The 144,179-nt window shown below is 44.4% G+C and overlaps 2 protein-coding genes across 5 annotated transcripts in view; one reads left to right on the forward strand and one right to left on the reverse strand.

Annotated features, from left to right (window-relative positions):
• Positions 1 to 1,324: 1,324 nt before the first annotated feature.
• ARHGEF6 (Rac/Cdc42 guanine nucleotide exchange factor 6) lies at positions 1,325 to 119,355 on the forward strand. Of its 4 annotated transcripts, none has more exons than XM_066581815.1 (22): positions 1,325 to 1,573; positions 21,850 to 21,933; positions 30,722 to 30,806; positions 33,145 to 33,272; positions 34,082 to 34,283; positions 37,635 to 37,705; positions 40,718 to 40,812; positions 44,966 to 45,061; positions 47,065 to 47,187; positions 49,996 to 50,134; positions 55,571 to 55,630; positions 75,313 to 75,459; positions 77,150 to 77,236; positions 79,458 to 79,536; positions 79,690 to 79,829; positions 88,087 to 88,242; positions 93,539 to 93,559; positions 101,018 to 101,111; positions 102,586 to 102,675; positions 107,211 to 107,310; positions 112,613 to 112,667; positions 118,867 to 119,355. In XM_066581815.1, exons 1-22 carry the CDS (start codon positions 1,409 to 1,411, stop codon positions 118,987 to 118,989), a joined length of 2,340 nt encoding a protein of 779 aa, XP_066437912.1. In that variant the 5' UTR covers positions 1,325 to 1,408; the 3' UTR covers positions 118,990 to 119,355. The 4 variants fall into 4 exon arrangements, with proteins under 4 accessions (XP_066437912.1, XP_066437913.1, XP_066437915.1 ...); XM_066581819.1 differs by lacking the exon at positions 1,325 to 1,573 and adding an exon at positions 16,079 to 16,144; XM_066581816.1 differs by lacking the exon at positions 93,539 to 93,559.
• An 11,712-nt stretch (positions 119,356 to 131,067) lies between these two features.
• CD40LG (CD40 ligand) overlaps positions 131,068 to 144,179 on the reverse strand; it is a 26,339-nt gene continuing 13,227 nt past the window's right edge. The window contains exons 5-6 of the mRNA XM_066579888.1: positions 141,263 to 141,316; positions 131,068 to 134,452 (exon numbers count right to left, since the gene is read on the reverse strand). Of these exons, the coding sequence (XP_066435985.1) occupies positions 134,076 to 134,452; positions 141,263 to 141,316 (431 nt within the window). The 3' untranslated portion in view covers positions 131,068 to 134,075. The remainder of the gene's footprint in view (positions 134,453 to 141,262; positions 141,317 to 144,179) is intronic.

A 144,179-nucleotide genomic window follows, 5' to 3' on the forward strand; every position in this document is an offset into this window, starting at 1 on the left:
CACGCCTGAAGTTTTGAGAGTCCTGGATTGCCCGGATAGCCTTTTGTAGTGCGTTCCAGAGGACCGGTGCTGCTCTGGAGAAGTCTTGGAGGCGGGAATGAGAAGTTCGAATTAGAGGGGCGCTCAGTCTGGTTTCGTTAGCAGAGCGGAGAGCCCGGGCTGGTGATGGATTGAGATGAGGGAGGCGATATAGGGGGGCGCTGCGCTGTGGAGGGCTTTATTTATGGAAATAATTTACTTGCCTATTTCAATGAATGGGAGCATGGCTGTGTGTTTTTTTTGCATGCGCGAATGCACACAATTTGCACATGCAAAATACAGTAAAACACACACATGCATGCACAAATATGCGGCGCCGATTGTGCAAATGCACATGTAAATACACTTACGTCCAACTGACACTGCTCTTAAGCCCCATTTACACGGGATGAATGTCAGGCAAACGATGCCCGACACTCGCCCCTGTGTCTCTGCGCTCCCGTGCTCCTGCACGGGAGCTAGCAGAGCTGGCTAGTTCATGGAGTGGCCAGCAGGGGGCGGGGCAGTGCAGGAGATTTTTCTCCTCTTGCTCTCCCTCCACGCTTCAATCACATAACACAGCGGCCATTCAGTACTGAACAGCAGCTGTTTAAACTGCATCATAAGCTATGAGCTTCATCGCTGATCTTTTATGCTGCATAAATAATCAGCGATGAAGCTCATCGATCATCGTTCAGCTTAAACAGCTGCTGTTCAGTACTGAATGGCCGCTGTGTTATGTGATTGAAGAGTGGAGGGAGAGCAAGAGGTGGTCTGTGATCTGTCCTACTCTGACTGCGATCTGCTCTTGTCAGAATTGACACGAGGCATTTAAAGGGTTAATGTCTGCGATCAGTGATAGTGCGGATCGCATATGTTACCGGAGGGTGTCAGCTGTTAGAAACAGCCAGCACCCGCATTGTATGGAACGGGATCGACCCCGAACCCCTCAATACAAACCCTCAACCTCCATGATGTAACTTTATGTCATTGAACATTAAGGAGTTAAATTCTAAGATTCGCTTACTTTTTCCTCCAGCATTGTGGAGGTTTACTCAATGGGCTCAATAAAAGTCGTGGATGTTTCATCAGTTTGCTATTGGTTACATTGTATCTATGTTTGGGAGTTAAATAACAATCATAGTACACTTTATTAGTAATCAAAGCAGAAATGCAGGGGATTCCAAAGGGTTCACTTACTTCTTGTGACCACCCTACATGCTCCTACAGTCCTCAGAGCCGGACTCTCCCCGGAGTCACCCGAGGCTCTGGCTGGTGACTGACATAAGCAGCAGCTTCCTGTGTTTGCTGCTGCAGAGAAAAAGGAAGAAGCCTGCGATGTAATCAGGATGTGGCTACATGACACTCTTCTAGTCCCTGCTGCACAGCCATGAACCCCGAGGAGCAGACTGTCACCTGGCTCATCTCTCTGGGGGTCCTCAACTCCCCCAAGAAGAACATCTGTGACCCCCAAGACTTCCTAAAGTCTTCCCTGAAGGATGGGGTGGTGCTGTGCCGGCTGATGACCCGGCTGCTGCCGGGCTCCGTGGACAGGGTGAGCGTGGGGCAGACTACGGCAGCGGGGCTGTGCGCGTACTTGTTAGCTCGTTGTTAGTACATACCGCTGGGATCTGCAAGCAGGAGGGAAACGCCCTGATCGGTGTAGATAATGCCCTAATCCAGGTAGGGAGAACATGCACCGAGCTCTCCAGGAACTACAGCTCTCAGCATGCAGCTGTCATGGGATGCTGCGAGTTAAAGGCTGATCAGGCTGGGAAAGTTTACTGAACTTTTAAAACTTTGAAAAAGTATTAAAGGAGCATTACACTTACATAACTGCTAGAATCAGCCAATCACACAGGTATGGGCTAACGCCCACGGCTGGATTACTGCTGCGTTTCACGTTTCTATTGAACCTAATACCTCAATATATTCGTGCGGCGGAATTTCGCCGCATGAAAGAAACCGCTGCATGCTCTAGTTGCCGCGGGAATACGCGTGGTCGGCTTCCATTGTAGTCAATGGAAGCCTGCCGTCACGCTATACTTCTACTGTAGCACAGCGAAAGTATCGCATGATTACACATCCCCGACCACCGCCGGCTGCGTCACCCCACACTGTCGGCGCGTGACGCGCTGTACTGCGCATGCGTGCTGGCTTGACATACGGGACGCGCACAGCAGATCCGGAGAGGTGGGTATGGGGGGCGCCATGACGGACTCTGCTGCGATATTCCGCTGTGAAGTCCGTCACGGCCACATGCGTGAGGCCTTAGTCCGGGTGTATTCACACTAAGGGACTTTTCACACGGGATGGAATTAGTCGATTTTTCTGTAACTTAATGGTATCCCCATAAGGCTTGAATTGCGCACCTTCTAGAATCCGCGCAATCCATTGCTTCAAAACTGCACGATTAAATTGTGTAGTGGAAAAGCTTTTGACGACACCTTGCGCAATTGTTGTGGATTTCTAATATACAGGAGAGGTTTACAACTTCGCAATTAGGCCGGCTTTACATGGACGTATTTATGTGTGCAATACGCAGTGAGCAGAAGCCTTTGATCGCAATGAATTTGTTCAGATGCGCATATTTTGTGTTCGAATTTCGGCAGTGCAAAAAAACCCAACATACTCTATTTCGTACATATTTGCGCACCAAAAGTTCCTATGTAAGTCAATGGGGGGAGGGGTGCACAAATGTGGAAGGAGATGTGTGAAACACTGCGTAATTCTGCTGCAAAAAGAGCACATCTGGAACTAGTTAGCCATTTCTATCAGCGCATTTTTTGCTGCGCGCAAATGAGCATGCCATGCGGTCAGAAAAAGTGCAGTAGAATACACTGATATGCATGAAAACGCCTTGTTTGTTACGCTCTTGTGAAGGTGCAACAAAATCCACACTGAGGGCTTCTTCAGACGGGCGTATATCGGTCGGGTTTACACACCTGTCACAGCCGCGGCTGAGAATCACTGAGTTTCTCCCATTGCTTTAAATGGGGTCAGCGATCCTGCCGCCAGCCACATTGAAAACCATGGGCAGTGCGAGGCAAGTGCAAGATAGAACATGTCATGCGGGGAGTAATCACTCCTGTGTATAACCCCATTTAAAAGAATGGGGTTCATATTTGCGTATCTCGCAATGCATAAATCTCGCACAATTTTCTCGCTGTGTAAAGTCAGCCTAATTATCAAAGATCCGCATCTGCGCTTTATCCTGCGGACAATTATTTCCTGTGTGAAAGGCACCTAACGATTGTCCTGCGCAACTTCCATCCAATTGCAATGTGAACAGAACCCCCATGGGAAAATAACCCATTTTTTTCGATAAGCTAATTTACATGAGCACTTTTTTCACTCCCGCCGAGATCGAAGTGCGAGACGGATAACGCACAGCATGTCCTATTTTGGGCCAATTCTGTTTAAGAATCGCCCTTTATTTCCTATGGGATAAAAAAAAAAACAACGTATTTTTCTCGCAGACACATCACACTCGCATAGAAAATCACTACAACATCGGTCCGAGTTCTTAGGCCTCATGTCCACAGGGAAATTAGGGCCTGCACGGATTCTCCATGCAGAATCCCGCAGTGGGTCCCTCCTTTCCCGTAGACATGAGGCCATAAAATCAGAAATACTTACCTGTCCGGACGCTGCGGATCTCCCCTCTGTCACGGCCGGAACTTCTCTCTTCGGACCGGCAGATGTGTTCGGCGTGCCGCGCGTATGCGCCGTGCACACTTTTTTGTTTTTAAGTGACTGCTTTCCCGCGGTCCCGCGCTATAGCAGAAACACACCGGACGGCTCCCATAGGCTTCAATAGAAGCCGCGGGAGACCCGCACTAAAATGGAGCCTGCTGCTGGTGTTTTCCCGCACATGCAATCTGTGCCTCAGGGGAAAATGACATCCACAGGTATTTCATTACCTGCGGGTGTCTAATGCATCCCTATGGGGTGTGGATCATGCGTGCGGTTGATCTGCTGCGGATATTTTCCCGTGGACATGAGGCCTTAGAGTGCATTCACACGGGCCAGTGCCATATTGGTCAGAGAAACTCAGACTGATCTCACACTTGCAAACCACAGTTTTCCTTTGTGAGTGCGATGCATTTTGCAACAAAATAACACAACGCGGTATATGCAATTCTTCACACGCGTGAAAATTTCATGTTGTTCCATACAAGCGCAATGTGATTTTTTTTTTTTTCTTTCTCCTATAGGTAAGAATGCATGATTCTTGACCAGAATCGCCCAAAAATAGGACATGCAGCTTTGCTCCTATCTCGGGCCGTTAGTCTGAAAGAAAAATTACTCTTATGTATAAAATTGAAATCCACGTGTTCTTTTCTCATGTCAGTTCTGTCCATATCGCAATCAGACAGAACTTGTGTAGGAAAATCGGTTGCGTGAATACATTCTAACACGGGCAAGAAAGCGTGTGAGTCTTTCTATTTGTGAGACACACAAAACCCATGTGTTGTAACAACTAGAGATGAGCGAGCAGGCTCGTGTAAGGCAGATGCTCGAGCGAGCAGGCTCGTGTAAGGCAGATGCTCGAGCGAGCAGGCTCGTGTAAGGCAGATGCTCGAGCGAGCAGGCTCGTGTAAGGCAGATGCTCGAGCGAGCAGGCTCGTGTAAGGCAGATGCTCGAGCGAGCAGGCTCATGTAAGGCAGATGCTCGAGCGAGCAGGCTCGTGTAAGGCAGATGCTCGAGCGAGCATCGGTCTACTCGTCCGACCAAATGCTAAGGGGGCGGGGTGGAGAATGAGAGAGATCTCTCTCTCTCGATCTCTCTCCCCACAGCTCCCCCCCCCCCCTCGCACATTTGCTCGGACGAGTAATCAGTTACTCAAGAAGACCTATGCTCACTTGAGCATCCGCCTTAAACGAGCATGCTCGCTCATCTCTAGTAACAACCTATTGGTTGTTTTTTGCATGGGTGATTTTTCTCTTGAAGCGATGCTGCTGGTCAGAAAAGTCGCAGTCTGCCTCTATTTTGGGCCGTATTGCCCATAATTTTATTTTGGAGCAAAAAAACATTTTTGCATCGAGCTCGCATGCATATGCAATTTTTGTGCACATGCGATGAGGTTTTATTTATTTTTTGAATTTCCCTATCGGAACAATATGCAGTTTTCACGTGCGAAAGAAACATCGCATTTTTCTTTGGAAATGTACTGAAATTGTATGTTAGTAAGCCGGTATCAGTCCGAGATTCTCAGACTGATATCACGCTCGCCCATGGAAATCCGGCCTTAGGAGAAGCTCTGAGCTGGAGAATGGGAGATAATGGAGCGATCATGAGGCCGACACTTGTATGAATGTCTGTCACTAATACCGCCTCTTCCCCGCCTGACATGGCGGATAGCCGGGAACAATGCAGTTTATTAATGAAGGATGAACTAACGTCCCTTTTAGTTCTGCATGGCCGCTTCCGTGTGCTCTCCTGTATTACTTGTATGTTTTCTGCATTGGCGATGGCACGAAGTCAGGAAGCTTGTACTGAATTGTGAGCACCGTGTTTATGCAAGTATTAACCCAATAAGGACACATTCCTAAACACGCCACAAATTCCTCACTGTGGAATATCCTTCTATCTGCAAGTGAATTTGTTTCAGCATTCAAGGAGTGGGAATCATATCCCATATTTTACACTAGTTTAATAAGTAACGCATTTAAAGGGGTTTCAGATATATGGCTGATATAATACCCTGTTTCCCTGAAAATAAGACATACCCGGAAAATAAGACCTAGCATGATTTTCCAGATTTTTTGAGAATGCAAAATGATTTTTCAGGCTTTTTGAGGATGCTTGAAATATAAGCCCTACTCCAAAATTAAGCCCTGCTAGCAGTTAATTAAAAAAAGTCAATTTAAATAGTGTCCAGGCAGCTATATATGTAAAAAAGTTAAACCTTTTTGAACAAAAATTAATATAAGACACTGTCTTATTTTCGGGGAAACACGGTACTACTTACTCCACATTGAATTTATGCTGAACTTTGAGTTGCCAAAGTTCTAACAAAGTTCTTGTTAGTTCATTTTTCTACATGGGCCTTCCATAGAGATCAGTGGGTGTATGATGTCCGTATAGACTGCTATATGGATGAGCAAGGATACATTCACATGGCGCATTTCAGCATGTATTCCGTTCTATTGTGTGCAGTGGGATTCCACGTCATAAAAAGAATCAGCGTGTCAATGTCGGAGAGTTTCCACATGGAGGCTGCAGTAGGAAGCCACAAACGGATTATCCCTGATGAATGGATTTAAGGCTGGATTCACACAAACGTATATCGGCCGGGTTTTCACGCCCAGCCGATATACGGCGTCTCTCTCTGCAGGGGGGGAACCTGGAAGAGCCGGGAGCAGTGCTCTGAGCTCCCGCCCCCTCTCTGCCTCCTCTCCACCCCTCTGTAATATTTGCAATGGGGAGAGGCGGGACGGGATGGGGCGGGGCTAATTAGCAGAACAAAGCCCTGCCCCTGTCCCGCCTCCTTTCATTGTAAATAGTGCAGAGGGGTGGAGAGGGGGCAGGAGCTCAGTTCCTGCTCCTGGCTCTGTTATACTCCAACCCCCCCCCCCCCCCCCCCCCCCCCCGCAGATGAGGACACTGTATATCGGTGGATTCAGACGACCATATATTGGCTCGGTTTTCACGCCGAGCCGATATACGGTGTCCTCATCTGCAGAAGGGGGAATGGAAGAGCCAGGAGCAGGAACTGAGTTCCCGCCCCCTTTCTGCCTCCTCTCCACCCCTCTGCACTATTTGCAATGAAAGGAGGCAGGATGGGGCGGGGCTAAGTTCCGTGAATTAGCCCCGTCCCGCCTCTCCTAATTGCAAATAGTGCAGAGGGGCGGAGAGGAGGCAGAGAGGGGGCGGGAGCAAATTGACATGCTGCACATTTATAACCTGTACCGTAGGATTTATTTACACAGCGTGTGGGTGAGATTTGGAAAAATCATTTTTCAGGCCGAATGCACACGGCCGGGTCGGATTCTGCATGCGGGATTCAACCCTTTGCCCGGCTGGTGATCCCTGCGTACCTGTCCGGATTCTTCATTATATGTATTGCAGATGTGTCGGCCAGTGTACATGCGTAGTACAGATTATGTAGGCAATAATGCGGATTCCGCGACCTTTGCACAATGATGATTGGACTTCAATGGAAGCCGCCCACGCGGAGTCTGCGCTGAAATAGAACATGCTGCGATTTTCTCTCCACGAGCAGGAAATCGCAATTGATTTCCGCTGGTGGATAGGGAAAAGCGATTTTTCAATAACATGTTAATGGGCAGTATTTGCTGTGGAGGCAGACGCCCGCTCCGGATTCCGCAATGCAAATACGCCCGTGTGCAGGCGGCCTCACTTTACTGGTACTGTCAAAGGCTATGATCTTCTATATGAAAAAGCACTGCAGCATATTTGCAACGAGTGAACAGACCCTGGCTGACAGCCGCGGCGGAGGTTTTACAGAGTTTCTTCCATTGCTTTCAATGGGAGACCTTGCATCACGGGCGCCGTGCACATGGTGTGATGCTGCTGTCGGCCCCATTGAAAACAATGGGCGCTGCGATGCTAGAGCTAGCACAAGACAGGGCTTGTCATGGTTCGATTCCTGTATCGCATCGCGGTCCCATGCAGAAAAAAAAGTGCTCATGTGTATGACCCTACTCACCCCACGATTTTCTTGCCCGTGTGAAGCCGGCCCTAAAGAGGTTGTCCGATTACCAGAAATTCCTGCCTCAAAAGGACCCCCCCCTGTATTAAAATAATAAAAGTGAACTATATTTACCCTTCCCCAGCTACCGGGATCCAGTGCTGTAGTCCCGCTGTGGTCCCGGTGATTGTCATAACCAGTAACGTTACAGGAAATCAGGGAACCGCTGCATCCAATCAGGGGCTGTAGCATTACGTTCCTGAACTCCTGGCATCATGGCCCTTAGGATGTGAGCGTCAATGTCAGGAGAAGGAGCAGAGATGCCGCAGCAGTCCCCTAATTTCCTGTGAGATCATCTGTCACAACAATCACCGGGACCACAGCGGAGCTGCAGCGCTGGATCCCAGCATCTGTGGAGGCGGAAGTATAGTTCACTCTATTATTTTAGTACAGGCAGTCCTTTTGAAGCAGGGTTGTCTGGTAACTGGACATCCCCTTTAACAAAAGTATAGCCAGGATACTTCACGTTCCCCCAGGACAGGGGTGCACAACCTGCTGATCGGGGCTCACAGGCAGTTTGCAATATCATTCTGTGCAGCTTTTTTTGTGGCCGCTCACATGTAGATTCCATATAAGAGAGGAATGGCACACGGCTCAGGAACGGACACGTACTAATGGTGAACTGTAAAGTCATCTATGGGTCCACCATATATCAGAAGAATTAGGACCCCTCTATGTCACTCCAGTAAGTAGCAGGAGGGGGCTGTCTATGCATGCGGCTTGCTCCATTGTAGTTTATAGGAGTTGTGAAATGCTGGGCAGTTACAACACCCATCATCTACAACCAACAGAGTCACACGCATGGCTTCATGCTCTCTGGAGTGATGTATGGGAGAGAAGGGACCCCCATTCCCATGATCAGTAGGAGACTTGGAAGTGAAACTGGCACCTATCAGACATTAACGGCTTAAGCTTATGATATGCTGTAAATGTCTCAGATGGTAATAGTCCTTTTATTGCAGCCCTTGTAAGCGCTTCATTATGACAATGTGGTCCTCAGACCAGAAAAGCTTGTGGACCCCTGCTGTAGAGACATGGCATGTAACCCCTTGGATACACGTACTGCACTGGGGTCCTGTGGATGTAGACAACTTGTGCCCACAAGGACTTACAGGGGAGGGGATGGAGACACTGGGTGGGGTAGAAGGTGCTTCCGTTGTTGAGGCATTGGGGTTAGACTTAGACTGGCTGCAAACAACCAGATTTCAATTGTGGAATCGGTGACCGTTACCCGCACAGACAATTCATGGTATTCCGCACCCATTAAAAGAATAGAACAGTCGCATGTCTGCTTAGATGATCAGATAGCAATTTCTGCAAGCATATTTAAAATTGCAGCATGTTCCATTTTTCTGTGGACTCCACAAGGACGGCTTCCATTGAAATCAATGGAAGCTGTCCAACCCGCAGCCCATTCCGCAATTGACATTGCAGATAGGCCATGGGCACCCGTATCATCGCCTAGCGACAAAGTGGGAAAAACAACATATTTTTAAAAAATCTGTACTGTGCATGACCGACGTCAAGCTTCCACGGTCATCTGAAAATGCAGGAAAAGAAGGTACGCAGAGCTGTTGGCCCGGGTCAGAGCTGGATTCCGCTGTAGGTTCCCGCATGCGGAATCCAACTTGCTCGTGTGCAGACGGCCTTACTCTGGGTTGCAGGCTCATCTGAAGATGTAGTTTTCAGGTTCCTTTTGAAGATTTCCCAGATGATGGAGAGTCTGATGTGTTGGGGTAGCGGGTTCCAGAGTTTAGGTGACGCACAGGAGAAATCTGGAGATGGTTGTGTGAGAAGCTCACTAGGGGGGAGTAGAAGAGGAGGTCTTCGGGACTGGAGGGGGGGTATACGAATTGGGAAGTATCAGGATTTAGATCAGAAATGAATGGAGGGGGCGGGTTGTAGACTGGATGCTACGTGTGGGGAGGTGTTGGGAGGTGAGATGAGATATGGAGGGGACAGGTTGTGGGCTGGATATTACATGTGGGGAGGTGTTGGGAGGTGAGATCAGAGATGTATGGAGAGGGTGCGTTGTGGACTGGATGTTACATGTTGGGAGGTGAGATCAGAGATGTATGGAGGGGGCGCGTTGTGGACTGGATGTTACATGTGGGGAGGTGTTGGGAGATGAGATCAGAGATGTATGGAGGGGACAGGTTGTGGACTGGATGTTACATGTGGGGAGGTGTTGGGAGATGAGATCAGAGATGTATGGAGGGGACAGGTTGTGGACTGGATGTTACATGTGGGGAGGTGTTGGGAGATGAGATCAGAGATGTATGGAGGGGACAGGTTGTGGGCTGGATGTTACATGTGAGGAGGTGTTGGGAGATGAGATCAGAGATGTATGGAGGGGGCGCGTTATGGACTGGATATTACATGTGGGGAGGTGTTGGGAGGTGAGATGAGATATGGAGGAGACAGGTTGTGGACTGCATATTACATGTGGGGAGGTGTTGGGAGGTGAGATCAGAGATGTATGGAGGGGGCGCGTTGTAGACTGGATGTTACATGTGGGGAGGTGTTGGGAGGTGAGATCAGAGATGTATGGAGGGGGCGCGTTGTGGACTTCTTGTATGTTATTGATAATAATCTGGATTCTCTGGACAACAGGCAGGGATTAGCAGGGAGGAGAGGCAGGGGAGTGATGGGGAGAGGTGGATAAGGATGCAGGATAGATTGGAGGGTACAAGTACATTGGATGGGAGGCCAGAGGAGGATGTTGTATTAGTCTAGCTGAGATTTGCAGCATTTATGCTGTGGATTTGCTAAGGATGAATACCATGGCAGATCTGTGACAACATCCGCATGCCTCTCATTAACAGCATTTACTCTGTGCTGTAAAATGCCAATAATTACAGTTCTAATAATCTGCTCAAGTACTAACAGCTCCAAATAAATCACATACACCGAAAAAAGTGCCCTATATTTTATGGACTGTCCAGGAATTTCCGGCTGGTTGGCAGCTTTGCCATAGAGAATACGTCCGTAAGCGCACTCTCTCACATTGCATTCAGAAAACGTGGCATTTTTGAACACATTGTGCAGCGTTTTGACAACCCTTTTTAACGCACCCCATCATTATAATGGGATGCGCTAAAAAACGCAAAAATGCTGAAAAATAGAGCAGACAGAGCTCAAAAATTGTTTGTAACAGCGCAGGTCTGAGAAGCCCCATTAATGTCAATGTGAGCACTGTACCGCGTTTAGCACGGCGCTCTGGATGCCGCGGTATAAAGATGTGTGTTAGACTGACCTAAGGCTGTGTTCACACTTGCTGGTTTTTTTGTGGTTTTTAATTGAGGTTCATCCACAAGTAAAAAATGCATTAAAAAATGCATGCAGCTTTTGAAAACCGAATGTATTCGTAAAAACTACATACGGTTTTTGGATGTGATTTTTTTACTTGCGGAAGAACTGCAATTAAAAACTACTACTTAGGGCTCAACACTGTGATTCATGCAGCCCCTACGCCCTGCTGGCAGAGATTGCGTACGAGCTGCGATAGGCATTGCACATGCCCGAGACTCCGATATCACGGACATACACACGGTCACTTTTTTGTCTCAAATTCCCATATGGGCCCAGAGAAGTCTATGAGCGACTATTACAGGTCTGTACGATATAGATCTGCTCAGTATTTCTCAGTGTTGTATCCATTACTTATGATGTGAGAAGACAATGTGCGGCTTTAACAATGTACATCTGCAGAAAAGAGGAAGTTAGATTTTCTACAAAGCCACATGGCCGTTAATTAAACACACTCTGAAATCCAAACTTGAGCTCCACCTCTGCTGTGAGCGTCAGCGCCCCGCCTGTACATTCCTCATCTATATACAGTATTGGATCACTTCCTGCAGCTGCTATAATAGTATACCAGGAGTTGGCTGTACAATTCTGCACACATGTGGCTTTGCACTAAAACCGCAGGCGTATACAAGGTAAAGATAGGGTAGAGTTCAGTAGGATTCAAGCCTCTACCCAAAATATCGCCTGAAGTACAATGCCACAGAGATTTTCGGAACACTTGTGCGCCTCCTCCAGATACGACCCCTTCTCTTCCGCAAGGTGCGGTGTCATGAGTCTCCTCTTTATCTGTGGAAATAGGCCCGAGGCGTTCAGAAACTTGCATAGAGAGACTGCCTTCTGGTCCACATAGCAGACACTGGGGGATTGAGGTTCTCAGAGTGGGGCGCTCACAAGGCGTAACGGCATCCAGGGCTGAAACTCAGAAGTCTAAAAAAAAAAAGTATCAAGTAAGAGAGTTCCTGAAAGTATATATAACTTTTTACATTTTCTACAATTTGTATGGGGTAGGGCAGATAATGGTGCCAAAGAAATAATTGTCAATCTGGAGCTTGTCATGTTATGCTGTGGATTTTCGCAGGTAAATGTGCAGTAAGGCCCGCTTCATGCGAGCGAGAAAATCAGGTGATTTTCGCACAATTTTCAGGTGATGCGAGAGTCAGTAAAAAGCAGATTATGGCCTCCTGCACACGGGCGGATTTCCCGCAGAATTTCCACCCGTGGAAGCTGCCATAGGATTGTGTTAGCAAACGCAACCCTAGGCAGACGGCCGCGATTTGTCCATGCGAAATATCGCGCGGCAAACAAACCGCTGCATGCTCTATTTCTGTGCGGGCCTCGCAGAGCCCCGCACAGAAATCTCACTCCCCGGCCACCGGCTCCAGTCTGCGCATGTGTCGGCTGCCCGGCAGCCTTCACATCAAACAGCCGAAGCCGCGGAAGCAGGTGAGTACGCGTCAGTCCCTGCAGGGGCGCGGGACAGATCCTGCTGCGAGAATTCTCGCAGTCGGATCCGACCCGGCCGTCTGCAGGCGGCCTATGAAATCAGTGATTTACAATTGTTTTGTTCCATTAGCGATGTTCTCACTGATGTGATGTTGACGGAGCAAAAAATTGTGGCATGCTCTATTTTCTGCGATGTGCGATTATTTATTTATTTTTATTTTTTTCAATCTCAATGTTTCCCTCTGAAGCCTTCCTTTGTGTTGCACACATCGCACGAAAACATGGTTTTCATGCTGTGCGATGCACCTTTTACAGTAGGAAATCCTACTGTTTGAGCCCTAAAATAAACCCTACCTGCGTGAAAAAAAAACACAATACATCACCGAGCAGGCGCTGTCTGTTAAGTGCACTTCTCTTCGCAGGTCCCTGGCACACTTTTTTGTAGCTCCCCCCCCACTGCTTCCTGCTCAGGGTTTCAAAAACCCCGCTTCCATGAAGCAATGGCTCTGATTAGCTGAGCCGCGGCACTCAAGAACCAATCACTGCAGCGCTTTATGAACCAATCACAGCCATAGCATTGAATGGCTGTGATTGGTTAATTGAGTGCTGCAGGGATTGTCTGAACCGCGGTGCTTGCAATCAATCGGAGGCGGGGTTTTTGAACTTCTGACAAGAAGCAGTGGGAGAAAGCTACAAGCAAGTGTTCCGGGGACTTGCAAGGAGAAGTGCAGCTGAGCAGACAGTGCCTGTTAGGTGATGTGTTGTTTTTGGTTTTTTTTGTTATGCAGATAGGGCTTATTTTTGGGGTAGGGCTTGTATGTCATGCCTCCTGAAAATTCTGATATTGAGTACATGTAAAATTCTGCCGTGGTTTGTATAGGAATCTGTAGCAGAAAAGGTCACCTTCAGATGTAAAAAAACAAAAAAATTAACTTTTAAATGTCCTACCTCTCCAGTACCATTACTTCGGTCCCCATCGCTTTGGTCCTGCAACTCCTGCAGGGGTGACATGAGTGGCATGTCACCTCTGCAGGTGCTTTTGGGACTGTAGCATCCGGAATTTAAAAGGTGAATCCTGTTTTTACATTTCTTTTATATCCTTCTGTATGCTTTTCTTTGCATTGTGGTCAATGGTCAGCGCTTGCCACTGTATGTCTATACAGTGGCATACGGCAGGGAAAACTAGACGACATGCAATGTGAATAGAGCTTTATATACACTAGTGTACTGACTGTTAGGAACCCAGTGTAGACGTATGCACTATAAGCTAAATGGATTTATATTGTTGGTGAATATAGTCTATGCACGAAAAACACAAGCTTGTATCTATAGTTCTTCACTGCTTCCTTCCAGAGGTGCTATATCAACCTACCAGACATGACCTATGCTACCCATATGCCATAAATGTAATTAGTTGGAATACCACTTAAAATTGAGCTAAATCCTTTACATTGTGCTACTGTGCAATGACCTATGTCAATTCCTCATAGTTTATAAGATCTCTGCTGGATGTCAATGAATGGAACCATTCATGTTTACATTTAGAGAATAGAAACCTTTACAGACTTAATATTTCTAACTGCTGGTTTTGCTATTACTGTATTCAGTTAACCATCTGATAGCTGAACCTCCTATATGAAGTTAGCCAAAGACATAAGATAAGGTAGGGATTGGCTGACGTGTGTGTGTCTGTGTGTGTCTGTGTCTGTGTCTGTACTGATGGTAGATGTCAGGTGGAAGTGAGCTCATACATGTTGGACTTCAACATGCCTGATGCTTTGTTCCTCACTCATAGAGGGAAGTCTCATGTCAAGCATCTGCATCTGAAAGGTCATCCCATGTAAAAGGGCCCTAAGACACCACATGCTGATCTGACAGGCGAGCGCTGCTCATGTTGCCAGTACTGGTTAATCAGGGCACCTGAAGTGCTTTAAGGCTCTTTTAAATGAGCGAATGACGTCCTTGTTCGCCCGTGACCTCTGTTTATTTAGGCAGATATCGTTCAGTCGTTCACAGTTGCTGCAATATACGGTGTCTGAAGGCGCCCTTACACTAATGCATACTAATTAATGTACACTGTACATCAGGCAGTCAGCAAAAGTGGTCTGGCCATATTTATTTCTCCAGGCCCAGAGGGTCCTTTAAAGGAGATGTCCCGCGCCGAAACGGGTTTTTTTTTTTTTTAAACCCCCCCCCCGTTCGGCGCGAGACAACCCCGATGCAGGGGTTAAAAAAACCACCCGCACAGCGCTTACCTGAATCCCGGCGGTCCGGCGTCTTCATACTCACCTGCTGAAGATGGCCGCCGGGATCCTCTGTCTTCATGGACCGCAGGGCTTCTGTGCGGTCCATTGCCGATTCCAGCCTCCTGATTGGCTGGAATCAGCACGTGACGGGGCGGAGCTACACGGAGCCCCATAGAGAAGAGGAGAAGACCCGGACTGCGCAAGCGCGGCTAATTTGGCCATCGGAGGGCGAAAATTAGTCGGCACCATGGAGACGAGGACGCTAGCAACGGAGCAGGTAAGTATAAAACTTTTTATAACTTCTGTATGGCTCATAATTAATGCACAATGTACATTACAAAGTGCATTATTATGGCCATACAGAAGTGTATAGACCCACTTGCTGCCTCGGGACAACCCCTTTAAGCGATTCCTAAAAAGAAATTCCTATTAAATAGTTCTTAATTTTCAGTTCATGGAATACATTTCCAACTGTTGGAATTGATCATTTTAATTGCTATAGACGAGTGGTCTTCAACCTGCGGTTCTCCAGCTGTTGTGAGACTACAACTCCCAGCATGCATAACAGCTAGCAACTGTCAAGGCTTGCTGGGAAATGTAGTTTCATTTTAGCTGTAGAGCCACAGATTGAAAACCACTACTGAAGTATCAGTTATTACAACTATTATTGGCATGTCTATTGTCCTTCACAAGGGAAAACTATGAAACTTTGCTTTCTGTAGAACTACAAATCCCATACATACCCTTTTTTATATATGGTGTGAGAAAAATGGCTGCAATTGCTTGCTGGTACTTGTAGTTCCACACTAGTTAGGGTGGTTTCACATCTGAATTGGAACCTCCAGTTGGTGGATCCTTCACAAATCCACACAAAATACTAGAAGAAAAAGTGCTGCATGCTGCAGAAGAAATGCCAGGCAGCTGAGCGGAAAACAAAGGGATCCCACTATAGTCAATGGGGTCCGTCCTGCACTGTTCAGTGGCCAGGGAATTCCCTTTTCCTGCTCCCCAAACACAGCAAGAAACCAGAACCCTGAAAGCAGATGTGAAACCGCACTAAAAACAAAGAGCTTTGTTGTTTACAAACAGAAGGGTAAGTTTATTTGCTTTGCTAAACATAAAGCGATACATTTTGGCACATCTGAAGCAGGACTTGTACATCTGCATTCCGAGTGATACAATGTCTCATTCTTGTGTTTCTTCCCTGCACCTCCTCGCTGAAGCCGTAGATATAAGATTAGCAGTCATTGGTAGCTGTGTAGAATCTGCAATTGGTGAGTTCTTTGTGACTTTCTTATTGGCCAGAGGAATTTTCCAACCCAGTTTGCTTTCTCTTCCTGTCAGTGAATGTATACACTGTAGTTTGCTGCACTGAAGGGCTGCTCTGTGCCACAAACTGCCACATACAAGGTCAGTGGATGCTTTCTAGGAACCTCCCGTTGCTCTTTAGTTGCTAATGTTCTGTATAGACTTTGCAGGATGTGTGATAATTGAAGAAATGGGTCCTAGATGTGCCTAACAAACTCCGCTTTGTGCTGCAGGCATCTGTAATGTGAGGCAGTCTGCATCGCCGGGTGTAATGGAAGTTTAGAGAATGTTTCTCCCTAAATATTTCCCAGTAAAAATGAGTTTTTACTTTTCTCTCTGTTGTCAGCTGCTAGCATATTCTGCTCTGCTATTTCTTAGGGTCCGATTACACTGAACGATTTATCGGTTGGACGAGTGAACGGTGTCAGAGTTCACGTAGACAGCCTGTTTATACAGACCGAAACATCATAGGGTCATCCAAACGAGAAATCGTTCAGTCGTTCAGATTCGCTGTAGAAGTGAATGAAAACGACTGAATGATCGGTGTTTAAACCGAACGATTGGTGAATGAGACACAGAGGATTTTTATGTCTGCGTAATATGACTGATGCACGAAAAGCGAGCGGCTTACTTGATTGCTGACTGCATTTACAATGAACTATTATAATAAATTTTTGCTCATTTGTTTGATTTTTAAAAAAAATAATCATTACTAGAGATAAGCGAGCTCGAGAAGGGCAGTTACTCGAGCGAGCCTCACTCATCGAGAAACTGCCTTCTCCCCCTAAGGGGGGGCGGGGGTGAGTGGGGGGGAGAGATAACCCTCGGAGGAGAAGGCAGTTACTCGAGAAGAGCGACCCTCGGAGGAGAAGGCAGTTACTCGAGAAGAGCGACGCTCGGAGGAGAAGGCAGTTACTCGAGAAGAGCGACGCTCGGAGGAGAAGGCAGTTACTCGAGAAGAGCGACGCTCGGAGGAGAAGGCAGTTACTCGAGAAGAGCGACGCTCGGAGGAGAAGGCAGTTACTCGAGAAGAGCGACGCTCGGAGGAGAAGGCAGTTACTCGAGAAGAGCGACGCTCGGAGGAGAAGGCAGTTACTCGAGAAGAGCGACGCTCGGAGGAGAAGGCAGTTACTCGAGAAGAGCGACGCTCGGAGGAGAAGGCAGTTACTCGAGAAGAGCGACGCTCGGAGGAGAAGGCAGTTACTCGAGAAGAGCGACGCTCGGAGGAGAAGGCAGTTACTCGAGAAGAGCGACGCTCGGAGGAGAAGGCAGTTACTCGAGAAGAGCGACGCTCGGAGGAGAAGGCAGTTACTCGAGAAGAGCGACGCTCGGAGGAGAAGGCAGTTACTCGAGAAGAGCGACGCTCGGAGGAGAAGGCAGTTACTCGAGAAGAGCGACGCTCGGAGGAGAAGGCAGTTACTCGAGAAGAGCGACGCTCGGAGGAGAAGGCAGTTACTCGATGAGTGAGGCTCGCTCGAGTAACTGCCTGTACTGAGTGTACTAGCTCATCTCTAATCATTACGTGTAAAAGGGCCCTTAGTATTATCTCCTCAAAGGCTCCTTCACACTGGCGAGAAAAGTGTGAGAGAATTGTGCGTTGCGAGATGCACAAATATGAAACCCATTATTTTGAATGGCTTCATTCAGACTTGCGATGTTTCCCTGCATGGCACCGCGTTGCAATGCGATGCAGGAAACACATTGCAGCATGTCCATTCTGTTTGCGATATCCCTCATTGTTGTCAAAGGGGCCGGCGGCAGCAGCACTGGCCCCATTGAAAACAATTGGAGAATAGCGCTATCTCCTGCTGCGGCGGAGATGAAGGGAACCCTGCAGGGATGCAAGGCTGTTTTCAGATAAAAATGGCTCGTATCCAGGGGTTACCACATGTTCTCAATGGGGACAGCAGTGCTGGTCCCATGGAAAACAATGGGAGAAGATCGTGATCTAGTACAGCGGCTGTGACAGGGGAACCCCTGCAGTGATGCAAAGTGGTTTCCTTGTGAAAACGCCTTGCATCCAGGGGTTTTCAGGACTGCGTTGGTGATATCGGGTCGTGAATCGTGGCCCGATATCGCCCTTGCCAGTGTGCAGGAGCCTTAAGGGGTAACTAGTCTGACAACTGATATGACTGCTGTTACAGCATCCAGAGTGGTTGTCATCCAGCTTTAACAGACCTGTGGCAGATTTATTCCACTATGTTGTCATTTACCTTCCCCCTATATCACTGCATTGACAGATTTGTCATTCAGGAGTCTGGAAATGCTGGGTGACAGCTGTATTATTTATTGTCACTGGCAAGGGAAGAAATAGATCTAGTCAAAGGGGTTAATGTCTTTTTGTAATATCTCTTTTACACGGGCCAAGAATCTCACGATTCTCGTTTGCCCGACAAAACAAGATGGTGACATCATCACCAGTTCGTTCGGGCGTCCCTTTTAGACTGCATGATCGTCGTTGAGAATCGTGCCGTTCTCGCTTACGTGTCGTTCACTGCTTCACATTCTTATGTGAAACCTTGAACAATCACTGTTTTAACAGCATAAGTGCTAATTTTAATGCTGGCTGAAACTGAACGACAAGGGAGAACCTCGCGGTTCTCGTTCGTCGCTCAGTCATTTTCAGGACGATAATCGTTCCTTCTAAACAGGGTATTAGATGGGTCCCCCAATGATAAGCTTACTGTAGGGTGTTGGGAGCTTTAGCTGTCAGTTGCAATTTGTGGAGAACATGGCTTCAATTTCCCTACAGCGCCACCACAGGAAAAATGAAGCATTGCACAGTTCTCTTTGAAATCAATGGACTGCCCATGTAATATATATACAGGATGCCCCCCAAAATGTTTACATTCTTCAAATGATTATAAAGCCCGTGTTGATTAACATACAGTTCATTCAGGCATACAGAAATGTAATAGTTGTTTTTTTTTAATTGTATTTGTCTTTTTGCCAATGCCTGTTTTCAAAATGATGACCGTTCTAGTTCAGGCGCTGCAGATAACGCAAAGCAATGGAATTGCAAAAACACTTAATCATTGGTAGAGCATCCGACTTTTAATCTGAGAGTTCAGTTTGCTGGTCAGGCGTACTTGTTGATTAAACCAAACTGTTATTTGTCTTTGTTAACCGTAAGGCAAAGGGCAAAGCTTTAACCCTTTGCAATCCAATTTTGGATTCACGATTTCCTAGGGGGTTTTCTCTTTCTGCCATTATACAATGGCACCACCTGCTGGCTAAAGTCAGTACTGTGTTATTGGACATGCTGGAGAGGCCCCTGACAACAGAGCGGCCTGTAATATACAGTAAGAATACCCTGCCGGACGTCTTCTGACATCAGAAGCTGTACAGCCTTCAATCAGATTGTCTTTAGACGTCAGACAGTGGATTGGAAAGGCTTAAACACTTTGTACAGTCTGATTGGCTTCTAGTAGAGATGAGCGAGCACCCAAATGATCGGGTCCGCTTTATTCGAGTCGAGCTTTTCGTAAAATTCGAGAGCTCTACTCGAGTAACGGACCTCATTGACTACAATGGGAGACTCGAGCATTTTTGTATGTGGGACGCCGGGTCCTGAGTTTTTTTTTTTATTATTGGTTCGTGTGTCTCCCCCTCTCTCTTTTAGTCCCAGAAAATCCATTTAAAGGGAACCTGTCATCATCTTTTAGCCCCATAGACTATTTTTTTCCCCAAACTTTTGACTTCTGAATTCAAAAATGACCCCAGTTTTTCTCGATCACGTTAACTTTTTAAGCTAAAGGATGCCCTCCATTTTTTTCAAAAAACATACATGATGTACATACAATGGAAAATCAAAAACTTCCCTGAATGTAATGTTTATTTAAAGTTCTCTTATCCATACAATGGATACTTTGGATGACGTATATGTTGACGTTTTGAGATTTGATTCCGTCTCCCCGGCTCTTCTGTATCTCTTATCCTGGGTGGATTTTGCATTGTGTGTCTGTTTCTAGTATTTATAGATGTAGTTGTGATAGTTTAGTCAGCCATGACTAAGAACTCTTAAGTGAGTTGGTAACTCTGCTGTGTCCAAGTAAACTCCATCTTCCTTATTTGCATATTACCCAGAGGAGCATGCATGGCCTTATAAGTCTCCTCACTCACCTTTTTGGTTCTGCATAAAGGGTCAAGCAGTGATTTGAAGGAATGCTGCCATCCAATAGGTGGCGCTGCGGAGGTATTGTTCCATCTTCCTTATTTGCATGTGAATTCTGTTGTGCTTTTTAAGAAATTGTTATAATGAAGGATTTTATGGAATCCTGATGAGAGCTGGACTTTTGGTTTTTGGTGTGTCCTGCAGATATGCCATAAGTATAATGATAATAGCCTTTAAGTATTCTTGCAGCCCTTGGGAGCCACAGAAAGGTAGTCCACATGCAGTCCCAGCACCACACTCTTCGGAGGAGGCCGTAGCTCTTTCATTTTACCTCGGTAGCAAAAGAAATGAAAGCTGCGTTGTGATTGGTTACTATGGGCGACAAAGGCAAATCTTCCTGTAGCCCGCTCTCTGCCCAATGGTGTTCTTCCTGCATCAGCAAATAGTTATTGTGGAAGGCTATATAAGAAATGGATTATTAAGGAAATGTAAGAAGCCTTACCTGACAAGTACCCAACTACAAAACCACCTGCTAAACGTTGTATTCAGAGCCCGGTGCAGAAATGGTGTGAAACCGGGTCTGCCACAAACAGGAATAAACCAAGGCCTTCATCAGTCCAACGTTTGTAACAATCAGCAGTTGATTGCAAATGGCCCTCAAAAACCAACCCGGAGGCTTTTCCTGCAGGCTGGTGTATCATGAGTGGCGTATTGGCAAGTGCTGAAATCTCTGAACCTGAAACCATACAGAATAACGGGTGCAGGAACTGAAAAAGCTCAACAAAGCTATGTGGTCGCTGACTATGATTCCTAGACGACTTTCGGAGCCGTTGCTGTACTTTATGGAGGATGAAGCATGGTTTCATTTATCGGGTCAATTCACAGAGTATGAGGTGCTCGTCTACTGAAAACCCCCATCTGACTCATTGGTGAGCAGTGTTTGGAGCAGGAATAGTGGGCCCAATTTTCTTCCAGTCGGCTGTGAATACCGCCCTTTATATGTCTGAGCAATTTTGGAACCAACTGACAACAGCAGAAAGATTGTACAGCTTGTTCCAACAAGATGGGGCAACATACAATACCTCCCACAACTCACGGGCAGGGGTGCATAAACTATTTACAGAGGCACAAACTGTGAGCAAGGCGTTACGGCCACCATGTTCCCCAGACTTATCCAGATGCAATTTTTATCTGTATTGGAAATTTAAAGCAGAAAGTGAACACCAATAATCCACATATCCTGGATGAATGCAAGGAAAACATCGCAAACACTATCTGCAGCATCACTGTTGAAGAGCTGCAGGTAGTATCAGCCAACATGTTGAGATGTGCCCAGACGTAAATGGAAGTGCACGCGGACTACTTCCAGCAACTGTTGTAACATGCGGTAAAATCAATAAAGCTTTGAAAAAAGCAATCCGCTTGCTTATTATTCTTGTTACAGTATTGTCAGAGGTGGGCTACTTTTCCATGGCCAACCCTGAAGTTTATAACTACTAGTTATCATTGATATTTTTTTTTTTTTTTACTAAGGGAACCATGTACGCCTAATGTTGTTTAGTACAAGTTCGCATCTGTCATACACTGTGCCATTATTTTTTTAGTAAACTGCTATCTGGAATATTCTTGGGTTAACTGGATATCTGGTGGTAAGACACTTATCTGTAATTGTGTATTTTTCTTCTGTTTTTAGTTTGTTGCAGAACCAAAAAGTGAAGCTGACTGCCTTGAAAACATCCGTGAGTTCCTAAAAGCTTGTAGCTCTCTCCGTGTCGAGGTGAGTGGAGCTATCACTTACCCTTCCATTATGCATGAAGCTGCTCTACAGCTGGATGGTTGGTAACCTCAGAAGACTATGCTTGTTCAAGCTACATTAGGTCATCCATGTATGCAGCTTCTAGGTCAGTGCTAAACGCAAGGAGTTTAGGGTCAGGCTAAACCCCCACCCCCAAAATCTTACTTAGAGGCTAAGTAGGTTTCTTTATAGTAGACCATCCTGTAATTTTTGGGCAGGGAATAAATAGGCATACTCCCCACCTTCAGGCTCGGTTCACACGGTACAGGTGTGCTGCGGAAATTCCATGTGGAATTTCTGGGTGGCAAATCTGCCCCGTCTCCTAATCCCGGGATTAGCCAGCCATGTGGACGAGATTTTGCAAAATCCATTGCGGCAAAGCCAGGCGGAATCGGCGATGCGGCGCGGAATTGACAGCTGCAGCATGTCAATTCTTTTCCTTTTTTTTCCCGTTGCTGCCTCACTCTTCTTTATGGGGAGAGAAAGCCGCAATGGAATGCTGGCGGCCGAGCTGCCCCAAAAGCTTTTGAAGCTGCAGCTCTCCCAAGGAAATTTTGCGGCTTTTCAGTGTTGCCAAGTAGCAAAATTTCCGCGGAATTTCCATCCCGTGGGAACCCAGCCTCAGTGTCCCCCTTCCCATCCAGTGCAAGAGCTCTGGTCCCAACCACTCCAATCCTGGATGAAGCTCTGGTGGTCCTGTATCCACTCAGCGAATCACAGGCTTCAGCACTCACATGCTGTTCATGGCAGAATTGCATCTGAAGCCTGTGATTGGCTGAGTGGTCACATGCACAATTAACCCTTTCCAATTCAATTTGTATCCTAATTTTCCTAGGGGGCTTACTCTTTTTCTGCCGTTATACAACGGCGCTATCTGCTGGTTAAAGCCAGTACTGCATGAGGTGACACTTTGGATAGGCTCCAAGAGCAGAGAGGCTGCAAATATACAGTAAGAGAACCCCGAAGGACGTCTTCCAACATCGGAGCTGTACAGCCTTAAATCATAATGTCTTCAGACGTCAGACAGTGGATTGGAAAGGGTTAAAGGTATGTGACTGCCAGAGCTTCTTTCAGGATCAGAGCGTAGGGGACCAGTGCTCCGCTGTGGGATGGTAGGGACACTGAAGTAAGGGAGTATGCCATATTTCCTTATTTTACACTATTCCATGCCCCTTCAAAAAAAAATGTCTTTTAGCCCCAGAAAATCCTTTTAAAGGGAACTTGTCATAATCTTTTAGCCCCATAGACTATGTTATGGGGAATGGGGAGTCCGGGCGGCTGTGTTTCATACTCATCAGGCATCCTGTTCCAGCGTTGTCTACTGCTATTAAAGGGGTTATCCAGGCAGTGATCGCTGGGATACACCAGGGTCAGAGCAAAAGCACTTTTACAACCCCTGTGTAGCGGCCAGTACCCGTAATTGCAAGCACAGTTCTCATTAAAAGCAATGGGTCCAGAGCCTGCAATTACAAGCGCAGATCCCATTGACTTTAATGAGAGGGGAGCTTGCAATTACGGGCACTTGCCGTTACACAGGGGTCGGAGGAGTGCTTCCGCTCTGATCCCAGTGGCTGCTTCCTGGATATTTCCTTTAAGTCTGTCGGCTTCTTAAAAAGTGGCTAGGAAGGTGAAAAAAGGGCAATACATCACATTTTTTCGCAAATGAACAAATATAAGCAACTATTTAATGCCAGAATTACGGTGCACACCCAGGGGTGTAACTATAGAGGATGCAGGGGATGCAGTTGCACCCGGGCCCAGGGACCTTGGGGGGCCCATAAGGCCTCTCTTCTCCATATAGGAAGCCCAGTACTATGAATAAAGCATTATAGTTGGGGGCCCCGTTCCAGGTTTTGCATTGGGGCCCAGAAGCTTCAAGTTACGCCTCTGGTTGTGCCCCCATGAAGTCAGCACCCCAGTAGCTTTATTCTTTCTGTGCGCAAACCTCCCATAGAGATGAATGGAAGATGTGTATGCAGAAAGATTCAAACTGCTGGTGCTCGCTGGTTTCACCGTTGTACAGGTCTGGAACAAGGCGCCAGGGAGCATAAAACACAAATCCCCGGGCTCCATCTTCACTCACCTTTTGAGCCCATTAACATAGTTTATAGAACTGATGGCAGGTTCCCTTTAACCTTCATCCTATTATACTGACAGATATCCTATTCAGACGCCTCGGAATTCTTTGTTGTCTGATAAATTGTATGTCTGTATAAATATAATATTGCAAAGTTCAAAAATTGCCAAAAAGTGCATCTTTTGCTTGCTGTTCTATCAGTTCTAGTTGATGGGCTGTTGTGGCTTGTCAGAGGAATGTGTCTGATATGGAACGACCATATATTTCGACTGACTGATTATCTCTAGTTCTGCATGTTGGTGAAGAACATTCTATTTTTTTCTTTATGTAGCAGTTTGTTCCCTTTTATCCTCTCAAGTGCTAAAGACTCGTGTAAAGTATAAAGTGAATCGAGAGTCTAAAAAACATCAGAAAACAAAAAACTCACGCGTTGAGCACATTGTAAAATCTATGAGTTCCTATCTTATTAGACCTGAGCCGATTTAAGAGAAACTTCTCATCTTTATGCCATACTATCTGCAATAATGTCCTGAAGTAACGTGTCCTGTGGCCATATAATAAACTACAAAAAGTTATAGAAGGGCTTCCTGAGTGGTTCTTCCAGAGGAGGTGCTGCAAAATTGCTAGAAACCAATCACTTGTTCTGTTATGTGCAGCCACAACAGCTGTACTTTGCATGTAAATTACACCATGTAACACTTTTTGTTCCCAGGTTGTAATCCTTAAGGCCCATTTAGACCCAACGAGAATCGCTCAAAGCCGTCTTTTGAGCGATTCTCGTTCTGGCTTAATGCAGGGACATCGTGCAGTTTTCGTGCACAAGTCTCTGATCGCTGAATTCTAGCTTGCTAGAACTGAGCGATCAGCTGTTATCAGCGGAGCAGGTTGTTATCAGCCGGCTGCGTTGATAAGATTCTCTGTGCCTGTGTCCTGCTGTGAACTCATAGTGGGAACACTGGCAGTCAGAGCAAAGAAGAATACAGCTGTTAGTTTATGCAAAGCAGCTGTCTTCTTCTATTAGCGGCCCCAGCTGTGTCCCGCTCCGTTTGCATATTCTATAGTAGCTACTATAAAAAGTATGCAAGAATGATCGCTCAAAACTGTCACTCAAACTATCGTTTGAGCGACTTTTGAATGATCATCTATTAGTGTAAATGGGGCTTAAGTTCCTGATGTCTTAGGTCAGAGACATTTAGAAAATTTATATCAGCAGTGCTAAACTTTGGGTTTGGGGCCAGAAAAAAGATTTATTGAAAAAATTCATGTTGTACAATCAAACCTGTGATTTTTTTTTTTTTCTTATTCTAGTTTGCATAAAATCAGTAAACTTAATCCAAATCAAGTAATATTATCATTTATTCATACCCAAATAACACCAGGTAATATTTGTTCCTGGCAATGTAACGTTAGTTGTAGGTTACCCGGGTCACATGTAACTACCGTGTTTCCCCGAAAATAAGACAGTGTCTTATATTAATTTTTGTTCAAAAAGGTTTAACTTTTTTACATGTATAGCCGCCTGGACACTATTTAAATTGACTTTTTTAATTAACTGTTAGCAGGGCATAATTTTGGAGTAGGGCTTATATTACAAGCATCCTCAAAAAGCCTGAAAAATCATTTTACATGCTCAGAAATTATGCTATCTCTTATTTTCAGGGAAACAGGGTAGTAATGTACTTTCATAGAGTCAGAACTTTGGTTTTGTACCAACTGAGCTGGTATTTTTGCTGGTTGCATATCCTATGCAGCCTATCACTGCATATCACACCCAGTCATGGCAGATCGTAAACCAATATTATTGCGCATGGCGCATATATCTGTTCATCTTTGTATATACTTGTAACCTCTTAAGGCCATCATGACAGATGTAACTGATCTGTTCACCACTTGAAGGATCATTATCCAAGTATTCTTGCCATGGGTGAAGAATTTACTTTTGGAGATACATCATTAAAGAGTATCTATACTTTCACCTTCGGAGCACTTCTGCTCCGGCAGCCATTTTTGGCTCCTTCCGGTAGCTGAAGACTGCCCCCTATAGCACTATACGGGACTGACTTTCTGGTTCTGGAGAACCTAGTAATATTTCTTTGTTTCTGCCCCTTGTGGAGTGTCTTTGTATGGTTCATGTCTGATTCTGACACAAACCATACAAAGGCACACTTTGTATGATTCTGCATATTTATTAAAGGTTATGTTATATATACATATATATCCACTTTTCTCTGGATCCTGAGGGACTTCATTTTGGTGATTTACTTTATTTCTGGTTTTGTCTATCAAGGCCATGGGAAAACCAATGTAGGTACTTTGTCTGATTGTTTCCTGCAGACAACAGAAAATGTACTTCAGATTTCCAGGCAGCTCCGGACTTGCAAAACCAAACAGATGCATGCGCCATGTGCAATGACACGTTTTTTTTTTACAATCTGCCATGATTGGGTGTGATGTCTTTCTGGAGAGGAAGGATATTATAGGTTATAAGTCTTAGGTTACTTGTTAATTCGGGTTTACAGGCAGGTAGGAACTATTAGGGGTTGATCCAGGGAACAGTCTGATTGCCATTAGGGAGTCGGGAAGGAATTTTTTTCCCCAAAAGGGCTAATTAGCTTCTGTTCTTCGGGTTTTTTGCCTTCCTCTGGATCAACAACATAGGAGGATAGACAGGCTGGACTAGATGGACATTGTCTTCATTCGGCCTTACGAACTATGTTACTATGTGTGCTGTGATATGCAGCATAAGATGTAGGGCTAGCTAAAATACCAGCTCAGCTGGTACAAAACCAAAGTTATGACTCAATAAAAGCACATTGCCAGTTAGGTGTGACCTAGGCAACGCAATTTCTGGAAACGAAAAAAAAAAAAAGTTTATGTTACCTAGTCTTGTTTCACCACCAGAGCTGCATTCACTGGTAAAACCAATGGAATTCTGTACGAACTGGATACAAGCATAAAAATTGATAATGGAGAAAAGCGGGGAATAAGTGTTACTCAAACTTCAACAGGGAGAACTTCAAACCTAAGAGATGACACAGTATATAATATATGTATTCTCCAGATGTAATGGACACAGGTAACACATTTCTGGGTAGGAACCACTTCTTCAGATAAAATGTGTGTGACACTAAATAATAAGAGCAATCTAAAAACCTATAGTGGGCCACCAAAAACCCGGGGCAAAGGCCAGGGCCTATTGGAAAGACAAAATTCATACTTACAATAGAACAAAGTGGCTACATAAATATACAACAATACAAGAGCACAGGGAGAGTATATATAGGGGTGTGCACAGAGGCGTAACTTGAAGCTCCTGGGCCCCAATGCAAAACCTGGAACGGGGCCCCCAACTATAATGCTTTATTCATAGTACTGGGCTTCCTATATGGAGAAGAGAGACCTTATGGGCCCCCTAAGGCTCCTGGGCCCGGGTGCAACTGCATCCCCTGCATCCCCTATAGTTACGCCCCTGGGTGTGCACCATAATTCTGGCATTAAATAGTTGCTTATATTTGTTCGTTTGCAAAAAAATGTGATGTATTGCCCTTTTTTCACCTTCCTAGCCACTTTTTAAGAAGCCGACAAACTTAAAGGAAATATCCAGGAAGCAGCCACTGGGATCAGAGCGGAAGCACTCCTCCGACCCCTGTGTAACGGCAAGTGCCTGTAATTGCAAGCTCCCCTCTCATTAAAGTCAATGGGATCTGCGCTTGTAATTGCAGGCTCTGGACCCATTGCTTTTAATGAGAACTGTGCTTGCAATTACGGGTACTGGCCGCTACACAGGGGTCGTAAGAGTGCTTTTGCTCTGACCCTGGTGTATCCCAGCGGTCACTGCCTGGATAACCCCTTTAATAGCAGTAGACAGGGCTACCCAGGCATGACAGATTTTCTATAATGTACTCCAGAAACTGGCTTAAATTTTAGCTCCTGTTTTTCGCCATCTCCTAGCTGACATAGATTTGACTTTCTGGTGCACGGATGGTCGGAGTTGTGCCAAATATATTAAGTGGTGCGCTACTCAATAAATTTGATGCATTTTATTCCACTGCGCTTTGGAGTAAAACTGGTGTATAAAACGTCAGCTTAAGGGCTTAGTCACACGGGCGTTTATTGCCGCGATTTGCGCATGCGCATGCGTCCGGCGACTTTTTAAAACCATTGCTTTGCAATGGTATCGGACACATGAGCGCTTTTTATGCGCTCGTCCGATAAATTAGAGAACAGAAATCGCAGATCGCACTTATCTGCGATCTGCGATTCCTGTTCTCTTCTCTATATGCGCTCAACGGGGCCGGCGGCAGCAGCGCCGACCCCATTGAGAACATATAGAAGACAAATCATTCTTCTCTGCCACAGCTGTAACAGCTGTGGCAGAGAAGAACGATGTTTGCCCATTGAATTCAATGGAGCGGCAATACAGCCGCTCCATTGAAAGCAATGGGCTGCCGGCGTGCGCGGGGTTAATTGTCGGGAAGGGGTTAAATATATAACCCCTTACCTGCAATGCATCCTTAAATGTGAAAAAATAAAAAAAAAGGATGTTCTCACCTGCTCCCGGCAGCTGGAGATCCCGGCGGTCGGCCTGCAGTGGGTGTGAAGGAGGTGTGACTCAGGCTTGCCCCTGATTGGCTCAGCCTGAGCCAATCAGAGGCTGAGCTCAGTCACACCCATTCATGAATTCATGAATGGGTGTGACTGAGACTTGCTTCTGATTGGCTCAGCGCTGAGCCAATCAGGGGCAAGCCTGAGTCACACCTCCTTCACACCCACTGCAGGCCGACCGCCGGGATCTCCAGCTGCCGGGAGCAGGTGAGTACATCCTTTTTTTTTATTTTTTCACATTTAAGGATGCATTGCAGGTAAGGGGTTATATATTTAACCCCTTCCCGACAATTAACCCCGCGCACGCCCGCAGCGCTTGCATTCAATGGAGCCGCTGTATTGCCGGCTCCATTGAATGCAATGCGCTGGACAGCTCCGGCCCGTTTCTAATGAAACGCGGCTAGGAGCAGATTTTCGGGCGATTTTTGGGCCGATTTTTCGGCGCCGGTCACGCGATTTGCGCATGCGCATCCGTCATGCGATGCACAAATCGCGTGAAAAAACGCCCGTGTGACTAAGGCCTAAGGGTGGACACCCACGTGCGTTTTTTTTCCCCCTGCAATCCAATGATTTTTAATGGTTTCATACTCATTTATGATGTTTCAACAAAGCTGCGCATCGCAGAGAAGAAATCTATGAATAGCTAAGTGCTGCCTGTAATTGGCTGAGCACTCAGCAAATCAGCACAGCCGTTTCAGGAGGCGTGGATTTTTAAATCCCCGCCTGCTGAAACTGCTGGACAGCAATGCAGGGGAGCCAGACGGAGGATGCGTCTGAGCGGCGGAGAGATGAGTAAAGTTTTTTTGTTAACCAGCTAGGGATGATTTTCAGGGAAGAGCTTAGATTTCAAGCCCTTCCCCGAAAATCATGCTGCAGGGTTTGCCACAAAACCACTGCTTACAATGGGGCTGTCAGCAGTGCCGGCCCCATTAAAAAGCAATGGGATAGCATCCTGGACTTCTGCCACAGCTGTCACAGCTGAGGCAGAAGTCCGCGGTATACTCCTATTTGTTTTCAATGGGGCTGCTGATGGCCCCATTGAAAACACTCGCGATATCACACCTTTTTTCTTGCTCTGCGAGGCGAGTGTTTTCACTCACTCTGGCATCGCAAGAAATAAGAACGCTAGTGGGTGTCCACCCTAAAAGCCGGTTCACACAGGTGTATTTATGCCACATGTTATGCAGTTTTTGCGCGCAGAATACGGAGTGAATAGAACCCATTGATTTCAATGGGTTCGTTCACAGGAGTAGATTTTTCCCACACTGTTCGCATATTATGCAACACAATAGGCCATTGAAGTGAATGGGTCAGTGCAAATACACGGGCCCTTCTGTGTACTTTTTTGCATGCACAGCATATTTACTCGACTAAAATACGCTTATGCATCTGTGAATGAGCCCTTAGTAAATTCCCTCATAGAGTCTATAAACATTTGATCACAGGTGACCTTTTGTAGTGATGTCTATCCAGGATTCCTACCATGAAACACATACTCTGTGGATGCTATATCTGGTTATATACCATGTCATCTCTTCATTCTGGAGGACTTTTTGCCGTAGATCGGGTAGCGCATCATCCTAGTTCTTTCCCAGCTCTACTATAGCTGTATAAGACCTGTCTGTTAAAATTTTCAGCCTATAACTAATATTTACTATGATTGAAAGTTTGGGGAAATTGGAAAGTTCCAGAGAATTGTCATGTACAGTGTAGTGCCGTCATCATATGCACCAAGCCTTACAGCGCGCGTGGCGTCCCTGGGGGTCTGTTGTCACTGGCATGGCACAACGTCCTCTAATTAAGGGTAGCGTTTCATGTACCTCCTGCGCTGAGCTGCACAGTAAAGGCGCTATCTTGACAGATTACAGACAATTACTTGGAATGTCTCTGGGCAAATATCTGAAATATCTGAAGTTCTAGAACAAGTAATTGGCAGCCGCATGAGTTAATGATGATGGATCACTTGTGGTTATCCTCCAAAGCTGGGGATTCTGCAATGTTGGGATGGAAATAGGGAGAAGCTGATTACTGTAGCACATCCATCCTGAACTGATGAACTGATACATTGTAATTGTTCTTCTCTCACAGCTATTTGAGGCTCATGACCTTTACACTGGGGAGAACTTTTGTAAGATCTTGAACACGCTCACTGCTGTTAACAGAGCGACTGAAGGTAAGGCGCAGCGATGCACAGAGCCCCCTCCTATTAACACATGTCTGGGAGCAAGCTAATGTTCAAGCCTGGGCCCACCTTAGGGTAACCCTGGAGACCTGCATTGTATGTATATGTGTGTGTGTGTGTGTGTGTGTGTGTGTGTGTATGTATGTATGTATGTATGTATGTATGTATGTATGTATGTGTATATATATATATGACATGAAAGGGATCAGAGATCACTGTTTTCAATGGGGCCGGAGGCAGCAGCGCCAGCCCCATGAAAATATAGGGAATACATCGAGGACTTCTGACACAGCTGTGATAGCTACGGCAGAGGATTCCTTCATTGCTGCGGGGGCAGCTGTGACAGCTGTGGCAGAAGTCTATGATGTTATCACATTGCTTTCAATGGGGTCAGCAGTGCTGCGGCAGTGGGTTGCAGGCAACCTCTGCAGCGATGATTTTCAGGGAAGGGCTTGAAATCTAATCCCTTCCCTGAAAATCATCCCTAGCTGTAAAAGAAAATAAAAATTATACTCCCCTAGACTGCCGTCCGACTCTTCTCTCCAGCCCCGGCAGTCGTCTTCTGTGTTATGGAGGACAGGGATTGAAAAATCCCCGCCTCCAGAAAGCGCTGGGGTCATTGGCTGAGCGCTGAGCCAATCGCAGGCAGCGCTCAGTCATTGAATGACAGCTGAGCGCTGCCCGTGATTGGTCACAGCACTCAGCCAAACACAGGCAGCGCTCAGCCATTCATTGAATTTCGGTCTCCACGGAGATGAAGGAATCCTCTGCCATAGCTATCACAGCTGTGGCAGAAGTCTGTGATGTACTTCCTATATTTTCAATGGGGCTAGCGCTGCTGCCTCCGGCCCCATTGAAGACACTGAGTGATATCGCAGATTTTTTCTCTGGGCTGCGAGACTTAAGAGTAAAAATCACAAATGAGTATAGAACTATTGAAAATGATTGGTTTCCTAATCATGTGTTTTCCCTCGCTCTGGCGTCGCTAGTGGGTAGCCACCCTTATAGGAATAACATTGTGACGTAGGAATGTCCACACGGACTAATTCCATTACACATCGTATGCCTATAATACGAGACAGCATGCACGAAAACATGAGATAGTAGCAAGAGGGCTTTGCACAAATGAGCTTACAATTTAAAGAAGAAATTGCAGAAACCGATCCTTAACCCAAATGTATAGTTTTATTTTAATGAATGTAAAATATTAAAGAATCATCATTTTTGTTTTTTTTTTTAAACTGCTTTCCTGTCGTCATTCTGAGCCATAACTTTTTTTTTTTCTTCATTTTGCTGAGGGCTTGTTGTTTGTGGGGTTACTTGTAGTTTTTATTGGTACCATTTTGGGGTATATATGACTATTAGGTTACTTTTTTATTCACATTTTTTCAGGAGGAATGCCAAAAAAAACATAATTCCGACTCTCTATATTTTTTTTGCGTACAACATTTACTATGCAGAATAAATAATTAAATATTTTAATAGTTTGGGAATTTTACGGATTCAGTGATAAAAATTATGAATTATGTATGATTTATTTATTTTTTAATGAGGAATAGAAAAAAAAGAGGGGTAAACTTTTAAAATATTTTTTTTAGCATTCTTTAGACTTTTATTTAACTTTTACATCATTATTATTTTTTACATTTAGTCCCCGCATGGGCACTTGAACTTGCAATAGTTTGATTGCTTCTGCAGCATACTGCAATACTTCAGTATTGCAATATATTGTATTTTTAATCATTAAGCCCTTCCACTGCAGTACATGGAAGCCCTGGGAGCCTTCACTGAAGCTCCAGGTTGCCATATAAACTCATCGGGACTCTGCAATTCTGTTGTGGGGAGCCGGAAACCCACCCTGATCCTGCTGCCTGCTTAGATGCGCTGTCAACTTTGACAACAGCATCTAAACAGTTAATAGCAGTGATTGGAGTTCGCCTGAATCCCTGCCCTTGCAGGCAGGTATCAAAAACAGCCGCTGTGTATGGCCGAGCCTTCTTTATGCACTACCCATAACCGCCTGGCATACGTTTATTGTGGGCGGGCCTTGAGGGGTTACTATAGTATTGAGAATGAACTACTTAACAGTGAGAATTCGTGTAAAAAGTTTAAGATAAATGCTGCTAAAGGGAAAAGTTCTGGAAATAACACAGAATTGGTGAAATTAAGCAAAATTAGCAATTTTGCAAATAGTCTCCATTAAAAATGTCTTCTTTTGTGTATGTGGCTGCTATGCAGAGTTATGCATCTTCACCATAATAGGATTACTGTGCAAGCAAACTCTGGGTTCAGTATGATCCTGCAGCCTTGTTGTCTTTGTACTTGACAGAAGAGGCGTTGAAGAGGCCATGTTCTCGAACATCTTCACAGTCGCATAGCTTCACAGCGTCCTCCCAGATGAACATGCAGGGAGCAGATAGTTCAACACGAGTGCTACGGAGGCAGTCAAAACCTACGGTACGTTTCTGCTTGTCAGAAGTACAAATACGTTAAAGGGGTATGCCAGGACTTTTACTGTTGATGACCTATCTGCAGGATATGCCAACAGTTGATCGGCAGACATCAGCCGCCTTGGATCGCCTCTTTTCAGTTGATCCTCTAATCCGCTGTCAGAGCAGCGGGCCGGACATCCTCATTGGTGGTCAGAGCCGGAAGTGTAATAGACTGATTCACTCTCATTGACATCAATGTGAGCGATGCCTCCTATTACACTACTGAGGCAAGCGGGACTCATGGGCTTTCTCTATGAGTGGGCAGGGCAAGCGGGACTCATGGGCTTTCTCTATGAGTGGGCAGGGCAAGCGGGACTCATGGGCTTTCTCTATGAGTGGGCAGGACAAGCGGGACTCATGGGCTTTCTCTACGAGTGGGCAGGGCAAGCGGGACTCATGGGCTTTCTCTATGAGTGGGCGGGGCAAGCGGGACTCATGGGCTTTCTCTATGAGTGGGCAGGACAAGCGGGACTCATGGGCTTTCTCTATGAGTGGGCAGGGCAAGCGGGACTCATGGGCTTTCTCTATGAGTGGGCAGGACAAGCGGGACTCATGGGCTTTCTCTATGAGTGGGCAGGGCAAGCGGGACTCATGGGCTTTCTCTATGAGTGGGTGGGGAAGCCGAAAGGAGACAATTTGGTGTAGCATCAGTGTTATTGGTCAGTTGGGTGACCTGTCAAATTGTTGAACTGTATTCATTTCTTTTGCTGTCTTATGAGCACTGAGTGTTTTTACTTTGGTTCTTATCTTTTTTTTGTTGTTGTTTTTTATCAGGACATGACCGGAAATGGCAGCGTTCAGTTAATTGTGAAAGCAAAGTTTAGTTTCAAGCAGCAGAATGAAGATGAATTGTCATTTTCTAAAGGTGACACTATCCATGTCATCAAAGTAGTAGATGGCGGCTGGTGGGAAGGAATGTTGAATGGAAAAACGGGCTGGTTCCCCAGTAACTATGTCAAAGAATGTAAGGCTAATGGTAAGTGTATGGTTAAGGCTCATTGGAAAGAAAGTGGTGAGAATTGGTTTCTTTTTTTAAGGGACACTTGGGCATGCCTACCTACCTCATCTGATTACTATTCACACTCTCGATGTCTATGTATATCACAGTTACTTCCATGCAGTGCAGCCTCCTATTTGATGCTTATCAGGCACCATCTTGATGCTGAAATCTCTCCCTGCTCACTTTCTTTATTCTCTATGATAACTCCCATGATGCATCACATAATCAGCTAGAGCTTGTACCATCTCTGCCTACTGGGAAGACACTGCCATGACACTGGTTTAACCGAGTCGATTCTGCTGTGGCCACCCCTTCCCCTAGCAACCTCCCCTCGACTTAACTAAAGTGACTACCGACACCATTTACTTGGGATTAAATTGGCCACAGCAGCCATATTTATTGACAAACATTGCATTAACATAATCAAAACATTTTATACCCCAATATAGAACCTAGTGGGAGATCCTTGGAGCCCTGTAAACCCCTCTTGCCTCACCAACCCGGGAAATAGTTGTAACTGCCGCCCTTCGCATACTAACCGACTAGGCCCCCGTATACAAGTCAGCTAGTATTACCTTTTTAACTCTTTTCTATTTGAATCTACCTGGAGTTAGAGATAAGCGAGCATGCATGGATAAAGCAGTTACTCAAGCAAGCATCGCTCTTCTTGAGTAACTGCTTACTGGTCCGAGCAGGCTCGGGGGGAGGATGGGGGGGGGCGTGGAGGGTAGCGGGTGGGAGAGAGAGAGATCTCTTTCTCTCTCTCTCTCTCTCTCTCTCTCTCTCACCCCCCCCCCCCCCCCGAGCCTGCTCGGACCAGTAAGCAGTTACTCAAGAAGAGCGATGCTTGCTTGAGTAACTGCTTTATCCATGCATGCTCGCTCATCTCTAACTCTATTTCAGGGGACAGCTATGATCTGTATATCATCAGGGAGCTCCTCTGACAACAATATATCAATATCCTGAGCGCTGTATCTGAGTGTAAGTGTAGCAATATGGATTCTTCTAAATAATACTAAAAGCTGTCTTTATATTTCCGGATCTATTATTGGATTATGTCCTTTTAAGAGCGGGCTCACACAAGTGTGTGAGATGGCATGCCACTCGTGAGAGTCTCAAGTGCCGGAACACAGCAAGTACTCAATGACATGCATACTTGCTGCATGCCTCCAATCCCCACGCACTATCTTGGCGTGTATGTGCAAATAATAAGTGCGAAAATAGAACATGGTGTGATTGTTTGGTTTTTTTTGTTTTTTTTTTTAAACGTGTGCATAAAAGCACTGTTGTCAGTGCCCAATACAAGTCAATAGGCTATTGGCATTGTGTGTTGCGCAGAAAAATTGCGCACGCAATGACAATGTGCCCCTGTGAGAGGGGCTTCTGGCGAGCCTATGCGCAAGTATGCTCGCCTCAGGGCAATGTCTTTGCGCAGTGAGCAAGGCTGATTTGCGTGCATATCGGCCATTGTCCTGTGCTTTTTTTACGCACATAAGGCCTGGTCATATGCACGCATGATACTCAAACCCCACCACCTCTTGGCCTGACTTAAAAGGCTATTTATCCTAATGTGTGCTTTTCCTGGCGGGTTTGTGCAGCATATTGCGCATCCCGTTGTGTATTGCACATGCATTTACACACCTCCCATAGACTTCTATTCTGAGCAAATATGCAGGAAAATAGAGCAGGTCCTTTTTTATTTATTTTTTTTGTCATTAACCCCTTAAGGACATGGCCTATTTTGGGCTTAAGGACGCAACAATTTTTGGCGGATTTTCTTCTCTATTTATCGAAAGCCATAACTTTTTTATTTTTCTGTCGACGCGGCCGTATGAGGGCTTGTTTTTTGCATGGCGAATTGTTGTTTTTATCGGCATCATTTTTGGGTACATAGACTATATTGTAAAACTTTTATTTTTTTTTTTATGATAGCAGGGAGAGAAAACGCATCAATTCTGCCATAGATTTTTTTTTTTTTACAGCGTTAATCATGCAGCATAAATGAGACTTTCCATTTTTTCTGCGGGCCGGTACGGTTACAACGATATCAAAATTCTTACATTTTTTTTTTTTTAGGTTTTTCCACTTTTCTGCAATAAAATCCCTTTTTTTGGAAATCTTTTTTTTTTTTTAAATCGCTGCATTCAAAGTCCTGTAACTTTTTTATTTTTTGATATACGGAGCTCTATGAGGGCTTATTTTTTGCGAGACAAGCTGGTCTCATTGGTACCATTTTGGGGTACATACGGCTTTTTTGATCACTTTTATTGCGTTTTTAGTGAGGCAAAATGCTAAAAATTAGCATTTTGCCTCAGTTTTTTAGCGTTTTTTTAAACCCTTTTTTCCGTGCACAGTCAAAAGCATGTGCAGCTTATTGTATGTGTCGTTACAGACGCGACAATACCAAATATGTGCGGGTTTATTTTTTTTTAATCTTTTTTTTTATGCTAATCTGAGAAAAAGTTTAAAAAATGTTTTTTTTTACTCTTTTTTTACATTTTTAAATTCATTTTTTTAATCTTTCTTTTTTTTACGCTGTTTGTGTCCCTCTGAGGGACTTTCACCACAGCCCTGATGATCGCTGTGATAAGGCATGGCAGGGCTACTGCTCTGCCATGCCTTATCACTTATACAGCGATCTCAGGCACTGGTAACACAGGACACCAGTGTCTGGCGTCCTGTTGCCATGGTGACAGGCCGGGCTCTCGCGATGACATCGCGAGAGCCGGCCGAAGACACAGAGGGAGCGCGCTCCCTCTGTGAACTCTTTCCCTGACGCAATCTACTTAGATCGCGGCAGGGAAGGGGTTAACAGCGGGGGGTGCATCTCCGATGCCCCCCTGCTGTTGCAGCGGGACGACGCCTGTGACTGACAGCCGGCTCCTTCTGCGGGATAGCGCGGGATCATATGTGAACTTACGCCCTGCAGCGGGAAGGGGTTAATGTGAACAAAGCCATTGACATCAGTGGTTCTATTCACTGCATATTGTGTGCCAAATTCCATACGCACGATGATGTTCATCTGAAGGATCCCTAAAAGTGGAAGCAATCTAATAGGAAATCAAATTCTCCACCGATGGCATGTAGGTCCGGAAGTAAAAGAAGATCATTAGATCACTCCCACCTATAAAAGACACAATTCCTGGAATGAAATCTATCAGTCAATGTTGTGTTCATTAAGATCTATTATTATATATACCCTAAATAATTCTCCAATATATTCTGTATATGGATCTACAAGCTGCTCTCTGACTTGGGATTCGGCCGGTATTTCAGCCACCGCCATTGTTACTTTGCATACTAATGCGAATTGATTCTCTCCCCCAGATAAGCCACTCTCCCCGAAGGGACTGAAAGGTTGTGACAGCGCTCAGCTCACCAAAAACTACTACACAGCGGTGAGCAAGTATCTTCTATTGTAACACGGTTAATGAAAAATGCCGTTTTCTAGCAGTAGAGACTCTCTGGAGCAGAAGATGCAGATTATCCTTAACCCCTTAAGGACCAAGTCGTTTTGTACCTTAAGGACCAGACACTTTTTAGGGATTTTACCCATGTGGCGGTTTTACTGCTCTGTTCTTTTTCCTTTAGCTACCAAAATTATTTTTGCTGGGTTTTTTTTTCTGTAACATATAGGACTATTTTTTTTATATTTTTCACTGACTTTTTTTCCGTTTTTTTTTTAGTTTTATTGGGGGTAAGAAGCTAAAAAAAATCATTTTTTTAACATTTATAATTTTTTTTAAAATAATTTTTATATTTACACTAAAATAAAGTATGGGAACGGGTTCCTCTATTTGGTTTCGGACATTTTGATATATAGTATGTATGGTTTTGGTTTACAGGGCGCATACGGTGATGGTTTTTGTTGGCGTCTGCTTTGTGTTATTCTCTTTCTTATGTATGTATTGTTGTTTTATTCTGTTGTTTTGTTTTACTTATGTATGTAATTGTGCTTTTTACTATCTGTGTCCCCCATGACGTCATATAAGACCTCTGGGGGACATTCACTTTTTTTTTTTTTACTTTATTTGACACTTTCCCACTGTAGCTGGGGCGTCCATAGGATCCCCAGTTACAGGGGAAAGCAACCCCTGTGGGGACATTAGTCACTGGCAGAGCTGGTCAGGGTCTAGTCTGACCCTCCAGCTCTGCAGTAGCAGGGAATCCCAGGAGGTCACATGAAACCCCCCCCCCCCCCGAGGCTCCCGTAGTGAAAGTAGATGTTACTTTCACTTTCCCCATCCAGTGCTCATTGAGCACTGTATAACGGGAAAGCAGAAGGCAGGAAGGGTTAAAAACCCCTCCTGCCTTCTCCTCCAGGTTATCAGCTGTCACTAACAGCTGATAACCCGTTCCTGCCTCTGACTGATTGCAGAGCAGGAGACTTAAAGCACTGCCATAATTTTACTATCGGCAGTGCTCTAAGCCCAGGACCAGCCGCCGTAAATTTACTGTGGCTGGTCCTAAACGGGTTAATATACGAATGTGTTACATTCTAACAACCTGTCCGCACTCATAAGGATGCTGCAATGATATTTACAGAATAGTTTCTCCACCACATCTTTGAAATGCACGGTCTAATCTTTCAATCTTATGACTTTAAGGGCCTTTAAAGCGGAACGATAACCGTTCAGTGTAAACGCAGCCAACGATCGAGCGACCAATGATAGATCGTTCACCTACTGTCCATTTTATGCAGGCACACAAATCATTGTTGGCTTGTTCACTAGTCGTTCGTGTTTAAATGCCGATCGTTTAGTCGTTCTCATTCACGTATACAAAAAATTTGAAAGACTGAATGATTTCTGATCTGAATAAGCCAATTATGTATCTGCCTGTATAAACAGGCTGCACCAAGCGAACAAGCAAACTCGGACATTGTTTACTCCTTAAGACGAGTAGTTTGTGTAAATGGACCTTTACTGAGAAATGACATGAAGAAGATTTCCTCATATTTGAGGATATTTGTATCACTGGACTTTTCAACAGCAGATGTAAGATCACCTCAATCTAAGCTATTAGAATTAACTGAACCGGCTGTAACACTAAATATTTCTTGACCAATTTGACAAGCAAATGTCAAATCAGATCTGATCTCTGGCATGAAAGATGTTTTGTCATTAAAAAAAAACAGTATTCACCTATTCCTCCCCAGGCAGCCTCCTTCAAGCATCTTCTCCTCACTAATCTTCTCCAGCACCCAGGTCACCTCGCCGGATCCTCTTCTTGCTATGATGCATTCATTCTGGGCAGTCTTCTTCCTGCTGGTTAATGTATGTGACGTCACTCGTGACATAATGCTCACTGCCTAGGAAGGAATGCCGATCTATTGCCGAGACTGCGCACATGTGCTGTCTTGCCAAGAGAGTTCATATACTATTGCAGAGAGGCAGCCCGCATACACAGTCTCGGCAGTAGCTCAACACTCCCTGCTAGACTACGAATGCTACGTCACTAGTGACCGGGTACATTGACCTGCAGGAAGGAGACTGCAGAGAATGGACGCTTCATCATCGGAGGACGAAGAATCGTCCGGTTTGCGGTGAGGTGACCCGGGGGTCTGTAGAAGCCAGGAGAAGAACAACAGGGAGAAGATGCAGTAAGGAGACTGCCGGAGGAGGAATAGGTAAGTATTAGAGATGAGCAAGCACGCTCGGTAAGGAGAGTTACTCGAGCGAGCCTCGCTCTTCTCAAGTAACTGCCTTCTCATCCGAGCGTGCTCGGGGAGGGGGGGGGGGAGGAGCAGCTGGGGTGAGCGTGGGGTGGCGGCGGGTAGCGGGGGAAAGAGAGAGAGAGCTCTTACTCTCCCTATGCTCCCCTCTGCTCTCCCCCGCCGCCCTTCGCTGCCCCCCCGAGCGTGCTCGCTCATCTTTAGTAAGTATACCATTTTTGTTGTCTAATGACAGAACCCCTTTAAGCCCTCTAGCAGTGTCTATGTATGGACAGTACTAACGCAGTACTTGTAGTGGATCCATCCTTGGTATGAATGCATGCATCTATTTTAGTCACCAGATGGGTTCTTCACGTAGGAGAAAAACCTAATTGATTAGGAATGTATCCTTATTAGAGATGAGCGAGCGTACTCGGCCACGCCCCTTTTTTGCCCGAGTACCGCGATTTTCGAGTACTTCTGTACTGGGGCGAAAAGATTCAGGGGGCGCCGTGGGTGAGTGGGGGGTTGCAGCGGGGAGTGGGCGGGAGAGAGAGAGGGCTCCCCCCTGTTCCCCGCTGCTACCCCCTGCACCGCCACGCCGCCCCCCGAATCTTTTCACCCGAGTACTGAAGTACTCGAAAATCGCGGTGCTCGATCGAGTAATTACTCGAAACGAGTACGTTCGCTCATCTCTAATCCTAATTGTTTCCTATAATTATGTGAAGTGAATATCCTTCCCCATTTCCATTACAAGGTTCTGCAAAATATCCTTGAAACAGAGCGGAGCTATGCGAAAGAGCTTCAGTTACTGCTGACCACTTACCTCAGGCCTCTTCAGACATATGATAAGTAAGTTCAGAGACCGCTTTACTGTCATCTACCCTTCCACAAGAAGTATTGCCTAACTGAATATTATCACCTTACCTCTGATATTGGTGTTTTATCAAATGTTATCTACTTTTTTTAAACTGTTCCTACTCTGTGCATAGTGCAGGGGTCTTACAGGAACGCGCTGGTTAAAGTAATTCTTTATGGAATCGGGAGGCACACTAGCTGGAGCAAAGGTTCCTGGGTCAGTAGAGCATTGATTGTTTGTGTTGTGCCTAGTGGATTACGTAGAGGTTTCTCTGTGTCTTGGTGCCTCGGCAATCTCTTCTGGGTAATGAGTATTTCTTGCAACTGCTGTTCTTGATGGCCGTTGCATGAGTAAGATGTGAGCAAGAGAGAGATTTAATGCTTTAAGTTATCTTTTAGACAATTAATTATTTTCCACTTTACTTGTAGCCCTTTTTTTATCTTCATTAACCTCAATAGAGACGTAAAACCCTTATATTGCCATAGGCACATGTTTATAGCCTCTCTAATGCAGTTCTGGAAAAGTCACCTGTTTTACGTAGTGTATTTGTGGCAACGTTAATGATAGTCGTTATGACTGTGTTCTATGGTAGCCTAGTCATAGCTGTTAATTTGTGATTTATATGCTACCTTCTTGCTATTTTTTATCTAATTGCAACAAATTAGATATAATTATTGGGTTGGCCTTAGACAAGGTTATGACTGATTTTATGGTCAATTACCTATTTCTCGGTTGAGCCAAATAACTTACTGCTTACTTACAAATGGTGGAATGTCCATATATGTGCTGTGATCCCAAAAGTCTACTGTAGCCATACGTTAACCGGGTTGTTGGGTTTAGAAAACCCATTTTCTAGATATACCCGACTAGGAAATTTTAGTTAGAGGAGGCACAAAGTTCAGGATCCTCTGGAGGGCTCAGCACATCCATGTATTTTCTATGGTGTGAGGACAAAGAACAAGTGGGCAGAGCTCCAAGTGATAAAAACATGAAAGAGACAAAAATCAATATAATTCGAGATACTAAAAGGTAGTGATAAAGGCATGGATATACTATGGTCCCAAACACGTGGTGTGAAGACAGGTACTTCTGGCCTAGTACTGAAAGCTACCCAAAAGGTTCTGTGGTATCAGTGTACATGGAGAACCATGGTGCAAAAACTAAGACTCTTGCTCAACCTATCGTGGGTGGAAGAACTGAAGATGCCAGTGGTGTAGAAAAACATCTAATAAGTATATGCCTGTATTTCCCAGCATTGAGGACACCATTAATCCTCACCAACTCCATTTCCTGAAATGCAGACCCAAACGTCCAAGGAACCTACACCATGCTTCACTTTTGCTTTCAGACACTTGTTACTGTACCGATCTCCAGTCCTTTAGCGAACAGCATTCTGTTACAGACAGACATTTCAAACTTTGACTCCTCAGTCTGGAGCACCTGCTGCCAATTTTCTGCACCCCAGTTCCTATGTTGTTGTGCATAGTTGAGTTGCTTGGCCTTGTTCTTACATGGAAGGTATGGCTTTTTGGCTGCAATCAAACTACTAACGACCACTTGTCAGTGAGTATGTGAGTGCTTCTGATGCTCCGCCCCTGTTATCGCCCCGCCCCCTAGTGACGCCATCAAAGGTCCTACAACATATATAAAACACAGAGCCTGACCAACAGAAGAACAACACAGTTAGGGCTCTTGAAAAGTGGAGGACAAAAGTAACAAAATAAGAATACAACTAACCCACTATTATGTCAGACACAACTCAGCAGTCCTGACAGGAGACACCGACCTACCATTACCTCAGAGATCCGGTGGGCCGAAGGACCTGTGGTGACATCACTGCTGTGGGAAAAGCCATTGTGCAGTTTGTTAGAAAGTACTGTATACTGGATAAACTAGCAGTGGCTACTACCAGGACCTGTGATGAGGTCACCATTATGTGATCACCTGTGGGTGTAGTCAGGAATCACATGACCAGGGGCTCATCACTGTATCCAGTAGTCTGGTGAGCATATTAGCACTTTCTGCTTAGGTTAAGCAGCGCTGCTGATTAGAGCCACCTGATTGGCTCTTCGGCACCACGTGACTACACAGCGTGCACGCGCATTGCCTTCAGCAGCCGTGCACTATACACTACAGTTAAGCAGATGTGCACTACACACTACACTTAAGCAGCACGGGGTTAGGTTTAGGGTTAGGGTTAGCTAAACACTAACCCTAAACACTAACCCTAAACCTAACCCTAAACCCTAAAACTAACCCTACACCTAACCCTAAAACCTAACCCTTAACCCTAACCCCGTGCTGCTTAAGTGTAGTGTGTAGTGCACGTCTGCTTAACTGTAGTGTGTAGTGCACGGCTGCTGAAGGCAATCCACTTGCACGCTGTGTAGTCACGTGATGCCGAAGAGCCAATCAGGTGGCTCTAATCAGCAGCGCTGCTTAACCTAAGCAGAAAGTGCTAATATGCGTCTGGTGATGTGTGGAAATCAGGATGGATGTGGATGTTACAGCTGCATGTGTGTAAATCAGGATGTAGCAGAGCTGTGTGTGTCATGTGCTCTGTGTGTAATGTGTGGGATCAGGATGGATGTAGTAGAGCTGTGCGTGAGATATGTGGGGATCACATTGGATGTACCATGTAACAGAGCTGTGTGTGTAATGTGCTGTGTGTAATGGGTAGGAATCAAGATGGATGTAGTAGAGCTGTGTGTGTAATGTGTGGGGATCATAATGGATGTACCATGTAGCAGAGCTGTGTGTGTGTGAATCGGCATGTAGCTTAGCTGTGTGTGTCATGTGCTCTGTGGGGTCAGGATGCATGTAGTAGTTCTGCGTCTGTAATGTGTGGGAATCGACATGGATGTAGTAGAACTGTGTGTGGCATGCAGTAGAGCTGTGTGTGTAATGTGTTGTGTGGGAATCAGGATGGATGTAGTAGAGCTGTGTGTGTGTGATGTGTGGGGATCATAATGGATGTGCCATGTCGCAGGGCTGTGTGGCACATTGCACCACCAGAAACACTGATACTATAATTTCCTAATGATTACTAGTTCTTCCATAAAGAGCACTTCTGGCCAGACATCTCCAAACAGTAGGTGGGTGTATTTGGGTCCCACTGGTTTCTGCCAGTTCTGAGCTGATGGCACTGCTGGACATCTTCTGATTTTGAAGGGAAGTTAGCATGATGTGTCTTTCACCTGCTGCACTAAGTTTCCTTGGCCAACCATTGCATCTACAGTCCTCAATGTTGCTCATTTATTGTTGCATCTTCAAAAGGCCTTGAATAGCACATCTTGAAACCCCAGTCTGCTTTAAAAATGTTTCTCTGGGAGTGACCTTGCCAATGCAGTATTACTACCTTGTGCCTTGTTGCTGTGTTTTGTCTTGCCATGGTCTATGACCTGTGACATGAAACTGTCTTCCACAACCTCACCTTTGTAGCAGAGTTTGGCTATTTCTCATCCACTTTTAAGCCTCTTACACAGCTGTTTCTGTTTTAAGTTATGTTTTAATGTACATATGAAAACGATGATCATTTTCACCTGTTTGGTATAAATGGTTAATCCTACTCCTGTCTATAGTCCTGCATAATGCCTGACAGTGTGCAAGTGTACTGAGAAGAATTAATCTGTTTTGAAGGCAAAGGGTGGTCACATCCAATATTTACTTGATTTAGATTTCTGTTCTGTTCTGTCACTTTGCAATTTGTTAATTAATAGAGATGAGCGAGTATACTCGCTAAGGCACATTACTGGAGCGAGTAGTGCCTTAGCCGAGTATCTCCCCGCTCGTCTCTAAAGATTCGGGGCCAGCGGGGGGCGGGGAGCGGCGGGGGAGAGCGGGGAGGAATGGAGGGGAGATCTCTCTCTCCCTCTCTCCCCCCTGCTCCCCGCTGCAACTCACCTGTCACCCGCGCCGGCCCCCGAATCTTTAGAGATGAGCGGGTAGATACTCAGCTAAGGCACTACTCGCTCCAGTAATGTGCCTTAGCGAGTATACTTGCTCATCTCTATTAATTAACAAAAATAAACTCTTAACTCTTTGCATTCTTACTTTGCAGCTTTTTTTCCACACTTTCATAAAACTTTTGCATAGTAATTATATAATGTAGTTTTTAATCTGTTTTATTTATTTCGTCTTTTGCAGGTTAAGTTCTGCAGATGTCATGTCACTGCTAGGAAATTTTGAGGAAATCTGCACATTTCAGCAAACGCTATGCCAGGCATTAGAAGAATGTGCAAAGTAAGAATCTATGATACCAACTAACTGCTGCCATGATGAGCGCTTGATTTTCTCCCTAACAGATACAGTGGACAACACTTGGAACATTAAAGGGATTGTTCATTGAAAGCAAGCTATCCCCTATCCACAGCATAGGGAATAGCTTGCTGATCGGAGGGAGGACCAATCACTGGGGCTCTCACCAAGAACAGGGGTTACATAGTGTCCCTGAATGAATGAAGTGGTGATCAAGCATGCGCACTGCTGTTCAGACGGGCCGGGTCCGGCGCATATACGCTGAGCCCAAATTGCTGTCGGGCTGCCTTCCCCTTTTCCAACCCCTCACCGACTCTCTGCAAGAGAAGGGGGTGGGACAGAGCGGGAGCTAGTGTGCTAAGCTTAGCAACTAGCTCCTGCCCCTTCTCGCCCCCTTCCATTGTAAACAGCCGGCAAGGGGCTGAGGGAAGGGGGTGGGAGTTTAGCAGACACGCTGCTAAACTCCCTCCCACCTCCCTTCTCCAGCAGCTACCATAGGCTCCCATAGGAGTCTATAAGAGCCACCACCGTATTCCGGCCAGAAGATAGTTCCTGAACTATCTGTCCTGGCTGATGTAAAAGCGCCCGGCCGAAATGCGCTTGTATGCGCTATCTTGCCGGCCGGGCGCTTTTCCGCTGCGGGAATACGCCCATCTGAACTGATGCATTGTAAACCAATGCATCAGATGGGCAGCGTATATCAGCTGGGCGTGAAATTGCAGCCAATATTCGCTCGTGTGAATAAAGCCTTAGTGTATATATGCACAATTACACACATTCTTGGGAACGGTGAGGGTGCAAGCGGTTGGATCTCCGCCGATCAGCACATTATTGCCTATAATGTGAACAGGGAATAACTTGTTTTCAAGAGACAAAACCTTCACATTTTTAAAGGTGGTTTCCATTTAAATCAAGAAATCGTCAATAAACATAGCAGCAGTCTAGGAGTCCCGTGTAGCTGCTGATTATACTCTGACGCCTCGAGTGATTTCTTATTAGCACTGAGAATAAAGATGCCATATTCTTCTTCTGTCAAGTAGCTTAATATTCTGTTCAGCTATTTCCTATTGGATACTAAAGACATTCATATGAATGAGAAAACTCCTGTATAGTTACTGATCCAAGCACCATTTTACTATGAGGCTGGTGCTACACACAGACCGTTTGTAGCAAAACAGTTGCAGTCCAAATAAGGGAGATGGAACAATCCCTCTGCAGTGCCACCTACTGGAAGGCAGCATTCCTGCAAGTCAATGTTAGACTCTTTATTAGAGATGAGCGAGCATACTCAGTAAGGCAATTTACTCTCTCTCCCTCCCGATCCCCTCCGCAACCCCCCACTTACCCCCCGCCCCCCCCCCCCCCCCCCGAATCTTCAGGGATGAGCCAGCAGTTACTCGAAAAAGGCGATGCTCTCTCTCGTAAATCTCAATACCGAGTATGCTTGCTCATCTCTACTCTTTTTATACAAGACTTGTAACAATGACTGGGAATTGAAAGCCATACATTGTATATGCAACTTACATAGGATTCTAAGGTTACATAACTTAAAAGGTGTATGTAGGGGGGGAAGGGAGGGAAGGAGTTCTGTAAGCTGGACATAAAGCTGTCTGACTGATAAAACTGAAGCTGTTGTACTACAAAAGTCTGTGTATAGTCTCATCTGACCTGTCATGGCTGTGTAATAATGAGTAAGAACTTTACAAAGCAGTACCTAGATTTTACCACTAGATGGCATTGTTACATTTACCAAGTGAAATGTGGCGTTCTTTGGCAGGATGGTCGTTACTGTCCCTTCAATTACATATGTAAGGACTGTAAGGCTGGAACTATCTTTTTAAGGAGATAAGTTAATGATACATACATGTTTCATATCCCACTGCAGATTTATAGAAATGTGGTTTGATCATTTATTCAGCTTTTTCTCAGCGCCTCATTGGCTGAGCTGCCGGATTATACTAATGTGCATTAACATGTATTTCTTACAGGTTGCCAGAAAATCATCAAAAAGTTGGAGGCTGTTTTCTGACCCTTTTTAATCATTTTAAGTCTTTATATTTGACATACTGTTCAAATCACCCAATAGCTGTCAATGTCCTCACTCAGCACAGGTGAGTCTTTTACAGAACTGTTCCTGGTAATAGATGGCATTTTTGGACCATAAGATGCACCAGATAATGTGGCAACAGAAAAGAAAGAAAGTATTTCAGACTAATAGCAGAGGTCCCGGGTGGCCTAGGGTTGTGGAAGGGTTAATGCTAACTTCCCTGGTGTTATAGGGTTGTGAAGGGATTATTGCCTACCTAACTACCCTGAAAATAAGCCCTAGCATGATTTTTCAGGATTTTTGAGGTAGTAGCCAAGAGCGATGGAACGGTTAATGTCTGCTTCCTGGGGATCTGGAGTAATGGAATGGTTAAGCCCCTTTTACACTGTATGATTATTGTGCAAATCGCTCGTTAGATTGAGTGGTTTGCAAAATACTCCTGCAGTGTGAACGCTGATCGGATCTTTCATGCAGACCTAAAAATCACTGTTGTCCTGCTGCTACGTTTCATGTAAACAGGCTGCATGAACCACGACCTGCCTACTGTGAATGGAGGCGGGTGAGCCGGATCAATCTCCAGCATGCTCCGCCTCCATTCACCGAGCGATCATCCTCCTGTGTAAAAGCACTGGATCAATCCTCACTGGGACGGCTGTTGGCACTGAAATGCCCGACAGTTGTCCTATATAAAAGGGGCTTTAATATCTGCTTTCCTGATGTCTTGGTGGTCTGTGATAGTAGAGGGGTTTATTAGTCAACAGCTGTATTAACCATTCTGCTAGACTCGGAGCTGAACTCTCCCAGCATTCCTTGCTGGCTGACCGTTTATACAGAACTTTCTTTTGGCGACGTGAATTCCAGAAAATGTCACCTCAAACTATAATACACTTATATGGGAAAATCTAACCATCCCCTGCATTATAGGAACCTGGCTAAGCTGGTAAAGAAAGGGGTTTTCCAGGCAGCACCCACCAGGATACACCGGGGTTGGAGTGGAAGTACTGCAGGGTATATAGCAAGCTTCTGAGACAAACTCACACCTTACACAGCAGATATCGGCTGTATTTGACAACACCTGCTTGCACACAGCCGTGATTGGAGAGAACGAAGATCGCGGCTGTTAACCCATTAAATGCCGCTGTCAATTATGATACTGGCAATTAGATGTTTCGAATGGCCCTGTCATGAAAAGATCACATGGTTGCCATTCAGGTGTCATGGTAGTCTGCTGCCCTCCTGAAGATCCCCAGAGTTGCCATGACTTGTTTGCATTAAAAGATGCCTGTGACATGTCTTTAGTCGGCAGCCTGTAATACAGTATAATGCAGTACTATAGTATTGCATTATACTGTACAGTGTATGCGATCAAAGCATTGTAAGTACCAGACCCCCCCTATAGGGACTAAAAAAAATAACTAAAATAAATACTTGTTTTATAGAAAATTGCAAAAAAATTAAAATATAAAAAGAAAAAAAAGTAACAACTACTGTAGTACATCAAAAAATAAAAAAGATTTTAAAAAGGGAAAAATTGATATTGCTGCATCCGTAAAGGTCCAATTGATTAAAATATCACATTATTTATTTTACATGGTGAACGCTGTCTGAAAAAAAAAATGCACAATTGGTCACCCGTTTCCAAGACAAAATTTAATAAAAAGTGCTAATAAAAACTACAGAACGCCCTGCAAAAAACAAGCCCTCATACATGATGTTTTGAAAGTGGGAATGCCGGACTGCGGATTGTGACCTGGACACCGCAGCATCAATGACCCTTGGTCGTGAAAGAGTTACATTTCTAAGTTGAAAGAAGATTAGTATTAAAAAGGTCATTAGCAACTTGTGATAGGTTGTGCCAGACTAGGACATAAATGCTAAAACTATTACCGATCCATCCGTGCCCCAATCTATGGTTCCACCAGGCACCCGGCCCAAACTGCCGCAATTATGCAGCAATTTTGCAATAACTGCAGCAAAAAAATGCATTTCACCACAGAGGAGTATATTCCAAAGATGTACAACGTTACAGTTATAAAGGGGTTAAGCCAAACATTTAAAACTCCTTCCTGATATGTAACATACATGTGCATCACATGTTGCAGAGGGGTGTGTGGAGTGGGCTGAGGAGCTGATCCGTACATAATGGGTGCCGGCTGTGTTATACCGCTGACACCTGCCTAGCAGCCAGGATTGGAGAGAACTCCATTCTTGACCGTTTTAACCTCTTAGATGCCACGGTAAATAGCGACCATGACATCTAATTGATTAGAGAAAGGGGACTTCCTGTGTCACCCCATAACCCCCTCCACACAATGTGATTGTGGGGGGCAGATGTATAGCTATGGCAGCTTGGGGTCTAACAATGGCCTCCAAGACTATCATCTTAGTAACTCAATTACACCAAGCTGTAACGGGATAATGCAGACGGCACAATGCACCGCAGTACAGAAGTAGGTTCAAGTCCCTTCATGGGAACAGGTGAATTTCCCGGTGGGCTCTCACCCTGGTTGGACCCTCGGCCCCCCCGACACAAACTGTAACACAGGATCGGCACATATTGGGTTTATGGGACTCTAATGATTCTTGCCCGCTGCATTCTCCATACACTTCAGTGGAATCGGGGCCACAGGCAAATGCAGCCACCTTTCTATTGAAGTATATGGAGAATGTAGTGGTGAGAAATTTGTGAAAGGGGATCAAGAATATTTGCATGTAGCTGCACAGTGGGTCCCCAGAATCAAATTGACTAGTGGGCCCTGAACAACCCAGTCTGGCACTGACAGGACCCTGTATAGTAATAACTAGTCTAGCTATATCTATAGGGCAATGTGTTTCCCTGCTGCTTAATAGCCACGTTCTTCTTTATTATTAGTGATGAGCTGGAGAAGTTTATGGAGGGACAAGGAACCACTAGCCCAGGAGTTCTCATGCTGACCACAAGTCTCAGCAAACCTTTCATGAGGCTGGAGAAATATGTCACCCTCCTTCAAGAACTGGAAAGGCACATGGAGGTAAAACGTATTACTTTGTTGGCTTTCTCTTTCTATTTGGCTCCTTTATATCGTTTTACAGCCCTGTATATCCTCATGCAATATCCTAGTAGATTGACAAACAAATGCTTCCCATAAGAGTATTATCCATCCATCTATCCATCCATCCATCTATCCATCCATCCATCCATCCATCCATCCATCTATCCATCCATCCATCCATCCATCCATCCATCCATCTTTTGCACCGACAGGTCACTGAGCGATAATTGGCTCACTAATTGGCCGCTGGTCGTTTATGTACATCTCACCTAAAAATTAGTTGTTGGTAGTTTAAAAGTTGTCTGGTGTAAAGTCCCATTTGAACAGATTTCCGTGGAGATCCCCAATAGGAATAACATCTCTGCAAAGAATTATTGATCAGTCATTGGTCCGTGTAAAAGCTTACGAATCATTGCCCGTCATTCTTAAATTTCAACGACTTGTATGAGCCAATATTCGAGTGATGGTCGCCATGTGTAAAGCTACCTTTAGGCGTTCTCCAGGAATACTGGCCAATGCGGATAGGATATCTTCTTGCATACTAGATGGAGGTGCTAATATGCTCTGAGCACCTGATGGAAGGAGTTCATCGATGGAAGGAGTTCATCAACTCGTGCTGCTCACGCCAAATGTTGACTTTCCCATGTGGACTAGTGTGTCCGGGCAATGTATCTCCAATGCTCAGTGATCCCATTTTTGTGCTCTGGTGTTTCTGTTTTTTCTTAGACAGTAATGGCATTTGCTCTTACAGCCCATCAAAATCCGGACCCCCAGTTAGTCTAGCACCAGACCTCCTTGGAAGCCACTCAGGTCGCTTGATGTTCCTATTCTAATATGGATTCACACTGAAACTGATCCACAGACAACTTGCTCACTTGATCTTATGCCGCACTCCGGGGTCATGGGGATAATTTCCATATGCAGCGGGGAAAGTGGTTTTTTGGCGATATTTAATGCTGTGGCGAGATGTTACTTTAACGTCTGTAGCAAATTACTGAATAGCATCCATACACAGGGGGTTGGGGATTTGTGTCTTTTTTTTTTTTTCCCTCTCTCAAAACAGCATGCTGTGGTTATAATGTGCTTTTCTGGTGTGTTTTTTTCCATAGTAACTCATGTTTTTTTTTTGGGGGGGGGGGGGGGGGGGGCTGGGGGGGGTTCTTTTGCAAGCAATTAAAAACATTGAGAAAATTGGTGTGTGTGAAGGAGCGCTTGTTATAGTTTATATGAAAATGAAGGATATCAAGTCGCTCTGCATGGAAATGACTTGGTCTTCTGTCAGTAGAAAAGCGGGCGGATTATTCGACATAGATGGCCTTATTTCCATATGAATTGTGATTGCATTACCTTACTGCACTGCTATTCTCCTATATAAATTCAGGAATCACATAAAGAAAACTAAGAAGACTGTACGGACGCTCCAACAATCTGTCCTGTCCTGATATCTTAGTCCCGACTCACAATAGCTTGCATTGTAGCGTTCGTACTACAGATACATTAAATGCACAGCAGAAATAATATATGCTAAGCTATTAACTATATAAACGGTCCAGAACTCCCGATAGAAATGTGTTTTTTGCCATCTCTGTCATTATGGTCCAAAAGGAGAAATGGGAGACAGTCAGCAGAGCTGGAAGAAAAAACCTTGACAGTTTTCTGGATTTCAGTATTGGGCTAATATTTGCAGATGATACAAAATTATACAATATAATCAATGCAAGGGAGGACAAGGTAGGATACAAACGGACCTGGATAAGCCGGGGGCTTGGGGAGAAAAATGGCAAATGAAGTTCAATGTTGATAAATGTAAGGTTCTGCACATGGGCAGGAGGAACGGATGTCACCAATATTCACTTAATGGGGTACCGCTAGGGAAAAGTGATATGGAAAAGGATCTGGGGGTACTAGTGGATTGTAGACTTAACTGGAGTAACCAATGCCAGTCAGCCGCTGCAAAAGCTAATAAAGTCTTGGGGGCATTAAAAGAGGTATAGGGGCGAGAGATGAGAACATTATCCTCCCACTATATAAGGCACTAGTCAGGCTCCACATGGAATACTGCGCACAGTTCTGGTCACCGGTGCTCAGGAAAGATGTTACGGTATTGGAGGGGGTTCAAAGAAGGGCAACTAAACTAATACATGGAATGACGGGACTGGAATACCCAGAGAGGCTATCCAAATTGGGACTATTTACTCTAGAAAAAAGACAGCTAAGGGGCGATCAAATAACTATGTATAAATACATGAGGGGACAATACAAGGATCTCTCCCATGATCGGTTTACACCCAGGACCGCGACGGTAACAAGAGGGCATCCGCTACGTCTAGAAGAAAGAAGGTTTCATCACCAACATAGAAAAGGGTTCTTTACTGTAAGAGCAGTTAAACTGTGGAACTCTCTGCCTGAGGATGTGGTGATGGCAAAATCCATAGAGGAGTTTAAAAGGGGACTTGATGTCTTTCTGGAGACGAAGGATATTATAGGCTATAAATCTAAGGTTAATTATTAATCCGGGTATACAGGCACGTAGGAACTATTAGGGGTTGATCCAGGGAACAGTCTGATTGCCATTAGATAGTGGGGAAGGAATTTTCCCCCAAAAGGGCTAATTGGCTTCTGCTCTTGTTTTTTTTTTTTTTTTTTGCCTTCCTCTGGATCAACAACATAGGAGGATAAACAGGCTGAACTAGATGGACATTGTCTTCATTCGGCCTTACATACTATGTTACTATGTTAGGTGTCAGATGCACAAGCGCTGCGGAATAAGTTGGCGCTATACAAATCAAGATTATTATTATTGCCAAACAGCCATCCAATGACTATTGCTCCTGATAGTCCTTCTGTGAATGGAAGCAGAGCAGCCATGGATCGTTCCAGCCAACCACCTCTATTCAGAGTGAACAGGCAGTCACTCAACGATTGAGCGACTCCTGTTTACATGGCCTCATAGTCACTTGGTTTTAAGGTGAGATTATGATTAAGCAACTGGGGAACAAAATGCTGTTTTTTTTCTCGTAAGCTTTATCTTTCAATCAACCTCATAAAACGTCTAGTGTCGTGAGGTCTGGTGAAATGTGACTGTTCTCGGTAAGAGAAACCAAGTAATCTTCTAGATATGATACCTTTTTACAAGATTACTTGGTTTCTCTTACTGAGAACAGTCACATTTTGTTCTACTGGCTAACACGATACCAAACTTTTTTTTTGAGGTCTGGTGAACGCAGAGGGTGCTCTACCGGACCTCTTCGTCCAATCCGTTTGGCAGATTGTCACCCATGTAGGCCCTTACATCATGATGGAAGTATGTGGGAGATAAAGCTTCTCATGCTGGAAGTCCTCCTGAATGTGCGGCATGACAAATTGCTGCAGCAAGTTCAGGTAAACGGCACCAGTCCCGGTAGCATCAATAAAGAAGGGGCCAATTAAGCCGTTCGTTGATAAGCCGCACCACACTAACTTCTGGTACATTACCATGATGTTCCTCTATAGAATGCGGATTTTCAGGTCCCCGGTAGGTGCAATTATGGCGGTTAGTTGAGCCATTTAATTTAAATATAACCTCATCGTTCCCAACAATCTTTCTTGTATACTGTTCATCCTCTGCACATCTCACCAAGTACCGCTCACAGAACTGCCCTCTCCGCCCCGGATCATCTTCACGGAGAATATGGACTCTTCTTTGAGTGTAAGTAACAAAGATGAAAAAGGAGGGTGGAGCAAGACCCAGTGAGAGCGGGGAAATAGTTCTGGAGTAAAAAGTGTTCCAAATGATGGAGGTGCCGCCAACCAGATGGCGCTCCACCAAGGTGGGCATGAGTATAGTGAAAAGAGAGTGTGAAAAAGCACTGGTGTGAAGGTGCAGCACTCCAAACTAGTGGAAGATTAAGGTCCAGTATACGATCGTGAAAGCACTTAACAAAATAAAAAAACAGGAAGTGAAAACGCGTTTTGGGACGAGCCCCTTCGTCCGTTCGGCTGGATTAAACGCTGAGTGATTAACAAAGAAAGAGGAGAAGAAAAAAAAGTGCATATCACTCATTGTTTAATCCAGCCGAAGTGACGGAGGGGCTCGTCCTGAAACGCGTTTTGTTTTGTTAAGTGCCTTTACTATCGCATCTTGGACCTTAATCTTCGACTAGCTTAGCGTGGGCGCCTTCACACCAGTATTTCTGCACACTCTCTTTTCATCTTGGAGTGTGACTTTTCCAATGACGGCTCCTCGAAGTGCGATGAACACTTGAAGCTCCCGTCTCACGACCCGCTTGATGCATGGATTTTCTTGGACCCTGGAGATACTTCTCCATCAACCTTTCTTACGCTGTGGGACTCGGTGATGTCCGCGGTCTTCCTTGTGGACATTCTGAACAGTTCCATCTGCTACAAACTTATCTCTAGTGATAGTAAGTAGTGTCGGTGGATTTGCTTAACGTTCTGTCCGAAACGGCGTTTTCAAACTTCCAGTAGGACTCTAGGATAAATTTCCTTTGTTCCAAGCTCCGTCTGGCCTCATCCATTATTTCTAATCGGCTAAGCCTGAAAAGGAGTGAAAATTAAGTGGGGGGGGGAGAGAAATCAAAACTAGTGCGAAGGAAATCTGACTTCGTTGCCCATAGGAACCAATCGGGTCTCTGCTTTAATTCTCCGGAGGTGAAATATAATTGGTTGCCATAGGCAACTACGCCAGTTTACCTTTGTACTAGTTTTGATTTCTCTCCCCCAGCGAGTTAGTGAGTTATAAGCTGGTAGAGTTGGTATACATTTTTTGGGAAAGCTTGTATTTGGAAGCTTGGCAAGAAGTAGGGAGCAGATGGGAGAGACTCCGACTGCCACACCACACAGGGTTGGTTTTCAGACTGGCATCTGGATCACAGAGCTTTTCGGCCTCTTGGATATATGTGTGTAGACCTAAGTGGCATCTATAAACGCTGCACATCTTACTTTTAGGAGGTTTTTACTTTTCAGGCTTTGTTTCGGTCTTATTTTTAACCACAAATATGAATTTTTATGTTTTTGGTTTTTTTTAAACGAAATCCTATGTGCTTTGATGCAAAATTGCATGAAGGCGCCTGTTACAATATATGGATATAGTTGTATAATGTATAATTAATTTCTGAAAGGTGTGAAAATTGTACTGACAATGAAAGGGGTAAAGAAGTAGGGCAAAATCACAAAATATAGAGGATTTGGGGGCTTTGGAAAACAAAGCCTAGCCTCGAAAAAAAAGTTCAGATTTGTGCTGCATCAGGCCAAAATGGAGAAAATCTGTTACACGTGAAAGTGCCCTTAAACTTCCCCTCCTTCTGCCATTGTATGTAATGATATGCGGGTAGCGGTTGGTATTCTGTCTCACGTTTTATCTTCTCCCCATCAATAGGAAAAACTAAACTGCAACGATTCTTTCTCTTGTTCTAGGAAGCGCATCCAGATCATAAAGACGTTCTGCGAGTTACTGCATCATTCAAGGCTCTTGTGGTAAGAGGGGTTTGTCATCCGCCGCCGCCGGTTTATATATAGTGATGGTGTTCTCAGCACAGTGAATCACACCTGATATTTCTCCAATTACGTAGTGTGAAACAGAGCTGCATACGGACCTCCGTTGTGGGGGGAACTCTTACTATAAAAAGCCCAAGTTCTTTCAAGTAGTAATTTTGTATTTTGTGCAAAATACAAGATCAGCAAAAAAAAAAAGATAAAATGGCTTAAAATTAATAAAAATCGAATACTCGCCTATCCCAGCCACTCCCCATCCAGCGCTGCAACGTCGGTACCTGCAGAAATACCATATGCTGCAATACTTTGGTATTGCAATATACGGTATAAGCATCAATCGATGGCAAATTCTAAAAAAATTTAAAAGTAAATAAACTTTTAACAACTTTTTTTTTTAGAATACTAAAAAAAGTTTCAACTCTTCCCCCTTTTCCTATATTTCTAATTAAAAAAAAACGTATTTAGTCTCGCCGCAGCCGTAAAAGTTCAATCTGTTAGTACTAGAGATGAGCGAACACCAAAATGTTCGGGTGTTCGTTATTCGAAACGAACTTCCCGCGATGTTCGAGGGTTCGTTTCGAACAACGAACCCCATTGAAGTCAATGGGCGACCGGAGCATTTTTGTATTTCGCCGATGCTCGCTAAGGTTTTCATGTGTGAAAATCTGGGCAATTCAAGAAAGTGATGGGAACGACACAGCAACGGATAGGGCAGGCGAGGGGCTACATGTTGGGCTGCATCTCAAGTTCACAGGTCCCACTATTAAGCCACAATACCGGCAAGAGTGGCCCCCCCCCCTCCCAACAACTTTTACTTCTGAAAAGCCCTCATTAGCATGGCATACCTTTGCTAAGCACCACACTACCTCCAACAAAGCACAATCACCGCCTGCATGACACTCCACTGCCACTTCTCCTGGGTTACATGCTGCCCAACCGCACCCCCTCCCCCCCACAGCGCACACCAAAGTGTCCCTGCGCAGCCTTCAGCTGCCCTCATGCCACACCACCCTCATGTCTATTTAGAAGTGCGTCTGCCATGACGAGGGACCGCAGGCACACACTGCAGAGGTTGGCACGGCTAGGCAGCGACCCTCTTTAAAAGTGGCGGAGCGATAGCCCACAATGCTGTACAGAAGCAATGAGAAATAGAATCCTGTGCCACCGCCATCAGGAGCTGCACACCTGGGCATAGCAATGGGGAACCTATGTGCCACACACTATTCATTCTGTCAAGGTGTCTGCATGCCCCAGTCAGACCGGGCTTTTTAATTCATAGACACAGGCAGGTACAACTCCCTATTGTGAAGTCCCTGTCGACCGACAGCATGGGTGGCTCCCTGGAACCCACCGGCGGTACACAAAAATATCCCATTGCATTGCCCAACACAGCTGAGGTAGTAATGTCGTGCTTAATGCAGGTGGGCTTCGGCCCACACTGCATGCCCCAGTCTGACTGGGGTTCTTTAGAAGTGGACACATGTAGTTACAACTCCGTGTGGACCGACAGCATGGGTGGGTGCCAGGAAGCCACCGGCGGTACATAGAAATATCCCATTGCATTGCCCAACACAGCGGATGTAACGTCAGCTGTAATGCAGGTGGGCTAAAAATTAATTTGATTACACTGTAGGCGAGGGCCCACAAAAATTGCTGTATCAACAGTACTAATGTACATCCCAAAAATTGGCCATGGCCAGCCAAGAGGGCAGGTGAAACCCATTAATCGCTTTGGTTAATGTGGCTTAAGTGGTAACTAGGCCTGGAGGCAGCCCAGTGTAACGAAAAATTGGTTCAAGTTAAAGTTCCAACGCTTTTAAGCGCATTGAAACTTATAAAAATTGTTCAGAAAAATTATTTGACTGAGCCTTGTGGCCCTAAGAAAAATTGCCCGTTCAGCGTGATTACGTGAGGTTTCAGGAGGAGGAGCAGGAGGAGGAGGAATATTAGACACAGATTGATGAAGCAGAAATGTCCCCGTTTTGGATGGTGAGAGAGAACGTAGCTTCCATCCGCGGGTGCAGCCTACGTATTGCTTAGGTATCGCTGCTGTCCGCTGGTGGAGAACAGAAGTCTGGGGAAATCCAGCCTTTGTTCATCTTGATGAGTGCTAACTTCCGGGATCCTGTGCGGAAGTGACGTCAGACGCCAGGAGCAGTGGCACGAGACGGAGGCACGAGCGGGGAGCTGAAGGGGACAGCGGAGCAGCTCAGCAGCCGAAGCAGGTGCGGGGGCAGCGGCAGCCGAAGCAGGTGCGGGGGCAGGAGTGACCAGTGTGACCGGAGCGCAGCAGCCGGCGCCAAGAGGCCACCAGGAGTTCAGTGGAGCAGCTGAGACAGGAGGGCAGAGTGAGCGGCCGCCGGGACAGCGGGTGACGTCACCAGGAGGAGCGGCGGAGTGGAGGAGCTGATAAGTATCTACCTCTGTGTGTGTTTGTGAGCTGTGTGTCTTTTGTGTATCTGGTTAGTTGTGTCTTCTGTGTGTGTGTGTGTCTGGGGGTCTAAGTGTTTGTGAGGGGGGAATTAAAAAAAATAAAAATAAAAAAAATAATTTTGGACTGGTTGCGCATAAGTGTCAGCGGGTAAGAGGTTGCGCGAGAGGGGCAGCGGGTGAGGGGTTGCGGCAGCGGGTGAGGGGTTGCGGCAGCGGGTGAGGGGTTTCGGCAGCGGGTGAGGGGTTGCGGCAGCGGGTCAGCGGTTGCGACAGCGGTTGCGACAGCGGCACAGCGGTTGCGACAGCGGCACAGCGGTTGCGACAGCGGCACAGCAGTGGCGTCAGCGGGACAGCGGCTGTGACAGCGGTTTCGGCAGCGGGACAGCGGTTTCGGCAGCGGGTCAGCGGTTGCGGCAGCGGGTCAGCGGTTGCGGCAGCGGGTCAGAGGTTGCGGCAGCGGGACAGCGGTTGCGGCAGCGTGTGAGCGGAGTGTGAGCAAGTCTATCTTCACTACTTCAACAAGTAAATTGTAGATCCCCATTAGGATGAGCTCCATGCCTGGCAATGTCATCCAGTGTGCTACTTGTGCAATGTATGCGGTCCTTGATCAGCCGATCGAGGGTGCATACTGTTGCGCAAGATGCGTGCACGTCGCACATTTAGAAGCCCAAATTCTGGATCTAAATGGGCAACTGGCAACACTGAGAGCCATTGACATCATGGAAAGGAGTTTGGTGCTCACTGAGCAGGCACTCGCTGGGGTAGAGGCGGGGGCGGATGGTGGTACGGAAGAGCAGGGGGAGCAGGCAGTCAGCTGGGTGACAGAAAGAAGGAGGGATAGAGGGAAGAGAACCAGGGAGGCTAGTTCTGAACTGGCACAACCCAACAAATTTGCAAGATTGGCAGATGAGGGGGATGCCATTACAGAGCCAGCACCGCTGCAGCACGACACGCCCTCTGAACGCCAGGGGGATGACTGCTCCAGTGAGACGGGGACGGGGAGCGCAGGGCAGGCTAGACAGGTTCTAGTGGTGGGGGACTCAATTATTAGAGGGACAGAGAGGGCAATCTGCCATAAAGACCGGGATCGTCGAACGGTGTGTTGTCTTCCTGGCGCTCGAGTTCGACACATCGCGGATCGGATTGACAGATTACTGGGAGGGGCTGGTGAGGATCCAGCGGTCATGGTGCACGTTGGCACCAATGAACAAGTTAGAGGTCAATGGAGGGCCCTCAAAAATGATTTCAGGGACTTAGGGTCCAAGCTCAGGGCGAGGACCTCCAGGGTAGTTTTCTCGGAAATACTACCTGTACCTAAAGCCACACTAGAAAGGCAGCAGGACCTTAGGGAGGTAAACAAGTGGCTCCGGAGTTGGTGTAAGAAGGAGGGATTTGGGTTCCTGGAGAACTGGGCTGACTTTGCGGTCGGCTACAGGCTCTACCGTAGGGACGGGCTGCATCTAAATGGGGAGGGTGCAGCTGTGCTGGGGGAAAAGATGGCTAGAAGGCTGGAGGAGTGTTTAAACTAGGGACTGGGGGGGAGGGCAAAATGAGAAATAGTGGGGTAGCCAGTGTAATTAGCGATCTGGGTCCAAGCAAAGGGAATGGGGGATGAGCAGGGGGTGGGGTTAGTACAGTTAGAACTGATAGATCAGCCATAAGTACGAATAGCAACAAAACAAATTTAAAAAACAAAAAAAATGATATAAATTGTATGATCACGAATGCACGAAGTCTGATCGGTAAAGTGGGCGAGCTTGAAGCAAGAATGACTGATGAAAGTTATGACATAGTCGGAATTACTGAAACATGGCTTGATGATAAGTGCGATTGGGCGGTGAATTTGCAGGGGTACAATCTCTTCAGAAGAGACCGAAGGAACCAGAAAGGGGGAGGGGTATGTCTGTACGTCAAATCGAACTTGAAGCCGAGGCTACGGGAGGATATAGAGGTAGGAGACGAACAGGTGGAATCTCTGTGGGTAGAAATACAGGGAGGAAAAAATAACAAAATCCTGATAGGGGTCTTCTATCGACCACCAAAAGCAACAGAGGAAACTGAAGACTTACTACTAAGGCAGATAGAAGAGGTGTCAAAACGAAACAAAGTAATTATCATGGGGGACTTTAATTACCCAGATATAACATGGGAGAACGAAACCTGCAAATCTCACAGGGGTGATAAGTTCTTGAGAGTAATTAAAGACAATTACCTGAACCAACTTGTGCAGGAACCAACAAGAGGGAGGGCTACTCTGGACCTAGTGCTAACTAACAAACCGGACCGTATAAAGGGGGTGCAGGTTGAGGGGCACTTGGGGAACAGCGACCACAATATAATCAACTTCCAGCTGTCAATCAATAGGAAGCCTTATCAGGGAGCGACAAAGAAACTAAACTTTAGTAAAGCAAAATTTGATGAGCTTAGAACTATCGGTAACATTAATTGGGACAACATCCTCAAAAATATCAGTACGGAGGAAAAATGGGAAAAGTTCAAAAGGATCCTAATCGCCTCATGTGAGCAGTCCATTCCCTTTAAAAATAAAAGAAACTCAGCTAAAAGGAAACCAATGTGGCTCGACAAGACGGTACGAGGGGCAATAAACGAAAAGAAGAAAGCGTTCAAACTACTAAAGCAAGAAGGCAGCGAAGAAGCGCTAAAATCATACAGGGAAAAAAACAAAATATGCAAAGATACGATCAAAACTGCCAAGGAGGAAGCAGAAAGACGGATCGCAAAAGAGAGCAGAAACAACCCGAAGCTATTTTTCAACTACATAAACAGCAAAAGGATTTGCAGGGAGAGCGCTGGCCCTTTAAAAAACAATGCAGGAGAAATCATTGATGATGACGAAGGGAAAGCAAATCTACTAAACAGTTTCTTCTCAAGTGTGTTCACCAAAGAAAAGGAAATGCCACACGAGATGCAGGGGAATAAAATGAACCCCTCACAAAATATCTCATACCTAACGCAGGAGGAGGTGCGGAAGCGTCTAAAAAAAACTAAAATTGATAAATCACCGGGCCCAGATGGATTACACCCAAGGATACTAAAGGAACTAAGTGACGAGATAGCTAGACCGCTATACCTAATATTTCTAGACACTATCAAGACCGGAGTAGTACCATTGGACTGGCGCATTGCCAACGTGGTTCCAATTTACAAAAAAGGGAGCAAAAGTGAGCCTGGTAACTACAGGCCAGTAAGTCTCACTTCAGTAATGGGAAAAATTTTCGAGGGGATTCTGAGAGACGCCATCGATGAGTACCTCAAGGAGATTAAGGGAATAACTCCTCACCAGCATGGATTCATGAAGGGTCGCTCATGTCAGACAAATCTGATCAGTTTCTACGATGAAGTAAGCTCTAAGCTGGACCAGGGAGAATCTATTGATCTTGTATATCTGGACTTCTCTAAAGCCTTTGACACCGTGCCACATAATAGGCTAATATACAAAATGAGGCAGCTCGGACTGGGCGAAAACGTGTGTAAGTGGGTAAAAAATTGGCTCAACGATAGAAAGCAGAGGGTGGTAATAAATGGTTCGTACTCTGATTGGACCACAGTCGCTAGCGGGGTGCCACAGGGTTCAGTATTAGGCCCCACTCTGTTCAACATATTTATTAATGACCTGATAGAGGGGCTGCACAGCAAAATATCAATATTTGCAGATGACACAAAATTATACAATATAATTAATGCAACGGAAGACAATGTGCGGCTACAAACGGACCTGGATAAGATGGGGGCTTGGGCAGAAAAATGGCAAATGAAGTTCAATGTAGAAAAATGTAAGACTATGCACATGGGCAGGAGGAACGGATGTCACAAATACTCACTTAATGGGGTACCACTAGGGAAAAGTGATATGGAAAAGGATCTGGGGGTATTAGTGGATAATAGACTAAACTGGAGTAACCAATGCCAGTCAGCCGCTGCAAAGGCAAATAAAGTCTTGGGGTGCATCAAAAGAGGTATAGGGGCGAAGGATGAGAACATTATCCTTCCACTATATAAGGCACTTGTCAGACCTCACATGGAATACTGCGTACAATTCTGGACACCGGTGCTCAGGAAAGATGTCACAGTGCTTGAAGGGGTTCAAAGAAGGGCAACTAAACTAATACATGGAATGACGGGACTGGAATACCCAGAGAGGCTATCAATATTGGGACTATTTACTCTAGAAAAAAGAAGGTTAAGAGGCGACCAAATAACCATGTATAAGTACATGAGGGGACAATACAAGGATCTCTCCCAGGATCTGTTTACACCCAGGACCACGAAGGTAACAAGAGGACATCCGCTACGATTAGAGGAAAGTAGGTTTCATCACCAACACAGAAAGGGGTTCTTTACTGTAAGAGCAGTTAGACTGTGGAACTCTCTACCGGAGAAAGTGGTGATGGCAAAATCCATAGAGGAGTTTAAAAGGGGACTTGATGTCTTTCTGGAGAAGGATATTACAGGATATAAATATTAGGTTAAGTGTCAATCCTGGTATATAGGCAGGTAGGAACTATTAGGGGTTGATCCAGGGAACAGTCTGATTGCCATTAGGGAGTCGGGAAGAAATTTTTCCCCCAAAAGGGCTAATTGGCTTCTGGCCTTGGGTTTTTTTTGCCTTCCTCTGGATCAACACAGTAGGATAGACAGGCTGGACTAGATGGACATTGTCTTCATTCGGCCTTACATACTATGTTACTATGATGAGTGCTAGCCTGTCGGCACTGTCGGTTGACAAGCGGCTACGCTTATCTGTGATGATTCCTCCAGCCGCACTAAACACCCTCTCCGACAAGACGCTAGCCGCAGGACAAGCAAGCACCTCCAGGGCATACAGCGCTAGTTCAGGCCACGTGTCCAGCTTCGACACCCAGTAGTTGTAGGGGGCAGAGGCGTCACCGAGGATGGTCGTGCGATCGGCTACGTACTCCCTCACCATCCTTTTACAGTGCTCCCGCCGACTCAGCCTTGACTGGGGAGCGGTGACACAGTCTTGGTGGGGAGCCATAAAGCTGGCCAGGCCCTTAAAGACTGTTGCACTGCCTGGGATGTACATGCTGCTCGATCTCCGCACCTCCCCTGCTACCTTGCCCTCGGTACTGCGCCTTCTGCCACTAGCGCTGTCGGCTGGGAATTTTACCATCAGCTTGTCCGCAAGGGTCCTGTGGTATAGCAACACTCTCGAACCCCTTTCCTCTTCGGGAATGAGAGTGGGCAGGTTCTCCTTATACCGTGGATCGAGCAGTGTGTACACCCAGTAATCCGTTGTGGCCAGAATGCGTGCAACGCGAGGGTCACGAGAAAGGCATCCTAACATGAAGTCAGCCATGTGTGCCAGGGTACCAGTACGCAACACATGGCGGTCTTCACTAGGAAGATCACTTTCAGGATCCTCCTCCTCCTCCTCCTCCTCCTCAGGCCATACACGCTGAAAGGATGACAGGCAATCAGCCGGTGTACCGTCAGCAGCGGGCCAAGCTGTCTCTTCCCCCTCCTCCTCATCCTCCTCATGCTCCTCCTCCTCCTCCTGTATGCGCTGAGAAATAGACAGGAGGGTGCCCTGACTATCCAGCGGCATACTGTCTTCCCCCGCCCCTGTTTCCGAGCGCAAAGCAGCTGCCTTTATGGTTTGCAGGGAATTTCTCAAGATGCATAGCAGAGGAATGGTGACGCTAATGATTGTAGCATCGCCGCTCACCACCTGGGTAGACTCCTCAAAATTACCAAGGACATGGCAGATGTCTGCCAACCAGGCCCACTCTTCTGAAAGGAATTGAGGAGGCTGACTCCCACTGCGCCGCCCATGTTGGAGTTGGTATTCGACTATAGCTCTACGTTGTTCATAGAGCCTGGCCAACATGTGGAGCGTAGAGTTCCACCGTGTGGGCACGTCGCACAGCAGTCGGTGCACTGGCAGCTTAAAGTGATGTTGCAGGGTGCGCAGGGTGGCAGCGTCCGTGTGGGACTTGCGGAAATGTGCGCAGAGCCGGCGCGCCTTTACGAGCAGGTCTGACAAGCGTGGGTAGCTTTTCAGAAAGCGCTGAACCACCAAATTAAAGATGTGGGCCAGGCATGGCACGTGCGTGAGGCTGCCGAGCTGCAGAGCCGCCACCAGGTTACGGCCGTTGTCACACATGACCATGCCCGGTTGGAGGCTCAGCGGCGCAAGCCAGCGGTCGGTCTGCTGTGTCAGACCCTGCAGCAGTTCGTGGGCCGTGTGCCTCTTATCGCCTAAGCTGAGTAGTTTCAGCACGGCCTGCTGACGCTTGCCCACCGCTGTGCTGCCACACCGCGCGACACCGACTGCTGGCGACATGCTGCTGCTAACACATCTTGATTGCGAGACAGAGGAGGAGGAGGAGGGTGCTTTAGTGGAGGAAGCATACACCTCCGCAGATACCACCACCGAGCTGGGGCCCGCAATTCTGGGGGTGGGTAGGACGTGAGCGGTCCCAGGCTCTGACTCTGTCCCAGCCTCCACTAAATTCACCCAATGTGCCGTCAGGGAGATGTAGTGGCCCTGCCCGCCTGTGCTTGTCCACGTGTCCGTAGTTAAGTGGACCGTGGCAGTAACCGCGTTGGTGAGGGCGCGTACAATGTTGCGGGAGACGTGGTCGTGCAGGGCTGGGACGGCACATCGGGAAAAGTAGTGGCGACTGGGAACTGAGTAGCGCGGGGCCGCCGCCTCCATGATACTTTTGAAGGACTCCGTTTCCACAACCCTATACGGCAGCATCTCAAGGCTGATGAATTTTGCTATGCGGACGGTTAACGTTTGAGCGTGCGGGTACGTGGCGGCGTACTTGCGCTTGCGCTCCAACAGTTGCGCAAGCGACGGCTGGACGGTGCTCTGAACTACACTGCTGGATGGGGCCGAGGACAGCGGAGGTGAGGGTGTGGGTGCAGGCCATGAGGCGGTAGTGCCTGTGTCCTGAGAGGGGGGTTGCATCTCAGTGGCAGGTTGGGGCACAGGGGGAGAGGCAGGGGTGCAAACCGGAGGCGCTGAACGGCCTTCGTCCCACCTTGTGGGGTGCTTGGCCATCATATGTCTGCGCATGGTGGTGGTGGTGAGGCTGTTGGTGTTGGCTCCCCGGCTGAGCTTTGCGCGACAAAGGTTGCACACCACTGTTCGTCGGTCGTCAGGCGTCTCTTTGAAAAACTGCCAGACCTTAGAGCGCCTCGGCCTCTGCAGGGTGGCATGGCGCGAGGGGGCGCTTTGGGAAACAGTTGGTGGATTATTCGGTCTGGCCCTGCCTCTACCCCTGGCCACCGCACTGCCTCTTGCAACCTGCCCTGCTGATGCCCTTGACTCCCCCTCTGAAGACCTGTCCTCCTGAGTAAGCGTTGCACACCAGGTGGGGTCAGTCACCTCATCATCCTGCTGCTCTTCCTCCGAATCCTCTGTGCGCTGCTCCCTCGGACTTACTGCCCTTACTACTACCTCACTGCAAGACAACTGTGTCTGATCGTCATCGTCCTCCTCACCCACAGAAAGTTGCTGAGACAGTTGGCGGAAGTCCCCAGCCTCTTCCCTTGGACCCCGGGAACTTTCGAATGGTTGGGCATCAGTGACGATAAACTCCTCTGGTGGGAGAGGAACCGCTGCTGCCCAATCTAAGCAGGGTCCCGAGAACAGTTCCTGGGAGTGTTCCCGCTCCTGAGCATGTGTCATTGTAGTGGAGTGAGGAGGCTGGGAGGAAGGAGGAGCAGCAGACAGAGGATTCGGATTTGCAGCAGTGGACGGCGCAGAACTGCGTGTTGACGATAGGTTGCTCGAAGCACTTTCTGCCATCCAGGACAGGACCTGCTCACACTGCTCATTTTCTAATAACCGTCTCCCGCGTGGACCCATTAATTGGGCGATGAATGTGGGGACGCCAGAAACGTGCCTCTCTCCTAATCGCGCAGCAGTCGGCTGCGACACACCTGGATCAGGAGCTCGGCCTGTGCCCACACCCTGACTTGGCCCTCCGCGTCCTCGGCCGCGTCCACGTCCTCTAGGCCTACCCCTACCCCTCAGCATGCTGTATTACCAGTGATTTGATTTCACAGGCAGGAAATAAATTGGCGTAAGACTGCAGCCAAATATAATTTTTTCCGTTTTTTGAAAACGAAAGGCCCCACTGCCTCTAGTGAATGAATAATCTAAGTTTAATAACTGTGCTGTGTCCCTGCTAATGTGTCACAGAACGTGAGGGTAGCAGAGTTATTAACTCTGGCAGAGCAGGTATTTTTTTTCCCAATTAAGGAAAGCAAATGGCGAAGCCAGGAGTAAACCGTAGCTGGGTGCGTATGATTTTTACAGGTTGCACATGCAGCCGACACGTGTCCACCGCCCTTAGGACGGACAGAGGCAGGACAAATAGAATTATTTTCCGTTTTTTTGCACCAAAAGGCAGCACTGCGTATATTCTATGAACATGAGAAGTTTAATAACTGTGCTGTTTTCCTGCTAATGTGTCACAGAACGTGAGGGTAGCAGAGTTATTAACTGTGGCAGAGCAGGTGTTTTTTTCCCAATTAAGGAAAGCAAATGGCGAAGCCAGCAGTAAACCGTAGCTGGGTGCGTCTGATTTTTAAACGTTGCACACGCAGCCGACACGTGTCCACCGCCCTTAGGACGGACAGAGGCAGGACAAATAGAATTATTTTCATTTTTTTTCCACCAAAAGGCAGCACTGCGTATATTCAATGAACATGAGAAGTTTAATAACTGTGCTGTGGCCCTGCTAATGTGGCACAGAACGTGAGGGTAGCAGAGTTATTAACTCTGGCAGAGCAGGTATTTTTTTTCCCAATTAAGGAAAGCAAATGGCGAAGCCAGCAGTAAACCGTAGCTGGGTGCGTCTGATTTTTAAACGTTGCACATGCAGCCGACACGTGTCCACCGCCCTTAGGACGGACAGAGGCAGGACAAATAGAATTATTTTCAGTTTTTTTCCACCAAAAGGCAGCACTGCGTATATTCTATGAATAATAACTGTGTTGTGGCCCTGCCTACACAATTCTTTCCCTGCAGTATCAATGGAGGGTGGAATGCTCTGCAGAGGCGATTTTGAGAAGAAAAAAAAAATGCAGCACAGCTAACAGCAGCCTGGACAGTACTGCACACGGATAAATATGGCCCTAGAAAGGACCGTTGAGGTTCTTGAAGGCTACACTCACTCCTAACACTCTCCCTGCCTATGCAGCACTTCTGTCCCTAATGCCGGGTGCAACGCTCTGCAGAGCCGATTTTGAAAAAAAAAATAATTGCCACTGCTAACAGCAGCCAACACACAGGTATTACTGGCCCTATTAAGGACCTTTGGGGGGTCTTGAAGCCTACACTAACTACCAATTCTTTCCCTACAGCAGCTCCGGTACAAACAGCACTGTCCCTCATCGAACTCACACGGCATCTGAGGCGAGCCGCGGGAGGGGCCGACTTTTATATTCGGCGGACACCTGATCTCCCCAGCCACTCACAGCAGGGGGGTGGTATAGGGCTTGAACGTCACAGGGGGAAGTTGTAATGCCTTCCCTGTCTTTCAATTGGCCAGAAAAGCGCGCTAACGTCTCAGGGAAGGAAGTGAAAGTAACCCGAACACCGCATGGTGTTCGTTACGAATAACGAACATCCCGAACACCCTAATATCCGCACGGATATCAAGTTCGGACGAACACGTTCGCTCATCTCTAGTTAGTACATTATTTATTCTGCGTTCTTAGGAAAAAAAGAATACACAGCACCAGAATTGCACTTTTTTGGTCTTTCAGAAAAAGAATTAATAAAAATAATTAAAAAGTCGTATGTATTCCAAAATGGCACCAATAGAAACCACAGGTCGTCCTGCCGAAAACGAGCCCTTACACAGCTGCATTGACAGAACCATGAAAAGCCATGGCAGTCAGAAGATAGTCGCAGAAAATCATTTTCTTTCAAGATATATATTTTTATGTCGTACAGCAAATAAAAACTAATAAATGTTGTATTGTTGTAGTCATAGTGACCCAAAGAAAAGAGTGAAGTCATTTCTGGAGCATGGTGTACGCTGCCGCCCCCAAAGATGGCGCACGTCTCTTTACGGTTGGGGCGGGTCTGATAACTTGCAGAACTAACATTCAGCTGTATCCTGAATGGACCGGTGACAGGCGCCCATCTCAGCTGTCTCATGGGAGAGATTACACACTTAAAGGGCTTGACTGAGATCCGCTGCTTTCCATAAACGCCGCATTACACTCATTGTAGAAGAAAAATCCCTCCCCTAGAAGGAGATATCGGAATCTAATGAATCTGTCTCTGTGATTGTAATGTTGTTATATATGTGATCACAATATCAGAGCAAAAGGAGAGTTTATTGTGGAAAACTGACCCTTTGTATGGAGGCTCTAGTACCCTGTTGTACCACCTCTAGCGTGGATACAAGATGTGATACGGGTGGGCATGGAGGCTCTAGTACCCTGTTGTACCACCTCTAGCTTGGATACAAGATGTGATACGGGTGGGCATGGAGGCTCTAGTGCCCTGTTGTACCACCTCTAGCGTGGATACAAGATGTGATACGGGTGGGCATGGAGGCTCTAGTACCCTGTTGTACCACCTCTAGCTTGGATACAAGATGTGATACGGGTGGGCATGGAGGCTCTAGTGCCCTGTTGTACCACCTCTAGCGTGGATACAAGATGTGATACGGGTGGGCATGGAGGCTCTAGTACCCTGTTGTACCACCTCTAGCTTGGATACAAGATGTGATACGGGCAGGCATGGAGGCTCTAGTACCCTGTTGTACTGCCTCTAGCTTGGATACAAGATGTGATAAAGGCAGCATGGAGGCTCTAGTACCCTGTTGTACCGCCTCTAGCTTGGATACAAGATGTGATACAGGCGGCATGGAGGCTCTAGTACCCTGTTGTACCACCTCTAGCTTGGTTACAAGGTGTGATACAGGCGGGCATGGAGGCTCTAGTACCCTGTTGTACCACCTCTAGCTTGGATACAAGATGTGATGGAAGCATACAGGTTCTGTATAGTATTCTGTGGCATATCACTACTCATTTTATGTAACTGAGCCTGTAGATCTGGTGACCCGGCAGGCCACGGAAGTGTGGCAATGTTATGGTGTCATTCCTGTGACACCCTGGTGTGCGGCTGAGGTTTATCCTGCTGAAGATGCCTCTTGGAAGCCCTGTTATGAGAGACAACACACGTGGCTGCAGGATGTCCTGAACATATCGCTGAGCTGTCATTGTCCCTGGTACCGCTACTAGGGGTGACCGACTGTTGCATGTAATGGCCAACAGACCAACACACCAGCAGTGGGGGCGATGTGCCGCTTCACAGCAAAGGCAGGATTGAGATACTCCTAGGTCTCCAGAATCAAGCACAGCAGTCAATGCCCAAACTAAACCTGGATTAGTCGCAGAACACAACCCAGTTCCACTCCGTAATAATCCAGTTTCGTTATTCATGACACCCCTGCAAATGGAGCCGACAGTGGGTGTCAAAGGCAGTACAAGTAATGGGCGCCGTGAGACCAAATGTCCCTCAGCCGAGCACCTGAAAAGGGTTCCGACAGACACAGGGGTGTAACGATGGTGCCACCTGTCTTTGGATGGCAGTCAATGAAACAGTTGGAGCTGCTTGTACTTGTTGGACGATCCTCTCTACAGGTTGTCTGCCAAGAGCGTCCTGAGCCCACTTGCCCGCTATGCGTGCCTTCACCCCAACACCTCCTAACAGCCTAGTCAGAACGGCCCAGGTTTTTCTTGCGATAGACAATAGAAGTTTCTAATGTTAGAATTGCATCGCATCCCACGGAAATCGCAAGTTCATGCATTGCAATGCGATAAAAGGGGGGCTCCATAGGGAAACATGGGAGTTAAAAAAGGGAAAACGCAGAAAGATAAGATATTCTGCGTTTTTTTTTTTAAAAATTTAAAATCTTTTTATATTATAGTGAAATCCTTGCAAAAGGCAATGAAACCATTGAAAATCAAAAAAACGCACGATTTTCTCGCACATGTGAAGGCACCCTCCGTTTTATCAAATGGCTGCAGCAGTATAACCCCGTAACATGTTTGAGTCAACTCCTTGTCTGATAATTGGCGCATATCTTGCCCAATATCACCTGGAAAGTGACTAATCCAGCATGGATGATGCACGTTGCACCTCTCGATCTGCTCAGAGCTCCCATATGTGTGAGCTGTGTGGGTGCAGTTTCCGTTCTCTCCAGTCGTACCCTGCGGTTGTTCAGTATACTTCAATCTAAAAATAAAAATTCCCTCACGTACCGACGACGGGTCTATGATGGAAAGCATGTCTAAAAGCCTTCATACTGTGCATTCTGTAGTTGTGGAAATCTAACTCCTCTATGTAGAAGGCTTTATCTGAAGGTCAATTCACAAAGTTATTTTGAGAACTTTCTAACTTTCTGATCTAGTCTGCATGTTTTCCGAAAGTTTCTAGAAAAAGGCCATACTTACTAATACAAGGGCAGGCACAGACACCGATTCCATGCAGCATGCAGAAAATGCTATATAGGGAGGTGCAAGCCACACCTACCCTGCACCTTACCTGCACATAGATGAGGCTTGTATAGGGTGCCAGTCGCGCAGTTACATGTAGTGCACCATGCAAGCTTACAGAATATTAGCTACACCCATGCTATTAAATCAGACGGTCTGTCCCATACCTCTAAGTCCACCATAGTAACTACTGACATCCCGGGCCCCCTCAGGATCTCGGGGCCAGACTGCTTGCAGAATTAATAATTAATGCATATTGTAATGTATGATTGTATGTAAAGTAGAGCGAACGTACTCTGATGAGCTTGATGCTCATTCGAGCATTAGCGTACTCCATGGTGCTCGCAACGTGAGCGAGCCTCACGCCGTGTTCGACCCCGCCCCAGTTTTTTGCCCCTCCCTGCTGTCACGTGTCAGTTTTGGCCCTTCCCTGCTGCAACGCAGCGAATGTCAACGGCAAATTTTTGGGCTGGCAGGCAGGGGGAGAGGGGGAGAGAGGGAGAGAGAAGGGGGGACAGAGAGGGGGAGGGGGAGAGGGAGAGGGAGAGGGAGAGGGAGAGAATGAACACACGAGATCCTTAAAAAAAAAAAAGAAGAAAAAAAAAAAGCTCGGCACCCGGCGTCCCACATACAAAAATGCTCGAGTCTCCCATTGTAGTCAATGGGGTTCGTTACTCGAGTAGAGCTCTCGAATTTTACGAAAAGCTCGACTCGAATAACGCGGACCCGGGCATTTGGGTGCTCGATCATCTCTAATTGTATGCATATGCCACGGTGACGGTTTCTCTGTTTGCAGCCATGTTTTTTTTAATGTGGTTTTTAATTGTAGTTGAAGTCCACCAAAAAAAAAAAAAAAAAGCCATGTGTGGAGGCAGCCTGATAGCGCCCGCCACGATGCTGCCTCCATTAACCGCTATATCACGGCTTTCATTGGTCTGCATGTTCTCTGATGCGCTAAACCGCAACATAAAAATGTATAGGCGGGTTTATAGCTGCAGAACTGATGCCAGGTTCCATTTACATCTTAGTTTTGAAAACTGGCACAGAGAAAAAGTGAGAGAAGCAGCAGTGCTTCAGTAATACTACATGCCCCAGAGCTGTAAAACTGCAGGCATGAGTGCAGCCCAACTCTAAATATGGCCGTACATAATAGATTAAGGTCGAATGAACCCAGCAATTTTAGCTGAGCCTGCCAATAGTGTAATATATATGGTAGCTGTGGCCTATTCCCCTCTCTCCAGTGAAATACATAAGTCTATGGGGGAATTAGGTCAACCTGGCACTCTTTTCAGCTTTAACCCTTTCCAATCTACTGTCTGACGTATTCCTACATTCTGAATGAAGCCTGTGCAGCTCTGATGTCGGAAGATGTCCAACAGGGTATTCTCACTATATATCGCCGGTTGCATTGTTGTCTGGGCCTCTCCGGCATGTCACATACTGCAGTACTGGCTCTAGCCAGCAGATGGCGCTATTGTATAATGGCAGAAAGAGAAAGCCCCCTAGGAAACCCTGAATCCAGAATTTGATTTCAAAGGGTTAAAGCAGTTGTCTCATTACAGATAGCCCCTTTAAGTACAAGAAATCGTTTGATTCTGTCCGAATATTTAGCCGGGCATTCAGTGTAAGGCCTTAGTCAGACGGGCGTTTTTAGCCGCGATTTGCGCATGCGCATGTGTCCGGCGATTTTATAAAACCATTGCTTTGCAATGGTATCGGACACATGAGCGCTTTTTATGCGCTCGTCCGATTATATTATAGAACAAAAAATCGCAGATCGCACCTATCTGCGATCTGCGATTCCTGTTCTCTTCTGTATATGCGCTCAATGGGGCCGGCGGCAGCAGCGCCGACCCCATTGAGAACATATAGTAGACAAATCATTCTTCTCTGCCACAGCTGTAACAGCTGTGGCAGAGAAGAACGATGTTTGCCCATTGAATTTAATGGAGCGGCAATACAGCCGCTCCATTGAAAGCAATGGGCTGCCGGCGTGTGCGGGATGAATTGTCGGGAAGGGCTTAAATATATAAGTCCTTCCCTGCAATTCATCCTAAAATGTGTTAAAATAAAAAAAAATTGTATACTCACCTTTCCGCTGCAGCCGGAGTCCAGCCGCGGCCGCTGTCAGTTCTCCTGAACTGCTTCTCGGCACTATTCAGCCGGCGGGGCTTTAAAATCCCCGCCTGCTGAATGATCTGCCTCTGATTGGTCACAGCCCTGACCAATCAGAGGTCGGTTTCACTCACACACCCATTCATGAATTCATGAATGGGTGAGTGACTGCTGCCTCTCAGCACTGAGCCAATCAGGGGCAGGTCTGACTCACATCCATTCATGAATTCATGAATGGGTGTGAGTGAGGCATGCCTCTGATTGGCTCAGCGCTGAGCCAATCAGGGGGCAGGTCTGACTCACACCCACTGCAGGACGGCCGCGCGGAGCTCCGGCTGCCGGAAGAAGGTGAGTATACAATTTTTTTTTATTTTAACACATTTTAGGATGAATTGCAGGGAAGGGCTTATATATTTAAGCCCTTACCGACAATTCATCCCGGGCTCGCCCGCAGCGCATTGCTTTAAATGGAGGCGGCTCTATTGCCGTCTCCATTGAATGCAATGCGCTGGACAGCTCCGGCCCGTTTCTAATGAAACGCGGCTAGGAGCAGATTTTCGGGCGATTTGCGGGCACCGGTCACGCGATTTGCGGATGCGCATCCGTCATGCGATCCGCAAATCGCGCGAAAAATCGCCCGTCTGACTAAGGCCTCACACGGTAACCATTTATATTACATCCATTTCATGCATAGAACAAGAACTGCTGCTTATTTGCAACTTTCTGTTCTGAATCATAGAGAGAGGGTCCTGAGAGAGGTATTTACCTCAGTAATGCCCATGTACCGTAATGCCCATATACCTTTAATAGCCATTTGCTCATAAACTATACACCTGTGGTATAAGTGCAGTATGATATATAATGTTTATTTGTGCATATATGTATGTGTGAACACACCTGAAATAAAACTGGTCTCATTTTCTCGAATTCATAAAACCTCTGAATTCATAATTATGTGAAAATCTTGAATTGACAAATTCTGTGCTTGGCAATATAAACTGGGATTGCACCATATATGAAGAATTGCAGTTTCCCCTTGAGGTTGGGTTTTCTAGTGAGAGAAACCACAATATCTCTACGATGGCTGCCTTATGTTCACAGGACAGGTGTTTCTCAGAAAATAGGAGTGCTGGAAAGTGTGATGATGCAGATAACGAAGCAGAGAGACTTGCACTTCTGTAATAATCTACCCTTTCAGATGTGAATGACACACCTCTGGGTTTTCCTGTATAGCTAGCAAGCCTCAAACTGCTTAACTTGGGTACAATTTTAGTTTTTCATTGTCAACCAGGCATAATAAAATTAGCCCCTTCACAGCCCTAGACCCCCAATGATCATTAAATTAACACCCTCACTGTCCTAGACCACCAGGTATACTGATATTAATCCCTGTACTGCCATAAACCACCACGTAAGTCCCACATAAACCTTTTCACAGCTCTAGACCACCAGGGAACCTAATGTTAACCATTGTTTTGTGGCAAGCATTGGGGCGCTGTATGTTAATACTTGATGCAATTGTGTATTGCTTGGCTTAGAGGGAACAGCACCCAGGTGCGTAACAGCTCTGCTCACTAGCTACAAAGGATTAAAGAAATATTCTGGGACTTTTTTTTTCTTTTGCTATTAATGACCATTAGGTCAGCCATAGATGATTGCTGGTGACTTGTCACTTGGGTCACTGCCGATCAACTGATTCCTGGGGCTCATGTCACTATGGTTGGCGCTGGAAGCAGAAAGTGCTGACCATAGCGCAGCAGTGGGGTAACTATTGCAAGCGCAGCTCCGATTGAATTCAGTGGGAGCTGTGCTGCAGTACCAACCTGGGCCACCGCGCTATGGTCAGCACTTTGTCCTTTCTGTACTGATCACAGTGACAACAGCCACAGGAATCAGCTGATGGGCAGGGCTCCAAGTGACAGGTATGTGCCAATCGTCTATTGATGATCTGTTGGTCATAAATAGAAAAAGGAAAAGTCCTGGAATACACCTTTAAAAGGAACATTGGAAATAATGTAATGCATTCACAAAGTTATCATATACACAAGTTATTATGTGTATCTAAATTGCCATTGTTTTGTTGCAGGCACAGGTCTAGTATAGTTTTTTAGCACACTGTTGCACATGTAGTAGCATTCTTAATCATAGCATTCTTAATATTAATCATTACTTTCAATTACCAGAAATTGCCCATTTAGGCCAGGGCTACATGGAGACTTTTTGTAGTGGTTGATTTTTAACTATTGAGCTACAACTGCAGTTCAAAGCAAGAAATTGAGATGTAATCTTTTAAACTGTGCTTGCCACGCAATAGGTAAGATCAGTCAGTAGTGCTACAAAATATCTCCTTGTGGTCCTAGCCTAGAAATAATCGGCAGCACTACTGATACGTACGGATAGAACGAATCTTTAGTTGCATCATGTCTTCTACCCATCGCTGGTCTGTAGGGTCCACACCATATATAAACACCTGGAAGAGTAGATAGGGGGTGGGTAGACAAATCAGTGGTGACTCATAATTTTGGGGTCCCATATATATTCTGTGTGTATACAGTGATGTGTGGATTGTATTGCTCAGTAGATCCCGTCTCATGTTTTAGGCTCAGTGCCAGGACATACGGAAGAGGAAGCAGTTGGAGCTACAGATCCTTTCGGAGCCCATTCAGTGTTGGGAAGGAGAAGACATTAAGACATTAGGAAGTGCCGTGTATATGTCTCAGGTCATGGTACAATGTGGAGCGAGTGAGGTACGTAGCAGAAATAGTAATACCTGTCGCTAGACCATGCAGATTCTACGCCGTCACCCATGGGCCACATCCATTGTCACAAAGCTGTGGTCAAACAATTTCAGGGCGTGACTCCGACTCCGTCTTTTTTTAATTTAATTAAAAATGACTTTATCTCCCCATCTATAGCATTTCTAGCGGGCTTGCCCTGTGATATAGATCTCAATGGGGACAGGGCAAATGCAAATGGGTTCCAAAATGGGCGTATCTTCCGGATAGGTCATAAGTAGTTGATGGACAACAGTCCGCCGGACGAAGGAGGAAGTTGACTCGGAGCACCCACTTCCTCCCATGTTCCTTTATGACAACCTTCGGCCTGCTGTACTGGACAGCAAGCCGGACAATCAGCTGATCAACGGGGGTCCCAAGTGGCAGGCCGCCCTCCATCAGTTAATGATGACCTATCCAGGAAATAGGTCATTGGTTGAAACCAGCCTAGACAACCCCTTTAAGAAGTTCTTGGGGTGAGCTTAATACAGTGTGGCCAAGGAAAAGTAGCCCGGCACCACACACTTATGAAAGCGGTCTTAAAGGAAATCTGTCTTTGTTACCCACAGCAGCCAATCACAGTGCAGCTTTTATTTTCCCTCAGCAGTATAAGGGCTCACTCACATGGGCGTATTGCCATCATGTATTACATGGCGCTAAAAGCCTTTTGCTTTCTATTGGGCCGCTCACACCTCGGCAGCATGTCCTATTCTAGTGCATATTGCATGTCATTACAGGCTAATGGGGTTTGACATACATGCAGAAAATATGCCTGTTACATGTGTATTTTCTGTGTAATGCATATCATGCACATAATACGCAGTGACAATACACCCGTGTGAGCCCTAAGAATGAAAGCTGAGCTGTGATTGGTTGCTATGGCAGATTTTCTTAGCCTTCGTAAGTGTGTGGTGCTGGGATACTTTTCCGTGGCCCGCCCTGTATAAGTATTCAGATGTTGTTTGTGTCAGCAAACGACCTTCATCAATTCTCCTTTCGTGCTGATTGCCATTTTGCAATGCAGTAGTAACAAGGCAAAAAATACTGGGAATAGGGCGGAGCCCGGTGATGTGATAGATAGGATAGCGCCCTACGCCTAGTATTTTTTTTCATGCTACTACTTATTATTGACGCACCCATCCCCGTAGGTGCCAAACATAGACGTGCCAAACAATTGGAATTTATCTTCTTCCGCCCTCAAGGGGTGTTGAGTAGAGATGAGCGAGTATACTCGCTAAGGCACAATACTCGAGCGAGTAGTGCCTTAGCGAGTATCTCCCCGCTCGTCTCTAAAGATTCGGGGGGAGAGCGGGGAGGAACAGAGGGGAGATCTCTCTCTCCCCCCCGCTCACCACCGCAACTCACCTGTCACCCGCGCCGGCCCCCGAATCTTTAGAGACGAGCGGGGAGATACTCGGCTAAGGCACTACTCGCTCCAGTAATGTGCCTTAGTGAGTATACTCGCTCATCTCTAGTGTTGAGCCCATTACTTTCTGACATTACCTATTTTTAACATAGTTATACAAGAAGGCTGATTGATGAATCTCTCCCAGTATGCTTTGCTGGAGTTTGTACTTTGGCGCTGTGCTGGGCGCGCTCCTGATCACTTGTCTGTTTCTTTGACACTGATTGTATGTTGTTGTTTTTTTTTTTTATAATCAAGGAAAAAGAAGAGCGGTATTTTATGTTGTTTCCAAACGCACTTGTAATGCTGTCTGCCAGCCCACGGATGAGCGGATTCATTTATCAGGTATTGTAGAAAATGTTTTTCTCTTTTTTTTTTAGTTTTAGTTTTTCTTTTTATTCACCTTTTATATAATTCTATTTTTATAGATCGCACAGATACAGGAACAAAGGTTAAATTAAAGGGGCAGTAACTTATCAGACAACGTCTGCTTATCTTATAGCTTGTGTCTGTCTTATCAATCTTGTAGTATACTTTCAGTAAAAAAGTTTTCATTTAACCACTGTAAGTAGAGGCTGAAGTGGTGGCCACTGGGGGTGTCCGTACCAGCCCCTCTGCAATCCACTGTTGGTTGTTAGGTACTGAGCTTCTGTAATAACAGTGATGCCAGCACCAGGGGGAGGGGCTATCTTCACAGGCTGCTCACAGGCTGACTCATCTGCAAACACAGTGTCTGCAGTCTTCATGTTCTCTGCCTCTCCTGCTGTTACAGATTCAGTATAACTTGTGTTGTATACAGTTATACTGAGCTGAACAGTCCAGTGGGCGGTCCCATCAACTATTGACAGCTGCCCGTGTATGAACAGTTATACACAGCTGTCAATCACTGTACACTATATACAACGTGCTCAGCTCCTCCTGCTCTACAACATGATGCGAGCAGTTTGGACAGTGTGTTCAAGCTACAGTTTCCCTTCAAGCACCCAGCAAATGTCTCGTGTAAAAGGGCCCTAAGTCTCAGTAGGACAATTAGGGCCCTGTTTTCCTTTGCTCTCGCTTCTCCTAAACATTCTGATTAATTAATTTATGACCACAACAAAATTCATCTTTGTTGTAGTCTTAAATAAGCTGATAAAAAGTGCAAGAGGGAAAAACAAGGCGGAAAACTAAGCCATCAGTCCAGCCTCACTGACGGATCTCCTATGGAGACTGCAGTGTCTATATATGGTGATATGTAGAAGCTGCAGAAGATAAATAATGCAACATTTTTAATTAGCCCCTATTGTGAAAATGATTGTCAGCCCAAAATCCATGCAAGTGTAGAAAATGTTTGTGCCCCCCCCTCTCCCCAGAGCTTCAGAAAACAATGCACTGAAAATAGTCTGTTTTCTGATTGCAATCTCCATGATGTCTAAAGACCAATGCAGATGAAAGAGACCCGTATAAGGAGCAGTTATTGATCCACAAACCCAAAGGCCCATTGACTTGTGTATAGGCATTAAAATAAAAAGAGAAATGTCATGCAACAATGTCCCTTCTTACGACTAAGTTAGAGATACTGGTTACAGTGGCTAGTATGTATATCTTCTACTGCCATTTCTTGCACATATCTATATATATAAAGACGAAAGCCCTCACTGACTCACTCACTAACTGACTCGCCACTTACTCTCCAACTTCCCGATGTCGTAGAAACATGAAATTTGGCACAAGCATAGATTATGTCCATAATAGGAAAAGTAAATGGGTCTCAACTCGAATATTCAATTCTAGCGCAAAAGAACTAGCATCCAAATTTTACGTACATAATCTAATTCTCTCTAACTTCCTGATGTTGTAGAAACATGAAACTTGGCACGAGCATTGATTGTCATAAATAGGAAAAGTTAATGGGTCCCAACTCGATTATTCAATTCTAGTGCAAAAGAATTAGCGTCCAAATTTTACGTACGCAATCTAATTCTGTCACTTGAAATTTGGCACGAGCATTGATTATGTCATAAATAGGAAAAGCTAATGGGTCCCAACTCGATTATTCAATTCTAAGCGCAAAAGAATTAGCGAAGCCGGGTATATCAGCTAGTATATATATTTTAGGCTCCACAGACCTAAATCAGCCTCACTTATGCCCCTTTTACATGAGTCGATTTGCGTACGAACAAGCGCACAAGCAAGTGTTTCCCCCACTAACTCGTGCAGAACGTTTAGATTGACAGATCATTGTTGTAAATCGTTCTCTTCTCGTTTAGTGCTTCACAAGATAACGACGATTTGTATGTTGGCTGAAACTGAACGACAAACAAAAACTGAACAAAAAGTGCACGATGGGTCACGTTTAGATGTAACGATTAACACACTCTCTTTTGTGAGCAGATTTAGACTGACAGTCATTACGTGTAAATGGGCCTCTATTGTTGTGCTATAGAGGGCATCACTTTGTCTCCATGATTAATCCCTGGAGTTAATCGTATTTAGGATAATGTCTCTAAAAGCTGGCAAACATCATTATTGCAATTGTTTAAAACAGTTATGTGCCTCTCGTTACATCCTTTTTTTTTTTTTAAAGGGAAAGCTACCACTAACGGGTATGTCAGTGATTAAGCTGGAGGAGACGGATACAAGCAGTAATGCTTTTGAGATTTCAGGTGCGTTATCATTCCTTTCTGCAGTATCGTTATATTTTATCCTCTATTAGACACATACTATAATATCAGATTACACAGATATTCGGTGCAGTATAGATTACATAACTGACCTTACTTGCATGTTTTTATACAATATATCGCCTATCCTTTCAGGTCATATGATAGAACGCATCGTAGTCTACTGCAATAATAGTCAGGACTGCCAGGAATGGCTGGAACATCTGTGCAGGCTAACCAAGTCTCCTGGCTCTCACATCTCTTTATGTAAGACACCATCTTGGCCGGGGCACTCAGTAAGTGATAGATTCATCTTAGTGGTAAGTTGTTTGTCAGAAAAAGGGAAAAAGTTAACTTTTTTTTCTGTTTTTATAGTTTGAATCTCTCCTTTGAATTGATTGCGTGTAGTTGCCATGATGGCAATAAGGTTGACTGAGATACATTAGCATAGGATATAATATATATACAGTATATCTACGCCTAATGTGGGGCGGTTTATCAAAGATCAATGGGCAACAAAAACAGATTTTCTTTTATAGTGAACACAGGGACTAGAGATGAGCGAGTATACTCGCTAAGGCACATTACTCGAGCGAGTAGTGCCTTAGCCGAGTATCTCCCCGCTCGTCTCTAAAGATTCGGGCCCCCCCCCCCCCCCCCCCCCCCCGCTCCCTGCCGCAACTCACCTGTCACCCGCACCGGCCCCGAATCTTTAGAGAGGAGCGGGGAGATACTCGGCTAAGGCACTACTCGCTCGAGTAATGTGCCTTAGTGAGTATACTCGCTCTTCTCTAACAGAGACCAAAATAAAAGTGATTGTGCTTCCTGAATGGCTGTAAGGAGTGGATATCCAAAACAGGATAACGTGACCAGACTTTATTACATCAGACAGGAAGGCATTTCGGAGGAGATCCTGCTTTTTTAAGTCTCAGGCATATATGATACACCAAACCAGAGCAACACTTATATACATACAAATGGCCTCCATCCACTAATCAGCGGTATATGAATGAATGATATGAATGAATTGTTGTATATTAACTTACTATTACAGTATTCAAAGCAACATAAAGATCCTTCGGCAGGATATATTGACTTGGCTCCCATTACAGAAGAAGATCGTTATTCGTCTACACCATCCTGTAGCAAAACGCATGTCTTGGAAGTGGGGCATGCACCAAAATGACGTGGGTTGTCCAAGCAATGGGACGCAGAAGACCCCGCAACCAAAGGATCCTAATGGTAGCCACCTTGTTAGTTATGCTGATGCAGCATTTGCAGTGAGGGGTATTGCATCTAGAACTACCTTTTTAGCGTGTCCCAGTGACCCTCCATCCTGCATACTATGGACTGAAGACATAAGTTGCTAGAAGCTGTAACCTTCTTAATCGATTTGGCTCTCCTAAAGACCATTCTGGGGCGACTGGGAATTTTTCCTGTTAGATAAGGATCATTACTTAAAATGGACCAATGTTTTTCTAAAATATTTTGTATAGCCTTACAGGAGTCTGTGTAGGCGGTAAGAAAATTCAAGTGCCAGTTAGATCCTTTTGCATCCCTCTGGATCTTTTTGCTTTTTGAACAATGAGATTGTGTTAATGCCTTTGCGCTGTTAAAAGCAGAAGCTATAAGTTGCTTGGGATAAGATTTTTCAACAACCTCTTTCTTCAAAATGTCACTTTGCTGTATAAAATCCATATCTCTAGTACAATTGTGCCTAATGTGCTTAAATTGTGCGAGGGGGAAGGGTCATTTTCCATTTTTTTAAAATGACAACTCTTAAAACGTAAAAAGCTATTGCAGTCCACGGGCTTGAAAAATGTCATGCTCAAAGGATTTACATATAAAGTTGCAAAAGTAGGGGCAAACTGCGTACCCATAGCGGTACCCTAATGTGCAAATAAATAGGTCGAGAAGAGGATAAAGTATTCCCGCACTCCAGGGGTAAAGTATAAGACAATTAATCTGTATAGAAGGATGTCAAATAATTATTCTTCTAATTGTGCAAATAAACAGAATCACAAAAAAAAATGACACTTCAAAATAAAGTTTAAATTTGTAATAGAATCATTGATGGAAATAAATCTTCTTTGATTTATGGGCATATGCAAATCTGAGTTCAGGAACTTGGTTACCAAAGTCATCCCTTTTTCTTTTAGAAAAGTGTCATTACTTAAAATGGACGAATGTTTCTTTAACCCGTTTAGGACCAGCCCTAGTAAATTTACGGCGGCTGGTCCTGGGCTTAGAGCACCGCCGACAGTAAAATTACAGCGGTGCTGTAAGTCTCCTGCCTCTGCAATCAGTCAGAGCCAGGAACGGGTTATCAGCTGTTAGTGACAGCTGATAACCCGGAGCAGAAGGCAGGAGGGGTTTTTAACCCTTCCTGCCTTCTGCTTCTCTGATATAAAGTGCTCAATGAGCACTGTATGGGGAAAGGGAAAGTAACATTTATTTTCACTACGGGAGCCCCGGGGGGTCATGTGACGACCTCCTGGGATTCTCTGCTACTTCAGAGCTGGAGGGTCAGACTAGACCCTGGCAGATCTGCAGGTGACTAATGTCACTAGAGGGGTTGCTTTCCCCTGTAAATAGGGCTCCTATGGACGCCCCAGCTACAGTGGGAAAGTGTCAAATAAAGGACACTATCTGTGTCCCCCAGAGGTCTTACATGATGTCATGGGGGACACAGATAGATAGTAAAAAACACAATTACATAAATAAGTAAAACAAAATAACAGAATAAAACAACAATACATACATAAGAAAGAGAATAACACAAAGCAGACGCCAACAAAAACCGTCGCCGTATGCGCCCTGTAAACCAAAACCATACATACTATATATCAAAACGTCTGAAACAAATAGAGGAACCCGTTCCCATACTTTATTTTAGTGTAAATATAAAAATAATTTTTAAAAAATTATAAATGTTAAAAAAACGATTTTTTTTTTAGCTTTTAACCCCCAATAAAACTAAAAAACGGGAAAAAAAAAGTCAGTGAAAAAGATATAAAAAAATAGTCCTATATGTCACAGAAAAAAAAACGCAGCAAAAATAATAGAGCAGTAAAACCGCCACATGGGTAAAATCCCTAAAAAGTGTCTGGTCCTTAAGGTACAAAACAGCTTGGTCCTTAAGGGGTTAAAATATTTTGCATAGCCTTATAGGAGTCCGTGTAGGTGGTCCTTTTTCATCTCTCTGGATCTTTTTGCTCTCGAAAGATTCACATTGTCAATTGTCATTTAGGATGTCAAAAAAGGAAGCCAGAAGAGCGTGTAGGGGAAGCAGGGGAGGAACACGTAGAAGAGCCTCCAAACCCCAAAAGGAAGCGGCAGGAAGTGTAAAGAGGTTTAATCTTTCAGATCATATTTTATCAGTAGCTGAGATTAAACTTTTAAGTCAAGGCTTATGCTTTGTCTGTCACCGAAGGGAACCACTGATTTATTAAAACATAACTTTTATTCAAGATAAATAATAAAAATGCGTGAAAAATCTTATATATTCCGTGCCTCTTGTGGGTTGCACCAGATTATGTTAATGTTTCCCCTAATTTCTTTTTATCTGTCCCGCTACTGATTATGTTTTTATGTTCATTTCCTTAAAGGGGTTGTCCCGTGAAACAAAGTGGGGGTATACACTTCTGTATGGCCATATTAATGCACTTTGTAATGTACATCGTGCATTAATTATGAGCCATACAGAAGTTATTCACTTACCTGTTCCGTTGCTAGCGTCCCCGTCGCCATGGTGCCGTCTAATCTTCAGCGTCTAATCGCCCGATTAGACGCGCTTGCGCAGTCCGGTCTTCTCCCTTCTGAATGGGGCCGCTCGTGCCAGAGAGCGGCTCCTCGTAGCTCCGCCCCGTCACATGTGCCGATTCCAGCCAATCAGGAGGCTGGAATCGGCAATGGACCGCACAGAAGACCTGCGGTCCTCCGAGGGTGAAGATCCCGGCGGCCATCTTCACAAGGTAAGTAAGAAGTCACCGGAGCGCGGGGATTCGGGTAAGTACTATCCGTGTTTTTTTTTTTTTTTATCCCTGCATCGGGTTTGTCTCGCGCCGAACGGGGGGGGGGGCTATTGAAAAAAAAAAAACCAGTTTCGGCGCGGGACAACCCCTTTAATATATGTCTTCATTAATTGTCTCATTTCCTTTTTCTTTCCATCAGACTTATTCCCTCATTTGTCACTATTCTGGTAAATACTCTTATCCCAGTAGACAACCAACAGATTAGCTTGTTACTGTGGCTTTATATACTGAGTGGCATATACAAGGAATGGGATCTAGGACCTATCTTATATTACGTGTACTACATATTTACGTAGGATCCCATTCCATTCAGCTGAATAATAATTGTACAAACATTTATGTTACCATCCACTCTGATGGAACTCATATATGTCAACTTCTTTGTATACTTGATTGGGACAGATTGCAGAGGAAACTATGTATCAAGATCCAGCGCTTTGTTGGGGCCAGGGGCGTAACTATAGAGGGTGCAGGGGATGCGGTTGCACCCGGGCCCAGGAGCCTTAGGGGGCCCATAAGGCCTCTCTTCTCCATATAGGGAGCCCAGTACTATGAGTAAAGCATTATAGTTGGGGGCCTTGTTACAGGTTTTGCATTGGGGCCCAGGAGCTTCAAGTTATGTCTCTGTGCAGCATGGTTTAGGTATGGGTACGGGTACAGATACAGATAGAGGGGGGCCCCAGCTCACGTTTTGCATCAAGGCCCCTGAGCCTTTAGTTACACCCCTGGGTACGGGTACAGATACAGATAGAGGGGGGGGGGGGGGGGGGGGGGGGCCCAGCTCACCTTTTGCATCAGGGCCCCTGAGCCTTTAGTTACGCTCCTGGTTGGGGCTGAATGTTAATATATATTGCTCTTACTCTGTCTCAAATAGTCGCCACTCTTTGATATAGGTGGCTATAGAAAGTGGGTTTGTAGAGCCACACAAATTTTTGTTTTTATCTGTTATGGCCCCTATTCACCCCTTTCCCTTGTTTTTATCACAATCTCAAAGGAGGGATTACAGAGCCAGACAAACTTTTGTTTTCATCTATCATGGCCCCTATTAGTCCCTTCTCTTGATTTTTATCACCATCAACGCGTTTCTGCAGCTCCAAGTATTATGGCTGCGTCATCAGGATGGTATATATTGGGGACAGATATGAACAGCCCTGACGGCTGTGAAAAGTTTATGATTGGCACTGACAGGTAAAGTTGATGACTTTAGACTTCTTTTTTTTTTAAGATCTTTAATAATTACATTAGAAAACTTAGACTGACAAGACCTTTTTCAATTTTAGAAAGAAAATAACAAGAGTATCCCCAATATTGATGCTGCCATAAGGCCTGCAGAAACTGTCTCGAATGAACATTTTCTTTCTTTTTCTGTTTCCCCTTCCCCGATTCATTTATCATTATGTTTTTAATTAGATTTTTATCACATTGAGATCTTTTATTCCCTCGTTTCTGCTACCTTTAGGGGCATTAACCATTCCTGTACCAACAAGAGTAATCTGGACAAAGATGAAAGTCTAGCTCTCCAGACCTTGGCTTATAATAACAATCTAGTCATTAAAGGGGTTGTTCAGCGGCAAAACGTTAATTCTTGTTTCTGCCCAGTCCCCCTGTTGAGCAAAGGGCATACAATAGCCATGTATTGCAATTTAAAAAATCATTTTCACTAACCTGGAGCAACTTTTATCAACTTATAAAATATTCCTTTTCAAGATGGCGCCGCTGGTCTTCTCCCACGGTGCACCGCGGTTGTTCTTGCACTACGTCCGCGCTCCCGATGACGTCGGTCACGTGATCAAGTGACCGACGTCATCGCGGTAGGTGTGCACCTCTCTGGTCCCCCTCTCCGCTCCATAGGACTGTATGCACTGCCGATTCCAGCCACCTCATTGGCTGGTCGGGACCACGTGCAGGAGGGAGGAGGCTGTTCGGCCAAGTCCGCGTCCACAAGAAGGAAGAAGGCTACTGCGCAAGTGCGACTGTTCCAGCAGGGAGAAGAGGACTTTGGTCGGCGCCAGGACAACTGGGACGGCAACACGGGGGGGAGGGGGGGGGGCCTGTAGGTAAGTATATAACTTCTGTATGGCACATATTTCATGCACGATGTATATTACAAAGTGTATTAATATGGCCATACAGAAGTGCTTAGATTAACTTTAATTCGCGGGACAACCCCTTTAAGAGAGCAGATAAGGGAAGGGGATAGTTTTACAAAATAGATGTAGACTATTATGAAAAGCTCCCATCAGATCTCATGGTTAAGTTTTTGAGTCAATCTTATGAATTGATTAAGGAAGCGACCTCTGCGGAAATGTTAAATAAAAAAAAGGAATTTTTTAACAATGATAAATTCAAAAATGGCCATTTGTTACCATTTGCAAAAAAACACACACAAAAATGCATCCAATCCACCAGGACAGCCAATAATATCTGGGATGAATTCTTTAATTTGCAACCTGTAAGAATATGTAGATTTTTATCTACAAAAACATGTTACTAAATTAACCCTTTTATTTACAAGATTGCAATGAATTAATTTGTATTTTGAAATCTGTGAAGTAGTCTTCTGCGTATTTGCTTGCCATAATAGATTGTGCTTCCCTGTACAGCAGTATACCCCATGAATAAGGACCGTCTTGGGTAGCCATAGCCAAGTTCCTGAACTCAGATATGCATATGCCCACAAATCAAAGAAGATTTAGGCCTCATGTGCACGGGCGGGTCGGGTTCCGTGGGCGGGATCCCACCATGCCCACAGCATGAGGACATTACTTACCAGTCTGGATGCGTGTGGGTTGTCCGTTGTCTCCTCCGTGCTGGCCGGCGTGCCCCTTCCCCCGCACATGCGCAATGGAGATTTTTTTTTTTTAATTTTTTTTTCCCCAGAGTGAAAGCTTAAATTAAGCTGCGGGCACCCATGATTGTCTATGGGCAGCTTGAACTCCGGATAATCCGTGCCAGTACACCACGCGGATCCCGGAATTCAAACCCGCCCGTGGACATGAGCCCTTATTCTTGACAATATGAAGTTTATTTTGAAGTGTAATTTTTTTATGTTTCAATCTGATACTAATTTGCAAACTTTGGGCACTGCTATGGGCACTCGGTTTGCCCCTAGTTTTGCAGATTTCTATATGGGGGATTTTGAATCCCCATACAGACTCCTGTAAGGTTATATAAAATAGATTAGAGAAGAATTGGTCCATTTTAAGTAATGATCCTTTTCTAAAAGGAAAAAAAATCCAAGTCGCCCCAGAATGGTCTTTAGGAGAGCCTGAAACGCTTAAGAATGTTATAGCTCCTAGCAACTTATGTGTTCGGTCCATGACATGCAGAATTGATGGTCATTGGGACACGTTAAAAGTTAGTTCGAGATGTAAGACTCCTAGATGCAAAGGTGGCTACTAAAAAAAAAAGTACAGTTACAGGGGAGATTTTTTGCCCTCGACAATTTTAAAAACTGCCCCACTGATGTAATATATCCACCATGTAATATGTATACGGGTATGTCAGTGTAGATGTGGTTTTCAGTATATGAGACAAACCACTCTGTCTGAGAACCCACATCAATAAACATAGGTCTAGTGTACAGAGTAGCTATGGGAAACACAGTGTATCACGCCATACAGCATTAGTACATGACAAGGATTTTGGATCCTTTTTATATTACACCTGTTAAATATATCACCCCTACAATCAGTAATAGGTTTGAAATATGTGGATCCTTTGGTTGCAATGTCTTCCACATCTCATTGCCTGGGTAACCCATGTCGTTTTGGTGCACGGCCACTTCCAGGACAGTGTGCATGCGTTTAGCTGCAGGCTGGTGCAGTCCAATAAGTATCTTCCTCTGTAATGGGAGGTAGGCCGACATGTGCTGCCGAAGGATCTTTGTGATGCTTAGAATGATTTAATAGTGAGTTATCTTCCAATGATTCATGCACGTAATCTATTCATATACCGCTGATTAGTGGGTGGAGGCTTTTTCTATGTATATAAGTGTTGCTGTGGTTTGGTGTATCATATATGTCTGAGGCTTAGAGAAGGAGGATCTCCTCCGAAACCCGGTCCTGTTTGACATAATAAAGTCTGGTCACATTATCCACTCCTTAAAGCCATTCAGGGAGCAGTTTTGGTCACTGTGTTCACTTATCCTTGACCCTGAAAAATTCTTTAGGAAACTCCCAGATCTGCTATATATTTCATTAGAGTGGATTTTGAAGGGGCTGCAGTGTGAGTTTAGCACTGCAGCCCCTTAAAAGTCCTGGCCACTAGGATATGCAAAGAACTGCTTTACAGACCCACATACCTTGTGATAACCTTATTGGTGGGGGATCCATCCAATAAAATGGAGTTATTCAAAATGGACAACCCATTTTAATTACTACACTAGTGAATTACAAACTACGGGCACACTTGGCATACAGCGCTGCCTTAAATGGACAAACCAATTGGATGAATTCTTGATGATGCATTTGTTTAATTAAAATAGTTATGTTGGCTTGTTAATTGTATTTAATGTCAGTTCACAGATAGAAAGAACCCCCCTCCTTCTCATCACACCATTTCGGTACTTCCTCGCGGCCCCTTGGAACCTCCTAAAATCTATAAAACCTGGACTCTGAGTTGCCTCCGGCCAGCCCCTCCGCTCAGACCTTCCGCTGCACTCGGCTATAAAGAGGTAAGGAAGTTTACAGCTAGCAGAATAGTTTATTTCACAGGTCTATAGCCGAACACAATGACATTTAGTCAAATGCAGCTTGTGACTTCAGTTTTGCTATTTGTATGTGTTTGCAGTTTTAATGGGTTGCAAACCCATAATGGTTATCACACCCTGACCAGAGTTAGCAAATTAGTATGTAAAGCAGTATATATACATCTCGCTGAAGTGGTAAATGTACAGAATTACATCAGAATTACTAGAAGTTACTGCTCAGTAATGACAAAGATCAGAAAAAGCTGAAGCTATGAAGCATCCCGACTCCTTGGCGCTGCATGAAATTATATTTTAGGCAACCTCATTAATTGGAATTCCTTAAAAGGGTTGTACCAGAATAGACTTTTATCACCCATCCATGCAGGGGCGTAAGTAAAGGCTCAGGGGCCCTGATGCAAAAGGTAATCTGGGGCCCCCCTCTATCTGTATCTGTACCCGTACCCATACCTAAACCATGCTGCACAGAGACATAACTTGAAGCTTCTGGGCCCCAATGCAAAACCTGTAACAGGGCCCCCAACTATAATGGTTTATTCATAGTACTGGGCTCCCTATATGGAGAAGAGAGGCCTTATGGGCCCCCTATGGCTCCTGGGCCCAGGTGCAACCGCATCCCCTGCACCCTCTATAGTTACGCCCCTGCATCTATGGTATAGGTGATGAAAGTCTGATCAGTGGGGGTCTCACTGCTAAGACCCCCTCTGATCAAACAGGGGTCTCTTGACCTGCTCTTCTCGTCATTATGGGCTCACGGCTTACACCTACAGTGATGTCAGATTGAATAGAGCCGCTGCTATATTTCAGGAGGCTGATGGAAATGGCTGAATATTAGCTTTAGGCTATCTCAACCAGTCCCATTAAGAATGAATGGTGTTGGTTGCACTGGTGTGTGTTACCTCCACTCCATTTAATTTCCTCCTGACTGCGGGGGCTGCAGGAAGCCCACAGTGAGAAGGAAAGGGTACACTGCATCCCTGTCCTCAAGATCAGTGGGGGTCTATCCTTATAGATAGGTGATAAGTCAATTCTGGTACAAACCCTCTAACTTGTTGTTGGTGAGTTTTTTCTGCATCAGATTACTGTATAGTGCCTGGTGTAAATAAAGCACATTACAGAATGCAACTTGTCAAAGAAAGCTCTTTTCTGCTTGGATGGCGGCCCATGCAGACAGGATAGCTATTTTGTAGTTGCCGCATTTTAGATGAAGGTACTGCTCTGCACAGCTGACAGGAAGGGTTCATCATTTCATGCTGCCTGTGCCAAATTTTGACCCTCCTATCGGCATGCTGCAACAGAAATCTGGTTTTATCTAACCAGGCAACTCACAGTGATCCACGTTTTGCACTCTTTTGCCAACTGTCTCATCTTTCGGTTTCCCTTAGACAGCAATGGCACTTGATCTGGTTGCTGCTGTTACAGCCCATGTGTGCTAAGGAATGATGAGTTGTACAGTCGGACACAATAGTAGGTGCACCAATATTGTATCCAACTGCAATCTGCGTGACCATGCTCTGCCTGTTCGTCGGAACAGTTTTTGACATCCTCGTCTTACCCTTTCATCAACGAGTTACTTACATCCACAGTATTCCCTTTTGCTGGATGTTTTTCCTTGATCACACCGTTCTCGGTATACCCTCAACACCGTTGCATGAGAAAACGCCACGAGGCATGAGAAAACGCCATGAGGTCGGCAGTGAAAACCTGTCCCTGCCTAGTCTAGCACCGATGACCAGACCTCGTTGGAAGTCACGCAGATCACTTGATTTTCCTATTCTAATGTGGATTTACACTGAAGCCGGTACATGGAAATCTTGTTCCCTTGCGTTTATGCTGCACTCCGGGGTCATGGGTTGAATTTTCATACGGGAAAACTTCATCCATAAAGTACAGATGTCTCTGATAAAGTGGCCAATCAGTGTATGTTAACCACCACTATGCTAGGGGAAAAAAAAGAATTGACAACAATACAAAAAGTTAAGGCCCATTTAGATGGGATGAATGTCGGGTAAATGATGCCTGACACCTGTCCCCGCACATACTCGCTCTCATGCTGCTGCACAGGAGCTACGGTAGTATCACTGGCTTTCAGCAGGCGGCTGGAGGAGATTTCACTCCTTGCTCTCCCCTGCCCCTCTCCATTGACTTAACATAGCGGCTGTTCAATACTGAACGGCTGCTATGTACACTGAACGCTCACCGTTCAGCTCATCGTCCATCGTTTTATGCAGCATAAACGATAAGCTGAACAATGAGTGATCAGTGTAAATGGCAGCCGTTCAGTACTGAACAGCCGCTATGTTAAGTCAGTGGAGACGGGCAGGGGAGAGCGAGGAGTGAAATCTCCTGCAGCCGCCCCCTGTGAGCCAGCGATACTAGCTGCCATGCAGCAGCATGAGAATGAGTATGTGCGGGGACAAGTGTCAGGCATCGTTTGCCTGACACTCGTCCTGTCTAAATGGGCCTTAAAGGGCCTTAGACTCCAGCAGTGAGTGTGGAGTCATATTGATTACTTGGCTTCAAGGATTTGTCCCACCCTATGCGTGACATAATGTTACATGCATGTAGTTTGGTTAGTTGATTTCATACATTACAGATATAATATAAGTAGATGTATATGTGGTTTTTTTTTTGCGCTTACATTTCATTATTATTTTTATGGTAATTGGAGAGTGATTGTTACTGGATATGTGCAACTAGATAACAGGAAGTGCTTGAAGGTCACCCGAGACGCGCATTTAGTTTTGCTTAGAGTGTGTTTTATAATCTAGAAGCTGACAACATTGCACATGTGATTTTATGGAAAGTGTCAGACTTCCTGTCTGTTATTGCAAGCATGCATCCTTGAAGTGTAGATGTGAGATGTGGATTCTCTCGAGGGTCCTTCTTCACATGTGATCAGCCATCAATCGGGGGTCTGCTGGAGAAATGTGACACATAGCAGATGTAAAGATGACACAAACCTCATGACCTATCTTACTCAGCTCTAATGGTTAATTAGTTGCTTTTACCAGAACGGAGATTGGAAAATATCCTGGGATCTGATAGACTTGTATACTTTTTGGAAATGACAAAATAAAAAAAAAGTAGGTTCTGTCTAGCAAAGTGAGGTGGCAAGAGTGCCCAAACAACTGAGGCACTCATAGTGCCCCCTAAATAAAGACAGCAAATGTGCTACAGTGCAGGTACCTCTATAACACTGATGACCCCATTGCCTCCAGTACAGTGACAGTCACATTGCCTCATAACAAGGACTGCCATATTTACAGAAAAGAAGATCAAACGTTGACTTTCGCATTCCTGCACTTTTCACTTCCAACACATGAATGTACTGTAAGATGGCCATTTGACTGATAGCATGGTTTATGCCTTAACGCCCATGCTGGACAGAATTGTGGAAACGGCCACAATGCTTCCAAAATAGTGACAGTCGTTATGCTTTTGTCCCATTGTCTCTAAATATATCAATGATGCCCCAGGCCCAAGTGCTTCCATCTGTGATGGTCACAGTTCCACCATGGCAGGAGAAAAAGAACTTCCCTCCTTCACACACAACATTGTTCTGTTCTTTTCCACTCCAAGTAAGACATGTATGAATAAGTAACCAACATAGTCAGAAATTGGTACGGGAAGATGGTTATCTGTCTAAATAGGGTGATCTGTGACTGAAGCTTTGCCGGACAGACTCTTGGCAGTGCATGAGATTGGCCTTGTTCACCAGGAGTCTGGAGGGTCTCATCCACCCAACATTCTTGTAGATAAGGGACGTTCTAAATGGTTGAGCTCTTCCTCTTCCTGATCCTTCTGAGTTGCGTATACAGCCGTGTCTAATTCACCACTTGGCCCACTTTATACTCCACTTTTTCGAGTAAAGTGTAATATTTGATGCTGCATGTGACAACCTATCACATGCTTGTCATATACTAAGAATCTGTTATTGCAATGCGACAGTTGAAGTTGTTAGAAATGGTGCTACTACTTTTACCAGATCTCCTTTTAGATTTTTTTCGTTGACTGTCTCCCTCAGGGAAAAGTTTTTTTTTTCCCCTTAAATGAGGAAAATTGATGTCTACCTCATTGGGGTCTTATTTTTTTGCCTTCTTCTGGATCAACATTGGGTAGTTACTGAATGAATATTTGTCTTTTTTTCCAGCCCAACATACTATGTTCGTAGGACACCCTATCATATGAATGACCCGTGAGGGTGTCACCCCTTGGGATTTCAATGATCAACAGAACAAAGGGGCAACAACACTTTAACTGCAATACCAGGCACATCAATGTCCATACACATGTGACTTTACCTGGTACTGAAGCTCAACCACACTGGGTTCTTTTTACTTTGTCCGCCTGTACACGGGCGGGTTGGACCCCACATGCAGGATTCCCACAGCGGAGTTCGACCCGGTGCCCAGCTTACCTGTCCAGCAGTCTTCTCCTCTGCTGCGAATGTGCCAGCCGGCGCACATGCGCAGTACAGAGGATGCCGCACATGCTATGGCGATGAGTACAGAATCGCCGTGGGATGGATGGCTTCCATTGACTTCAATGGAAGCCGGCCGTGCGTAGCCTACACAAAATCGCAGCATACCGCGATTTCTCCCCCGCGAGTGGAAAATCGCAATCTGCTCATGGGTGGGAAATTGCGTATTCTCATAGCATACTATGGGCTGGATTTGCTGCAGGATCCGGAGGCGGAATCCCACTCTGGATTTCGCAATGCAAATCTGCCCGTGTGCAGGAGGCCTTAAATGGTCTGGGCTGCCGTTGAGTGAAACCCCACCATTCATACATGATGGCTTATCCTGGGAATGGACCATCATTGTAATGTACATGTCACATGATGGGAATAACCCTTCCAGAGTTCATCCTATGTTATTATTATATATCCACATGTGCTTCTAGTAACTCAACACCGTTATCCATCAGAGGACTCTAGGTGCCCATGTATGTCTTCAAGACTTTTGCAGAGTCCTAAGCCTACAACCATTGTCAGTTCTGTTACATGGATGATGAGCGATTATGTGAAGTTTTGTTTCATAATGTTGCACTCAGATGAACATACGCCCTGGAAGAACAGGAAGGCTGTTGAACGGCGTAGAGCTGAATCGCCTTTAATTTCACACCACAGAGCACACAGGAAAGCCGTTTCTTCATAGCACTGCATACTTTTCTTGGAATCAGTGGTTTAATAATTGCTGTCATTTTCGTCTGCTCTCTTCTTACATATATTCTTTTTTTTCTTTCTACATATTTATTTTAGAGGATGTCTTATATCTTAAAGGTAAGGGTAGAACCAAAATCTTACGCTGCAATCAAAAAAAGCTTCTTCCCCCTCGCCTTTAGTTTTCCCGCTTCTGTCTGTCTTAATATCCGCCAATCCCGATGTAGTGAATGCAGAATTCGGCAAAGCGAAATACATTCAGATGCTCATTCAAAAGAAAAAAAGCATTTCCCAAAGTTATCTGGAAATCTAAGTCTCCGAGCCAACCTCTCATAGCTTTAATATTCTGTATGGTTGTTGCGGAGTTATCATGCTGTCCTACATGGGTAACAGATGCAGCATGGTGACCGCTATTGGGAACCATTGCAGAAAGACTTCCTGCTTACGCAGTCGATAGTCACTTGGTTTTCAGGTGAGCTAAAAACCAAGTGACTCCGACAAATGAGGGATTTTCCGCTCTCTTGCCCTGTCGGCTCCTGTGTTTACATGGGATGACAGTCACCCGTTAGCGCTTGATTGAACGATTACTCGGGTTACTATTGACCCATGTAAAAATACCCTTAGTCTTCAAAGTAGTCATGCCAGCCAAGTAGAGATTCTTCCAAAAGGAAGAGTGACCCACTTGCAGGCAGACTGTTTCGGGGGTCTTTCCCTTCATCAGTACAGAGCAGGGTACTAGTTAGTTGGACAAGATGACTTGGATACATCTCAGATGCAGTACTGTGTCTCTTCAATGAGAACCCATATGCTTCCCTCTTGGGTTGTATCCAAGGTACTTCGTTCATGCAACTAGTGCACTGCACTGTACTCATGAGTGGGAAGAACCTCAAAATGGTCTGTCTGCAGATGGGTTGCTCTTACTTTTTTGGAGGAGTCACTTGAGCCACTTTGCATACTTTTTCCTATGGAGCATTGTTTGAAAAATGAGAACCTGTACCTCACTCAAGGACCTAGTCTTCTGTAGACTTTGAGTCGCACATAAACGCACACTGTTACAAAGAAATACCTTTCGGGAAAGTTTTTCTTGCTATTGCATGAAAGAATCTGATCTAATTGTGGCACTAATTCTATGGCTCCCACACCAAGCCTTCATATGGGGCCATGTAACTAAACCCTAATTGCATAGCACACAGATTTTTTATGTATTGATGGAAACCCTTTAGCACTAGAATACCTTTACCTGTTATTCTCACCAGTCACCTCTTTCTATCGAAACACAGGATCAGTCACTTTGAGATCTAATGTGCTCAACCTCTCTTCTACCCCCCAACCCCTTGACAGTCAGTAGACCCTGCTATGGGATCTAATAGAGCTCCTCTTACGTTCACTGCACGGTCCAAATTGTGATTGAGAAGTTTTGTGCACAAAAGGTAACAGATTGACACAATGCTCTGTATCAGGCCAGGACGCTTCTGATTTAGTCAAAGGAATACAATCTTTTGGAATTAGAGCTTTTAGGAAAACAAGCTTTTACGGACAAGCGTTACATCACAAAATAGGAGTATACAAAAAGAGTTATTGTGCTTATACAGGGTTGGTTAGTCCCAGGATATGGTAATTCACACGTTAGTAAAGTATCCAATGTGAAAGAAATTGGAGAAAGCCTATAGCTTTAACCCTTCCTGCCTTCTGCTTCCCCGATATACAGTGGGGAAAGTGAAAGTATCATGTACTTTCACTACGGGAGCCTCGGGGGGTCATGTGACCTCCTGGGATTCCCTGCTACTGCAGAGCTGGAGGGTCAGACTAGACCCTGGCAGCTCTGCTAGTGACTAATGTCACCACAGGGGTTGCTTTCCCCTGTAACTAGGGCTCCTATGGACGCCCCAGCTACAGTGGGAAAGTGTCAAATAAAGAAAAAAAAATATGTGAATGTCCCCCAGAGGTCTTATATGAGGTCATGGGGGACATAGATAGTAAAAAACACAATTACATAAATAAGTAAAACAAAACAACAGAATAAAACAATAATACATACATAAGAAAGAGAATAACACAAAGCAGACGCCAACAAAAACCGTCGCCGTATGCGCCCTGTAAACCAAAACCGTACATACTATATATCAAAACGTCCGAAACAAATAGAGGAACCCATTTCCATACTTTATTTTAGTGTAAATATAAAAATAATTTAAAAAAAAATTATAAATGTTAAAAGGATTTGTTTTAGCTTTTTACCCCCAATAAAACTAAAAAAAAGGGAAAAAAAGTCAGTGAAAAAGATATAAAAAAAATAGTCCTATATGTCACGGAAGAAAAAAACGCTGCAAAAATAATTTTGGTAGCTAAAGGAAAAAAAAATAGAGCAGTAAAACCGCCACATGGGTAAAATCCCTAAAAAGTGTCTGGTCCTTAAGGTACAAAACAGCTTGGTCCTTAAGGGGTTAAGGGTGTTGTCTTATTGCCATGGGTCCAGCTCCTAGCAACTTTGGAATATTAATTGCAAAGAAAAATATAATGCATGTATACCTGTGCCGTCCATATGCTGTAATAGGGCACATACACAGGAGTTGGCCTGAGTCAACCCCATTGAGTCTATGGCTAAAAAAAATGTCCCCAAAAGAGGATGACTCGGGAACTTATATTTGTAGGGAATTTATTAATTTTATGGGTAATGCCCGTTAAAAAAAAGGTCTACTTCGTGCTGCATTCATACTGTAAAACATAAATCCTAAAAAGTCATTTATATGCATTGGACAAATTTGTTCTTTATGCGAAATACATGCTTTTTGGACTCAATCATTCTTCAGTTGAGAAGCAGTTGTGAAAAGAATAGATGATATTTAAAATGGATTTTTCCAAAGATGTAGTAGGGGTAATAATTGGTCTCCACGGGAAGCATACACATGTGGCTCCGCTTCAGTGGTGTTCTATCGCTGTGTTTGCCGACCGTCTTTGCTTTCCTCTGCATTATGTTGCATTAACAAAGAGCGTTGCCAATTATAAAGCGGAGTAAGAAATTTGTTTGCTTTTTGAATACTGTAAGAAAATGCTTTGCAATACTTGTTCTGAGAGAAATCCATTGCCATCCAGTCAGCGGGCCGGTCAGTAAACGTGTGGGACTACTATGATGGTGAATTTCTTGATGATTGATATGTTTGTGCCGTTATGCTTTTAGGCCTCTTCTGCTTTCTGAATTGGAAAACCAAATGTATTTCAATGTCTGCCAAGTTGTTTTTTTTAATGTAAAGTTACCATAGATCGTATTAATAAGTAAATTCAAGTTTGTCCAAACTTTGGCCTTATATTCAAAGAGAATTACAGCAATACCCGTATCTTAGTCCAAGACGATATATGTGGGTCACCGAAGTGCAACAGGAGACATGTAAATGTTCAGATATATTATTGCCTGTGCTGGTAAATGTAATCGGAACAAAACTGCCGCTGGACATGTATATGCTGGATGGGACTAATACAACTGAATATCTAGATACATTTGCAAACAAAATTATCCAACTTCCATTGCAAATTCGGTTTATTTGCCCAATTTACAAATTTTCAGTTGTTTGCAAAAAAACAATCAAACATTAACAATATAAATACCTTCGCACATCTTGTATCCAAGTTAGAGGTGGCCCAACTGGTACTGGAGCCTCCATGCCTACCTGTGTCACATCTTGTAGCAAAGCCAGAGCCGGTACAACAGGGTACTAGAGCCTCCATGCCCGCCTGTATCACATCTTGTATCCAAGCTAGAGGCAACCCAACAGGGTGCTAGAGCCTTCATGCCTGCCCGTATCACATCTTGTATCCAAGCTAGAGGCAACCCAACAGGGTACTAGAGCCTCCATGCCTGCCCGTATTACATCTTGTATCCAAGCTAGAGGCAACCCAACAGGGTGCTAGAGTCTTCATGCCTGCCCGTATCAGATCTTGTATCCAAGCTAGAGGCAACCCAACAGGGCACTAGAGCCTTCATGCCTGCCCGTATCAGATCTTGTATCCAAGCTAGAGGCAACCCAACAGGGTACTAGAGCCTCCATGCCTGCCCATATCACATCTCATATCCAAGCTAGAGGCAACCCAACAGGGTGCTAGAGCCTCCATGCCTGCCCGTATCACATCTTGTATCCAAGCTAGAGGCAACCCAACAGGGTACTAGAGCCTCCATGCCTGCCCGTATCACATCTCATATCCAAGCTAGAGGCAACCCAACAGGGTACTAGAGCCTTCATGCCTGCCTGTATCACATCTTGTATCCAGGCTAGAGGCAACCCAAGAGGGTACTAGAGCCTCCCTTCAAGGGGTCAGTTTTGTGCAATGAATAATCCTTTTGCTCTAATAGGGTAATCCCTTATATCAAGGTTACAATCACACATCACGTTTCATTCCGACAACTCCTTCTAAGCACTTGATCTTTTCTGACAATGAGTGTAATTCTATAAGCCAAAGATGGCACAACTATAAAAACAATAATCATGGTGGCAGAAGAAGTAATCTACAATTCTATTTTAATTCTTGCAACCCACATCATTTCTATGAAAGGTAGTGTGAGCGGTGAGACTTAGTGACTGCACGGCCTTTTGTGAGTTGGTGAATGTTTTTTCAGTAAAACAGTTAAGTTAATCTCAAAGGCCGTTATTATAATGCTAGCATTCACCCTAAAGGGAAGTTCCTCCTTGGAACTGGTATACAATGTGCATTAGGGACTTACCTAAACAATGCTGAGTATGAGAATTAGGAAGGTTCACATCACATCTTCCATCCTACTAGAAGGTCTAGATTTTTAGTTAGACACATTTACCATTAAACAGGATGCAACTGGACACAAAATAAGGCAGATTTTTTTTTTAACGTTGCCGCGTTTACATAGTAACATATACATAGTAACATAGTTCGTAAGGCCGAATAAAGACAATGTCCATCCAGTCCAGCCTGTCTATCCTCCTGTGTTGTTGATCCAGAGGAAGGCAAAAAAACCCAAGAGCAGAAGCCAATTAGCCCTTTTGGGGAAAAAAGTTCTTCCCGACTCCCTAATGGCAATCAGACTGTTCCCTGGATCAACCCCTAATAGTTCCTACCTTCCTATATACCCGGATTAACAATTAACCTAAGATTTATATCCTGTAATATCCTTCCTCTCCAGAAAGACATCAAGTCCCCTTTTAAACTCCTCTTTGGATTTTGCCATCACCACTTCCTCAGGCAGAGAGTTCCACAGTCTAACTGCTCTTACAGTAAAGAACCCCTTTCTATGTTGGTGATGACCAGAACTGTTTTTTATTAAATAGACTTTTAATGGCTTCAGGATAGTCACCTCGTTGCATCCTGTTTAAAAGGTAGCTTTTTTCTAATGTTGAAAAAACTCTGCCATTCAACAGGATGCGAGAACGCGGTGGAGAAGGAGGACTTTCCCTTTGGTTGTGGCAGCATTCTGATAATAAGATAGGAGGCTGCAGAGGCTCTCTGTGGTTGTCTTGTAGATTCAGTAGATTGACATCCTGTACTATGGATGGCATCTGCATTGCTAGGCTATAAAGCATAAGTAGCAGCAGCCTGTAGTCTGCTAACAAATGTCCTATATCATATAGGAATACCTCTACAGCTAAAAGGAGGAGCGTTTCTGTTAATTCTTTTTTTTTTGTTATATAGTGTTCCTCTGCATTTGTTTTTAATTCTTTGCTTCTTTTGGTCAATCCTTTTGATTGAAGGGATCCCAGCCATCTGTAACCCCCTTTAGAATTAACGCTGCTGAAAGCTTTCACGTGTCATTTATATCCTGTATGTTGCAAATTTATGGTTGTGGGAAGATAACAGGATTTTCTTTTTCTGCTATTATGTAAATAAAGCTTAATTGTTCTATAATAGAAATGTTTACAGCTTTCTTCTATACTGTGTTTCAAAGTATCCTCTTTTTCAAAATCTCCGTTTGTTCTCAGTGAATGAAAACCACCTTCTTGTTATATTCCAAGGTCCCTGACGCTGCTCTCTGGAGCTTTGGCCAGGCTTCCGATCACTTGTCAGCACCGACAGATCAGTTTATGCTAGTAACGGGGTTTGAAAACCCCGCCTCCAGCAAGAGATTGCTCTGATTGGCTCTGCTTCGGGCTTAGCCAATCAGAGCCAGCGCTAGATGCACCAATCACAGCCACTCATTAACTGGCTTTGATTGGTTCATCAAGCGTTGGCTCTGAGTGGCTTAGCCAGCGCTTGAGGCTGAGCCAATCGGAGCAATCTCTTGCTAGGGGCGGGGTCTTCAAACCCCGTTACTAGCAAAAGATGATCTAACAGCGCTAACAAGTACCTGGAAGCCTGCCCACAGCTCCAGAGAACAGCAGCAGGGATCCAGATTGCGCCAGATAGGTGAGCATTGTTTTTTTTTGTTTTTTTAGGTAGTGTAGCTAGGGCATGGGTTTAGCACTGTCAAAAATGCAGTACCAAATTGTGCCACATTTTCACCAGCACTGAAACCGCTGCCCATTCATGTGAATGGGCAACTCAGGGCTGAAAACGGAGAAAAATAAAACATGCATCACTGTCAAAGCGCAGCGTTGAAGACTCTGCGTTTCGCCGCTTGCGTGAGAAGCCCCATTGAAATGAATGGGAGTCTTGTATAGCGTTTAGCGCAGCGCTGAAAACGCAGCACCAAACGCTGTACAAAAATGCCCGCGTGAGGGAGGCCTAACTTGAAGCTCACATTCCCCAGTACAAAATCCTAAAGTGGTTGTCCAGCTTTCAACTACTGACCTATCCTTATGTCAATCATTAATCAGTGGAGATCCACTACTCTGAGCCCCCGCTGATTAGCTGTTCTTCTAGGAACTGTGCTGCTTACTAGCCTGGACTGCTGCAAAAGAGCTGTCTACTTTCGGCTTTGTACACAGTGACCGTGGCCCAGCGGACTGCTGATTGGCAGGGGTTTGGAGCAGCAGATGTCCTGCTGATCAACTACTGATAAGTGAGAATAGGTGATCAATAGTTCAAAGCTGGACTATCCTTTTTAAGCTTCTAGAACTATGCAATCATGTTCTGATTACCTGAGAGCAAGCAGAGATCTTAAAGATAGTGAGAAGTTGAAGCACAAAGTATATTAGAAAGTTGAAGAATTTGCCATTATACTGTACAATGATTGGAGACCATGTACATAAAACATGAGACTCCCTCTGAACTGTTAACCCTTTCTAATCCACTGTCTGACCTCTGAGGACATCATGATTTAAGGCTGTACAGCTCCGATGTTGGTAGACGTCCGTTGGGGTTCTCTTACTGTATATTGCCAGCCTCTCTGCTGTCGGAGCCTATCCAATGTGTCATCTCATGCAGTACTGGCTTTAGCCAGCATATAGCGCTGTTGTATAACGGCAGAAAAAGAGTAAGCCCCCTAGGAAAACCAGGATACAAATTGGATTGGAAAGGGTTAAAGGTTGCGAGGATTTGCAGACCTAGAGAAGCTGCTTGCCTATTACAAGCAATGTCCTTACGCTTGTCCGATTTCACACTTTCTTGTCTGTCTTAGCACATTGACCAAATAAGTGGAGACTAAGTGTCTGTTAATAAACTCTTGAAACACTTTTGCAGGAGTCCAGCAAAAGCCCCAAAAATGTCAAGAAGTTTCTTCCTAAGCGAAAACCCGAAAGGAAAGCATCTGACGATGACTCTGCCTTCAGGAGAAGTATGCTGCTCTTATTTTATGATTGTTCCTTTTTACATGTAATTTTTGGTTACATTTTCTGGAAATGCAACGTTTTAAGTTTTTAAATAAAGTTTTACTTATATGGTCGTTGTGACCCCAGGGAATTAGTCACTGTCAGATCATTGTCTCCTCTCTGTCAGATAGTTGGTGTCACTCAAGTGAAACTCACTTGACAACTAGAGGTCTAGACAATTGACTATTTTGCCACTCCCTAAAGCTATCCTTAGGGCCCATTTACATACATAGATAATCTTTCAGAAGATTGATAGATCAGTGATTGTTTTGCACAAAGTACTAACAGGCATTAATTGCTATTAGCACTTTATCAGCTTCATCTTCTGGGAGGTGTTCTAGAACTCAGCAGGAAGTCTGAGCTCTGTGATTAGCTCAATTTTTCAGGCATGGGCTGCTAAGAGAATACTATATAATCTCTAACTCCCCATGGAGAATTCAGCACCATGGACAGCAGATACAGAATGGGTCCTGCTTATCAGCTGTTCTGCCAGGCTGACAGCTGAGACAAAGCAATCAGCTGTAATCTGCTCTTCCCCAGCAGAACACCGTGTGCGGTCCTGCAGCTGTTCTGCTAAACCATGGTTTTCAAGCAGAGCTGAAAACCATCGTTCGGCAGAAAACTGAAAGATGGGCACATCCAGACACAATGATTATCGCTCAAAAGATGGCTTTTGAATAGAGATGAGCGAGTACCTAAATGGTTCGGGTCCTCGTTATTCGAGTCGAGATTTTCGTAAAATTCAAGAGCTGTACTTGAGTAACGAACCCCATTGACTTCAATGGGAGACTCGAGCATTTTTGTATTGGCTTTTTTTTCCCGTCTCCCTCTCTCTCCCTCTCCCTCCCCCTCTCCTCCCTTCCTCTCTCTCCCTTCCTCTCTCTCCCTTCCTCTCTCTCCCTTCCTCTCTCTCCCTTCCTCTCTCTCCCTTCCTCTCTCTCCCTTCCTCTCTCTCCCTTCCTCTCTCTCCCTTCCTCTCTCTCCCTTCCTCTCTCTCCCTTCCTCTCTCTCCCTTCCTCTCTCTCCCTTCCTCTCTCTCCCTTCCTCTCTCTCCCCTCCTCTCTCTCCCCTCCTCTCTCTCCCCTCCTCTCTCTCCCTTCCTCTCTCTCCCTTCCTCTCTCTCCCCTCCTCTCTCTCCCCTCCTCTCTCTCCCCTCCTCTCCCTCCCTTCCTCTCCCTCCCTTCCTCTCCCTCCCTTCCTCTCCCTCCCTTCCTCTCCCTCCCTTCCTCTCCCTCCCTTCCTCTCCCTCCCTTCCTCTCCCTCCCTTCCTCTCCCTCCCTTCCTCTCTCTCCCTTCCTCTCTCTCCCTCTGCTTCTGTATGAACCCAAATTATGCTTAGAATGATTTTTCGGGGAGACATTATCTCAAAAGTTTTTTTTTAAAGTGTTGCTAGTTTAATTCTATATGCAGAGAGACTTACTGGTCTGTTTACCCTTGCAGGCACTGTAGCATTGGAAGAAGATGCCCAGATCCTCAAAGTGATTGAGGCATACTGCACAGGAGCTGGCTTTCAGCAGAGCCTTAATTCCGGTAAATGTTCACTATTACGTTCTGTTTAATTATCACTGATTAAAATAGTTTTTCCATCAAATCTTCTACTTGATTGGTTATTATTCCTAATGAAATGTCACAAACCTTCTTTGCCTCTATTATGTTTAGTCTTCTACGATGACGCACTAGTTTTTGTCTTTTTCCTCCCCGGCTATATTCTGCTGTGGAGACGTCATAAAACTGTTTGCCTATATTTATAACTTGTTATAACAGACGTTTTCCTTTATCCCCGAGGCTTTGTTCTATGATGTCACAAAAGTAGTTGTATTTATTCACATGTTGTTGTCTATTATGGTGAAGTCTCAGCTGCAGAAGTTTGCTTGTATTCATAAACTTTGCTCTGTTTTGATATCACAATGGTCTTCATTTAGGCCTCCTGTATACTGCAGAGCCGGATTCCTCAAGCGGAATCACACAGGAGAATCCGGCTTCGGCTCCACCCGTACCTGCTCTGTCTGCTTCTTTTCTGTACTGTGGATGGACCTGCCGGCTCGCCGTTGCACATGCGCAGTACAGATTTTTTTTCAAATTTTTTTTTTTCCCCGCAATGTCGCTAGGCGACATTCCTTGCGGACGGGCCACGGATCTGATGGCTTCCATTGACTATAATGGAAGCCGTCCGCTCAGAATCTGTGGAACAATGGAGCATACTGCGATTTTCCTTCACTTGCAGAAACTGCAATTGGTTTCTGCAAGTGTGGAGGGAGAATCGATTCCCCATAGCATGCTATGGGCACTATCTGTAGCGGATCCGCGGTGTGGATGCCTGCCACGGATTCCACTGCAAATATATAACCATGGGCAGGAGCCCTAACTCCTTCTAGCCACAGCCTTTTTTTATTTTTTGTTTTTGCTACTTTTTTTTCTTCCCTTCCACGTTCAAAAAAACATAGCTTTTTTTATTTTTCCGGCAACATAACTACCCAAGGACTTGTTTTTTTGTGGAGCAAGTTGAATTTTTCACCATTTTTAGGGGGTTGTGTGTGCCGCGTTCATGGTACGGTGAAAATGACGTCTTTCTTTGGCGTTCCCAAATGTGTGTATATAGTATCGCCATAATCGTATTGACCTGCAGTATGGAGATATGTAATATAGAGATCTATATTTTATATAATATATGTAATTTTTTTTATTATATTGTACTACTTTAATTTTTTTCAAATAGTTTTCTATCACCACCTTTTGACCTCAAAAACTTTAAAACTTTTTTATCTTTCGGTCAATGGGTCAGTGTGAGTGCTTATTTTTTGTAGGGCATGGTGTAGTTTCTCTTGATACCATTTGGGATACATACAGCTTTTTGATTGCTTATAAAAAAATTCCCGCCTCCTGGAAGTGCTCGCTGTGATTGGCTGACGCTTAGCCAATCACAGACAGCGCTCGATGAATGGCTGTGATTGTACCAATCACAACCATTCATCGAGCGCTGACTGTGATTGGCTGATGCTTCCAGGAGGCAGGGATTTTTGAATCCCCGGCCAGAAGAGAAGATGATGATCAGTGCCGGGGACCCGGGAAGAAAATGCGGCCTGGCTAACAGCGCGGTAGAGGTTATGTATATGTGTTTTTTTTGGGTTTTTTTCTGCAGCCAGGGTTAGATTATAGCTTTGACAGTAGCATTTGTTACTGTCAAAGTTGCATTGCATCGCACAAAAAACACGTTTTCGTGCGATGCGATGCAACAGAGAGGAAGGCTCCATAGGGATACATGGGCTACAAAACCTCACGAGTCGCGTGCATATCGCCGGGCCCGTGAGGTTTTTGTGTCGTTTTGTCGCAGGCTACAAAACATATGAAGTAACTCATAGGAAAGCATGGGATTCTCATACATGCGATTTGTAGCAACCCTACAAAATCGCGCGACTTTGTCGCCCGTGTGAACGAGGCCTTAAATAGTGAACAAATTATATAATTTACATATTTAATAAAATTCTTAGTCCACATCACTTTGTCATCTTTTTTAGACTCTAGCTAAAAGCCATCAGCACAAATACAATTTTAAAACCGCTATAAATACATTCAAAAAGTTAACCCCCCGATCATATATTCGTCTTTATCTACATTCACACATAAATCCCATTAATAGAATACCTTAGACGGGTGGCACAAAATCTCCCAATCATTTGAATCTAATTGTTAAAAAAACAAACACATGGCACAGAAAACTACATACTGCTCGCGTCAGCTCCAAAGCTCTGATACATGAGAAGACCTATCCTGGCATTACACTAATGCTAGTGGAATACACTAATATCATAGGATCACATTACCTAGTGGGACTAAAAAAATGTCAAAAAAATATTACAATAAGATTTATAGAAATATTAACCCTTTCCAATCCACTGTCTGACGTCTAAAGACATTATGATTTAAGGCTGTACAGCTCCGATGTTGGTAGACATCCGTCGGGGTTCTCTTACTGTATATTTCCAGCCTCTCTGATGTCAGAGCCTATCCAATGTGTCATCTCATGCAGTACTGGCTTTAGCCAGCAGATAGCGCCGTTTTATAATGGCAGAAAAAGAGTAAGCCCCCTAGGAAAACCAGGATACAAATTGGATTGGAAAATATTAAGTAAAACTTTTTCTCTTTCACGTTTTATTATTAATAAAAAAATTTAAAAAACTATATATAATTGGTACTGCCATATCTGCCACGACACGTAGTATAAAAGCTCTTTCATGCACTCAAAAATGGTACCAATGAAAACTACCGTTTGTTGTCCTTCAAAAAAATCATGTTGTAATACAGCTAAGTTGCTGGAAGAATACATGTGATGAATCTGAGGCTGAAGCTACACACACAAAAAACTGTAAGCGTTTTTATTGCACAAAAGTAGTAAAACATTAAAACTACTCAGAATGACCTACAGAATATAGTTAACATATTCTTTATACCAGGGGTGTAGCTAAAAGCTCATGGGCCCTAGATGCAAAAGTTTATTGTGGGCCCCCCAACTTCTCTTAACCCCCTAACACAGAGGGGTAACTTGCAGCTCCTGGGCCTGCATGCACAACCTGTAACAGGGCTCCCAACTACAATGCTTTATACATAGTACTGGGTACCCTATATAGAGAGGAAAGGCCCTATGGGCCCCCTAAGGCTCCTGGGCCCCAATGCAAAACCTGTAACAGAGCCCCCAACTATAATGCTTTATTCATAGTACTGGGCTCCCTATATGAAGAAGATGGGCCTTATGGACCCCTAAGGCTCCTGAGCCCGGATGCAACCGCATCCCCTATGGTTACGCCAGTGCTTTATACCACACCATGGACACAATCAAAATAAACTCCAAAAACAATGGCAGAATACAATTTTTTATTTTCTCATTCAAAAATGACTGAAGACCCCATTACACTTCTGTATAAGTGATAACTCGCGTATAAGCAATTATGTTTGGCTAATTTCTTTTCATTAAAACATTTTATTAGGCCGAATGCAGACGGCCGGGTCAGATGACGACTGCAAGATTCTCACTGTGGGATGCCACCCTGTGCTTCTGCAGTGACCTCCGGCTTGTCCGGAATCTTCACCCTGCCCTGCGGATGTATCGGCTGGCACACAGCCGTGCATGTGCAGTGCAGGGCCGGCGCGTCATTGATGACATGGCCGTGCGAGCCTATGTGAGTGTCACACTAGAATAGGACATGCCGCGATTTTCAACCTGCGAGCGGAATATCGCAGTTAATTTGTGCTTGTGGCCATGGAAATGCATTTTTCAATGCATGTCCTATGAGGCTGTATTTGCTGCGGGATCCGGAGCTCTGCATCCCGCAGTGCCAATACGCCTGTGTGCATTAGGCCTTATTTGTGCAAAAAAAAAAAAGAATTCCCAGTTATGCTTTGTAAAAGAATGATAATTTGTGCGGATAGGCCCTTAGAGACCAGACCTCTAAAGGGTTAAAGCAGAGAAAGTTTCTAAATCTGTAAGTGAGAGATGTTAATCTTGTTGCTTCCTGTATGTGACTGCAAAACAAGAATATCTCCAAATCAATAGCACTCTTGCCACGAAGCTATGTTCCTTTTACAATGTAAGGTGCAGCTAAGGTCTGCATGATAAGTGCAATCTGCTGCGACTTCATAGAACTGCCTTTATATAGTCACCGAAGGGCAGAAATGTGTGGGAGGCCGACATATTCCGCTCGCTGACTTATTCATGCTTCCAATAAAAGTAAAAGATGACGGAGAAGATTTGGCCATTGCCTAAATAACACAAACTAGAAACAATTGCCTAAATAACACAAACTAGAAACAATTGCCTAAATAACACGACCACAAAGGTGTCTGCATCACTCCTGTTGGAGAGGAGAACAGTCAGCTATGCCCGTCGTGGCTCTGCACATGTGTTGACTTTTTAATGGCCGCCTAGAATTCGGAAACCCGCAGGCAGCAGTAAAAAGAGAACCTATTGTATCCTGTCTGGGCAATTTTTAATTGGAAGGTATGGAGAAGCGGAGTCTGGGGGCTTCTGTAACCGTATATGTGATCATTACGCACTTGTTGTTTTGTTACAGGCAGCCGCAAAGATTCTGCTCCACAGGTCATGCTACTCGAGGATGAAAGTTTGATCATCGATGACATGAGGAGCAATGGCCAAACTGCTCCTGAAGAAAAGTAAGTTTGGGAAAGAAGACCATTATGCAAATATTCTGCGGATATTGACCCTCCAACAGAGGCGTAACTTGAAGCTCCTGGGCCCCAATGCAAAACCTGGAACGGGGCCCCCAACTATAATGCTTTATTCATAGTACTGGGCTCCCTATATGGAGAAGAGAGGCCTTATGGGCCCCCTAAGGCTCCTGGGCCCGGGTGCAACCGCATCCCCTGCACCCTCTATAGTTACGCCCCTGCCCTCCAAAGTATGTACTAAGAGACCATTCTAAACGGTTTGTTTCTCTGTGGCGGGGACTTGCTAGTTAATAAAGTCCTCTGATTAAGCAACCTGTAAGGGAGTTGGAAAAGTTACGCTCTGGACATGGGGGAATAACAATGGTTGCATATAGGAAAATGTAGAAGACTTGCAAAAGCTTCAAGCCGTTTTCACTCAGCCTAGAAAACCGTGCAAGATTTGAGCTTTGCGAGATACACAAATCTTGCATTTTGACTATCAACCACATTCTTTTGAATGGGGTCCTACACATAAGCAATTTTTTTCCCCCTCCACATCGCATTGCAGTGTGGGAAAAATTAGCGGCATGCTCTATGTTTGGATGTTCTCTCAGAACGCCTACTATCACATCACATCATCCATTGTTTTCAATAGGACCGGCACAGTATTATGTGTACAAGTGTAATGTTTACCCATTGAAAACAATGGGAAACACTCCACAATCCTCCGCCATTGCTAAAAGCTGGGGTGGAGGATCGCTACTTCCCTTTTAACACAAAAAATACCTTGCATCTGCGGGGACATTGCACGATGGCGAGCATGTTATCAGGCCGAGTTTCACGGCCTCATATCGCAGTTGCCTGTGAGAAATTAGCCTTAAGACACTTTTACATGAAAAGATAATCTATCAAATGACTGAAACATTTCAAGATTTAGCGATCTATTTGCATAAAGTGTTAATGATCATTAACACTTTATCATCTTCATTTGCATGTAAAAGGACCTCCAGGAGCTGTTTGCAGAGCCCAGTGTGCAGAGCCCAGTGTGCTTAAACACACCTCCAGCTATGCAAACAGCTGCCAGCACATTCCTTTGTTCTCCTCATAGCTACAGACATATTTCATTGTTCTCCTCGCAGCTGGTGTAAACGTGCCGTGAGTAGAACATTCTGCAGTCTTTTGAAAGATGAGCAAAATACATTTAAATGGAACGTATCTGCTCGGTCTTTCGGCGGCTGAATGATGGATTTTAAGTTTAACTAAAATCTATCATTCAAACAAAAAGAAAGTGCACGATGGCCGCATTTACATGTAACGATTATCGCTCGTTGTTGGCTGCTTGGATGAATTTTGAGCGATAACAGTTGCATGTAAAAGCCTTTAGACCGGTGTGAAAAAAATTTCAAAAGTAAGAATTCTTTCAAAACTAGAAGTGTTAGTAATGTATTTTTGTTAATTAACAAAGTGCAAAAGGTCTGAACAAAAGAGAAATCTAAATCACATCAATATTTGGTGTGACCGCCCTTTACCTTCAAATCAACATCAGTTCTTCTAGGTATACTTGCATGCTACATTTGAAGGAACTCTGCAGGGAGGTTGTTCCAAACATCTTGGAGATCTAACCACAGATCTGTGGATGTCCGCTTGCACAAATCCTTCTGTCTCTTCATGTAATCCCAGACTGCCTCAATGATGTTACGATCTGGGCTCTGTGGGTCCATATCATCACTTCCAGGACTCCTTGTTCCTCTTTAGGCTGAAGATCGTTCTTAATGACATTAACCATATTGGAGTCGTTGTCCTGCTGCAGAATACATTTGGAGCCAATCAGACGTCTCCCTGAGGTTATTGTGTGATGGATAGGCATCTGTCTGTATTTCTCAGCATTGAGGACACCATTAATCCTCTCCAAATTCCCCAACTCCATTTACTTAAATGCAGCCCTAAACTTGAAGGAACCTCCACCATGCTTCACTCTTGCCTGCAGACACTGATTATTGTACCGCTGTCCAGCCCTTCAGCAAGCAAAAGTGCTTTTTCTTACAGCCCAATATTTCAAATTTTGACTCATCAGTCCGGAACACCTGCTTCCTTTTTTTTGCACCCCAGTTCCTATAGTTCTGTTCATAGTTAAGTCACTTGGCCTTGTTGGTACGTTAAAGACATGGCTTTTTGGCCACAATTCGTCCACGAAGACCACTTCTGGCCAGAGAACTCTGAACAGTAGGTGGGTGTACCTGGGTCATTCTGGTTTCGGTTAGTTCTGACCTGATGACCCTGCTGGTCATTTTCCAATTTTGAAGGGAAGTAAGCATGATGTGTCTTTCATCTGCTGCACTAAGTTTCCTTGGCCAATGATTGCATCTACAGTCCTCAACGTTGTCCATTTCTTTGTGCTTCTTCAACCCTAGTCTGCTTTAAAATCTTTGCCTATGCTCAGTCTCGCCATGATGTATGACTTGTGACATGAAACTGTCTTCCACAACCTCACCTTTATAGCAGAGTTTGGCTGTTCCTTCTAAGCCTCTTAGGCCTAATGCCCACGGCCGTGACGGGCTCTGCAAGTGGAATACCGCAGCGGAGCCTGTCCCGGCCCCTCCACCCCCACCCCAGAGACCCCGTACTTACCTGCATGACGCTCTGGCGCATATGCGCAGTAGAGTGCATGACTCGCCGGCAGTGTCATGTGATGCTCCAGTCGCGTCATATGACACGCCCACAGCGTCACATGATGCGCCGGCTACAGCGGAAGATAGCATGACGAACGGCTTCCATTGACTGCAATGGAAGCCGTCCGCGCGTACGCCCACGGCCAATAGAACATGCCGCGGGTGAGTACGGGAGAATTCACAGGGCGGAATTCTGCAGTTGAATTCTGTACCATGAGCATTGCGCTATTAGGTTCAATAGAACCTAATATCTGCAGGCCAACGCCGCGGATTTCCGCCGTGTGATACGCGGCGGAAGTCCGCCCGTGGGAATTAGCCCTTACACAGCTGTTTCTGTTTCAGTTAATGACTGAGTTTTGACTTGTTTGGTATAACTGGTTAATCATACACCTATAATCCTACAAAATCCCTGAGTTTGTACGAGTGCACCTGGAGTAACTAATGCTGTTTTGATTGCGCAAAGGGGGTTCATGCTAAATATTGATTTGATTTAGATTTTTTTTTTTGTCCATTCACTTTGTATTTTGTTAATTGACAAAAATAAACGTTTAACATTTTATGTTTTTGAAAGTATTCTCACTTTGCAACATTTTTTCCACACAGCTGTCTAAAACCTTTGCACAGTGCTGTATATTTGCATAGAGCTAGCTAGTTAGTGCGTGGAAATGCTAGACAAGTATCCTAAATTCAGATGTGTTATGGTACTGAGTATTAGGGTAATATGTCCAGACATGCCTTTACATGTAAAGTATAATCTACAGCCATGCCTTGATAACATAGAGTGTAATATGTGTATAAGGGTCTTCCTATGAGATCTAATATGTAAACATGTGTATGTATATATAATGTGTGTGTGTGTGTGTGTGTATGTATGTGTATATATATATATATATATATATATATATATACTGCAGTGGTAGACAGATAATACATAACTGCAGTTAGAGGAATGTCACTAATAAATAATATGCATTGTACAGATGCTATAGAGATGCACAGTGTATAACAGGCCGAAGCTAATAGTACTGTGAAATGCCAGGCCAATGCTATGGTTGGTAGACTGATTGCCGGGACGCCTATGGTAGGGACAGTACTGAGTAGACATATGTGACAGACATGTGGGGCACAATGATATCATTTCAATGTATGGTGATTATGTTTCATCGTGTAGCAGAATCGGCTATGGCCCATGAGGATGAGTGTGTGAAGCCCCAAACCTAGTTACCATGATGATTGGTGAATGCTCAGCAGCCAATCACCATGCTGGGTGGAGCTTGTGTGTGTGAGTCAATCAAAGGATACATCATGCCCTGCAGGGTGTTGTATGAGTGAGTTTAACCCTTTCCAATCCACTGTCTGACGTCTAAAGACATTTATGATTTAAGGCTGTACAGCTCCCATGTTGGAAGACGTCCGTCGGGGTTCTCTTACTGTATATTGCCAGCCTCTCTGCTGTTGGAGCCTATCCAACGTGTCACCTGATGCAGTACTGGCTTCAGCCAGCAGATAGCGCCATTGTATAACGGCAGAAAAAGTAAGCCCCCTAGGAAAACCAGACAACAAATTGGATTGGAAAGGGTTAAAATGCTGGGGTGACACATGTTGGGCTTTGAGTCTTAAAGTGGCGTTTTGGATGTGGAATTCTTTGGAACTGTTGCACACTTCTCTCTGTAGTAGCGTAAGGGCGACCATGGAAGAGAGTACCAGTTATAGGCCACTGATGTGAATGTGAAACACCCAAAACAAAGACTGTGAGTTCTTAAAAGTGCACCGATGTGTGATGTGTTCGCAGATAAATAGAGGCCGTGTATTTCTAGAGAAGGCCAGAGAACATTCGAGAACTTGAGTCATGAAGTGGCCTAAGTGTAATGGCGTGCCCAAGCTTATTTGTAACTGAGACCATCTTATGGGTGTTATGGGTGTGAGGGCATATTTGATACAGTTGACAAAAACTAAAGTCCAAAAGTTTTTGGTCTACTACCTCTGCTGAATGCTTCCCACCACCAAGTGGATAACATGTTGGGTGATTTCATTACATGAAGGTTATTCTTTGCATGAGTTTAGCTACATGTCTTCCTTCAGTGTTGGATACAGAGGCCTGCAATATAACTGAAAGACTTTATATTCTAGAAGATTGTCACAAGTCGTGGCCTGAAACGTCTACTGTGGATTGGAATAAAGTTGATAGATGGTTCGAACCTGTGACACTGGATTCTACAGAGTGAAGCATTCCAGTATTGTACAGCTAATTTCGGCAAAGTGACTGGAACCTTGCTATAGCTGCCCAGAATAATGTTATTTGTTCATTTTGTGGATCTGTGCCCATTGGAGAACATGCTGTTTCTTTCGACTTTTGTATCCTTAGTTGTTTGCTGTATGGTTTCACTGAACAATACAAGTTGTGAGAAGAGCCATTTAAAAGCTGTTCTATATCAAGTACTAAGGGCTTCTTGAAGTACGACATAGGGGCATATTGGCTTTTCTGATTGGATATTGATTAGTTTCATATTGAAGCTTTTATCCTGCAGTTGTCTCTATTCAGTCGGGCTTCTCACGTTGGCGCTTGCATCGCTGCTCCGCAAACTTCACTAGACGAGATTACTTTTTATATATATTAATCTGCCGTTTTTGCCTTGCAGGAGTCTTGTAGACACAGTCTACGCATTGCGAGATGAAGTCAAGGAATTGAAACAGGTACGAATGATGGGAAAGACCAAAGTCTGTGCGGCTGACTGGTCTTTGTATGTAAGCATACAATATATTCTAATATGGGGTAGAGGATACAGACTATCATGTGCTCTGATTGCAGCTAAACCTATGATATCACTGCAATGTTGGCCATAAGGCACAAATATTCCGCCACAATCGAATGGATGCTCTGCTATTTGAATGTAGAGATCACAAATGTGTACTTCTAGTTGCTGATGTTTCTTTTGAAGAAATACAAGGTTATTACACATGATCTCCCTTCAGAACTCCCATATAATGACCCTCAGATACAGAAATTTGATATCAATGGAAACAAACTCAAAATTTTCATTTAGCTGAACCGTCTACCAGTAAGACGTCCTTGTTGTCCACAGCGACCAATCACAGCACAGCTTTCTTTCTCAAACTGCTGAGGTAGAATGAAAGCTGTGCTGTGATTGGTTGTGATGGACGACAAGGACGTCTTACTGTTAGATGGTTTTGCTACATGAGGCCCAAAAAGTTTTTTTATTCTGCTGCAGTTGTCGCTAGGGGAATATGAGGCAGAACGGCTGCCAACAAAGACAGGAGAACGTTCTGTGTCCTTGATTCTTACATCTATCGGTCTGATATTAGTGTGCAATGCCATTTTTGAACTAAGTTTGGGGAAGATCCATCCAGCAGGCGCACAATTTGTAAGCGGTACTCCAATTTTAAGGAAAAAAGTCACATCTCTAAGCAAAAATTATCTGGCCGTCCACCAGTGAATATGAACACAGTGGAGCGTGCGTGCAACTTACACACGAAGCCTTCAGAAATCCACCATCAGAGCGAGCAGAGAATTGGACATCCTGCAGACGACCATGTGGAAGATTCTGCGCAAACGTGTGCGACGGTATCCCTAACCATTGTTACCGGCCCCAAACCGGACGACAAAGCAAGGCAGCGTTCCTTCTGCGAGAGTATGCCAACTCTAACGGGAAGCAGTTGGTTCCATGGAGTCTTTAGTGCTTAGTGATGAAGCCGTCTTCCACCTTTTGGGCAACAAGCGGAATGTCCGAATCTGAGAAAGGGAAAACCCACATGTCTTTGTGGAACATATGTGCGACCTCCCCAATGTGAATGTGTTTTCTGGTATAACCTGTGGGAAATTGTACATGAGGAAATAATCACAGCGATTTCATACCTGGACCCTACAGATATGGCTTCTACCGCATCTCGAACAAGAAGTCCCAGGTTTCATCTTCCAACAGGATGAGCACCCCTCTTACTCACCTATGTTACAATGAAGTCAGAAGTGAGCTCAGTAGGCGACTACCAAACAGATGGATTGGCCATGTGGATCATGACAATCGTAAACTTCTACCATAGTCTCCATATTCCCCGGACCTTAGGCCTTGTAATTTTTATCACTGGGGGGGTGTTAGCGTCTACATGCCACCCTTACCACCCTCCGATCTGCGAGGACGCACCACAGAAGCCATTGTATCAGTCAATCGTGATACACTACAAGGTGTACGGCAGGAACTTGGCTATAGGCTCGATGTGTGTTGAGTGACAAAGGGGGCCACATTGATCACCTCTGTTGTGGAAAACATTTTGATGTTGTGCAACAAAACTTTTTGAGTTTCTGTTTCCATTGATGTCAAATTTATGTATCTGTGTCATTTAACCTGAGTTGTGAGAGTTTCAAACTGAGAAGATCATTTGTAATAACCCTCTACTTGGCAGTGGATTGTCCCCAAACCCCTTAAATTAAGCACTTATTTTCATAGTTTTAAAAAGTTGCAGATGAAATATTTCTGTCCAATTAAAGTATAGCTAAACATTCAAAAACTTTTGACGTGTCATAGTGACGTATAAGAAATTTTAATTGGTGAAGTCCTGGTGCCGATACCCCGCCCATCCCTTTGCTCACTAAACTGTAGGGGCAGAAGCACTCATCTGAGCTCTGTGCCCGATCTACGCTTTTCGGTGGTACTCGAAGAGGTATATGGATCTATGAGTCCATTCACTCTTTGCTGATCACAGCCGAAGGGGCACAGCTGAGTACTTCTGCCACTATTTTTTAGCAATCGGTATCCCTATGCTATTTCAAATGGTTTTTTTGCATTTTTCAAGGTATTTTACACTTTGAATCAGGATAATTTAAAGAAATAAAAAAAAACAAAAACATTTTGGACTTGAATGCACTGGGAATAATTTATGGTAAATGATGATTGCAGTAAGACATTTTCGTTTCACTTTCTCACTTAAGTGATAGCACATGTACCGTGGCATATATGACCTAGAATGTATTACTCACTGTGACAGAATTAGGTTGTTTTTTTTTAGTAGTCTCTCACCCCTTATCATTTTTCCCAACGTGAGTAGATCTTCTGTGTCCTCCTTCACTCTTTGTGCACCCTGTGACTTCTTCGTCCCACAATGTTACATAGTATAGCCTAGTTCAAAGTGCAGAAGAGTTTTACTCTCAGTAGAACTTATGCCATGGCAACCAGCTGATCATCATGACTTCAGTATCTTAAACCCCGACAATAACTGCTGATCCACTTTAATACGTAAACTGAAATTGTAGGCGGTCACACACGTACCATGCAAGCGGTACTGCTGACCATTCCAGCACCTCATTATTGTGTAGAATGTCAATCCATTCGTCCGTGTCCAAGGGGCTTTCTGAGTTATTACTTTTATATAGTTTTGGACCTCTCATGCCCAAAAATGCCATCATTGTCGAATAAAAATCAAGTACCTAGAAGGAGTTGTTGGAATCGAATGAAACTTTATGTAATTGTAATATTGATATAAGTAATTGATTACAATATAAGAACAAAAGGATAATTCATTACAGAAAACTGACCCATTGAAGGGAGGCTCTAGTACCCTGTTGGGCCATCTCTGGCTTGGATACAAGATGTGATATGGGAGGCATGGAGGCTCTAGTACCCTGTTGGGCCATCTCTGGCTTGGAAACAAGATGTGATACGGGAGGCATGGAGGCTCTAGCACCCTGTTGGGCTGCCTCTAGCTTGGATACAAGATGTGATACGGAGGGCATAGAGACTCTAGTACCCTGTTGGGCCGCCTCTAGCTTGGATACAAGATGTGATACGGGAGGCATGGAGGCTCTAGAACCAACCCTGTTGTACCGTCTCTAGCTTGGATGCAAGATATGATATGGGTGGGCATAGAAGCTCTAGTACCCTGTTGTACCACCTCTAGTTTGGATACAAGATGTGATACAGGCAGACATGAAGGCTTTAGTACCTTGTTGTATCCCCTCTAGCTTGGATGCAAGATATGATATAGGTGGGCATAGAAGCTCTAGTACCCTGTTGTACCACCAAGATGTGATAGGGGCAGGCATGGAGGCTTTAGTACCCTGTTGTACCGCCTGTAGCTTGGATACAAGATGTGATACGGGTGGGCATGGAGGCTTTAGTACCCGGTTGTACCGCCTCTAGCTTGGATACAAGATGTGATACTGGAAGACATGGAGGCTTTAGTACCCTGTTGTACTGCTTCTAGCTTGGATACAAGATGTGATATGGGCGGGCCTAGAAGTTCTAGTACCCTGTTGTGCCACCTCTAGCTTGGATACAAGATGGGATATGTTTGGGCATGGAGGCTCTAGTACCCTGTTGGGCCGCCTCTAGCTTGGATACGAGATGTGTTATGGGCAGGCATGGAAGCTCTAGTACCCTGTTGGGTCACCTCTAGCTTGGACGCAAGATGTGATATGTTTGGACATGGGGACTCTACTACCCTGCTGGGCTGCCTTTAGTTTGGATGTAAGATGTAGCGGTATGGAAACATAAACATTCTATATTGTTTCCTGCAGCATATCAGTCCACATTTGCTGTAACTGAACCTCTAGAACGTGCAGACTTATAGGCTGTCGAAGTTGGTGCCCCAGATAGTTCCATATATGTTCTGTTGGCAATGAATCTGCCAATTGGGCGGCCATGGAAGTGTGGCAATGTTGTGGAGGCTCCTGTGACACCCTTGTTGTGAGCGTCTTTGAATTATCCTGCTTGGAAATGCTTCTTGAAAGCCCTAGGACTTCTCTCCGATTAATGTCATAAGACAGTGAGATAGATTGTCCAACTTCTCTTTTACTAAATCAATTAAAAACCAGCAGATGCGTATTTGGGGGTTAGCCACTTTATCAGTCAAGCTGGGTAGAACTAGTTTACAGAAAATAATCAGAAATAATTGAAACAATTGCATTGTCAGACTAGAAGAAGACAAGGCAGAGGAAGGAAGGAAACATAATAGAAGCAAATGAGAAATATGACAAATAAATGTAAACAAATATAGGAGTAAAAATACGATTAAGGCCGCCTGCAGACGGCTGGGTCGGATCTGGCTGCGAGAATTCTCACAGCGGGACCCGACCCGAGCGCCTGCAGAGAGCAGCACGTCACTCACCTCTCCCGCGGCCCCGGCTCTTTCGTATGCCGGCTGCCGGGCAGCCAGCACATGTGCAGAGCGGAGCCGGCGACTGGTGAGTGACTTTTCTGTGCGGGGGTCTCCGAGCCCCGCACAGAAACAGAGCATGCCGCGGTTTGTTTGCCGCGCGAGATTTTGCGCGGCCAGATCACGGCCATCTGCATAGGATTGCGTTTGTTAACGCAATCCTATGGCAGCTTCCAGGGGTGGAAATTCCGCGGGAAATCCCGCCACGGAATTTCCGCCCGTCTGCAGGCGGCCTAATAGTGCGTGTTGGGCAAAACCCAAATGACATACCGCATGAGACTAGAGCAATACATAAATAAATATTATAAATCTACCTGTTTGGCGTGTGAACAATTATTATATTTGTACGTTAAATGTGTATATTTTGGTTTTGATTTTAAATTATTGCATTTTTTGAATCTCATCTTGTTCTTTTTACATTTGTCCTCACCTTATTATATAAGTATGTATTTGCCATTTTATTCCATCAGCATGCATTTTACATGCAAATATAATAAATACCAGGCCTTTTCCTTCACTTACGCCATTTGACCACCGTTGGTGGATCCATCTGGTTGGCAGGGCCACATATATTCATTTTCTCTTCAGCTCCTTCGAGGTTTCTGAGTCCCGGACATTAGTCTGGATCCCAGACCCTTAACTTCACTGGGTTTGCTCCACTCCTTCTCTCCCTCTCTTGGAAGCCCTACCATGAGAGGAACACATGTGGCTGCAGGATGTCCTGAACATATCGCTGAGCTGTCATTGTCCCTCGTACCACTACTGGGGGTGACCGACTGTCATATGCTATGGCCCCCCAGACCATCACACCAGCAGGGTGGGCAGTGTGCCGCTTCACAGTAAAGGCAGGATTGAGGCGCTCACCCCTAGGTGTCTAGTGGTCAACAAGCTCTACACAAGCGGAAAAAGATTTTCACTACACACAGGTAGCCTCTGAGAGCTTTTTGAGTGGAACCACTTTTAGGGCTTCAAGTAGCAAGACCATTCATCTAAACACGCCCCTACTTTAATAATTTACATGCAGAAGCCTCAATAAAAATAATTAAATGGAATTCTATTAAAATATCACATAACAGAAGAGATGACTTCCCAACAAAAAGAAATAATGCATCACACACACACCACTGCCACCAACGTTGGGGCCTCTGAAAACCCCTTCAATGGTTCTTGCCACTACAAGCAACTGACCAAGGCCATGCCGCGTAAAACATCCCCAAACCATAATGGAACCCCCGTTGTACTTAATCATTGGCACGCTCAGGCAAAAGACATTCCCCAGGCATCATCCACACCCAGGTAGAGCCATCTGGTATGAAGATGAAGTAGTAAGATTACATGGAATGATCTTCCATTGCTCAACTGTCTCAACTCCTTGCACCATTGCAAATGGCCTGATGCTGCATTTTTTGAAAGAACTTGCTGGAGGTTTGCAGGTTGAATGGAGAAATATACTGGCTGAAGTGTATCAAACGTTAGTAGAAAGCATGCCATGGCGAGTATCCGATGTCATAAGAGCCAAAGCAACCCGACTAAGGATTAACATGTGGAAATAAAGACTAGCTTTGATTTTGCTGAGGAGCCCAGGTATTTTTGGAGGATAGTGTAAATATTAACTGCATAGAGTTAAAAGGGTTACATAGAAAGTCAATAGAGACATACAGTATGAACACTGATTAATGCCTGAAGTTACCAACTAGATGTATTTAAAGTCTGTTTATCTTCACAGGAGAACAAAAGGATGAAACAAAGTTTGGACGAAGAACAAAAATCAAGAAAGGAATTAGAAAAGTTGGTTCGCAAAATGTTGAAACAAACTAGTGAGACGACACGTGACGACCCCTCACATTAGGTCCCACTTAACATTGTAAAGTCAGCCGAGACATCAGAGACTTTACTGTAAGGACTTCATGTTAAAGAACTTTGGAGGACACAGACGATAGCCAGCCGTACCTAGCCTTCCCAGCATGTGAGGGGTACAGTGAGCTGTGTGTTACACACCTGATCGGGATCCATTTGTACTTCCTCTATAGGTTCTGTGTACCTTAACCACACTAGAGACAGTCGTTTTACAGGGTGAATTTTTAAGTGGCCTCTTTAAGGGTTTGTCCTTTTTTTTTTATTATTATTATTGTCCTTTTTTTATTATTCTTGTCCTTTTTTTTTTAAACAGACACTATGCGCTTCTACTTTGTTGAAAGTTCCTTACACCGGGGAACATGGCTACAAGGATATATATATATATATATATATATATATATATATATATATATATATATATATATATTGTATACTATCCATGTATTGTTTGGCATGAACAAGTGCACACTCTGAGACCTCCAAGGACTATATTACAAACTAGAGGCTCATAGAAAGTTTGTTTCAATAGACTTTTTTTCTTCTTGCGGTAAACTGGACACCATTGTCAAAAGTGACATTAATGAGGGTTGAATGAAATGGATTGATAGCTGGACTATTTGAACGACCACTCAATGGCAATAGCTTCCTTCACTGTATATTAACACTTGCGCTATCTATGTAATATTCAGCAGCGGTTGGCATACAGCATTAGGGGTTGCCCTTCACAAATGGCAGAGTGAGTGTATCATCAGCATTATTAACTACCTTAAAGCTAAAGACATTATTTGCTGAAACAGTTAAAGAAAAGCCATATCCAATGCAGCATTCGCTGCAATATCACTGAATGGCAACGTGTCACAATATGTCCAGGCATGCTGGTACATCCAGTTGACTGGAGACCAGTTATTCGCATGATGTGGCCTATGCCCCAATGAACAGTGAGCATGCAACAGGGTACTCAGGGTAAGCGGGAGGACTGGCCAATGTGTAGCTGGGATAAACCGAACTTCGGGATACATTTTTGTAGACTTCCCCCCCTATATTGAAAGCACTTGAAGAAATGTTTGGTTATTTATATTTTGGCCAAAAGTGCAATATTGACTCCCTCCACAAGCGATATGTGAATAGTTCGTTAGAGACAAAATTAATGCCTGCATGATTTCCTAATAAACATAAAAGACCTCACCCATAAAAGAAGAAGTACGTAGACAAAAACTAGGTGCGCCGGTCATGGCACACAGCGACACATCGGCTTTAATTTTGTAACGTGTCTTTAAAATTCCAGAAGGACTGTAGGGGAAGTTCTAACATTTCTGCGCCAGCTTTTATGTGTTCATTCATTGTATTATGTTGGGGGGTTGAGTTTCGTATCTGTGAGTGGCAGGCTGTGCCTGTAATGGTGACTTCTTGCTTTACTAGATCCTTAGGCTCTGCTCACACGGCTGTGGAGACTGTGGGGGCGCAGTTGGGGGGGGGGGGGGGGGGGGTGAGTCCAAAGGGCACTATAGTACAAGCAAAGAGGATGAGAATTTGCCAAATCTGTTCGAGAAATTCTGTGTAGCAATTGATCTGTGTTGTAAAGTTTAAATCTGTAACATGTCATTTATGCAGCGGATTTTCAGGGTGGATTTCACCCCTTTCAGGTAGGGGGTAAAATCTACAATGTAATCCACATGGATATTGTTGCAATTTTGATGGTGGATTTTTTTTCCACTGCAAATTATGTCCCACGTGGACGTACTCTAAAAAGTGGCCTTCATGGGATATTTCATGTTGTGCCTAGCAAAAGATGAAGAATGAGGGAAATTAATTGTTTGGCATGGGCCATTGTATCCTGATTTATTTTTTTACGAGTCTCAACTTACACACGAGTGCTCTTTTACAATTCAATGCCCATGTATTCACAGGTTTAGCACTTCTAGCAATATTCATGGAGTAATATTTGCCCCTATTTAGATTAAGGGTAACCATTCAGGACCAGCAGATAGTTTTGTTTTTTTCTTGGGGTAATACAATATAAATGACTTCCTCAAATCCTTGAATATTTTCTTTAAAAACTATGGAAACCTTTGTGAATGAAACATCAATACAAACGCATCTTACTAACCCCTGCAGAAAGAAATAATGCACTAGGCAGGGTTTTTTTTTTTGCATTGAGTTTTCATTTTCATACATTTACAAAGCCTCATACTTGGGTTTCAGGCTCTCCAACATTCAAATTTCCGACTGGAGGGCATTCCCAGCACTGATTAGCTGGTCTTTTTCATGAATATGCACAAACTCCGCTCCTTCTTCCTTCTAACTCCTTCAGAGGCTGTGTAGCATAACCACGCCCACTCAATGCTACACAGCTATCTCTCCATCTATCTCATCCTTTCTCTGAATAGTTGCTGGTCTGTTTTCCCTCACTGCTAAGAGCAAGAAAATGCACCTGGAATAAATTACAGCACTATATAGTAGCTTTCTCTACTGTATGTCCTGTTCTCCACCATTCCCCAGCATTGTCATACAGCCCTTTGTAATAACTTAGTAGATAGATGGTGAATGCACATTCACAACAGGGAAGCAGGTTAGGGGAGGAGCTGTCAGTTTTCTCTGTCTGACAGAATTTGCTAGAATTTCAGTCCTCCAGTCCGCAGTGCCTTTGGAAAACGATACAAGTATAGAAATCAAACAGTCAGAAATTTTTAATAAAAAAACAATTTCAAAAAGTCTTCCTTTCCAAAAACACATTAATTAAAAGAGTGTAAACGTGTACATAGCCTTTAAATGAGTTATCCAAAATGAGATAAATAAACTGTGCTGCACTTGTCTGCAGGTTCTGTCTAGTCTTACAGTTCATCCCCCCCTGAAGTAAATGGGTCAGAGCTGAGATGACGCACATAACCTGCATATAGGTATGACACTGTATTTCAAAGAAAGCAGCCATGTTTTTCTATTTTTGGACAACTGTCTTTTAAAGAAAGTTTATCATAACAATATGCCCCATAAAGCACTGCAAACAATAGGCAAGACCCTACTTGATTTTGGCATTGAAGTCTAGGCAGAGTGGGATATCGCCAGATGCCATGCGCTGTATGTCAATGAGCTGCAATCCATCTGATGGGTGGTCCTGCATCTCCTACTGGTCGGGGCTGCTGCTCGTTCCTACACAACCTCTCCCCTTGTCTTATGATTGGAGCTGTAGATGTCTGCCATAAGGCAAAGGGAGAGGCTGTGGGAAAAATCCTGCACTGAGCAGGGTGTTGGACCCAATGGCCCTGGAGGTCCCTTCCAACTCTACCAGTCTATGAAAAGGGTGGCAGGCATTCCGGTCCAGTATGTGCTACATAACCGCCCATCAGAGGGGTTTCAGCTCACTTACATACAAGGTTCGATGTCTGTAAATGCTGATACTCTATATCTGCCTACACTTTAATGTCAAAATGAGATCTCGCCCGTCTGCTTGGCGCCTGTGTGCTATTACTGGTGCTAAATGGGGCATACTTTCAAAATAGACTTCCTTTAAGGTTTATACTAGTGGAAATGCGGGTCTCAAGTAATATTGGACTTTATTTGTCCAAACTGGCCTTGTTGCCCATAGTAACTAATCAGAGCTCAGCTTTTATTTTTTTATACTGCTGTGGACAAATGAAAGCTGCCCTGTGATTGGTTGCTACGAGCAGCAGGGCCAATTTCTGTTGACCGTTTTGATAAGGCCCATTGTGTCAGTATAAATGCACGGTTTGCTGTCTTGGTTTGACGAGTGTCTTTGTGGACCTTATTTCGCGTCTATCCTGCACTTTTGGTGATGTGCTAGTAATAATTCTTCGTAAACCGCCGCAGCGCTGTGTCATGGTTTCTTGCACTTTGCTGTGAAGACATTATACTGTATAGCTGCACATTAATATATGCAATAAGATTCGGTGTGCAATCAAAGACTGTGATACATTTTATCTTTAGGTTCATTAGTTATTAAGCATCTTATTATATGTAACCACCATATTGTATACCTGTTATTTTATGGGAATATTAACAGCTCTGTCCTGAATTGGTTGATATGAATGTAGAACGTTGGGCATCGGCTACAAGTACCGATTGTTATTATTGTATAAAGCGAGCCATATTTTATTTAAACTCAGTCTACATCTTCGTATAACTTTTTCTTCTGGTTTCTTATCTTCTTTTAAGTCAGTGTTTGAATAGTCATTCAGCTTCACCAGCTGGTATAAAATATACAGGATGTACAAAGGTTTGGACACAGCTGGTGTAATAATCATAAAATGGATTTCTAATGCGTGAAAGTATTAATTGGGAGGGGGGCTGCATTTTTTGGTGGAGGAGATGTTTTTGGTGGCCATTTTGAACTTCGCCATGTTGAATTCAGTTCAGGTTTCTCAAATGGCAAGGGGGTCATGTAATGTATTAGCAGTCTTGACTAGAATTTACCTAAACACACTGGAAGTTTCTTAAAGTGCTTTGCGTGACATGTTCGATGTGTCCAACATTCTGCCGAATGCACATTAAACGTTTAATCCAGTCTACGTGAACGTTCTGAAGAATTGTAGGTGATATTTCTTCCCAGCACTGTAGGATTCACAATTTCAGGTCAACCATATTGTGAATTTTTTATGCATACATAAGGGACTTTAAATAGCACCAAAGATGAAAGTCCAAAGGCATTAACCCTTTGCAATCCAATATTGGATTCAGGGTTTCCTAGGGGGCTTTGTCTTTCTGCCATTATACAATGGCACCATCTGCTGGCTAGAGCCAGTACTGCAGTATGTGACATGCTGGAGAGGCCCCCGACAACAGAGCGGCTAGTAATATACAGTAAGAATACCCTGCCAGATGTCCTCCAACATCGGAGCTGTACAGCCTTCAATCAAATGTCTTTAGACATCAGACAGTGGATTTGAAAAGGGTTAAGTATGGTGACCTTCGGCCATTCTATCCAATTCAGTGCCCAGGAAATTCTACATCCAGCCTGCTGTGTATAGCCACAGCAAAATCCAGAGGTGTGCCATCCTATTAACAGTATGTGGTAACTCACGGTTCTCGTTGAGCACAGTTGGGATATATAGCATCCCGTAACATCTGGATGTACTTCTCATTATTAAGTAATCCACCATTTAAAAAGGCACTGGATGTTAGACACAATTTACCAAAATTGCCCTCCTTTAACTCCTAAACAAGTAAAGACAGGGCAAAACTGACTGTTCTGGTATGTTTCTAAGTAAATTAAAGCCAAGATTGATATATCACATGACCCCCTTCCCTTTCGAAAAACCTGAGCTAAATTCAATATGGTGGAGTTCCAAATGGCTGCAAAAATTGCCTCCACCAAAAAAAATGCAGCCTCCCTCCCAATTATTATTTTCTCACATTGGAAATCCATTTTCTCATTATTACACCAGTTAAACAGGTGTGTCCAGACCTTTGCCTCACCCTGTACTGTAGCATCAGCAGCAGACACTCAATGTATGTTTGACCTTCCCAGGGAATAATTTTGGCTATTGCATTTGTTATAGATTCGGTCGCCAAGAAAGACCTGTTTCAGTTTTGGGAATGCTTAAAGGGGTCATCCCAAAATTTTAACTTATCCTTATGAGATAGTCATCTGATCATGTGTGCTGCCACTCCATTTATCTCTATAGGACTGCCAAAGAGAAGTAGAGTACAGCACATCGCAATCTAGCAGTCGCATAGAGATGAATGGAGCAGCATTGGACATGCGTCATTCATACAAGATTACTCCAGACACCCGTTCTCTTGATCAGTCAGGATCCCAGCATTCAGTTCCTCACCGATCAGGCATTCGTTCCCCTAGCCTCTGGATAGGAGATATGTTAAAATATGAGGTAACTCCTTTACGACCCCTTAATAAAGCTAAACTAGTGACTGAGTCCATTAAGGGGCTTTTCAGTTTAAGGCTGCATTCAGACGAACGTATATCGGCTCGGTTTTCACGCTGAGCCGATATACGTTGGAAGAGCCAGGAGCAGGAACTGAGCTCCCTCCCCCTCTCTGCCTCCTCTCCGCCCCTCTGCACTATTTTCAATGAAAGGAGGCGGAACGGGGCGGGGCTAAGTTCCTGAGAATTAGCCCCACCCCCGGCCTGTCTCTCCCCATTGCAAATAGTGCAGAGGGGCCGAGAGGAGGCAGAGAGGGGTGAGAGCTCAGTTCCTGCTCCTGGCTCTTCCATCCTCCTCCCCCCCTGCACACGAGGACAGCGTATATCGGCTCGGCGTGAAAACCGAGCCGCTATACGTTCGTGGGAATCCACCCTTATATAAATTTAAATGTATTCAGAGTATAATAAAAACCGATGAAACTTCCAAATATACTTTGTGCATCAATTCCACATAATTATTTCAGATCTATGCTTGTTAGTGAATTGGACTTTGTTATATCCATAGGCTGAAAATATGTCCACACTAGAGATGAGCGAACGTGTCCGTAACGGACACATCCGCACCCGGACACCGGCTTTAGCGAACACTGGAGTGTTCGCGCGTAAGTGTCCGGGTGCCGCCGGGGGGCGGGGAGATGCGCGGCGGCGCGGGCGGCAGTAGCGGGGAACAGGGGGGAGCCCTCTCTCTCTCCCTCTCCCCCCCGCTCCCCGCCGCACCCCCCCGCGCTGCCACGGCGGCCCCCGAACTTTTTCGCCCGAACACCGAGGTGTTCGCAAAGTTCGGTGTTCGGGCGAAAAAGGGGCGGGGCCGAACGTGTTCGCTCATCTCTAGTCCACACCTGATTCTTCTCACAGCTGAGAGATCGATACAATTGTATCCAGTCTAAGGCAGTCATCATGAGCTGAATACATCAATAGCATAAATCTCTCTGCTGAGGAGAGTTTGTTACAATGTATCAGGGAAAGTAAAATGTTATAGCTTGTGAGCAATTGATTCAGAAAGTAAATGGCCAACATTTAAGTGTTCCCTAATTGCCATTTTTCCCTTTGGTGAGCTAGTCAGAACTAGTAATAAGGCTTATGTGACACCCTGAGGGCCAATTAGCTAAGTAACATGGAAATGCAGAAATGTGAGCCCTTATGTGTCCTCTCGCTAGTGCAGGGGGCTCTCTGCCGGACAGAAAGCCACATTGATGAGAACAGTAGGACACATTTTTACAGGATCCACTCATCAATACTTTTGGTAGATGCAATTGCACCTAATAACATGGTTGTATGAATTCATTTCTAGGGGTTTGTCTTCATGACCGATTTACCATTTAAATCATCACAATCCCAATGGGAAACAAATACAATGATCGCTGCTGCTACAATTTACAATTTCATAGACTTATTTGAAAATATATTAGAAGTTCTGATAAGGTTTCAGGTTGGTTGTGTGTAGGTTGCAAACGCTTTATGCCTGGAGTAAAATAACAGAGCATTCTAAGATATAACCAGTTACATATACATTTTAAGGGCTATTTAAGACGACCGTATATTGGCCGGATATTCAAGCCGGCCGATTTACAGCGTCTCTCTCTGCAGGGGGAGGAGGCTGGAAGAGCCAGGAGCAGTGCTCTGAGCTCCCGCCCCCTCTCTGCTTCCTTTTCACCCCCTCTCTGCCCCTCTGCACTATTTACAATGAGGGGAGGTGGGGCGGGGGTGGAGCTAATTCACGGAACTTAACCCTGCCCCCGTCCCACCTCCTCTCAGTGCAAATAGTGCAGAGGGGCGGAGAGGAGGCAGAGAGTGGGCGGGAGCTCAGAGCACTGCTCCTGGCTCTTCCAGCCTATTCCCCCTGCAGAGAGAGACGCCATATATCGGCCGGCGTGAATACCTGGCCGATATACGGTCGTTTGAAATAGCCCTAAGGCTGTGTCCAGGTATGTGCAATGGTTAAAAAAAACTTCTTCTTATCTTGGCAGCCCCTTTGGGAAATAAAGCTGGCCCAGTGATCAGTGATTTAGAAAGTTACCCCCAACCATATATTCCTCCTTCCCAATTAATGTCCATTTAGTTATGCATGGATAGGCTGGGTCTGCCCATTTAGCTCCTCAAAGGAATCTCCAGTGGGGCTACCCCTACTATAGCATCCATATGCTCTAATAAGGCATATGCAAAGGGGCTGTCTTGGTGAGACACATACCTGCCTCCACCTACTCTAGCAATCCACTAACTTTTTCATTTCGGTTCTGGTCTTTTTCGCTATGTAGTGCCTCTGGTAGCTTTGGCTTACTTTGTGTGATCTATTGTGATGAACCTATTTCTACAAAAACCTGAACGAAAATGTTTTTGTCAACCTCGCTGATCTAAAAGAAGCATCACTATACTATTGGCATTCACTTACAATAGGATGGTCTTGTATGGTTAATGCACAAACACATTTAGTAGAATCATTGCATTATTTCTAAGCCTAAGTAATTTCAGGGACAAAAGTATCCTTTAAATACCCAATGAGACTGCAGTAGGACTGTGGTCTCCTCCAAGGACTGAGGTGGACCATCACTTATGGTGATATTCCAACAGAACTGTTTATGCAAGCACTAGAATCCAAAGACACTTAAGATGGAAGGTAAGCCATGGGTCTAATAATCGAAGTAGTATATGTATCGCTTTAGGGCCGTTTACAGAATATGTAAATACTATACCTTCCTGTTGTGCTATAACCTTGTAAGCAGCAGTTGTATCTGTTGTGATGTGTTTTGTTGCTATTCTTTTGTTTTCTATTACTTTTTTTATTGCTACATTTTTCAATAAATATCTTTTTTTTTACAAAACAAATGTAATTGTATCAATTTGTATCCTTCAGTCCATATAAACTGCATTTATCTGTCTATGATCCAACTGCGTTCTCCGTAAAAGGGAATGTCCACCTTTTAACACTTGTTTTTAGATCATGTATTGTGTATAGATCATCAGAAATTTGTCATATCAGCGGTGGCTACTGTTAGCAAGGAGCGGGCCCTTAGGGCGTATTCACACAGGCGTGTTTTCTGTTCATTTCTGGGACAGCCCACGGAGTCATTATAGCCTTTGAGGCTATATACATGAGCAAATTCATTGGTCCATGTGAAAGAAGTTATTGCATGTCCTGTTCTTTTCTGTATAAACGTGTGAAAAAAGGACATGCAATGTGCGCTGTCTATGTAGATTGGACAGCTGAGCACACAGATGGGTGTTCATGTGCTGCCGGATGCAAGTTGTACTTGAGAATCTTGGGCGCAACTCACACTTGTCTGTGGGAATAGTCTTGGGGCTCTACTACACAGAACGATTATCATTCAGATTCTCGCTGGATCGGGCAAATCTGAATGATCGTCCGGTGTAAACGCTGCCGACGACTGAATGATAAACAATAATTATTCATCAATCAGTTTGAACCTGCCCGTCTGTAGGCCCTTTTACGCAAAACTATTATCGTCCAAAAAATTGTAGAAATGAGCGATAATCACTCAGTGGAAACTTTGCCGACAATCGAACGACAAACAATTAATTATTCACCTATCATCCATCGTTCATTTTCTGCAGGCATAAAAATCATCGTTGGCTCGTTCACTAATTGTTCGGTTTAAATACTGATTGTTTGGTCGTTCCTATTCACTTATACAGTAAATGTGAATGACTGACCGATTTCTCATTTGATTGAGCCAATGATGTATCTGCCTGTATAAACAGGCTGCACGAGCGAACTCTGCCAAACGAGAAATCGGCAGACCGTAAACAGGCAGTCATTCATCTATAAACGACTGCCTGTTTACTTTGAATGGAGGCGAGCGGAAGCGATCTCCAGCCACTCTGCCTCCATTCACTGATGGCATAGAAGGATAATCACTGGGATGGCTGTCCGGTGCTTAAAGGGGTTGTCCCGCGAAAGCAAGTGGGGCTCAGCATTTCTGTATGGCCATATTAATGCACTTTGTAATATACATCGTGCATTAATTATGAGCCATACAGAAGTTATTCACTTACCTGTTCCGTTGCTAGCGTCCCCGTCGCCATGGTGCCGTCTAATTTCAGCGTCTAATCGCCTGATTAGACGTGCTTGCGCAGTCCGGTCTTCTCCCTGGTGAATGGGGCCGCTCGTGCCGGAGAGCTGGTCCTCGTAGCTCCGCCCCGTCACGTGTGCCGATTCCAGCCAATCAGGAGGCTGGAATCGGCAATGGACCGCACAGAGCCCACGGTGCACTATGGGAGAAGACCCGCGGTGCATCGTGGGTGAAGATCCCGGCGGCCATCTTCGTAAGGTAAGGAAGAAGTTGCCGCAGCACGGGGATTCGGGTAAGTACTAAAAGTTTTTTTTTTTAACACATGCATTGGGTTTGTCTCACGCCGAACGGGGGGGCTATTGAAAAAAAAAAAAAAACGTTTCGGCGCGGGACAACCCCTTTAAGTACCTGGTGGTCTTCCCGTGCAGAAGGACCCCTAGTAAGATGTTTATCTTTTACACCTTTAACACAAATAACATAAGACAGCAAACTTGTTTAAAACTATTTTATTTGTATGTACATCAGTGGAATAACTTAAAAACTGTACAATTTATTTATTTTGCATTTATAAGAACAATTGATTGAAGTTATAAATAGTTATAGTAAATGTACACGAAAAGCACATCAATTCTTAGTCTATACATCTTGCCACATATCTCCTAACTACACTTGAAGGATCAGTTAGCTCTTTGTTCCTTGAGATCCAAGAATCTCACCGAAAAAGTAACCAATCAGCATTTCTAATATCTCATAGAGATTGCATATAATGAATTTAGGCATGACATAGATTCGTTTTTTGATGGTGTCAATGCAGTTGATGAAAGCCTGGAGTTCTAACCTACTTTCTGCTCTGGAACAACATACTAAAGTAGTGCTGTATTCAAAAGCATCAAGACTTAAGGCCAATCTCCAAGAACGTAAATGTGACGGCATCCCAGGTGCAGTAAAAGTACAACCTTATTCATCCATATGTTATGCAATGTCTCGACCAACAGGTCTTTGTCAAGTATAGACATGCTTGACAAAGACCTGTTGGTCGAAATGTTCCATAATGTATGGAAGAATGAAGGTTCTTTTACTGCAGCTGGGATGATGTCACGTTTATGTACTTGACTATCTTTTGGATTCTGGTTCCGCATTACTTTGCCCCATAGCCCCACTGCTGAGGTTGACTACTTTGTAACTTTTTTTAAAGGCTGGTCCCATCAGGACAAGCTAGGAAAACAGAAGTTTACTACTGATCTGGATCCAAAGAGCCCAGCAATCAGAACAGTGATGTCCTTGTCTGTGATAAATCAAATCCTTTGTGCACTTTAATTGGTTAACAAGTTTGCAAAACAAACATAACTGTTAACTGACAATAGTGAAAAGAAAGCACTTGCGGAACAAGAAAACAGAATGATGCCTGTGAATGGATCCGTCCTATGATGGAAAGAAATAGCGTATAATTGAGCCCATTGACTATAATGGGGTCCATTGGGCTTCTGTCGTGCCATCAGCCAAAATAGTGCAGCATGTGGCACTATTTCTTCTGGAATGTCATGCCAGAGCCTCAGAATGAAGCCTTGAATGCAAATGTGAACGCAGCCTTCTAGTGTCAGAAGGCCTGAATGTGGGCAGTATGGACTCACATATAATAAAATATAATTCCAACAAGCACTGAAATAACAGTTTTCCTAGAGAGTGCTTTATTATGTAATAGAACTGTATTGTACTGCATGGTTACATAGCAAACCCTCCTTTTTACATAGATAGCATCTCATGGTTCAAAGTGGCACCCAAAGTCAAACTCCTCTCTTTAAGGGTGCGTTCACACGAGCGCATAAACGGCGCGTTTTTGCGCCCAATCATATAAACGTGACCATCTGAGGCAATGGTTTCCAATGTATTCGTTCGCACAGGCAATTTTACGGCGCGTAAAAACGGCAACCCGAAAAACAAACGGAACATATGCGACCGAAATACACGCCAACGCATATTCGATGGCCGAAAAGACAGTTTGCAAAGTAGGAACAAACGATAATATGCTTTCTAGCTCTGGTCATGATCGCCGAAAAACGTTCTTTCCGGCGATTAAACGCTGCGCACGTGCGAACGTAAATACGCCTACGCTCGTGTGACCGCGCCCTAAAGGTGTTTTCGGGAACTATAATATTGATGACCTAGCCTCAGAATAGGTAATCAATATCAGATTTGTGTTACTTCAAAATCAGTCACATTTAAGTATATCGGATATTGCAGCACAATTCTGGGTCACTGCACAATATATGGAGCTGTGCTAGATCCACTGCACAAATGGAAATGGATCTGGAAACGAGATGATTGGCAGAATGCATTATGAGATCCCTGCTAAAACATTAAGTAAGTGACTGGGGAAGAAGGGGGGGTCTAGTTTTGCCAGGCCCCCCTGACTTTAAAGTATAGGGACTCTTGGGCAACATATTTTTGCCTGAACAATACGGTCTATAGTTCTTTAGCTTATACTTTTATAATATTCCACACACGTACATATAAATGATCCATCTGAATGAACATGTCTACCTACCCTTCAGTAAGAATAGTTATATTGTGCCAGAAGTATCATGATTGGGGATTATAAAAAGGCTATGGAGACATTTACAATCATTTTGATAACTTAATTGTATCCAAATAAAATCTAATATGAAGCCACTTTGCAAGTTAGTTTTGATTTACAAATACCCTACTGTTAAGTATCTTCAGCTCCTTTGTGAACTTACATGTCTCCATGGTTACAGACTACAAACTAACCCTGGGTGTAGTCTGCTCTTGCAGTCATGTGTTAATTCCAACTGTCTGACAATAATTTGCTAGCCAGAAGGGAGAACAGCATTCTATGGTTTCTTTGTAGTCTTTATATAGCTGTATACACAAAACAGTGGGATATTTTTAATCAGGACTATTTTTAAAGTTGTTGCTTATTTATTTATTTGTATGTATTGAAATAATAAAAATAAAATGTTTTCCAGGGCTGGCATCAATTCTAAGGCTAATAAGGTTATAGAAATTGCTATATATAAAGAATTTAGAAAATGCAGGGATGCCTTAGGCAGACACACGTCATGTGAGATGCTTTTTGAAGTATACAAACTATCAAAGGAATTCTTTACAGTGTTATGGTTTTTTAATGTATCACAAACATCAAACACATTGTGGCGGCACGTACCGTACATTACAGCATTGGCATTAGGAACTTATTTCAAACTTTTTGGTTTTTTAACTGAATTTCATATTATTTACTCCACTTTTCGAACCTTCAGATGTCAGTAACCACAATTACAGGGTAATATTCAAGGGTCGGGTCGGCAGAGACTCTTCTGATTGCTTATACACCTTCAAAACCTCATTGTAGAGATCCTAACAACCGAAGGTGTAGCGATGCAAAATCTGGACCTGCCATGTGCCATAAGGCTGGTGCCTTTGGGCTCAGAGCCTACGTGCCACTGCACCCTCTATAGCTACACTTGCCATTTAATTAGAACTATTGACCAGTGCTGATGAAGTTACAGGGAAGCTACAACGGCGCTGTTTTAACCATAGAGCAAACAGTGAATCATCTGTACCCGCGCCCCTCCTCAGGATAGGATACAGTTGAAAAGTATTGGGAATCGGGAAGCCATCAGCTCTGTGTAGGGCTGCTTAGAAAATAATAAAGCAAGGTATACTCACCAGTTGTATACCCCTTCCGCTCTGGTCCCTGTGGTCTCCTCGTAGTTCTGGGTCAAGTAGTCATGTGCCGGTCTAGGATCATAACTGCTAAGGCCATTCATTGGTCTCAGTGAGTACCCCTGAGGCTAGTGATTGGTTCAGTCATCATGTGCTTAGATGAGCACATTACCGGTTGACCCAGAAGTGAGAGGACATCGGGGGAAAGCCGCACGGGGAAATGCAGCCGGTTGGGTTAGGTAAGTAAACTTTTTTTTGCTTTTAAAAAATAGTAGAAAGTCATAGAGATAGAGGTGGCATGGCAATAGTGCATGGGGGCCCAACTCATGACAAGACATGCAGCGGGCCCACTAAGTTGTTATAATAGCCCTGAGCTACATAATTAACAGTGTTGATATTATCTGTGCTGGTCCATCCAAGAGCAGGGGTAGTATCTCAGACTACCGAACCATGTTGTGCATAGGATAGTCTGAGAATATGGCTGCCCTTTTACATACATGAGGAGAGCACTGGAAAAGGGATGAGCTGTGACAGCAGGATTCAAAAGACATTTGAACTAAACTTTACGCGTGTACTGTGAAATATTTACTGTGAACCATAGAGTTACTTTAAGTGCAGAGGAGTGTATTCGACTCTGAGGGACCCGGCACATCTGTACATTACATGAACAGCCTATTGATCTCAACGAAAAATGTGTAATACTTAATATTCCCTATGGTGGTGCTGCAGGAGAATCTCTCCATAGATTAAAGCTGATAACTAGAGTGACCCAGCAGTGAGACAAATTGTAATTGGCTTATCGTTAGGGGACTTTTCTAATGAAAGAGTTTGTTCAAAGTGACAAACCTCCTTAACCCCTTTTAGTGGTACGCCCGGAAAATCTCCGGGGCTTGCTGCACTTACCATGCAGTTAAACCCTGGAAGATTTCCGTGGACAGCTCTAGTGCTGAAATGTGCAGAGCACTGAACTGTCATCTGAAATCTTCCGGGGATTTTACTGCATACTCAGCGCAGCAAGCCCTGGAGATTTCCCTGCAATAATACCAACTGTCAAAGTAGTACAGTGGCGCAGTGACTGCATGTCCTGGCCACGGGAGAACTGTGTAATAGCTTTATTAGTTCACAGACAGCAGTTCTCATGCCCGTGGTAGTATTACAGATCCATAATCAGTAGTACATGTATTATCTGTGATTTTTCACAGATTACACCTTCACATGCTGTATTACTCAGTTATTCAATGGGGGAATAAAATGCCTCATGGAGGCAACATAGAGCAGTATGAACACTGGGGACTCTGTTCGCTGATTAAAGGTTTTACCATGAGCATGGGGCCTCATACTAAGGAGGAATTTTATGGCCATACTCCATGTAATTGCCTTGTGAAATTCTGTATCTAGCCAGGAGATATTTTAACGAATACATACAACAAACGACGGGTGCATTGAACTTCTGTTTTAGAATCATGAAGTCTATCCGAGCTTGAACATACCAAAGTACGTAAATTCTGGACTGTAGTCGATGAGGGATGGATCTGTTACGTTGACAAATATAGAATCGTTCTTCTTGAGTGTAAATACGCCTCCCACCTGGGATGAGTGCAGGTCAGATCTTTCAGGTTGGGATAGAAATGTATTTGCTCCTTTCAACAAGAGTCTTTCTGTTTCATGTGGTCTCTTCATGTAGATATACTGCACAAACGGAGCCTTCAGGAACTGGGCAGAGTTTGAACTAAAACTAACTTGGGAGTACACATAATACACACCGGGCATTTCCACGCGTAATTGCCCATTTATGTATGATATTTCCGATTTCGTTGTTAAATACCCTTTTTCTTTCCAACGAAGAGCTGTGAAGACAAGAAAACTCTAATTAATTAAAATGCATTGATTCTCCGCATTTTTTTGCATCCTCCCATAATTCCATGCGTTACCCAAGCGGGGAAGGACCTATTGCATTGTTCCATGCTTCACCCCACTTCTCGGGAGGTACAAAGTTGGTATGGAATCTTTAGGACAATGCTCCCTGGGAAAAGGTCTCTCTAACGCTACCGGCGGTTGGCTACTTTCCAAGTCAATGTTTAAAGGGGTTGTCTGTGACTCAACTATTGATGACCTATCCTCAGGTCAGGCCTTTAAAGGGAATGTGTCACCTACATTTTTTACTAATTAGCAGCAGATTTTATCTTTTTTAAACCAAATTTACACCACATAACCTGCAAACTGTTGCTTTAGGAGTTGTTAAGCAAAAAAAATCTAATGCGTGCTAAGATAAACTAGATATGACCTCTACTGATACAATGGAATAAGTAATCATGCAGATATAATAAACCACAACTTGCATATTTGCATATCACATACCTGTGAGTCACTTTGGGGATATATCTGAGCTGTGACCTAGTTTAACATTGTTCCCACAGCTTTTTTCAGCTTTCTGCACGTCCTATCCTTGGGCATGCCCTCACATCGCCCATTGTTTTCAATGGGGCCGGTGGCAGCGTTGTGCCATGTGCTAGGTGCACACAAGTGTGATGCTAGATCTCCCCACTGAAAACAATGGAAGACACATAGCCGCGGCAGAGGATCGCTACTTTCCCAGAGTGAGGCATCCGCAGGGAAATCGCATGTCGGCGAGCGCAATACTGTGATTCACAGCCGGATATCGCACTCGCCCGTGTGAAGCTAGCCTAATAATTGGGGTCAACCAGATTTTTTTTTTTTGTCCTAGGAATAGAGATGAGCGAACGTACTCGTTTAGGGTGATTTCGTAATCGAGCAGCGCTTTTTAAGAGTAACTGACTACTCGGGCGAAAAGATTCGGGAGGCGCTGGGGGTGAGCGGGGGGTTGCAGAGGGGAGGTGGGGGGGGGCGGAGAGAGCTCCCCCCTGTTCCCCACTGCTACCCCCTGCTCCACCATGCCACCCCAAAATCTTTTCGCCCGAGTAGTCAGTTACTCTAAAAAAGCGCTGCTCAATTGCGAAATCGCCCTAAACGAGTACGTTCGCTCATCTTGACCTAGGAACCATCTTTCTTTTCTGCCGTGATCTCCAGCGTTAATGAATAGTTTCTTCAGAGGTGGACTAAAGCTGGCTGTACACATTAGATAAAAATTGGCTGTGCATATGGTAGATTTGCAAGAGATAACGGTCAACAAAATTTCGTCCAACAGCTATTTAATGTGCAAGGTCAGCTCTCATACCGCATGATTCTACCTGTACTATACAGCCCTTTGAGCAAAGGTGTCTATGAACACACTGTTATATTGGGCCAACAGAACCAATATATGTTCAGTATAGGAAATAGATAGTAAATGCAGTTCACCATCATTAATGCCCCACTGCATTACAGTTTCCACTCTAGAGCTATGCTAAAAATTGGGTTCTCAATTGTCTATTGAGTGGGTTTCGGGCATTGCAGTGTTTATGAACATGTTCTCTTTTTCAAGAACACCTTGACAGTCTCTTGGCATTAAACAAGATCGAATGGTGCTCACTGAAACGATATACCGGCGGTACAACTACCGGTGCTCCAATGAAACGGTCGACCATCAGCAGTTGAAAATTGGTGAAAACAGTTGTGGTCCTCAAACATGGATGAATAATATCCTCATCTTTGTTGTTCCATTATAAACATCTTTTACAGGCTTAGAAGCTTTAACTTGCCTATTAGTTTGGAACAATATAGTTGTTCTTAGTTATAACTAAAGGGTGATCATCACTCAAATAATAGCTGGAAATGGGCAAATTTGGGCAATAGTCATCCTGCTTAGAAGAAACTGCCAACAGGAGTTGCTTGGTTTTTAGCAGAACTAAAAACCAAGTGACTGTTGAGTTGTGTAAACAGGAGTCACTCAAGCTTTGAAGGACTGCCTGTTTACTGTGAATGGAGGTGGGTGCCTGGAATGATCCCTGGCCTGCTTCCCTCCATTCACAGAATGACTATCACTTCTGTGTAAAGCATATGAGTGATACTCGCTGGAAGAGCTGTTGGGCACCAATGCACCTGATAGTCGTTCCATGCAAAGGGACCTCTAGAACAACTACAGTGTTTGAAACCAGTAGCCAAGCTGAAACTTTTATGCCTGTAAAGCTGTTTTTATAATGAAGCAATAAGTATAAGGATTTTATTTATCCATGGTTGAGTGCCAGGATTGTTTCTGCTCTTTTTCAAGGACCTTGGCATTGTAGGGTTTTAGTCCCAATTATGGGTGTAGATCGGGGAGGGGGCATGCAAAGTACATCCTTAAGTGCTAGATGCCATTGGATGGTCACCAGTAAGCCACTCTTCCTTGGCTATAAAATTTAGATACAGTGCAGTAAACTGGATCTTTGCCCCAAGTGAAGGAAAATCTGGCTAGTACTGTTGACCCAGCTAACAAACACATAAGACCTGCATACTGTTATCAACTGTAAGAAGATCACCAATGAGCCGACAGTCATTCCATTAACTAAAAATTGTCAGCTTTGACTAAATTTCACAGTTTCAATTGTGTCTTCAACCTGTATTAATCAATACATCTAAAGTCATGGTTTGCTTATTGCATATATCTAAGAAGAACATCTCCAATATGATGCACCACATAACAAACCGACTTCCTGTTTCGAATATTGTTTTAGAGACTTTTTGCTTAAAAAGTACCTATAATACATTCTACTAGATAAAAGATAACAAAAAGCACCGTGTGACTAGTTGCTAACTCCTATTTACAGTGTATCATATTCTCAGAACTACTACGCAGGCCTCCAGTGTTATGGACATGGGACACGTAGGCTTGTCCTCCTACCATTATCGTCCTTAGTAACAAACAACTGACATAACCACATTGTTAATATTCTGGAACGTCTCTGAAGATCACCTACTGATAGGCCACAAACGAAGTGTTCACATCTTATCACGTGGGCTGAGTAATATGTAGTATAAATCTCCTCTACTTTACTGTCATGACTCACAAAGATCAATTAAGCATCCTTTTATGAAGTTATAGCAGGGATGAAAGTTACTCATTACCTGAGATTTCAAAACCCACCACAAGGCAAACAAATACTAATGAGTCATCATGAGTTGTATAATAGCACTCTGTTGCCTGTGCTTTTTATCTTATCAAACACTTATTTTCCATTCATTAAAGCATAAAGCAAACATCCCACAAACAATAAATCATAGTCTCTCAATCACACAAAGTCAGACTGGCCAACCCACCAGATGATTCTATGAGGGTCCAGGTTTCGACAGAAAAATGGGCTTAAAAGTTGAGTAGTAGACAACCCTATCTGAAGTTGATTTGGAGCCATTCACTTCTTGCTTGGGATAATTCTTATGGGTTAATTCATAAATAACTTATTAGAATAGATTAACTAATGACTTGGGTATTGATCTAGTTTAAGCCGTTGTTAAATGGGGATGCGCACATGTTCTGCATAAATAATGGCAAGTCTCAAAATAATCTGCTTTGGTGGACACAAGGTGCCCCAATCCAACACTGGCCTGACCAGATACTTATGGAAACCCACGCCATGATCCTGAATATTCCTGGTATGTATTAAAACCTTTTCATCATGGTATCGTTGGAAGAACGAGAGAGAATTATTTTTTTTTTTCAATTGCAAAATGGAACTTTTTCAAGCAAAACCAGATCTTTGAGAGCTTAAAGGGAGCCTGTAATCAACTATAAGCAACATAAGCGAAGTTATGGTGCTTATAGTTCAGGTGATGTGGAGCTCATGGAGTCTCTTCTTATACTCACCTGGTCCTCCGTTTCTGTGGCGCCCTTTGTTGAAGTCAGTACGCGCACAGCCAGCGTGACTCCTTTCAGAAGGCTGCGCATGCACACTCCCATTCATCTCTGTGGGAATGCACATGCACAGCTTTGTGAATAGAGTCAATCATAGAATCATAGAATGGTAGAGTTTGTAGGGACCTCCAGGGTCATCGGGTCCAACCCCCTGCTCAGTGTAGGATTCACTAAATCATCCCAGACAGATGTCTGTCCAGCCTTTGTTTGAACACTTCCATTGAAGGAGAACTCACCACCTCCTGTGGTAACCTGTTCCACTCATTGATCACCCTCACCGTCAGAAAGTTTTTGCTAATATATAATTTGTGTCTCCTCCCTTTCAGTTTCATCCCATTGCATCTACTCCTGTGCAAATGAGAATAGGGCTGATCCCTCTGCACTGTGACAGCCCTTCAGATATTTGTAGACCGCTATTAAGTCTCCACTCAGCCTTCTTTTTTGCAAGCTAAACATTCCCAGATCCTTTTACCGTTCTTCATAGGACATGATTTGCTGGCTGTGCGTACTGACTTCACCGCGGAACACCGCAGTAATGGAGGACCATTTGAGTATGAGACACAGCTCCCCAGACTCCTTGTCAACTATACTATAAGCACTCTAACTTAGTTTATGGTGCTTATAGTTGATGGCGGGTTCCCTTTAAATCTTACAACATATTTGTTATAACTAAAACATTTGTATCCTTGTGTGGTCGTCCAAGAATCATCTAATCAATAATATTAAGATTATTTTCAGACATACACAAGAATTTTCATGGTATGTGGTACATAGTCCACACAAGGTATATGAAAGGGATTGTCCCGCTTCTAGTTATTGATGACTTATCCTCAGGATCAATTAACAATAGCGGATGAGAAGAGATCCACCACTTGGGCCGGTGTCTTTGTGCATGAAGTTGTTTTGCTGATGAAGCGGACAGCTCCGTACATTGTGCAGTGACCTCAGGGTAGGTCATCAATAACTAGAAGTGGGACAACTACTTTCAATTTTTTGTGTGAGGCCATCTGCTGAATGTTCTCAAATGCAAATGCCATTTAACCCAACCAAAAGATTCAAGACTCGGATGTTTTCTACTTGTCTATATTACCTAACTGGGCATGAAATGCATCTCCTGACATTCTTGGTGGTCACTAAACCTCATGTTCGCTATTCTACTCATCACACTCTATATTACATTGAGATCACTACAACATATAATGACATCTCAGGAGGCTTCAGACTGTTTGGTGCTTTAGACTTCACCCATAATGTAGGTCACAACTTTAAATCCTGTATGGCTTTCATCCAATGGCAACCAATGCCATACATGTATATTGCTTGGGCATGGACTTTAATCTTATGCAGTTATATCCTAACTAGTTATGTACATCACAAGTTTAAAGTTCCTGCAATCTAAAAAGAAAAGGGGCTGATTGAGTCTCCAGCTGTGGACTCCGAGGAGAAAACAGGTGCTTTATAATTACTTTTGTCTTCTCATTCAATTAGTACTATGTAGAGAAGAGACATCAGCCGCTGCCACAGTTGGCTTCTGCAATCACCTGGTTACTAGTTGTTATCCAGCATGGCAGAGCTGATGGGTCCTAGCAGACCCAGATCAGCTTTGGAAGTGAGCAATGTCACAACAGGGGAGTGTTTTTCCTTGTAAATGGGGCTCCCAGGATGCCCCACTTAGTGGAGACAACTGCAAAATTGCAAAAAAATATACATATAATGCAAGTACAAACAACACACCACTCATGCCAACACAAAGTCTTGTCATAGCTGCCCCATTCGCCCGATACTATTTGCATTTTTATCAAAACAAAACTCAATTTGAATTTGCAAATTTAAAGAATAAAAAACTAAAAGCTAAATAAGACATTTCTGTAAAGAAAAAAAAAAAGATTTTATATTTCCTGGGTGTTGTCCTTGCACTCCCATCAGGACTGGGACTACCTAATAACCTATAAATGCCGGTATCTATATACATAAAGAGTAAAGCCCTCACTGACTCACTCACTCACTCACTGACTCGCCACTAATTTTCCAACTTTCCGATGTCGTAAAAACTTGAAATTTTGCACGAGCATAGATTATGTCCATAAGAGGAAAAGTAAAGGGGTTCCAACTCGATTATTCGATTCTAGGCACAAAAGAATTTTACGTACATAATCTAATTCTCTCACTTTCCGATGTCATAGAAATTTGAAATTTGGCACGAGCATTGATTATGTCATAAATAGGAAAAGTTAATGGGTCCTAACTCGATTATTCAACTCTAGCGCAAAAGAATTAGCGTCCAAATTTTACGTACGGAATCTAATTCTCTCACTTCCCGATGACATAGAAACTTGCAATTTGGCAGAGCATTGATTATGTTATAAATAGGAAAAGCTACTGGGTCCTAACTCGATTATTCAATTCTAGCGCAAAAGAATTAGCGTCCAAATTTTACATACGGAATCTAATTTTCTCAGTTTCTGATGTCATTTTATATAAAGGAAACATCGCATGGTTACCTCCCCATGGTGTTTCCTGGGTAACGCAAGGAACCATGCAAAATGGTGAACATATTTTTTTCCTTGGTATCTCTAAAGTAACCACGACTTCATAAGATTTTCCGTGTGAACACCAGATAAACACCAGTACCAAATTAACTCGGGCGAAGCCGGGTATATCAGCTAGTTGTACATATGAATACATTGTTCAGTGTATTCCCATGTAAGTGTTTTTCTCCAGCAGGCTCCTTCTCCCAGGGCTGCCGATAGGCTCAGGTCTGCTCAATAGTAAAGAATATCATTTTGCCCGGAAAGCAGTATAATAGTAGTGGCACTTCCTATTCACATACAGTATCTAAGTACACAGCTTTTTCCACATTGTCACTCACCATCTTTGATGCTGTTGGGTTTGTCTCCCACTAGATGTATGGCAGCGACTACTTCTACAATAAATAACAGAGTAATAACATTACATGGAGTAAGATAAAATATTTCAGCTGTATAACTGATAGACCGTTGTCTGATCTCAACTGTACAATGCAACATTTCTTAAGGCAGACAGTATAAGGACATGTATATCTTTGTGATGAGGGAGGGCCAGAATTTTTTGATGTACAGTATAGTAGGACGTGCAGTTAAGGATCATTAGTAGAGATGAGCGAGCATACTCGCTAAGGACAATTGCTCGATCGAGCATTGTCCTTAGCGAGTACCTGCCCACTCGGGAGCAAAGGTTCGGCCGCCGGCGCGGGTGACAGGTGAGTTGCGGCAGTGAGCAGGGGGAGCGAGGGGGAGAGAGGGAGAGAGAGATCTCCCTCCGTTCCACCCTGCTCTCCTCCACCGCTCCCTGCCCGCCGCCGGCACCCGAACCTTTTCTTACGAGCGGGCAGGTACTCGCTAAGGGCAATGCTCGCTCATCACTAATCATTAGCAGTCAACTGTTAAAATAATTTCCTGAAAATCAATTAAAAAGTTATTTAAAAAGTCCTTCAAATATTGCAGTTAATGACGTGCTACGATGTAGACAATTAGTTGCAAGAAAACGTAAATAATGTTTTTGGAATTACCTGGAATTGTGGATTGATCACTTATAAAAGGGGGTCTGATTGCTATCTAAGTCGCAATTATAGGCAGACAATCTATCTAAACCAATAACACAGAGTTGTACCATTCAAGTCTCTAAGCCTCTTTCACACGAGCGTGTATATTGGCCGCCATTTTCACGGCCGTCTGATATACGCTATGATCATATGCATTGGATTCCAATGCAGCAGATCTCACGGCCGTACTCCTGCGCCATGAAAGCACCCGGCCAGGGCAATATAGCGCCAAGCGCTTTCATGCCGGCCCGCAAAGATAGTCCTGGAACGGAGCCAGTGGGCGCATGTAAAAAAACACCTTCGGCAATTTGAAAGAGGCCTTATTGAGTGCATTGAAAAAAAAAGTGAATGAATTTCTGTATTAATGACTTCATCAAGAGCTAATTGGCAAAAGGTTTTCAATGAAAGAGTTGAGATTGGAAATGTGGGTTTCACAATTGCTTTGCTAATTAAACAAAGGCATACAAACACTGGTTTCTGATAAATCTCGCATAACTACAAAAGAAAGGAGGTCCAGCACTTCTTCATAAATTAAAAAAACACTTACTTTACTAATTATGCATTCATAAGCAGAATCATGAAAAAAATCTGTGTACAGCAGTAAATTAAACATTTTAGATAGGTTGGGACGCATAAAAAAATCATCAAAAATGTGTAGGACTATTGATACTCTACCTAGGAGTGAGTGTCTTGTTAAGATCACTCCAAGAGCACAACAAGCAGTCCTGAAAGAGGTAAGAAAGAACCCAATGGTAACCGTAAATGACCTACAGAAGACTATAAATTGCAACAACTGTTTATGCGTCCACTAGTAGAAACAAGAGTGATGTTCATGGTAGAACACCACAAAAAAAGCTGCTGCTACCCAAAAAGAAAAAACACCGTGGCCATCTCACATCTCATGTTTGCCCAAGACCACCTGGATTTTTGACAATGCTTCTGGGAAAATGTTCTATGAGCAAATGAGACAAAAGTAGAACTATTTAGCGCAAATGCACAATACTAGATTTAGAGGAAAAAGAACACTGCACACCAACACCAAAACATCTTCCCATTTGTGAAGCATGATGGCGGGCTGCACCATGGTTTGAGGCTGGTTGGCTGCCTCAGGGCCTGGAAGCATATTAGCCTATTACTCCCCACTTCTACACGAGCCAACCTAAACAACCAATCACTGTGAATCAGACAACCCAAATAACCAATCACCGGGAATGAGTAAACCCAAACAACCAATCAGGTTGCGAATGGTGCGGATTTGGGGAGTAATATAGATATATGCGGCCTGGACGCTTCGGGATCATTGAGGAAACAATGAATTCTAAGGCAGATCAAAACATTTTACAGGAGAATGTAAAGGCAGCAGTCTGTGACTTCAAGCTGAAGACAGATGATGCAACAAGGCTCAATGACTCAAAGCACACAAATGTTCTGACCTTAACCCTATAAAGATACTATGGCATAACTTGAAAAGACCTGTGCTTGCAAAGCATCCCAGAAATATTAATGAACTGAGACACATTTACAGGAAGGAGTAGTTCAAAATTACTCCTGAATCTTAATTTCAGCTACTGGAAATGTTCTGTGGCGGTGACTGTTGGGAAATCTACTGGTTATTAAATTCAAGACTTCACATACTTTTCCTCCCTGCACTGTGGATGTTTACTCTATTTAGATTGTTTGTCTGTAATTATAGATAAAATCAGACCACATTTTATTAGTAATCAATGTAGAAATCCAGGTAATTTCAAAGGGTTCACTTACTATTTCTTGCAATTGTATATTAGAGTTCCTTTTAACTATCAAGAAGGGGCCAAGAGTGCTATTCATCCAGTTTTAATGAATGTATGTGTATAAAATCAATCACAGAATGTGTAATCCATCATACACACCCAAGTACATCCATAAGTTGATGCCTTTTTATAATGTTCCACTATTTAAAAAATCAAAGGGGTAAAACCGGAAAACGAACAAATTCTAGTATCCTAATCCTAACAATTCTGTGCCTTATCCTCACTGCCATTCCCTATTAGTCCCCGTTCCCCATTAGTCCCCGTTCCCCATTAGTCCCCGTTCCCCATTAGTCCCCGTTCCCTATTAGTCCCCGTTCCCCATTAGTCCCCGTTCCCCATTAGTCCCCGTTCCCCATTAGTGCCATTCTTTCTGTTTAACATCTGTAAGTAATGGCGTGACATCCATGAAAAGTCAC

The sequence above is a fragment of the Eleutherodactylus coqui genome, chromosome 10, assembly GCF_035609145.1.
Source record: "Eleutherodactylus coqui strain aEleCoq1 chromosome 10, aEleCoq1.hap1, whole genome shotgun sequence".
NCBI classification, from domain to species: Eukaryota; Metazoa; Chordata; class Amphibia; order Anura; family Eleutherodactylidae; genus Eleutherodactylus; species Eleutherodactylus coqui.

Coding starts and splice junctions, on each gene's coding strand:
- ARHGEF6 (XM_066581815.1), top strand. CDS start 1,409: ATGAACCCCGAGGAGCAGACTGTCACCTGGCTCATCTCTCTGGGGGTC. Junction 37,706..40,717: donor CCAAAAACTACTACACAGCG/GTGAGCAAGTAT, acceptor TTCCATTACAAG/GTTCTGCAAAATATCCTTGA. Junction 40,813..44,965: donor CCTCTTCAGACATATGATAA/GTAAGTTCAGAG, acceptor CGTCTTTTGCAG/GTTAAGTTCTGCAGATGTCA.